Source organism: Chlamydotis macqueenii, chromosome 6, assembly GCF_036417535.1.
Source record: "Chlamydotis macqueenii isolate bChlMac1 chromosome 6, bChlMac1.mat, whole genome shotgun sequence".
Lineage (NCBI taxonomy): Eukaryota > Metazoa > Chordata > Aves > Otidiformes > Otididae > Chlamydotis > Chlamydotis macqueenii.
Window position 1 is genome coordinate 1,445,885 of NC_141561.1, and position 144,179 is coordinate 1,590,063.

The 144,179-nt window shown below is 45.6% G+C and overlaps 1 protein-coding gene across 1 annotated transcript; it reads right to left on the reverse strand.

Moving 5' to 3' along the window:
• Window positions 1–7,192: 7,192 nt before the first annotated feature.
• On the reverse strand, window positions 7,193–105,219 carry GALNT13 (polypeptide N-acetylgalactosaminyltransferase 13). Its single transcript, XM_086750694.1, has 12 exons — window positions 105,149–105,219; window positions 104,251–104,499; window positions 70,813–70,981; window positions 58,046–58,212; window positions 56,622–56,829; window positions 55,422–55,592; window positions 50,153–50,270; window positions 42,566–42,746; window positions 30,337–30,476; window positions 27,643–27,741; window positions 17,400–17,534; window positions 7,193–8,756 (listed from the first exon to the last, which is right to left on the reverse strand). The coding sequence occupies exons 2-12, from the start codon at window positions 104,390–104,392 to the stop codon at window positions 8,616–8,618; spliced, it is 1,671 nt and encodes a 556-aa protein (XP_086606820.1). The 5' UTR covers window positions 104,393–104,499; window positions 105,149–105,219; the 3' UTR covers window positions 7,193–8,615.
• Window positions 105,220–144,179: the final 38,960 nt, after the last annotated feature.

Genomic DNA, 144,179 nt, shown 5'->3' on the forward strand with positions numbered 1-144,179 from the left:
GGCATTCAGAAATTCAGGGAATAGTTCAAAAAAAAAAAAAAAAAGAAGGAAAACCGAAATGGATGGGTTGGTTTGTGGCATTGAAGAAAAGACCCAGCCTGCCCAGACTCAGCCCATGGGCTGTCACATCTCACCGAATCAAATTCATCCCATGTACAAAATCACAAGATTATTCTTGCCGCTGTCTCTGGCAGAAGGAAGGGACCCGACATTTTAATCTGCTTTGAGCTTTTTTTAGAAGAAACGTGCCTTACCCTGGCAAGGAAGGGCTGGCCAGGCCACTGGCGACAGGCACGAGGAATGCCGGGCACCGCGGGCTGCTCCCCGCCGCTCCCCGTTCCCATTTTAGCACCGGACGCCGTGAATCGCCCCGCTGCGTGCATGTTTTATGGCCACCGCAGCAACAGCCCAGCCCCGCAAAGCCAAGCGGTACCGGTACCTAAGCTGCCTTTAAACCCACGGAACTGCCTTTCAGCGTTCCTTTGACTGAAGGAGGAACTCTTACCTGGCGCGTTACAATGGCTGAAGATCTGCGAGCTCTCAGGAGCTCCAAAACCCAGCGGGACACGGGGACTCAGAGGCTGCAGAGGCCCAAAACCACTTGCAAACACAGCGGAGAGTGGGGAAAAAAAGCCTCTTTGCACAGTCTCCGGGGGATATAATTTAAAAAGTACGGATCTGTTGCAAGAATAGTTCTGGAGTGTTACATGCTGAGGCAGCACTTTTCACAAGGAGCGTTTAGAAGAAGGCTACTGCCGTGGATAAGCTCACCTGCAAGACTCGAAGGCAATTCGTTACCGAAACCGTCTTCCAACGGAAGCACCGGAGCTCTCCATAATCAAGAGCTGACTCCTTTTTAAAACACATTTTACTCGAACACAGGAAAAACGGGCTGTTTCCCTCCAGCCTACCCTGTATCAGCTACCCTGACCGTTAGTGTAATGGCCCCTTTGTGCCTACAATTCTGCGGGAAGGCGGCAGTACCGGCAGTACCGTTTGCTTTCGCAGCTGGGTAAACAGTTGGAGATGCTCCCGTGTGCCGCTCGGACTCGGCCCGGCAGCCGCAAAGCCGGACCCAGCGCCGAGAGTAAAGAGCTCGAAGTCGAACGTCGGCAAACACGTGCGTACGATGGGCACCGCCGCCGTGCTCGGTACTGCTGGTCTTTACGCAACCTGAGGATGAATCTTCCCGTACGAACAGCTCTTTCCGTGTGAGGGAAAGGCGTGCTAGAGCGTCAAGTCCTTATCTCTGGGCGCTGGACGGCAAGGCCCCGGCGATGAGCGCGGTCCTAGGGTGGGGTGGGGATGCTCCGCCCTACCCCCCGCCTCTGGGGGCTGCGGCACCGGAGCCCCGTGACCGAGGGCCCTGCGCTGCCGAGCTGGCTTTTTACGCAGATAACGCTGTTTTTCTGCTAAACTCTGCTGTTATTCAAAATTAAATCATTTAAAAGCCATTACTGGGGATGTTTTCATGCAATATTCATAGGAATACTTATCTCTGCGTTCGCTGAAAGCAAAGCAAGTCACCTGCGACGGTTACGTGAGCAGATTCCCTCAGCTTTAGGAGTTCCTCCAGTCTGACCTTCAAAATAAATTCCAGCGAATAACGCCAGTGTGTACAAAAAAATAAAATGCGAATACAAAACATACTGAACGCTCTGACTCCCATCAGGAAGAACGGAAGGAGCCCAGGTCCGTAAAGGACTTTTCTACAGGCACCGGGGCAAGGGGAGAGAAAAGCCGGATTCTGTCCAGCCTCGCTGGGCTGATTTGCTTTCATTACCACGCACATCCCCTTCCTTTTTTTTTTCAGGACAGGAGAAAGCGCAGCGCACGTCTCTCCAAATTCAGGGATTTCCCCGCAGAAATTAGCGCGCGGCCTCTCTGCTTTGGAGGGTAAGCTGTCACTACTCAACGCCGAGCATTTCTAAACGTGACAGAGCTCCCAGGTGACACCGCACGTCCTACAGCGCGATCGCGCTCTGGTACTTCATCCCGAGCCTCCCGCTCGGATAAAAGGGAGAAAAAGGCAGAAAATGAGGGGAAAAACCCAGCAAAGGCAGGAGCTCTCCCCACAGATGTTCTGCGCCTACACAGCTCCCTGCTAACCGTGTTAAAACCTGGTTTGCTGTAGCAAAAAAAAAACCTCCCACGCTCAAAAAACCCAACAAAAAATAGCACTCATTTAAAGAAATTGCTAGCAAGAACAGCTTTTTGTAAAAAAAACGCTCCTTATGTTACAGGAGAACGCCCTTGTCCAGGGCATGGGCAGTTGTTAAATAACATAAATAACATCAGCCCTCCTTGGCACCACTTTTTGTAGGTTTTTTTTTTTACAGGCTTGTACAATTCCCATCAGATGGGACCTCGGGAGGTCACCACGTCCAACCTCCTGCTCACCCTGGGTTTACTTCCCTCTGAATTTTTATATCCCAGGAGAGACGACCTGTCTCTCTGATAATACAAAATTTGGTATAACCCTTGCCAAACAAGAGAATTAAACCATTTTTCAGTAACATCACCCCACCAAAGAGACTTGACCCAGTATCCCAGCCACGTCTCCCAGCGACGCTGCAGATCTTCACCTCGTCCCCCGCTCAGCGGCAGAAGGAGGGGAAACGTGCGGTGGTGGTTGTGCCGTCAACGCTTTTGCAGCTCCAAATCCACGGAGACCATAAAGATCGTATCTGCCCTTAAATTTGCCCTTTGGCGAGGGCTCTCACCTCAATTAGGACCTTAATGTGCACGGGGCAGGACAAGTTCCTCCATTTTGGTTTGTAACGGAAGCTGACAAATATCCATCTTATTTAAAACGCAATGTTTTCCTGGGCTGGAAGCTAAATCCCACTTTTTGCTTGGTTTTGTTTTCCTCCTCGCACTTCTTGGGACTTAAACACATAAATAATTGTGGTGGCGAGAGAGAAAAAGGGCTTGGGAACAGCAAGGAATTTCCGTTCGCTGGTGATGACCCGCGGATGGGGTCTGCCATGGCTCCCGGCACGCGCCGTGGCTCACCTTGGATAAGAGCATCTCCCAGCAGCGGGAAAACCCAGGCGGGGCAGAGCCCACGGGAAGCACGTCGGGAAGAGCGGCAGCACCAGCGGTTTGCTGCCCGGCTGGCCGCTCCGTCGCCGAGGCTCTGCTCCCCGTCGGAGGCACGGCACCGCAACTCCTGCCTTTACTCTGAGCAGGCAGAACACGGTGTATTATCAGGATCTACTTACGCAATGAAAGGATAATGGTTAAAGAAAAAAAACACGTCAGCATCAATGACAGTTGAACTGCGATTTAACCATTTCCAGGGATCACTCAAGCCAAGCACGAGCAGCAGACCAGGAGGGTGAAATCACCGTGAGAACAGCAGAGGTGAACCAAATTGTTCCTGTTCGACGCCCAGGACCTTCGAGCAGAGAAAATGTTGGATGTGCAGGACCGAACCTATTACCTACGTATTCCTAGCCAACAAAACGCTCAGCACTATCAGCCTTCATGGGCAAAAAGAGGCAAATCCACGCGGGGCAGGTTCCTCCACAGCACCTGAGCACCCTTTCCCCGCTATGTCTGTGTAGGCCCTTTCTCAACAGGCTTCCATCCTTACCAGAGCCTCAGTCATCATCGCGCAGGCACTCAATGCAAGTTCTGTTCCAACCTACTCTTTGATCAACAGAACCAGAACCATAGAATGGTTTGGGTTGGAAGGACCTTTAAGGGCCATCCTGTCCAACCCCCCATCTTTGTGCCACCAACTTAACGCCAACAAGCTTTGTAACCAAGCTTGGGTTGAACGAGCCCCTGCGAGCCGAGGCGACCAGCGCTGGTTTGTGCTCCTGCAGCTCCCGAGCTGTCCTAGAAGGTCCCAGGGCCCACAACGACTCGCCTAGATCAAACGCGCCGCGAGGCAGGTCACAGGCAGAAGGATGTTACGATGTGGTCCTTCAACACTGAATTCACTGGTTAACATCAAAACAATTAATGTTATCCTTCGTTATCTACTGCAAATGGAATGACCTGGAAACAAAACATGGATTTTAGGGCAGACTCTAAAGCTTTACCTTGGGTTGTTGCCCTCATGATAATTTCAGGCCTGTCACCACTCCTAATCATTAACGTTTTGGAGAAATGCAAAAAAAAAAAAAAACCAACATTAAAATACCTCTGTGTCTGCATTCATTCCTCACAAATAGATTATTTTGTGATTCATTTAAACGATTCACATGGTATAATTAACATGAGCTCTGCAGTTAATTGCATCTTTGCAAAATAGTTTAATAATCAGAGTAGAGACTCGACTGTCATTTTTTTAATCGCATATATGTGAGGAATGTTTTATATAAACTGCAGCTCATCAGAAAAAACACACAAACACGTATTTATCTGAAGAAGCCTGGAGCGCGTAAACTTTGGTAAAAAGGATTTAAGGTTTTTTCTCTGCAGTTGCATGAGCGTGTCCTGTTAAACGAGACATTACTCGGTCGCACTTTTGTAAATCAGTTGAGCAAAGGACACCGTAACAGCGCAGGGGAGCGAATCAGGAAACTAAAATTGCTATTATAAAAATAAACAAATATTTTTATCATCTTCCATGTTGTCAGGAACTCTGAAGTAATGCAGATGAAGGCTACACAATCTTCTATCATTTATAACACTCCTGCCACTTTGCTCGACTTTCTGTAAGGCTAGTAACCAGAAGGCTCAACTCTGTCCAGCAACGGAAATTAGCAGTAAAATCTGAAATAATTAAATATTGGCATACTATTATCTGTGCTAAAAGTTCTCAGGAACCTTTCCACCACAGCGATGACATGAACTGGCCTCTCCCTCTCAGCCTCCTGAGGATTAATTTTCATTTCTGTTTCCAAATCCTTTGTTTTTAAATTATTTTCTCTCCTCCCTTCTCACCAGAACGCTTCCAGTCACTTCACGGTTCCAGATGCGACTTAAAAAAAGAAAATCCGCCGATGACCAAAATAAGACTCAAGCTCCATTACCGACGTTCTGTATTTTCTATGAAATAAACCCGGATTCCTTCTGTTCCTCACCGCTCCATGACGAGGGAGGATGCGATACCCGACCAGGCCCTTCTGTCCCCCGCCGCAGGGAGAACTGAACCAGGATTTTTATGGGAATGATTTCTTTCCCATGGAATTACCGTTTTTTTTTTCCCAAAATGTGGAGGGTTAATGCAGCATTTGGGCAATATCCAGCACAGCAGGGCAAAATCCAGGGGTCCAAGCGTGAGATGCGGACCCTGCTGCGCTTCCTCGCACCCCGATGCCCTGCCAAGCTTGGTTTTCTTGCACAATGAAGAAAATTGAAAACAATGGAAAATTGAGCCTTAAAACGCCAACAGAGGGACGGCCAAAGACACCCGTGCCGACCTGCCTGGCCGCGCTCGCGGCCACCGTCTGTCCGCTGCAGCAGGAAAAGCTCTTCTGCCCATTTCTGAAGTTGTACGTGTAAATAAAGGAAAAAAAATACCGGGGGTGTCGTGGAAAGTCTGGGTTTTTACCGTATAAAAAAATAAGTATGTACAGAAAGAGACAAGTGCACCAGAAGAAAACTAAAGCAGTGTATTTTAATTCTACAAAAAATGTATAAATATTTGAGTGTACAGCAAAGTACCAGTATACCATTTAACAACTGCTACAACATTTAAAATGTGTAGTTCTTTATCCATAACCTACTTTTATAAATTTAATTTAAATTTGTGTTCCCAGCAGGTACTCAGGAGCCTTTGTGAGCATCTCCTCCAAACCACTGCTCCTTAAGTCTTTTTTTTTTTTTTTCCCCCCTGCTTCAGAAAATACCGAGCAGAATTCCCACATTTCTCAAATAAACGTTGTGTTATCTCAGAGTATGGCAGGCTTTCAGCTCCCCCCAAAACACGCAAACTGTCCCGGGCGGGCTGCGGCGTTCACCGGCACCGCCCAGCTCCTCTCTGCCTCCCAAACTGTTCCCATCAGTTTAACAGCTTTGAGCCGGAATCAGAAAATCAGAACGTGGAGTATTACCCCAGCGCTACTCATATTAGAGCGCAACAAATGGAGAAATCCTCTGGGAAATACGGAACGGCAAAGAAGCCCATCTGGGCAGATGGATCCAGATTTCAGTTGGGGGGTGCACCCAGGTTCCCCCACCTCCATGGATCACCAAGGTGCCCGGAGATAAAAAGGAACACAGCTTTCTACCGCGGTGATGGTTCCACTTACCCTTCAGACCCTTCGCTTTGCCGATGCCACCCAGCATTACGCTCACTCTCCTTTCATCAAAGCAAGTCTTGAAAAAATACGAGAACCAGCAACGCTTTTTCAGGGAAAGCAATAAGTATTCAGCATGTGTAGAGTTCTTTATAAACATGTTGTGCAAACAGAAGCCAACCCTCCCGACACCCTTCTGAGATACTATGTACATGGGGAAACAAAGCCCAAGCGCTGTTTTTCGGCTGTTTGTGGGCACTGAGCTTCAGACGCTCCCCAACACAGGCCACGCGCAGTAACGTACCTTCAGTTGCCACACCCCATCGCTGTGCCAGCTTGGAAGGCACCCTCACCGTCACCACCTCATCTCCAGAAACGCATCTCAAATTCCTCTGCGGTGGGACCTGGGGGTTTCTGATCCTTACCAAGGGGGCAAACCGAGGACCTGGTCCCTCGAAGCCCAGGGAAATACTCACCGTGACTGAAGTTAAACACTTTTTTTCTAGGCCTAAGCATAATTTCTGGACGTCAGGCCATCCTGCAGAAGACCTACAGCCACACTCCTGCTCCAGCCGTGAGGGACGCGCGTGCTGGCGTCTAAATAAGTTCAGTCCAACTGACCAAACCCAAACCCTGCAAGCCTGCGACCTTACTCAACGGATTACACACTGTACAAGAATATTCACCTTTGTAGTAATTCTGATTAGAGAAAAATATTATTTCCTTCCTGTTTTTGAGATTTTTTTCTTTCTGCACGGAGACTGGTGTTTAAATTTGCGATGTCTGCATGCCCTTTCTGTGAAGCAGAATCTCAGCCTTTGCCTGTTTTGCAAGCTTTTAAGGAATACTGTGTACTTCCATGGCGATCTGAGGATGAGAACTGAAAGCGTTTGGCCCTCCCGAGCAGGGAGGCAGGACTAGATGGGCTTCCAGTCCGAGGTCACCCGTGATGCTCGAGCTCCCATGCATGCACAGCAATCACATTTCCAGTGTCATATCCTTCTGTTTTCCATTTAATGATGTGTATCAAGAAAATACGGATGATTTATAAATTTATAATACGTACATGTATGACACTATTAATCCGTAACAACCAGAGCATTATACAGAAAATACTGTCATTTTTAATGACCTAGTGCAGAGACAGAGCTCCCGAGGAACGGAGTGACATAATGGGAAACCGTTTCACCACTTCCCCGCGCTGAAACGGCGCGGCAGCCCTGTGATGGAGGCCTCCTGAACCCTCTCAGCAACGGGAAGTTAGACCAGTGCCAAAAACCCAGCCCAGCCCGTCGCGTGGCAGATGTGTTTTGGGGAGCGTGTGCTGAAGGAAATGTCACCAGTATGTACAGGACCCTTCCCCAGTCCCCGCCGCGGGCCGGCACGACATCAGCTCCCGCGACCCCTCCAACCCGACTGCGTGCCACCACCAGCACATTTTGAATAGCCACGCCAACAAAATGATGAAGCCACAAAATTATTAAAAATATAAATAAGCATCTGTCATCGCTATCGAAGCACGAACATCTGGAGGCAGAACTCGGAGTCGATCCAGTTCCATCCTCTGCACACAGGGCTCACGCACGAAGCTCTCGCCCGTCTCTGACGCAGGATGCAGGCAGCTGCTAATGGCTATGGGCAGCAGCTAGGGATGGAGTTCAGACCAACTCAGCCTTCAGTGGTCTCAGGTTTTGGTACCCCATTCCGCACCCCCCTTGCAGCTCCCCCTGCATCAGCCCCAGCCATTTCGGTCCGCACGGTCTGTGTTACCCGCGTGTGTCACTCCTCCTTAGCATTGCTCCCGCGTCTTTTGCTGTTGCCTCATATGATTTTATTTCAATTCCTGAGCGCAGTCTTTGCTCAGTTTTGCTGCTTTTCCAAACGCTGGCTCCCATTTTTTTCCCGGCACAAACCACAAAGCTTTCGCTTTGTCTGGCGGCTTTGCTGCTCAGCGTGGTGCTTCACCGAGTCCCGCACGACACAAGCGAGCAGCAGACATCCCCACCGCGTTGCCAGGAGAGGCCAGCATCCCCTCATCCAGCTCAGGAGAGGTTGCCATGATGGTTCCCAGTGCCAGTGAGTGTCTAAGGCATTTTGTATGGGGTCACTTCTCCGCAGCGGTGTGTGACGCACAGAAAACACCCTCCATCCCCACCTCTTTGATGTAGGGTGCGTAGAGGATTCCATTTCTGAGCACGTTTGTGTTGGTAACAGCAGGTTTTGACACGTGTAGGCTCAGACGAGCTTCTTTCGAACAGTCACAGCTTTCAAAGGGGCACGTGGAGACTCGCTGCACGAAGGAAACCTTCTCGTGACTTTGGTGGGACAGCTGGTGTTTGGAGAGGGCTTCAGCACCGCTGGCCTCAGCAAAGAGGAGGAGGAGGAGATGCCGGCCGAGGCAGCGGGTCTGCGCCCACTTCAGGCACCCAGAGTCATGTTGCGCAGCAGCCACTGCTGGGAACGGCCGTCACCGCACTCCCTCATGGTGGGAACCATCTTGTCCTCCTCCGACGGCTGGTCCAGACACTGGTTGCTGTTGACATGCCTCAGGGTCAGCTTCTGCAACAGAGAAGGGCGAGAGCTGCAGCAAGATAATCACAGCTGAAAACTGCAGCCGCGCTTTCGGTCTAACTATTCTAGTCACCACACAAGCCACGAGACAGGTACTCATCCCCGCCTCTACGAGACCCCGGCCGCGCTGCGTGCCGCCCCACGGGGCACCCAGCTCACCTCCTCACGCCTGGCCAGGCCCCCGGGCCGCGAGCACCTCCGCTGAGCCCAGCAACACACAAACCGCAGCAGGAAAGTACAAAATGAGCGCAAGGAAATGTTATTTCAAAGCAACAGCATTTTGGATTAAGCAGCTTAGACTCCAGCGGCGTAAACACACGTGCATTTCAGATCGGTGAAAATACAGGTGCTAATAAGAACCATGGCAGCATCCAGATGAAAACTCTTCCGTTTCCAGTACATTTTTTCTTCTTTAGGACGCCCACCCCTTTCTATTCCTACCACAGGACACTGTATTTCTGAGGAACGAGGGAGTCAGAAGGGAAACAGGTCTTATTTTGAAGAAATAAATCATCTTCTGTTCAAAAGCACCAGGAGAACATGACCACAAGGAGACCCAGGAAGTTAAGTGTGAAGTTGTGATGGTCTTGGAGGCCTTCTCCAACCTCAGAGACTGTATGGATAAAACACGACAGGCGCACCGGCAGCGGGTGTTCCCTCCCTCACCGCTCCGGGGTGACCTGGGGGTCTGACACACAAAATCACAGCCACGAAGCACACATCCCAAGCGCCTTCGCTATGCAGTGCAGCATCTACCAGGTTACTATTTCCTAAAAGGCCTTTCAGTTCCTGAAGAAACAATTAAAACAGGATTACAGGCTGTCAGAGTTTAGCTAATAAACACCATTTGTGTATCTGCATATGGAAAAAAACCCAAACCATTGTCTGGTGTTTCAATTAAACCGCTGGGAAATGCTAACGCCGCCAACCAGCGACGCGGTTTTATTCTCCAGACGCACACCTGCGCTACAGCACGGCGTAATTTTGCACCGCGGTTCATACCGGATTGCCGTGTCACGTCGTAACGCTCCCAATATGCACTATGAATATTCCTCCAACAGCTTGTCCCTAGAGAGCCGCTCCTCGGTCTAAAACAAACCGTGACACGGTTCTCCCGGAAAAGCCCGCAGATATCCTACCAACCCACCGAGGCACCGTTTGATATGCGTTCCAGGATGAACACAAGGCATTTTTCCCTCTAATTACAAGAGGAAAGAATTAGCAGCGCTCACAGAAGCGGCTTGTTTACTAAATAGCACCGCTCAAAGCGTCCCTGATTCTCCACTTACATTGTTTTACGTGCAATTAAGCTGCTAGCATTTTCTCCTACAACCAGAAATGCAAACAATCCTAAAAGCCGCTGCTGCTGTCAGCCGCTGCTCCCTTTTGCTCAGCGTATAATTTCACGCTAGGCTACCGTATCATTGGGATTTTCAACGCTCTCACAAATTTTTTTTCTTCCTGCATCCCATCATTATTTATGCTACTACAAAGAAGGTCTCATTTGCTTGGAAAACAATTAATTACTAGGCAATGTGATACTCGGACAGGCCAGCCTAAAATTTTTATTTTACGCGAAGGTGAGAGCACTCACAGGGATGTGGAGCTAGCTGTACCGACACGCAGATGCACAGGGAATTATCTGTTGGTGATGTGAAATCATCTGAGACTGGTATCTCTAGGACTGAATTACTTGAAATTGGGAATTTTCAAAGTGAACATTTATGGAAAATATGATGGAATTGGCATTACTTATTTGTCTTGGAAGACGGAGCAAATCTTCAGCTACTGCAAACTGCCCCGATAGGGTAAGGTAGTTGAAGTCATATAAAATTAGTTATAATTAATAACAGCTAACAGTAAACAGATATGCTGTCATACATCTACGCAATCACCTGAGAAAAGAAGAAAGGAACTCGGCCGAGTTCAGCAGGCAGAGGAGGGAGAAGCGTTTCTCTAGGAGCAGCTGAAATCACTACACGCTACATTCGCTTTTCCATACCAACCTCCAACCGTCTGCTACAGGAAATAGTCGGTGGGGCTGTAATAAACGTTCCTAAAGACTTCCAGCCTGGTGTAGTTCCTCAGCACCCACGTTTGCAAGGGGCTGCCATCGCAAGCCTCCACCGTGGGCCCGCGCGTGCCGTCCTCGATCCTGCTCAGCGTCAGGCACGACTGGGTGATTACGTGGAGAAACGTACGGGTCTGCACGACAGGAAAACGGTGAGAGCAAACAAAACCGGCAAAGACAAAGGCAAACAAAGGGAAAAGCAGCAGCCTGTTTGGTTAGACGCCACGGCAGAGAACCAGAGGAGGCTGAGAGCGCTCTCACAGGGGTTCCCGACGGATCACTGCGCCTGGGAACACGCCGGTGCCAAACTGGCTGACGCACAGAACACGCACGTGAACAGGCGTATTGGTGCACTCAGCTTTAGCTTCACAAAAAACGTCCTCACTGCTGCACCTCAAGGGACCGGTCCGCCTGAGACCCACTCACGTTCCATTTTGCAATGAACGCCGGAGCGCGCCTCCGAATTCTTACACGTTGCCTTGCTGCAACCGTGACTGCCCACCGCACAGCGAGATTTGGGCAGAGATGCTGTTTCTGCTGCAGTAATATCCTGCACTAAACATCCTGAAGCTTACTTGAGCATTGCCAAATTAAAAATATAATGAATTAAACATTTGCGTATAAGGAGATAAGAATTTTTTTGCCAACTACGAGTTCAGCTCTTCCGTTACCGTGCTGACACCGGGTAAACCGAGATGGAGGGGAGCTTTTATTTCCCTAAATTCTGCTGCAGCAGCCAGCCGTCGGTACCCGCCAAGCGCAAAATTACAGCCCAGCCCGGGGCTGGTGCTGCCGGTGCCGCCTGGGGATGCTCCCCCTGCATCCCAGCCCCAGGCTGCCCCGCTCCGTGCCAGGCTGCGGGACCCACCAGTCCTTCCCTCAGGGATAAAAATGTTCAAGATCAGTCCCACAGCTGATCTGGGATTGGGCTCTTCATTAACATTATCTTAGAATGAATCGTTCACTTCAGCCTTTTTTTTTTTTGTTTTGTTTGGTAAGGGAAAAAGCAAAGCACGTATAAAGAGGCCACTAAAAATATCAGGAATAAATGTCCTTATAACGTCACTTTGAGTAACCAGCGTGCACATCAATGCTTGTTCTGGTTTCATGACGTATTATTCCTTCCTGTTCACTTCTGCCTACTATTCTTCTACGGGAAAACAGAGATACATCAATAAATTACTTAGAAATGTAACAAGCTCTCTACATTGCATGTTTCTATTACGCTAAATGCCTACATGTACTAGATTCTTCACGCGGGTATAAACAGTACTGAGCATTATTTGGTAATCGGACCAGACTCTTTTCTCTGGTAAGTGAGACTGCAAGTTTAATTTATGTAATCAGCAGGGCTGCACGGACTCTAGCAAATTTATAGTAATGGAAGCAAGAACTCATTTGTCCCCTTCGCTCATTTTGTAAAACATTACTTTCTAGGAAGTAACCCAAAAAGGGTAATGTTTTCCTTGCTCATTTTTAAAGAGTGAAGTCCTTTCAAATACACAGTAATAAATTTGTAATTTATAGGAATATTCAAATTATTGGCCACAATTCTTAGGGTAGAAGTCAGTTTGATTCCACCAAGTCCAGCCGGTCCCATAACTCGAAGAAGAGAAAGAGTCTCAGAGTCCGATACCCGAATAAGTAAGACTCGGCATGCCGGAGCGGTCTCTATGGGAAGGCACTACGTCACGGGCGCTGGCGCGGCGCTGCTACGGGAGCCAGCCAGCCACGCTAGGCTAGGTTTGGGCTTGGCCAGGGGCTGCCGCCGCTGCCACACTTACCTCAAAGCTATATTCCCATTTACCAGCGGACTGACGGAACGGGGAAAGAAAAAAAAAAAAAAAAAAAAAAAAATTGTGAAGAGCCTCACCTCTCTGTGAATGCAGATTCAAGAGCTTCTCACAGACACCGCGTTCAGTCGCAAAGAGCAGTAATTACCCAAGATTAAATCAACCTACGGGCAGCCAAACACCGGCTGTACGTAATTCCTGCAAAAACACCTCTGCCAAAGGTCTATACCAAAGCCAGAGCCCCGGTACAGGGAGAAAACAAACCCGCAGATCAGCAGTGCTGGAAAAATGAGTTTCATTAAACGAGCAAGACCACACGCTGAGGGAGCGACTCCGGCTCCAGCCCATCGTAATTCCCAGCCCTCTTTCTGCTGATCCGCCGCCGCGTTTCCCACCCCCGCTCCAAAGCAAAGAGCATTTATGCTTTATAAATGTGTTATAAACCACACGCTGATAGGAAGCCTTTGAAAGCTGGGAAATCCTACCTCGGCACGTCCCATGGATAGAGCTGATGGATAGAGCTGCCCTTGCAAGGTAATGGGCAGCTTGAGAAGGGGCCAGGAATTTTAACGTGCTCTTCAAGAAGTAGGGAAGGAAAGCATTAACATTCAATAATGGACGGCAATGGATTTAAAGAAAAAAAAAAAAAAAAAGAAAAAAAAAGAAAAAAAATAATTTCCTGCCAAGATGTAAAAACGTTCAGATAAAAAAGGTTTAAAAATGCAGAAGAAGTGTTAAAAGCCCTTTTGCATTAGCGATGGCGAAGCGGCACACTCGGGTACCGCTCCTGGGAGTGGCTCGCTGGGGAGCCGCAGGCTGGAGCCGCTGCTGCTGTTGCTCCTGGTGACAGCAGGTTTCTGTACGTGGTGTGCCCTGAAACCCAGGCTACACCATGAACATTTCCTGCTGTAACGGCTTCTTTATACACTATATAAATACCAACATCCATACTGGGCGCTCGTTTTCCTTCAACAGGTAATGTCTCCAGCAATTTATCCTATCAGTTAAGAGAAAGATGCAGCTCCGTGAAAGCCGCCTGGTAGGACGCAGCAAGGAAATAAAATATTTGACTCTTAATTTTGGGCTTTGCAAAAAAACCCTTTCAATTTGCTTTTTAAATTTGATACAAAAAATTCTGTGTGTCGCAGATTCAATAACAGGTGAGCAACAGGTTGCTGATGCAAAGTTACCTGAAGAGCGTTCCTTCTTACGCCCGCTCTCCCCACCAGCCAAACTCTCCGTCCACAGCCGCACCCGTCACACCCGCGCTGCCTGCGGCCGCGAGCGGCTCGCCCAAAACCCATTCACCGTTTCTATTCCCCAGCACCAAGCAAAAAGTTCACAAAAACCTTATTTTTAAGGATTTTTTTTTTTTTTTGAGAAAGATGCAAGACTAGTTTAGTTCCCTGAACATTCTTCTAGTTCTGTGACATCACAATAATCTCTGCAAACCCCTCGGGAACGACACCGTTCCCTTCCGCACCATGTAATTTATCTCCCTTCTTGAAATTTTAAGCCCATGTAATTTTCTTCAGTTGTATTTTTCAGTGATAAAAATCAGTGGTATTCTGCTTGTATTTAGTATCTCCTCAGCCATAACTGGTTTTACTGGTTTTGCTTCATAAAAAAGGATTTCAGCGGAGTTCTGTGGTGTTTTATTTATTTATTTATTTTTCCCCAAAAGGTGTACAAACCCTGACCAGTACTGCGTTATTCATACGGCCCTCAAAGACACCACCCTAATTTTTAATTTTTGCTCTGCCAGACATCATGCCAAACGCTCTGTTTCCATTCCATAGCTTTGCCGACAGGCAAGCAACCAACTGGTTTCTCTTACCAGCTGACAATCCAACAGGTTCATGGCAATTTCAAGTGACACAATTCACACAGGCAGATTTTTTTAAGATATTAGATCCCAGGGAAAACCTTACCGCACACCCGCCTGTACACCTCACCCCTAAGAGCTGATCCTTGGAACGAGCCTAAAGCAAACCTGGTCTTCTGACAGAACACCAAAAATCACGTGATGTAGGAAAACATTTGATATTTACTGTTCTTATCACCACAAAATCTTCTCAGCTCCCTGTTTATTTCTGAAAAAATACAAATGCTAGGAATATCTAAGAGAACTGCAATATTATTAAAGTCTGTATAAATTCTTGGAAAATACTTTCTGTGATTTTTTAATATAGTCTATATTTAAATACCATCATTTTAAAAATATTCTATATTTAAATACTATATTTTAAATTAAACTAGAACATTCAGGAAGACATCTTTTACCCTGAGGGTGGCGGAGCACTGTCCCAGGTGCCCAGAGAGGCGGTGGATGCCCCATCCCTGGAAACATCCCAGGCCAGGTTGGCCGGGGCTCTGAGCGACCTGATCTGGTTGGAGATGTCCCTGCTCCTGGCAGGGGGTTGGGCTGGGTGGGCTTTAACGGGCCCTTCCCACCCAAACCCTTCTGGGATTCTATGACTACAGAAAATGTAATAACAGGATGTAAAGCAAAGAAAATTATCTGAAAATCTCTATTGGGAAATCCCTTTTTACGATTATTTACATTTCTCATTGTACCTCCAGATGTGGCCAAGGCACCGTTGTCCCTTATCAGGTCTGAACTCCTGAACACCTTCAACAGGAGGAGGGATGTGGTTGTAACCACGGTGCAACACCCAGAAATCACCTCCATTCAATTTCTGAGTAAGCAAAGAAATGTAAACCTGAGTGCAATTTCACCAGAAAACAAATGAATGGGTACAAGTGATTCAGGCAACTGTTTCTCTGGAAGAAAAAAAAAAAAAAAAAAAAAAAAGAAAAAAAAAATATATACCACAGGCCAGTTGATTTCTCAGGAAATAAATACTGCTTAACAGAGCTGAGTATTTGGAGGCTTCCTGCAATATCCAGAGACGACCCGGCATCAAAACCAAACGGAAGCGGCAGCGGAGCAGCAGAGCAGGCCCGGCGCCGCTCCGCACAGCCCCAGCGCCACGCCGCTCCTCGGGCCGACCCGCACCCAATATCGCACCGCTGTCATCAACCCGCAGTCTGCTCCCCTGCAGAGCGGAACTGGTAACGGAAATATTCTTCTCAATAAAGAGAAAGGTGCGTAATACCGCTGGCTGCATTTTATACGTAGAACAGACTGCAAAACCATCGTCCCAGAGATCCCTTATATAAAAAAAATGGTGTATTTCTTTTTTATGAGCTCCATCTAACGGTTGATCTTGTTTTTACACAGCTACTTAGAAATTTTCCATTGTGGTGCACTCATCTAAACTTCAGAGAAAAAACCAGCACGTTTCCAACGTTACCAGTACAGGAGAGCGCATCTGGCTGAAAGAAATCCAGCCTTCCACACAGAAGGGTGAAAGCGGCTATTCCTGCAAAATGTTGGAAATACTTCTTAATAGACTACATCTCTTAACTACATTCACATTTTTCTAGCTCTGCAGTACTTTTCTGCCTTCGCAGCGATGGAAATCCACCAATACTAACCGGCCATTTCTAAACTGGGACCAGCAGAGCCGCGCGAGCACAGAGCACTGGGCAGTCAGTGTTAAAACTGGGCCCACTGGGGAAATTCATTTTCAGTAGCTTGTGCCCAACAGCAAGTCCTCGGCCACCCGACAGCCTACGCTCCTCAGCTTCTATTTCTAACTATTTAAAATTGATTAAAAATCAATTATCATCCGCTTGCAGGAACAAAACGAAGCAGGATATACAATCTTGAAACTCACGGATTAACTGCAGGCATGAAGATCCTCAAAAGTACCTAAAAACTATCAAAATATTCATGCTTTTGTGTAAGAAGAAAAATAATCTTCTTTAATAAAGCAAAAATTGGTTTTTAATTCTGATGATATACTCAAGAAATGTACCAAAGCTACCAAATACATCGCACCTCCACGGTAAGCATCGTTATTGTTTTTCTGCTTGGCCGTTCAATAGTACGCGCTGGCAGGTCCGTGTGCTTTTTCCTTACCGTAACCCATTAGAAAGATCCCGTCTCGAGGAAAATGCCGATACCTCTGTGGGAATATCACCCAGCAAAACGGCACATCCACATCTCCAAGCAAAGCTTACAAGGAATGTTTGAATTTTCACCTGCTGTTTCCTCTCTCACTTAAAAAGAAGGATTATTTGCCCATAAAACACAGATATTTTTCATATATTTTGTATTAATTTTACAAGCTCTCTTTAAGCCAATAAATTTCTTCAAGCTGCACTCCCTCTCAAAACCCAGAAAAAGCCACCTCCCATCCAGGGCAGTGCCAAAACTAAACTGGTGACTGGGGTATGGAAAATGATTAAACACCATTTAAATCCAGAGTCAATAGTCTTTGGGAGCCAGCAGAAATAAACTGGAAAAATCGTAAAACAAATATAAATAAATATATTGAAAATAAAATAAATAAATCTTGTTTTCTACTCCATGTATATATAAAAAAAAAAATGCAGAATACGTCTAAGTTTGTAGGACTGCAAGACAACGCAAGCTACTAGAAATGAGCTTTTCTGAACAGTAATTGACTTTCTCACCCCTCCACAAATAAAATTTTGTGGAAACACAATTTCAAACCTGGCAGTTAGCTGAACTACTTTGCGCTCCGAGCCTGCGCTACGGCAGCAGACGCCATCGGCGCACCGCGTCACGAGCTCCCTATCCCGGAGATACGGCCACGCGCCATCAAGAACAAACTCCGGGCTCTAGGGCCGCAGCCGCCCGGCGAGCGCGGATGCCATCGCTGGCGCCTCGGGTACCTCGGCATCGTACTCCCAGAGCTGGTTCCCCCGCATGTGGTGGCACTTCAGCATGATGACGGGGCCGTTCAGCCTCGAGACGTCCAGGCACAAGTCATCCGTGCGGATCTCTTTGTCAGCCGTGTAAGAAAAGACCTGGAAAGAGAAAACGATTGAGTGACAAAGGATTAGCAAAAGTCCTGACTGACCGCTGATCCAGAATACACGTAATCTTCACTCCAGCGGAGCAGAGCTACTTTCTTCTCCAAGCGTTGAGGTGGTGGTGCCCTGGGTTTCACAAGAGTTTCATGGAAGTTTCTCCGCTGGTGAATGTCTGTTGTACATAAGAGAAGGAATATCATGTTTAGGAAAACAAATTTTATGGGACCAAGCCCGGAATCACCCAGGCATACACTCAGTTTTACCTCCTGGGAATTCTACAGAAGCGTGCAATTGTGATCAGTGTCTTCAGGAGAAATTTCACAGATCTTTTAACACAACGGATAAACCAAGTGCATCACTGGAAAATCCAAACTTGTCTAAACTAAGTCTTCCTTCTAGTATCTACCTTAACTTTGAGTACCAAGGATTATCTACACTGAAGTGTCATAAGCATGAGTATTTCAGAAATAGAGTACTTAATAAAATTAGGAAATAAATTAAGACATGAGAGAACACTCACTCAACAAATGTCTATCAAACCAGTTATACATTTTGGAGACACTGTCTAACTGAATGCCTTGATTGAGAAGCCAGCTGGACAAAACCCAGGCTGTGACGACTCTTTTCCTTGAACACGTGCACAATAAGGATTTGTTCATTTTCGGTAACTAAATCCAAATACGTTCGATGGTCTCACTGGGTGGCAGGGTCACTGGGCAGCACTGGCTGAACACTCCTGGCATCACCACCAAGGCCCTGCGGCAGGGTTCATGGTGATGGGAGAAGAGTGTTGAATTAGATCTCAACAATTTGTGGGTGGTCTGGGAGCTGGAGAAGCGCTAAATCACTGAGATTGCAGTTCCTTGATAACTTCCAGTACCTAAAGGGCACCTACAAGAAAACTGGGGCGGGACTTCTGATAAGGGTATGCAGTGACAGGACAAGGGTGATGGCTTTAAACTGGACAAGGGTAGGTTTAGATCGGATATAAGGAAGAAATTCTTCCCGGTGAGGGTGGTGAAGCACTGGCCCAGGTTGCCCAGAGGGGCTGTGGGTGCCCCGTCCCTGGCAGCGCCCAAGGCCGGGCTGGACGGGGCTGTGAGCGCCCTGGGCTGGTGGAAGGTGTCCCTGCCAGGGCAGGAGGCTGGGCTGGATGGGCTTTAATGTCCCTTCCAGCCCGAACTGTTCTGTGATTCCATGATCCACTCCGCCATGGGGTCTTCAGCCATCCCTCCTACAGGCTCCTCACCCGCCACACAAGGAGCAAGGTCCACTGCTCAGAGAGAGACGAAAATGTGGAGACCACAGGAGAAGTGGCAGGAAAGGAAGGAAGCTGATAGATAACTGCCAGTTTTACGTGAAATTATGTGGCCTGGACGCATAGGAACCACCTCTCTGCTCCTAACCCACTGCTCACAACCTCCATAACGTTGCTGGCCCTGGCACACCAAAGCTCCTGAGGCAGCCTTAGCAAACAGCCTTGGGTCCGTACTGTTTCATGCTTTCCTGGCAGAAAATCCTTTTCTTGGCAAAAAGTGAATTATTTCCATTCTGTCCCCTCTCCTCAGCAGGAGAGCAGCCTGTGCGCCAGGACCCACCATCCCACCACAGACAGCGTCCGCTCTGCCGCCGGAGCTCACACGGCTGCAGTACCACCGCGGTGGAAACGGAAACAGGAGAAAGTCTGCACTTCATAAAATAAATAAAGTCTGCACTTCCCAAGTTTCAATCTGCATCCTGAAGCTGTGTGGTTTTTCCAACTGTGTTTTTTTTTTTACAGCAAGATGTCTGCCTGGACTTTGTCCCTGGTAAGTAAAAAACAAACTCCGATGAAAAAGGTTTGCATCAGTGACCAGTGGTTTGGTTTGCAGAGGTCCAACAGATGTACGTCCTCTTGACCTGATGAGCTGATACTACACATCAAGCTAAGTTCATGGAAGTACATTAGGTTAAAAAAAAAAAAAATCAGGATAATTTGTGAGGTTTCATCAAAAATTCTACAAGAGTAGTGCACGTTCTGCACTAAATCAAGGCCCAAAGGTTTTATAAAAAAAATATTCAAGTGTTGATGACCTTCTCATTCATATTAACATCTGAAAATTCTTCTCAAAATAAAACAATGTAACAAGATCAATCATCTTCAATCATTCATCAAGATCTCTGAAAATCCCCTTCCAGTACACTCTGTTGAAATTATTTTTGGAATAATAATAAGCACAGAAGTCAAGAAGGAAGAAAATTTAGGAGAAATTAGTAAAAAAAAAAAAAATAGATCAGAAAGACTATTGGTGCTACAGCATTAAGCTGTGACATCTATAAATATCTATACAAACACGTACCTATTGGTTGGGAGGGACATTATCTCTCCCACAGACACGTTTATTTTATTTATAAGCAAAGCACGCCCTACTTGTCCAACGGTGCTACTCACACTAAGTGCACTGCTCAGCATTCAGGCTCCCAAGTGCCGCATCCTGAAAATCATCCTTGCTCAAAACCAGCCTGAGACTGGATCGGGGAGAGAAAGTCATCAGGGAGTTGAGGTACTGAAGACCCGGGCTGAAACAACCGTTATTCAGAACCAGGTACTACGAGGATGTTCAGCTACCAAGCTACCGTAATTAATACCCAACAAGAACACCTTCTGGAAGGGGCTTTGGTTTTTCCTTTAAACACCTTCAGCCGAAAAAATCTTACTTTTTGGTAGAATGCTGGACTTACTTGCCTGCTGTCATGCTATCAGTGGAACAAGAAACATGGCCAAATATTGTAATAATCTGAAAATCACTGATACAATTTGTCACATAAAGTCCTCTCTCGGTCGAAGCAGCAGTTTGGGTGCAAGAATCACTCACATGAATATATTGTGCAGATATTTCATCTGTTACTATGCTCATTAGTAAGAAATTTATCCATCACCATGTATCCTGAAGCAACTTCCAATTTCCAACTTGTGTTGTTTTTTTTTTTTTTTTACAGTAAACATATTTGCATCAGGCATTTTCTTCTGCTCTGAGACATGTTTTCTGCCTCAGAGAGATGTTTTCGAGAAAGCAAATACTTATAATTTTGAAATGCATTTCCATTTGCATATTTCTTTTTCCTCTTGTCTTCGATAATTGCAATACACTGCTCCGTTATATCTTTTGAAAGAATAAGTGATGTCTGAATTAACAATTATAGAAGATGGGTTTGAAAAACACTCTGTCTTAAGAAAGAAAAATGAATGTTAATTAAGATGATGTAAAATTATCCGGCTAGCATTTTGCAACCATCCATATTAATTATAGATATAATTATATTAACACCATATGAAAATAGAGGGTGATGAACACGTGGCATTTCCCAGCTAATTAAACAGTATATTTCACGGCACACATTGCAGCGCGAGACAGGACAGCACTTCCCGAGCAGGAGGCCAGGTTCCTGCCACCGTAAGCACCCACGTTCTGGGGACGCAACCGACCTCCCTGGGCCGCAACTTATTTACTAACACACCAGCTGCTGAGGCGTGAAAATAAGAAGTTCTTTCCAGTTTTCCCTTGCTTTTCTTCCACTGCTGTCCCCAAGGGCTGGTGGCACCTCCCATGGTCAGTTTTCTCCTGCGGCCGCGCGGAAGCATTGGGTCTGGCTGGAGAAGAGCGGAGAACGGGATGCTCCATCGCCAGGAGAAACGTTCCGGGGCAAGCGCCGCTCCCCAGGACCTGTGGGTGTTTGCCTGGTGGCCTAGTCCCCATCAGTCTTCCAAACAAGGGTAAGCAAGTCCCTAATGACCTGAAGTAGACACTACTAGACATGAATAAAGTCTCCAGAGCAACAGAACACAAAGTATTCTCACAACTGATGCAGCACTTTTCCGTACAGACACGGAAATATTTTCACACTCTCCTGATTTTTGTGGAGCTGAGGAAAATGCAAAGGAACCGCCTATTTTCCACCAACACCTTTGTCTTTCATACCACTCGCAATCCTGGTACAGACAGATGGATCACCTACGCGCCGCAGCAAGCGTTACAGGAGTTAATGTATTTTTTTTTTATTTTTGTTAATATTCTTTACTTTAGAGGCAGAAGTGAGCCCTGTAAAGCCAAAGGACCATTAAAACTGACGCTTGGGACCCAGGCACCGGCCAGACTGAACTGAGAGCCATGCCTCACGCCTCACTGATAATTTCATTACTTCTTTCATCTTAAACGGAACTAATGAGGCATTCCTCCCGAGGAAAGTCTCGGCAATCAGTGTGTTCAACACCAACAAAATGCCAATGAACATCGGTTACCTGGAAATCAAGCAAGTGGTCAACACAAATCTGTAGCTATTTTTTTATATATAGCCATGGCCAGAATTCCCCTTCCCCATGATTCGGTTGGCCTTTTCTTTGGAAAACAGTTAGCCAGCGTATTTTGTCAACTCGTAAGAAGCCCAATACTAAGAACATTGCTCACAAACCCTTATTTTATACTTCATTACGTGGAACTAAATCTCGAGGATGCATCTGTACCATCAAGGAGGAAGTCTGCCACGCAATAGACTGGACAGCACTAAGCACAGAAAAATCTAATTTATTCTGACAACCACTTTAATTATCTCCAGAACTCCCAAAGGTAAATTTTGAACCCACCTTTCAGAATTGATTTAAAATAGTCTAATAAAAGCTGCACGGAAAGCGCTTTTCCTCTCCTCCTGACAGTGTTTACAGATGAAATGTTGGAAGTCACCTTAGGCAGAACGGGCAAACTGAAGCGGATTCCTCTGCCACCCAAAGAAGGACCAGGCCTCTCACAGTTAAATGGCCAGCGAGGTCACTTTTTGGGGGCAAGGACTTGGACATTTTGCCACTTCGCTAAAATCTCGTCTTTATCAAGGGCAGTCAAACCCCTGAGCACTTCAGCACCTGAACAACCCCAGAACAGCCACGTAGAGAAGGCGCTCGCAACTCGGGCAGGCTCAGCACGTCCATCAGAGAGGACTTGTTGGAAGATGGTGTTCAACAGGCAAGCCCATCCCTTACCAGGGAACAACTGCACTAACTCTGGAGGAAAAAAATTACCCAGTTCCAACCCTCTGCTGTACAAAGAACAGTTCTTCAGGAAACGAAAAAAATAAATAAATCTGATTTTCATTCCTTTAACTCTGAAGGAAGAAGAAACCCACCAAGATAGCGCGTCCCACCAGGAGGATATTACATCCATTCAAGGGTCAATCTTCAGTTTATCAGATGGCCTGAAGACACACCCAGCTCAGAGCCCCCGAATAGCCCGTGGGTTTCCCTGAGGCCACTTGGGAATCATGGATTGGATTTATTTTTAAGAGGTTACATTGAGATCTTCAACACCACAAAAGCAACTCGCCCCACGCCACAGCCACCAGCCACCTGCACAGGCACTGCCAAGCCAGAGCTGACCTTCACATTTCGGGAAGTTCATCAAAAACTTGTTCTGTTGTGGGCTCAACCTCCAACCACCAGCACAAAGAATTCATTCATCCCGCTGGTCCGCCCCGAGGAGAGGAACACTAATTCAGCGTGATTCACCGTCATCCGGCGAAACACTGTGATCGCAGACTGAATTCAATAGTTGGAACTGTACTAAGTGGTCAAAGCAATAAAAATAAAATGAAACAGAAGAAGAGAAAATTGGTTGGCAGCCTCTCCTGGGGACACGTGCAGTAACAGCAGCGGGGGTCTGCAGGAAAGACTCCAGTTGAGCGAGGTTTCCAAGGGTTGCTAAGGAACTGGGATTTATCGTATTCGGAGAGCGGCACTGGGAAACACGCTGCCGTCACCCCTTGGTGCCGATGGCAAGCACGCCTGTCTGATATTCAAACCTTTCTCCTCCACCACTCAATCCTTCATCCTTTTCTAAACCACTGTTACTCTACAGGGGCTTCAGGTGCATTCAGCGTTTGGCACAGAAACTGGAAAAAAAAATATGATTTTGGGCTCCACAAGGGTAGGGAAATCGTGGGGGTATTTTTTGTGTGCTTGTTTTGGGTTGGGTTGGTGTTTTTACGGGTTTCTTTCTCAGACAGCTGTCACCTCCTCAAGGATGGCTACCTACACACCTGCAACTAAAAGCCGTCCTCGCCTGCAGGATCCTGCAGCGTTCATTAGGCCACGCCGAATTCACACTTCACCCAAAGGTTTATCACCTCAGTCCGTACAAATGACGTGAAGTCTGCAAGGGGAATCATTTATCAGCGATGTGGACTAAAAATACAAGCAATAACTAATTTTATTCATAATGGGTCTGCGCAGAAGATGAAAAGCTACACAGAAAGGCAAGTTTGGGAAAATGAGAGATTGAAAATGGTGAAAGAGGCAGAAAGAGCGAAGAAGAGCTAAGTCACTTTCTGGTAACCCCTCAGGAAATTTAGTATTTACCTAAGAGATTACAATTAATAAAATCAAAGCACCAAGCCCGTGAAGTCTGTAACGGGTGCGGGGTTTCCTCACCCAGCGAGCCCACCAAGGAGATCATTTGGTTCGAGATCAGCTGCACAAGTGCTGCTCAGTCCCTCTTCGTGTGCACAGCTTGCACTGGTTGCACAAATAAACGTGCAATTGTCACTGAACTAAAGGTTTTGTTCCCTTCAATCTCGTGCATAAAATGCTGCTGGAAGAGGATAATAGTAACAAAATGTAGGGATAATAAAATACACACAACAAACAGCACACAATTTCTCAGCACCCAACGACCCAATGACCAACACAGTGCATCCCGAGCAGCGATCATGGAAATGAAGCTGAAAAACAATCCCAGAATGATCCCAAGCAGCAGGAGAAAAAGTGAGAGCTGCCCCCCAGCCAAGTCCATCTTGTACACCAAGCACAACGTTTACGGGATGGAATCCTTCCTTTGGCCACTCTGGGCCAGCGGTACTGGCCGTACCCCTCCCAGCCTCCTGCACATCAGTCAGACCTGGGAAGCTGGAAGAGTCCTTGGTCTCTTCAGCAACAGCTGATAACATCAGTGGATTATCAACACTCTGCACCAAATCCCAATACCAAATCCCGTACTAAATCCAAAATGCAGCAGCTACTGGGAAGAAAATTAGCTCCATCCCAGTCCAAACCAGGACAACCTTGCACCACTGATGCTTCAGACAGGAGAAAAGGCAGAGGGTGTTAAACTGAAAAAAATAATACGAAACGGCAACGTGTGTGTTGTTTCGTTTGCTCTTCAGCAGCCGAGGGGAGAGCGGCCGCCGACCCACGCTCTCCTCCGGCCGGCAGCCCCGCTGTCCCCAGCACAGCCTGTCCCGTAGCGGTTCCCCAGTACACCTGCGGTGGAACCGGGAACCTGCAGACTTCCCCAGCCCCTCCTTGTAACGATACCCCCCTCCTGCCTGCGTGGGATTTGGTTATTGTTCCGAACGGAGGGCCGACACTCCCAATAACCACATAACCGGACGACATTCCCATGGCAACGCAATAAAAGCGTAACGGGTGCGCCCGTCGGGAGAACTGTAGGCAGGAAAAACAGGCGACTGCTTCACCCTCTACCAGGACATCAAAAGGCACAAATTTCTTCTAAAATACCAAAAAAAACCAGAAGCCAGCTGCGGGAAAAAAAAGGCGCGAGATAGATGGGTCATCCCCCTCTGAGATCGGAAAGCAGGATAAGAGCTTCTTCCGTGATTCACACGCGGCGAGTGCTCGCTTTATCCAGGAGCCACCCTCGGGTACCTTCCTCCTGAAAGCCGTCACTCCTGACGTACGTCAACACACCGGAGATGTGTGCACAAACCTGGTGTCCTACCCCCAAAGTCACATCCCCACCAGAGCTGGTGTGAGGGCAGGCTTTGCATTTGTATCCCTCCACGCAGAGCAAAGAAAACAGCTCTAAGACCGCATTTAACTGCATTAGGAGATCCACGGTATTTATGTTAGAGATCTTTGGCAGCCACAAGGTCCTAAGAGTTAGGAGAATCTGAAATACCCATGCCAACATCACAACAAAACCCCCACAGCTATATACGCCACAAACAATTCTCACATGAAGGCCCTCAGTTAACTTATCTCATTTTTCTTATTTTTTTTAAAGAAATTCATATTTTTAGCATCTCATTATCCTTAAGTCCTTTAGAACGCTTTGATAGCGCTGAGATATCTGCCCCTGCCTCAAGCTGGACTGTGCCCACGCATCTTGCTGGGCTTTAACGAGGCAGGTATTATTCCTGCTTCATTTGCCTTTGCTCCTCAGCTACTTTTTACAGGTTGCCCAGAGAGGTGGTGGATTCCCCATCCCTGGAAACGTTCAAGGCCAGCTTGGATGAGGCTCTAAACAACCTGACCTAGTCAGGGATGTCCCTGCTCCTTGCAGGGGGGTTGGACTGGATGACCTTTGAAGGTCCCTTCCAACCCTAACCATTCTATGATTCTATGATTCTATCACCGTGGAAATGCCAGGCAGCCACGCGATGCTGCGTCTATTTCTGTAACGACACAGCCCCCCACCCATGTCTCAGCTCAGCTCTGTTTTCTCATTAGAGCAGGATTTAAAACAGATACCCCTTAACGGGAGTTGCATGCTCACACTAAAGGATGAATCGTGTTCGGCATGTAGGTGAGGTACCCCTAGCAAACCCTCCGACAGACATTGCTCTTTGTTCATGCAAACGCAGTGGAGTAGAGCCTCTGTCCTGCAGGTACGCACAACTGATCTACTTCTGGTTTTACAACCGGTTTCTGGCTGATGTGAGAGGCACAAAGGAGACTGGGGCCAAAATGTCTTTAGATTTGAGATACATTGGCTAAGGAAGGCTCTGAAAGAACGGTTATATGTATTAGTTATTAGGGTTTCTTTAGGCTATACGGTCCACATATACATCCCTGGAAACATTCCAGGCCAGGTTGGCCGGGGCTCTGAGCAACCTGATCCGGTTGGAGATGTCCCTGCTCCTGGCAGGAGGGTTGGGCTGGGTGGGCTTTAACGGGCCCTTCCCACCCAAACCCTTCTGGGATTCTATAATTCACAATCCATCTGTCTTTATCTCGGAGCCTTACAGTCCTCTTAAACTCACACCTAGTACTTCAGAGGAACTGATGGTTTGGAGATGTGACAGCCATCCAGAATTCTTCTCCTCTTTTACCTCTTTCAGGGGTCTTCCCACCATGTACAGAAAGAACGGGAAACATGCCAGGCACCCAAGGTGTACAGAGGATACTCAACCTTGATTGCACGCTGCCCTATCAAAACGCTAACACTTCCATCTCCCGCATCATGTTTAGAAAGACAGTGAGGTTTGGGACAAACGTGATGGCCAACCTTCCCTCTAAACTGCATTCAGAAAGGTCAAGTCAAAGGAGGAGACTGCAGCAAGTCCTGACGAGCTTCCAGGCCAAATCAAGGATGGGGAAAGGGAGGCTGTGCAGGAGCAGGTAGTCATCAGCGGCACGAGCTAAATGATGACCACCCACCGTGTCACTCCCTTTCAAACATCCCCGAGACACAACTGAAACATGCCACTATTTGAATTCCCACCGAAGAAACAACCTCAACCTCCATGAATATTCATTTAAAAAAATATTTTTCCCCCACTGCCAAAAAAATAAATTAAAATCCAGTATTTAATTTTCTAAGGTTAGTATCTGAAACTTTAAATGCATTTCTCTGCACTCTAAACAGCAAGAATTTATTCAATGTATTCACTTGGATATTTCACTGGACCTACGGATACGTACCAACACGCTCTCAACATTGCAGCCGCTACGTGAGACAATGGCTTTCTGACCACTCCTGAAAGGCTTCAGCTCCAAATCCCAAATATTTTGGAACTTTCATTAATACGTTTGATAATTGCTGCTACCGTTTTTTATAGTGAACCAACACGTCGACGTTTGAGCCGCATTAACCGGGGACTTCTGAGGGAATCCCGTTTCTGCCACGACAAAACCAGAGGACGAGACACCCGCCGCCGCGCGCCCAGCCGTGCGTGCAGCCCAGCCTCCGCCTCTGTAGCAGGGAAGAATCGCTGACAGGCAGAGACCGTCATCAGTTTCTCCCGATAGCTGTTGTGCCCGTGGTTATGCAGCAGCAGACTGAAGCAATTATTGTACAAATAATACTTCTTTTCCTTCTATTTTTTTTTTTAATTTTACCTGGTTTCCTCCCATGCCGTGGCAGTTGAAAATGCCCACTTTCTCGTTTTCCTTGCGACCCATGTTGTCTAAACACTGGTTGGTTTCAACGTTCCTGATCTGAAGAAAGAAAAAGACGAAACGTTCCTTGAAAAAAAGCGTCTGTAAATGTTATATTTGTGCAGAAAAACCACATCACTGCAGGAGAAAGCACATTATCCATGCATTCAACTACATGAATACACTTGAACTTGCAACACGTGAATATGCCGCACTCCCTAAAGAAAATGCAAATAATTACGAAGAGTATAACGAGATTTCAAATTACATATTAGATGTAAGTATGAACAGCATTCAAGGAAAATTTCATTCGATGCCCTGCGTTGTTTTGTTTAACACACAAAACGCACTTTGACTTCTAAACCACGCAAACCCAACAGCTTGCCCAAGATACGTGCTTGTCCTGCCTTCCAGCACGGCAGACCCTGCTCCAAGGGGAAAAACTGGAGCACGAGCAGCGTCTGAGGGCCAACTCCTTCAGAGCCGCGGCTGCTGGTGGCTTTCTGACTAATCACACGCTTTCAAAAAGCTTTTAAATCAAACCTTCCCCTCAGAATCCATCCTTCCTTGGAGGAGAACACCACACGTAGTGAGCATCTCGGCGCCTTCCGACAGGATTTGTGCGCCAGGCAGCGGGAGGGAGGCAGCGGAGGGGCTGTCGCCTGCGATCCAACACGCGCCGTGATCAGCTCCTGGAGCGATGCTCCGCGCGTGCGATCGCCACAAAAGCGCGTGGGAGCAAGGAGCAACAAGGAGCAGCGGGGTCAGTACCAGAGCATCGCTCCCCAAAATATAGCATCAGAATACACGTTTTGCACATTTAATGCCCATTCTGAGGCATATTTTCATCCACTTAGGAAATCCAAATCTAATACAGTCACGGTATACAAGTTATGTTCTAACTAAGCGGAAAATTTAGTTGCAAATACAGGCTTGGCAACCTGCAGGACTTGCCTCTAACGTCTACAACGAATACGCTTCAGAAACTACTCACAAACTTCAGTTCCGCTCAACTCCACACTTTCCAAACTTCATTTGAGAACTGCGCGCTTCATTTATAATAGCAACAGATGTGCATCAATTAGTTGTGCAGCAGCCAAATAAAACCCAAATTAAGATGTAAACGCAATACCCATTCTTGTCCCTAACACGCTGGGCGGTGCGAGCGAACCACGCGTGATCATTTCCAGTCACGCCCGCGCTACCTTGCAGGAGGTCATAAATAAATTGAGGACAATTGCCCCAAATTTGTCAAAACTATTCAGCCTTTTTATCACTGTTTATACCACAAAAAAAAAAAAAACAAAAATAGACAATATAATTTGAACCCCAGTGTTGAGCAATCATCACATTTAGATTGGACTGTACTCGAGAAGAATTTAGAGAAGAATTTTCTCAGGTTTATTACCACACCTGGTTCTTAGCAGCCAGCAGACCCAGGGCTCCTGCCCGAGGGCTGCTCAGCATCGTTTTCCTCGGACTCGAGGGGCGAAGCAGCATGGTGACCTCCTGCCCGGGCCACCTCAAGGCAGCGCACACCCCGCCGGCCGCGCGGGGACCGATGACCCCTGCTGCACCGACAGTCACATGGCTCGTCCCACCTGAGACTAAACGCCCGCTGGGAGAGGGGAAACGGCTGAGAACCACACTTCTGCTGGTTTAAACACTGTCCAACGCTGCTGAGGATGGTACCTGAGCTTCAGGTCCAAAAATCCACTTTACTGCTCAACTGGCAGTCAGCAGCTGTAAGAGCCGAGTTTGAATTCACCGATCCTGCCTGAATTGCTGTTTCCATAGAAACTGAGGCATGGTGGTAAAAATAAGGCGTTTTAATAACTATTTTATTGCTTCCTCACACTTCTATTTTCCAGTCTGGCAGTACCGTACAGAACCTTATTACCCGACACTTGTTAGACGAGTCCTTTCTTTGCTGTAAAACCATGTTTCACTTCGTTTTGTCATCGTTAAACTGGAAACTCTACTGTGCCTTTTATTTTTCACCACAATTGCAAGTTTCAATAGTAAATTACTTCCCTGGATGTAAAAAAGCCGTTTGCTCGTTTGATTGCTATTCTATCTGCAGCTATCTTTAAATGAAACCATTCAAGAGCTTTCAAAAGTCAGCGTAGGTACAACTCAACAGAACATTTTTAACAGGGAATTATCTGATTTTTAAAGAGCCTTCAGTTCTTGGTGGTACCGGGATCACCAGATTTTTAGGAATGTCTGTGGCTCGCCTCAGGCTTGCTGGAAAACACAGCATCGATGAACACACGCATTTCTTGAAAAGAAAAAAAGGAAAAAAAGCTTTTTCTACTCTTACATTTAAGTGATGAGTGATGATGCAAAGTTTCCTTCAATTACTGCATGTTAGCTAATAATTTCAAAATATTAGTCACAAACGTCACTTTTCCAATATGCTGCTCAATTTAAAAGATAATTTTAAAGTCGTAAACATCTATTCAGAATAGCAATGCCCCCTTGTGAAAGATTTAGAGAAAATACAACCTGCTCAAAATAAGGGATAAATAAGGTACGGAGGAGGCACACAAGCACATTATTCCTGTCTCCACAACCACTCCATCTCCTCAGCGATGCCATTTGCACAACGTACAAAATCAGGGGTTTAATTCAGCCGAAGGAAAGGGTCCGTACCTCACCGAGCGAGTAATAGCGCCGCGGAATCTGGGAGTCGGGGTAGATGTTCTCCAAGTACCAGGAGAAGGGTTTACACTTCAGATTCTCTCTCAGTGCTTTCCTGACGGATACATCGCCGTAATCCACCTTAACAACACCTGGAATCGTGAGGAGAACAGATATCAAAGCAGAGTTTCCGTAAAGCTGCGCGGCACAGATCACAGATCCCTCCCCAGCTGTCAGGAGCTCCGTTTCATCAGTGTCCATCTGCTGGCACTACGGTACAGCAGCACGTGAACACACATGCGGCTGCTACACGCACTCCATCCTGGGAGACCCCACTGCTGCTAAAGGGAGATGTCGTCACATCACGTCACAGTTAAACTGTCACCGTGTCCGGCGGTGCCGTTCCTACCGCAAGCCTGCACATCAGCATCCCACGAGTGGTGCGCGGGCCACAAATCCAAAACACAGGTTGTGAAGATAAAAAAAAAATAGAATAATCATCAAGGGGAGGGGAAATCAGAAATCCCCCCAGTACAGTGTATTCTCATTTAAATTAAAAGAATAAACTGTACTTTCAAGAGTTATGATAGCTAGCCAAGCAATTTGTCTGTTGACGACAGAAGTACGCACCCAGGAAAGAAGAAATACAAGCGGGAGGACACAGACAGGGCTGCATGACCCAGGCACAGGAGACTGACGGAGCGATGAGCACTGACCACGCGTGGACATGAACACGCACCGGACACAAACGCGCTCACAACCTCAGCACATCAGCACCGCTGACAGGCTAAGCCCAAAACAGGTGACTTCAAAATCGACTTTGTAAGCGCGTGAACAAGGAGCTTGCAAGTTTTAGAAGTATTCCTGAAGCCTTTGAGATGCACCACTCACTCTCCAACCAGCCCAGGGCATCCTGCTCGCCCCGCACCCGCTCCAGCCAAGGCTGGAGGCCGTTTCACCACCCACGAAACGGCAGAGGCGAGCGCGGCTGGAAACCCTACCAGAGTGTTCTGGAAATCCTACCAGGGCTGCAGCGAGCCCCATGGCTCCCTGGAAAGCAACCCATCAGGAGCAGAAGAAATGCCAGATATACTATTTCAGTGCCAAAGGAAGGAAAACTTCATATATTCAACGTCTTAACTTTCCATACAAAAATAGGCAAACACTGTTTCCATTTTCCACCCTCTTAACATGTACCAACGGCGGAAGAACAAGAACGCTGACCTCGGAAGCTACCTGTGCAGTGTGTGCTGTGCAGGATCAAGCTGAAAACATCTTTGCTTTCAGAAAAGAGATTTTATTTAAAAAAAAAATAAAAATTGTATTTTCCAGGCAAGCTTTTATGGGAAAGGGGGCTGGGTGTCTGTGATTGCTGCCTCTTCCAGAGGACGAGACGTGCACTACCGCTATTATTTGTGCTACTCAATCCTTATCTATAATTAAGGTAATCTGCCTCATGGGAAGGCACTGGAAGCGTCCGGAGAAATGCAATATCTGTGTTTCATGGTGCTTTGTACTGTGGGGTCTGACGAAGCTGAGCACGAGGAGAAAGGCCATTTACACTTTTATAGTCTGAGATCGCACACCGCACAGCCTTCCCCCGCCGCATGCACACCCTTTGATACTCCAGTTACAAACCAAACCAGAAACGCTGTCTCTCTGTGAGAATACCCAGTGCATTCACCGAACGCCTTCTTTCTATTTCACTGCACAGTTCTTACAGGGATTTCTCATTCCCCATTTGGTTCAGCCCTGCAATCGCTGGAATCGAAAGCAATAAACCTTTTTCCTCTCAATCTGACTCAGCTTCATACTTGGGTTTCTGTAATTAAACAGACTCCAGTAACACAAACTCCAGTTTTACACTGTAATGAAACTTAGCCGTAGAGACGGGGAGTCTTTGGTGGGTTTGGCAGGCTGACCTCACTGGGATCGGTTTATCTTAAGGCTCTTCAGGTCTTCAGATCCCACCAGAGACAGCAGCCACCGCGTCCCCAGCACGGTGGTGACCCAGGTCTCCAAGGCACCACCATCAACCCCCCTTCAATTCAAGCTGTCTCCTCCCTTTCCATACACATTGATAATCCTCCCCGTTACAACCCCGAGAGGTTCTCCCTTCCCAGAGCTCCTTTATTATGTACATTCCCCATCTTGCATGACCCGGGCTGGCTCATTGCAGCAGCGTTCATTCACGTTGCATGCGGCAACGTCAGCACGTGCACCTCGCTTTGTCTGCAAGCAAGGACCTCATTTGTATGGATCTCCAGGAAGCCCACATTCCCTTCTGCTCAATTTAACACCAGGCTATTATGAATCGATACCTATTTATTGTCACTACTTGCTAAATAATCGATGGGACTCAGAGGAAATACAGAAATAATTAATGAGCCATAAGTGCGCTTACACTTAAATAAGAAAATGTAAGTCGGTGCAAAGACAAAATTAAACGTTGCAAGAAGCTACAGAAAGCGTAGCGTGCAAAAGAATGGATTAAAAATATCTCAGGAAAGAAGCAGACTGCTTTAACAGAGCAGCAGATGTGATTCAAGCAGAATAAATTGAACAGTTGCAGCATTGCATTACAACTGCATTTCTTCTAACGGGCATGCCCTGCAAATTGGCATACAAGGACATAGCTTCAAAAATGGCCAAATTCAGCATTTCTGCAGGACAAGACATTAATTCATGATGATAAAAATGGAAAAAAAATCATCTGGAATGAAACAGAAATTGCAGAACTGAGAATAATTTTCTTTGTGTAAGAATAACACTTTGAAAACTTAATTCAAATAAGGCTTTTGCTACCTAGCACTTCAGGACATGGTTTAGTAGGCGTGGTGGTGTTGGGTTGATGGTTGGACTTGATGATCTTGGAGGTCTCTTCCAACCTTAAAGATTCTATTGATCTTTTGCTGCCTGGAAAAGTCTGAGAAAACTGGTGTTTTACTGAACCGAGATTCTAGCACATTCAAAGCGAGAGCAAGGTGGGCAGAGAAGCCAGTCTCCGTACACCCATCCATAGCTCAGTTCTGAAAGCCTGCATCGCATTGCATGGTAACCAGCTCGTTATCCGAGGTGTCCCTGTTAAACGAGAAGGCCAAGAACCAAGTTGGAGGCCACCAGGAACCTCCAGAGATGGAGATGGCTTAGTTTGATTTTCTTTTCCTACCAAAGCACCATTCAAATGCTATTATGTTTCCTGGGGTTAAAGACGGCAAAGTGCTAAATTACAAATGAGTCTGCAACACCAAGATGCCTGGTACAGCACGCGCTACAGAGAAGCAATAAGAACGTTTGCTAATAATTTTGGAAAAATACCAGCTTCTGAATCATCACGGTTCAAACAGAACCTGGGAGGACACCTCTCTCCAGCCCGCTCCGCTGCCTTTTCCTGCAAGGGAACAGCGGGTGACAGCTTGGGAAACCCCTGTGATGGGAGCGGGGGGCTCACAGCCCACATCACCACTTCGCCAACACGAGAGGAGCAACCCAACCCAACCAGGACCATGGCTGAACACCAGGCAGGTTCTGCAAGGTTTCATGAGCTCCCTACCAAACACCCCAGAAAATAAAACACGTAACACTGTGCGCTTCTCAAATCCAGGGGCTTTCACATTGTATCTGTACCAAAAGCAGACATATTAACTGATAACACACACATTTTCTGATTAGCCAAAACACAAATTCCTTGACGCATCTTTCTTACAGAAATGTAAAATAGCTGGGGTTCACCAAAACCATACGTAACCCATTAAAAAGTAAAACAAAGAAAAAATGTGCTAAGTAAAAAAAAACCCAAAAAAACCCTACCACCACCCTCCCCACCCTCCCTGAGAAGTTCTCACATCAATTCACGAGTGATTTCAGATAAATACAGGTAGTGGCTTCATAAGACAAAATACAGAATGGGATGAAGATTCTGAGCTTTTCATGGGAAAACATCAGCTGTATACACTCAGAGAAAACACGCTGGCAATTTCTAACAGAAAAAAATCTCACAGTCCAGAAAATGAGTCAATATTGTCAATATTTCTGCAAACAAAGCACTGCATGGCAGCGTGCTGCACTTCCAAAGCTTATTCTATGGCAAACAATCAAGATTTTCAATGTTGTTTCACCCCATAAACATACTTGTAACGTACGATACCTGCACACGGGTATTTTAGAAAGACAGAGGGGCTAATTAACTCCTGCTAACTGCCAATTTTGTCCAGACATTAAAGAAAAAATACCAATTTTACTGAAACAGATACAAATGGGAACATTACTATGGACAAAATTAATCCTGCATTAAGATGTTTCTACAGTCCGTATCTCAGGGAAACTTTCAAGGGAAGCAGAGTTGAAAAGAAACCTGTGTGACGCCAGCCTCCACTGGCTGGGTGAGCCTGACCAGCCAACCAAAGGCTGAGGGATGAACACCAGCGTTGTAAATGCCCTTATTTTCCAAAAACCCACTTAGGACTCGGCATCAAAGAGGAAAAATTAAGTAGTGAAGTTATTGTGATACTATTTTGACTGTGAAAACGTTTTTTACTGTGAAAATGTTTCTTACTGTGAACACCATAAACCCTTGCAACATTACAGCTCATCTTTGGAATAAAAAGTATGGAAAATTAAGTGTTCCTGGGAAATTCCATCTTTTTTACTAACACGAAAGAGTGACAGCAGTGAAACCTGCACTACGGGGACTATAGCAAGGGCAGAGCTGATTTAAATTATAAGAGTGTGTATGTAAAAAAATGTGGGTTTGTAGATGGAAAAATGACTAAATATCTTCATAAAAGACTCTACACTCACGTTGTTTTCAAATGTAAACATCTGCTTTCCATTGACATTCACTGCATTAATACTAGACACGTGGGTCAGGCATCAATCTCTGTTTTGCAGGTATCTTAAATTAATCTCATTGTGAACGTCCATCCAACCTGCTAACCCAGGACTGTTTCCCAACTCAGGGTGATAATTTTAGAGACAAAATGCAAAGCCAGCTTCCCTCCCCAAAATACTCAAATACCTGCTTTATATTACCTAGCATTTCAGTATCAGGCACGGTACGCAGCATCCATGAGCGCATTACTTTCCATATTCTATTACATGCAAAGTAATCCGGGTTTTCTTTCTACTCTTCCCTATCAGCTGAAAAGGCACCAAAAGGCATTAGAGACTGGTAATGTGCCCCACAGGGGATATTTTAGGAAAAAAATAAGCTAAGGCGGTCCTGTCTGTCTGGCAACGATCTGCCAACTCACTCTTTATGCTCCATTTTATTACAAATTTAATTAAACTCTCCTCGCAAACATCACTGCCGTAAGTGACACAAAAGATAAAACAGGGATTTGATCTGTCCCGATTCGCGTATGGTAATTAAGCGGGAGCACTCCTGTGTTTGCCGATCTACAAATGTCATCTTTCCCCTTAAAAACAGAAAAGGACGTACGCAAAAGAGGGCTCCCAGCTAGGAAGAATGGTTTTATGCTTCCTTTTAACTGCAGCATTGGATCTGGGCAGTGCTAACGGGTCAAGACCTTTGGAACAACTGCAACGCAGGAAAACCCAAATTCTCACACTCCTTCTCTAAGTACCTTGGAATTAAATCAAGCTAGATGGCCCCAGATTTTTATTACAATTTTTATTGCTTAGAACAAGAACAACAAATTCCAGTACAGTAATCACAGAAGGGTTTGGGTGGGAAGGGCCCATTAAAGCCCACCCAGTCCAACCCCGCTGCCAGGAGCAGGGACATCTCCAACCGGATCAGGTTGCTCAGAGCCCCGGCCAACCTGGCCCAATATAATAGCAAGCAGAAACAGGATCAGGGCAAATACTTGAAAATAAATAATTCATTCAATTCTTCACGTTTGTTCCTTTCCAGCATTAGCAATTTTGGTGACTCTTGACCAAGAGCATTACTCATTTTTAGATTCTCACCTGTGATTAATTACATTGGCTGGTTCAGCCTGACCAGCCAACTGAAGGCTGAGGGATGAACACCAGCACTGTAAATGCCCTTATTTTCCAAAAACCCATTCAGGACTCACTTCAGAGCTTTTGCTTCTCCAAGCAACGCCGTCAGTAAACTCACATATGGAAGCGCCGCATGCCACAGGCCATGTGAACTTATTTTGGAATTGGCGCGCTTCCAGCTCTGGCATCCTCTAGCACTAAAACGTGTAAGGGAAGAGTGAAAAACGTTTATCAAGAGCTCTTACTTCTGAACCGATACCTCCATTATCAACCTAATTCTATAATTACACTTGAAAGGAGGATTGCGCATCATCTGCTGAGGAAATCCAAGTAAAACACAAGCACTTATTTTGTAATCCCGAATAAAAACTGTATTTAAATTCTTAAAAATGCTTTAAATAATGTGCCTGAAAAGTAACGTAACTTCGCATTCTAGCCTTACTTTAACAGGCTAGGTAGGACATGGGAATGGAGTACTCGCTGATTATTAAGATAATAAAGCGGTTTAGCAACGCACTAAGTGTAGGCAGAAACCGAACTATTACGTACGTTAACTTTTTCAGCTGACTGTGCAAACGCAGGCCTATGCCGAGCATGTAATTATTTCCATCCAACGATTAGATACAGTATTTTAATGCATAAATTGACATAACTGCCTACATTTAGGAATACAGGCTGAGTGGAATGAGATGCGCCAGAAGAACTTGAAAAAGAAGTGAACGAGGCTGCTTGGAGTAACAGGCTGAGGTGGTACGTACATTATTAGTTATTATTAAGCTCTTATTTTTCCAATAAGAGATACCAATAAAATATTGATATGGAGGGAAGGAGAGAGAAATTCTTTGGCCCTTCTCATTTCACACTGTAATCACGCTGCAGACTCTTAGCTAGGCTCCTGCCAAATAAAATCCAAAACTCCTTTCAAACACAGTATTTACACTAAAACAAAGAGGTAATTGATCCTTACTGCAATTATATTTTGTGATCCTACCCTCAGTTTTCAGACCCATCCCAGCCCCAGCAAACAGAGCGTTCGCAATGCCGGGGCCCCGCTCCAGCCAGAGAGCAAAGCCACCCTTCCCTCCAGAACACACCGCAAAACCAAAACCGGATTGGTTCCCACACATCAACGCGGTGCTCTACAAATAGGCTATTTTTTTTTCTACAAGAATTGCTCCTCCAACCTCTCACCATGCTAAAAATTAAGCCTGTTTTTCACTCAAAATATTTTGCACAGAATTTAATCTGTATGGTTTTCCTTGTTGTTTGATTATTTTTTAATTCTAGGTTGGATATATTAAAAATTCTGGTTCCTAACTCACCTGAGCATGTGGCATGAACAAAGAGGCAACACACACAGGAGCCAAATTAAAGGGTAGGAGAAATAAAAGATTTTATTCTTATCCACACACAGCTTCCGCAAAGATAAAGGAAGGGAGCAATTTTAAATGTGTCTAAGAACACAAAAAAATTCAGCTGGGCTCTTCTGCAGCGGAGTTGAATTTTCCCAAGCAGACAGCCTCAAGAAACCAACTCGCAACTTGATTGATCAAGACTTCTACCTCAAAATACCATTACTAGGTGTGCACCCTAATTATGCCGAGATATATTTAACCGAACGCCACTGTGAACAGCCACTGGCTCCTCTTTCTCGTAGGACATCATCTAAGAAATCAAATTAATCAGGTCCCAGAGGAGACCCGGGAAATGAGCGTGCGCTGATAGATAACAGCTTCAGAGACCTAATTACTGAAATGCAACTTGCTTTGTTCTCCAACAGAATTATCTGGAGATCTGTATTTTTCACATTAATAAACTAAGAGAAACGCGTGCCCAACAAAAGGACAAAAAAGAAGTTTAATAATAGTGGGAACGTTTTCTGACATTTAGAACTGGCCTATTTAAAAAAAAAAAATCTACTATTGCCTATGCGTTTTTATTGAGAGGATTTTTTAAATGTTACTGTTTTTAAAATGTTACTGTTAACTTTATTTCCTAAAACCTCTAAGTACTTTTCTCCTCCATTTGCTTCTTAATCTTGAGGAACACCATCATCACATTGTAATCGTCAACTTATACAGCATATTCATAAATAACCTCAAAAAACCTCAGAAAATACAAAGGAGACCTATACTGAAATTCTTTCCAGTGACTGAAACAGCAACAGACGTTGAGTTTTGAATTAAACAAATCTTATCCTGCTGACATCACTGTTACTGACCTAATTTCACCTATTTCAGTAAAATTTAGTTCACAGACTCTCTGTGCACAACAAAGCACAGCGGAGATGGAAGAGCGAAGTCCATCGGGTGGGACATGGGAGGAACCGGCGGTCAGGACAGCACTGGTAGGGAACCCACCCTTGCCAACGCACCGCGCGATTCGGCAGATCGGACGATCTTCTTGCCTGGCCTGGGGGGCTGATGAGAAGATGTGGTAATTAATGGCTTTACCAGGGTCTCCGCAGCGACTGCGCAAGGGCTCTTCAACGAAGGCACCGCACACTCTGCTGTGATCCACCACAAAGACACGCAGCAATTTAAATGGGTCGAAAACACAGTTGCCTTCCTCCCCTCCCTAGCTAGCAGCATGCACACGTATTTAAATGCCAGCAAGGTAAGTTCCTTTTGCCTCACCTGAGGTCTCATTTTCATCATCTATAGCGAAAGGGTAATAAACTCAAACCCAGATGCCCCAGGGGTGCAGAGGGAACGGCCCCCCCGAAAAGTCCTGCACCTACAGCCGGGCGGTTTTGGGTTCTGCCTTATTATCTTCTCATCTTTTCGGGTGGAATCGGCATTTTTAGAACCACCACGGCATCATACTGGTATAAAAGGAAGGGCAAAAGGACCCCAGCCCTGCACCAACCCTAGGAAAATTTTGATAGGAAAATTGATAGAGAAATGTTCTCCCTAGGTGGAAGGAGGAAAACGGTGCCTCTGCCAGTGGCTCTCCCTTCCCGAAGGAATGGCTGTGGGAAGCGGTATTTGCAATGCAAGGTGTCCCACCGGACGTCAGGCTGCTGAGAAATGGTTCATTAAAGGGAGCCTTGCATTTCTATCTGTGCTTAGGAGCCTGAATTAAAATGGCCTACGGCAAGAATTGGTCTTTCAAATGGGAGAAGCGATGTCTCTTCACCTCAGAAACCGGCTGATGAAATGCAGGCTCGAAAGCTAATATTGGACATCCCGCTTAAAAAAATGTTGCTGACAAAATCCTCCCCTGCTGCTTGCTGAAACCGAGGAAATTGTAAAGACAGCCACAAAACCAACTATCCAAAGCGACTGCAGAAACTCCTCTCTCATATAACAAGAAATAATCTGTCGTACCTGTCCAAGATAGAAGTGCTAATGAGGAAACCTCAAAATGCACGCTCATTTGACCTCCTATCTGGCAGGAGCTCTTCTAGACAGAGCGTCACAACAGCTTCTGCCACCAAAAGCACCTGCATGTTTCCAAACGTCCAAACTGGGCATTTTCTACCCAGCTGAAGCACAGGATACTGCCCAGTTCAGAAGATGACACATCAGTATTCCCCACTTCTCCAAACCTGGAGAGTATCCATCCATCCATCCATCCGGCACCTCGGCAGAAGACAGCCTCACCAACGAATGCCCTGCGATGGCAGCACCTCCCCGATAGCTCCGGCTGGACCAGCCACAGACAGGATTAAGACCCTGATTTACACCATCCAACACGCTCCTGTTACCCACCTTCAGAACTAAATCTCAGATTTCAACCACTTAATCTGCAGAGGTACGACTGCATCACTCCGTTTACGCGGCATTCTGCAACGCGTGCACTCCGACAGATGGAAATGGCTATTTCTTACAGCCACTTCCTGAGTTTGCTTTTCCATGGCCTTTTTATTTTAATTTCTACATCTGAACTTAACATTTAGCTCTGCACTAAATTCCTCACTCCCACAACTCAGAATATCTCAGTAGAAATTCTGTGGAAACACCGGATGTGAAAAAGAATCAAGGCTTACAGGGAGTCCTGCTGTAATCAAGGGGACCCTTGCCTAGCAGATCCCAAAACAAGGGTGAGTGTACACTCTTCGTACTCGCAAGGAAATGTATGCTGCCAGGGTGAATTATTCAAAATGCATTTACTTCAAGAAAAATGCAAGGGGAACTTGGTATCATGAGACTGCACAAAAATAAGCACGTGATAAGGGCGAGCTGAATTAAAGAATGGGCAATCCCAAGTGGCTTGCTTATGGCTTGAACCTGACTGCATCCTACACGGGTTTGAATTCACTTTTACAGGGTTTTAGACAGTCATTTGCCAGCGTTGTTTTTTTTTTTTTTTTCCCAATTTTTTTCCCTTCCTCTTGCCAGAGAACAGAAACCAATTACATTAGAAACAGCCACATTTTCTGTCACGCACTCTACTCCCGTAGCTTTAACTGGGCAGACATAATTCCCAACTTTAAGCAGACACTATCCTGCCTATCCCACACAAAATTCCATTTCCGTATTTCAGAAGATCCTGCCGATGTGGCTGGCTTTCACTCACGGCGTGTCTGTCCTCTGCAGCCCCAGGACACGCGCGATAACCCACACAGAAACCACAAGTCCTCTGACCTCACAGCCTGGGATTACCTGCTGGCACCTGACCATGGACCGAGATGTCCTCAACCCCTGGAAAATCAAAGCCCCACCACAGCTCGTGGAAATAAGCGGGTCTGCTGCCAGAACGAGCTGAAGTACAACAACCGTCAGTCGTGTTGGAGGTGAAACGCAAAACTGACACAGATAACAACGCGGTCCAGGGCTTACTTCTCGGTGACAGTGAAAATTCAAACCCATTCTGCTGCTACAGAATTTAAATTGGAAGAAAACGTAAAGACGGAAGAATAGGAAGATGATCCCAGAGTACACAATAAAATAATAATAGCTTACATAGTCCATGGCTACCCTCTGCCATAAACATTTAAAGTAATAATTTATAAATGCTATGAAAAATAACTGGCTTTCACACGTGAGACACTGTATATTCCGGTTTTTGAAATGAAACAATTTAGTTTTTATTAAGTGTGTAATTGTGAGGTATTACTAAAACTGTCTGGACTAAAAAGCCCACTCAGAATAATTTCCCATTTTATACACAAATCTTTAAAAGAGTAACAACATTATAAAGTACATTAACCTTATTTTTTTAATTTATTTCAGTCAAATCAAATTAAATGAAACTACTGGTCCTGATTTACAGAAAGAAGAGGCTCAGCTCAAAACGCCTGCTTTAAGAGGTCGGCTGTGAAAAACTCAACTCATCCGAACCAGGGGCAGGACAGTGCACACCACGGAGCAGCCCTGAAGGGACACGCTCTTTCTTCCCTTGATCATAGCCACTCCTGAAAGTTTCTGATTCTTGTGTTTTTCAGGGGAAAAAGACAGGACACATCCTTCTGGGAGAGAGACCTCCGAGAGTGGCATGGGGCGTAATGAAACCCCAACGTCCCTCTCCAGTTTTAACGTAGCTACTCCACAAAGCTCACTCCTGTGGGGGCCATAATGGTCTTAAACATCCCCAGGTTTAATATAACAACGTCAGGTTATTTCATCAAAGTATTTACCCACAATATAACCCTTAACAAGTGTTGTAAGATCAGACAGGAACATGTCTTCCATCTCATGTAATTGTGTGTGATTACGCTGTGCGTTATTTGGTATGTGCTACGTGCACTCTACCAAAATATAAACGAAAATCATCAATAAGAAGGAAGAGAAATCTGTCTGTTGAAAAGAGAGCGTTTCTCCTCAGGACGGGTACTTGCAGCGGTGAGCCAGGACGTGGTGAGGATACTTCACGGCACCGAGCCTTGTGCTCTGAAGGGCTCCTGCCCTTCCACCCAGTGACCCAGAGCACCTCTGCCGTCACTCCCGTTGACGCCTTCCAAAGAGACCTTCAGGGATCATAAGCATAACCTGGCCAAATTCTGCATTTCTTAGACCAAACGAGTCAAAAAGCTCGCATATTTAGTTGCAAATGACTGTGATGAGAACCACGTTCCGAAAAAAAACCTTATGGTCTTTGGAAGAGGAGGAGCTTTGAGTTGTATTTTTACCTTGGGAACAGAATAGAGAAGGTTTCGACATGTGGAAAGGACATTCCCTTGAATTTTGAAAGCACTTCTGCTGCTACATCTCAACTTTTAGTACATATACACACATACATGTCTACACTTACCCATATACACCTTACATTGACGCTTTCCTATTTCACAGAGCTTTACACACCATAATGTCATCAGAAAATAACTTCTTACCTGGGGATATTATATAGAAGAAGTCCTTAAACTCATCCATCCAGACCTCCGCCAGCCTCCTGTTGTTCTTGTTGATGACGTGTCCCGTGCCACCAGGAAAGGTGTAAGGCGTCGCCTTCCGGAAAACGTGGCCAACGTGTGAGCAGGTGACAATCTCAAGGGAGCCGCCGCACTGCCAGATCTGGAATTAAAATACACAGAGAACGTTGACCAAAACAAATACAAAACACACTGAGTTTCTAGCAGGAGGGGCTCTGATGGACAGGCTAGCAGCTATCTCCTGATTTATCTCCCCAGGTCACAACTCAACAGGGAATTTCAAGGAAAAGTTTAAGGGAAACAGCAGGGCGACAACTCCTGACAGCAACGAAAGCGCCCAGACTTTAACTGCAACAGGAGAGCTTCTGTGAATGGTTCCCTTGGTTCCGCGTAAGCGGACACAAAGCCCCGTCTCAGAAATGTGTCATCCCACCATGGGTTAAGTGTCAGGTAGGGGTGTCATCTGTGTATCTGAATTTTTCAGGATTTCATAATATTTAAAGAACAGAGAAGAACTTCTCTTTTTCTAGAAATACATCTACATATACACTTTTCAAAGCAGAACCGTGTCCATGACCAGCCCGAGGAGAGGGATACTGGTTAATGCCACAGACAGCAACAGAACGCAGCAAGCACAGGTACTCTGGACATCACAGAACCACGGACGTGAAACACAGATGCAAAACATATGTTCTCTCGTTCATGTGCTGGTGAGTACCACAATCGACTCAAAAAAACCCCAAAAAGTTATAAACAAAGAAGTCCCTTGCCACCCCTGGAGCCAAAATCTATACTCTGAGTAAGCTCAGTGCCTTCAATATGACTGCACAAGTACAGAAAAAAAAAATAATATACTCTTGGACTTTAACATCCTGTTGTTAAATGAAGCAACATTTTTCTGTCAGATCACTAGAGTCTTGGCATGATACACATCAGTTTGTGCATTAACCGCTGCTCTGCGACCTCCCATCTGCCCAGGCTCTGAAAAGAGCTAGAGAAGAAACTGAAGAAGGCTGAAGCTCCAAGTTTGCAGAAGTGGAGGCATAACGTATGCAGCCAGGGGAACAATGATGAAGATTTCCCTCGGCTGCTTTCTGCCGTTCCGCCAGACAATATCAATTCCTTGGGACGCGCGCTTCGCTAAGGCTCACTGGCATTTTTTGGCATCAAGGTCTCACCAACTGCCCAGCTCCTGGTGATAAACCACCGAGTTTGAGAACCATTGGGTGTTTTGAACAGGAACGCTGGTACAGCCTCGTAATTAGAGTGCCTCGACACAGGCGTAAGTTACTATGGTAACTTAATGCAGATTTTATTTAATTAGGACTAAATCCTCCTATGGAATTTCATCAGCATGCTAAGTGATGTGCTCTCTTGGGATAAGCAATGACAACACTGAAATATTCTTGCGTTCAGCATCTTGTGTTTTGCAGCTCGGCGACAACTGCTCAGTTCAGGTGGAGCTTCAAGCTGACGGACGCCGAGGACCACGCGACCGTACCAAAGAGGGGGCATGCAGTAAAACTGCAACGCATGCCGCTGAGATGTGGACAGACCACCCCGGGAGTGACTCATGGGACAGGACAGTGAGGACCCACGCAGTTTTAGGCGGACTCTCACCCACCGTCTCTGCCTAAGGACCAGCACCCCCCCAGGCTGCTCCTGCTCTCCCTGGCAGGAAATTCCTCCCACACTAGCATTTTCTTTTTAAATGTGTGCTCCTGTACACTTTTTTAAGCACATTTTGGGCTGTCCTTGGTACAATCTGCTATCTGTTACAGTTGTCATAGGAACACAGATGCACCTGCACCCCATTCAGAAGAAAAGGACTTTTATCTTCTCAAACACCAACAAAGCAAACCAATACACCTGAATATTCCCCGAACTTCCCAGAAGTTCATATAACGGTTAAGGACTGTGGGATTCCAGAGATCTGCTCACCGTACAGACAAGTCACATCATAATTCTTAAGGCTGAAGGTGTCTTCCTTCCCTTCTCCTCTGAAGTCTAACCCCTCTGCTCCCACCCAAATGAATTCCCCAAAATCAGATATTCTTCCAGCCGTGGTACTTCAACCATGCTGCAAGTCCCGCACTACATCTTCCAACCCAGCATGTCCCGTAAGTTCATTTCCCACCTTTTCTAAAAAGGTATTTAGTAAAAATAAACAAATCTAGCTGCAACTTCACAGTTCAGAAGCTCTGACAGCGACCTGTCCCCAGCCCGATGCCCCGTCCTTCGGGACCACCCATCTTCCCACTCACCAGCTCCAACCAATGAGATGTTAATTCGGAAGATCTACCACGTTTCCCTTGGTCTGGAAAACGAGCTGTCAAACCCAGCAGGCTAGAATTTACCTGCTATAACCCCGTGCAAGGCCAACCCATTTTCTATTTATCTTTTTGCTTACAAATATTGATTCCTTCAAAATTTGTGGTGGGACATTGCACGCTATGGAAACAGAACTAGGGCTTGCATGTGCCCACACAATTTCTCTTTTTAAATATAGGCATTAATTATTTAGAACTACCTTTGATTTCCCAGACATTTTAAAACCATTCCTATTATTACATAAAACAAGTGCATTAAAACCCGCCTGATCTCTGCAGCCCGTTGTCAGGATTTTTTTCCCCTTCCATAATTTTCAAACACTGGCTCAATGTCAGCTCCCGCAAATCTCAGCACACGTTAATCAAAAACAGTTAAAGCTGATAATTCGTATGCAAAAAAAAAAAAAAAATGAAATAACTTTCAGGTTTTACTCCAAATTTTTTAAAAAGTAGAAGAAATACTCCTGTAGCTCAGGTGACGTTTGTCTGGGTGGTGGGAGTACTCGTCACCTACCCACATCCAAAACAGAAACACCACACGCACGAACTCGTGCACAGGTGAATCTCTGCAGCCCACTCAAAGCAAATCCCAGCTCCCTGGGACACCCAGCTGGGTGTCATTCCTCACAAATTCCTTTTATGACAAAATATGTACAGCTAACTCCAAATGAGATACGATACTCTTCAAATTTAGATTAAAACAAAACTCAAATTTCAAATTACAGAGATACAAACACCAAAAGCTAATGCTTTACATGTTAATAATTCTATTTATTTCATTTTAGAAAGATGTCTATAACAAAATCAACTGAACCAGCATATCTTGAATATTTTCCCTGCAGAAATGTACGAATCCTGACATACAGAAAAATTAACGCAGTATAAAGAAAGGGAAAGCGTTGTCTGCTTTAAACGTGGTATTGATGGCTGGATTTGATGATCTTGGAGGTCTTTTCTAACCTTAAAGATTCTATGATCCTACGAAATGTAAGTACACAAACATATTTTGAGTATAATTTGTAAGCAGATTGTGCTCTTAAAACTCGTTAAAATACTCAAACAGCTGAGGAATATTGAAAAGCAGAGATTTTCACTCTGTCTGCCAGGTGATCAGGGATTTACAAACCCCAAACTCCACTCACCAACAAAACCCATTCCAGTGTCACAGGGCGCTTCTGACAATAACCCCGCGTGCACGCAACCTGGCCAGGAGCTGCACACGGCTGCGCCCGCAGTCACACAGCGCTGGTCTTCCAGCCATCCCACCAACGCTCCTGCCACGCGGGGTTACGCCAACCTCTTCAAAGTTGACGTAACCCCTGGAAGTTGAGATCTCGCCTCGAGTCAGGCTGAAAAACTATTAATGATCCTTTGTACTGATCTGGAAAAGCCGCCTCAACAGCCTTCGGCCTCCTCAGTACCGACACCAAGAAAGCGGGGACCCTCCGGGCGTCACGGCTGGGTCCGGCAGCAGCCGTGAATGGGGCGGGATGGGACGCGGCGAGGGGGCTGCGGTTGGGCCCGGCCCGTTCCCGCGCACCACGAGAATCGCTTCGGCACGTGGCCCGCACAACCCGGCTGCCGTTCACACGTGCCATAGCACCATCATCTCTATCGACCGGGTGCTGCGCCGAGCGACAGGCGAGTTAAACTTCCTCGCTCCGCGTTCATTTACAGCAAGAATTCCTACAACAGTAAAATCAGGAATTTCAGAGATCGAGAACAACACATGAACATACCGCACTACTTAGGACATACGCATGGGAACATCTGCTTCCCTCTTCCGCATTTCTAACAGCTGCCGGGAAACCAGAAGCAAACACCATCTTATCCCCGTTAGACTACACATTTGCTTCCCCCAGCCTTATTTTGGCCTATTTGGATTATTCTAAAGAATAATATTTTATTTTCCCTGATGGATGATTATTTTTAATACCCTTTCCAAAGCTTCCTGAGCTCCTTTCTGACTATCAAATTTTCAGGGCATTCTCTGATCGGGGAAAAACACTCACAGAATTTAACAGAGAATTAAAAATGCTTAAGGAATTCTGTAAATAAAAATATGGCAAATGTGTAAGAATAAATGAGGATTTCATTTACTAAAGTAGACTCTTACAGCTGTAAGAGATTCCTGTCAGGATATTTTTTCCCCTCCAATTGCCATTATTGACACCAAAACACAGCGAATCCTTTTAATCATCACCTCAGGGATTGTGCCACTGCCCTTGCTGGTTGCAGACATTGCCTGGGGAAGGAAAGGCCCTTTTTAACATTTTTTGAGGATGCAGGCATTAACAAGACAGAGTTTTCCTGGTTTTGTTTTCTGAATGCCGGACCAACATCAAAACTAACCCCTCCATTTGATGATGTAAGCCTCCAACGTGGTAAGAGCTCTAGAAACGTCCTTACGGGGGACTCCTACGATAGCATTTTTCCAAACCAAGGTGTGGTCTCCGTGTTTTCCTGAGTGCAGTGAGATATTCCGGACACCCACTGGATAACTGCAGGTTGGAAAGGCTGCCAGAGGAAGCTCCCCCGCCCCTCGGCACTCTTTGCTCCCGATTTTCTGCAGATATTTTACATCAGATCGGTTTTCAAACGCAGCGGCCTCGGTATTTTATTGATCTGGCTGTATTTGATGTACCTGACCGCTGGCTGGTTTTCTCAGCAGACGAAGGCTCTGAATACCACGACGCAGCATCGCGTGGCTGCCTGGCATTTCCACGGTGATCTCCCGGCGCGGGAAGCACATCATTTTATTTCCGTTCCTGACACCGTGCCCTCTTATTAGGCTGATGCATGCCGTCCAGGCTGGTGATGCTTCTTGACATTTAAGTGGGAAAATCTTCCAAAGACATAAAATAATGTTCTCTAACATGATGCCCGAAGCGTTCATCAGAAAATTCACGTGCCTCCTCGCCTCACCTCAGTCTTAACGAGTGACATAAGAGCAAAGGCAGAGCAGCCTCCCTGCTTTTAGCACTCGGGCTTTCTGCAGAGAGCACGGCTGCTGTTGGTCTTCGTCCTTCCATATATTTTAGACTGAGATTTTAATTTGAAGCTGAAATGAAGATCTTATGACAGTATCCTCAAAAAAATTTATATAAGCTAAGCCCATCGCTGGCTTATTCACATAGGCATTGAATAGAATTCAAGTCCAATTTGAAGCAGGACTCAAGCAACGATTACTTAGGGAAGGAAGAAAAAAATAAAAAAAAAAAAGGAAAAGAAAAAAACCCCTCCAAATATTATTTTAAATCTATATTATGTAAGTTATAGAAGTGTCCAGAACCAGGGCAATTGCAGTAAAGGCAGAGGCATCAGCTCCACCTGCGCATCGCAGGACCACACACCCCAAATCATCCCCAGCCAGGAGCCCCAATGAGCTTCCTACGCAGCTGCCGAGCAGAACAGTGCGGGACGAAGACAGAACACCACCATTAAACCGCTAAACTCCTCGGGAAAGCTTTTCAACACACATTAGCGTCATTCCAGCCAGAGTACGCATTAGGAATATCCCATTTAGGGCATTTCTTGGCACATGCTGGAAGCTGCAAACAGGCTCACACGCCACTCTCAGCAGAAGATCAAATGCTTTCTGCCAAAATGAATCTTTCACGCCAGGGAGCAGGAAAAGGCCGTGGAATTATAAATTATTTTATTATGTTGCGCTTACCAGGCCAGACGGAAAAATGATCAATATTTGTATCTGTGTTAACAAAAATAGGCACTGCCAAAAGGAGCCTAGGGAGAAACAACTTCCATGCATTCTCTGACACGGACTCTTACCAAAAATCACCTTGTTTGTCCCTTCGTATTATTAGTTTTTCAGGGATTACCATTTTCTTCCAAAAGAAGAGTCAGATATTTTAGATTCTCTGCTAGCAAGAATGGGACGTTCCACAGCAACGACCCAAAGTTGGTCCTGCAAAAGGTTTTCTGTAAGCGATAAACGCCAGCAAAACCAAGCGGCTGGGAGACTCCCTGCACCGGGGTTCAACGTGCATCGGCCGTTCTCATCCCAACATTTCAACGGGCTGGGTGAACTTCACTTCACAGGAATCACACGCTCTGGTACTCGGTGAGAAAGGAGCAGCAGTAACACGCAGATTTAGTCCGAGGGGGGCACATATTGAACAGTTTAAAGCAGGGCTACTCGCTCTCTGCTCCAGGGATCACCTCTAAAGACGTGAAAAACAAGCCTGCTAACAGGCTGAAGCTAAAAATAAGCCCCCATATACATCCATCCATCCAAGGAGTATTCTTAGGGGTCTACACACCAAAAAATGTTGAAATCCACTGGCTTAAAACATTAACACTCAGAAGTAATTCTGCCCTTCTGTTTCACTGGACAGTGAACGATTATAGCTTACAGAAACTGGCCTGAAAATGCTTTCAAATTCTCAGTTTAGATCCTCTAGAAATACCTGCTTCACAAAAATCTTCAAAGCAGTTTCTGTCAATAGAAAACAGTCCATCAGCCCTGGCTGAAGAGAAAAGACAGAAAAAAAAAAAAGAAAGGAAAGGAGGATATCCCCACGATGTGCTGTGGGCATGACAGGCATAGCAGGGTTTACTGCGCATACTACTTAAAATGCACCAATTACGATACATCAGAGATGTTCAAAGTAATTTCTGACATCCTTTCTAACAATTACTTATCAAAGACTCGATTTTCCCACTTTCCTTTATGTCTAAATGGCAATTACCAAATGCATTTCACTCAAAGAGACTTTATTCTCGTCACGGGCAACACCTATCCCCAGCAGAAATACCGACGCGCTGCTGACGGACGTGAAATCCCGCTGCGAGCTCAGCTCTCGCGCAGAATAAAAATCCCAGCCAGAGCCTGCAAGTTCATGGTGACATACGCTTTCAAATACTTCTGTTAAAACATACATTTGAATTTTTTTTATGCTACGCACATTTATATCTCGTTTATGTCAGTTAGCATTTGCACTAGCTCGCAGAAAGCCTCGTTTCTTTTATAAAGTTATTACTCAAATATATATTATTTTGAAAGCGTAAACATTTCCAAACAGTAATTAAACATTTCATGCAGCAAAAAGGACCAAAAGACTATAATGAGGCACTATAATAGAGAATTTAAACGAACCCAGGACTTGCACGGCAGCTAAAGCAGAGCGCCCTGACCGCGGCGCGGGAACCGTTACAGCACGACTGTGTGTTACAGAAAAGGAAGGAAAACGGCAATTACCCTAAAAGACATTTCAAGATTCTCGCCACCCCAGATATCCATTCCTGCATCGTAAGTTCCTATCTCTTCAAAGTAGTTTCTGTCAATAGAAAATAGGCCACCAGCCATAGTAGGGGTCCTAGTTGAAAACAAACAGAAAAAAAAAAAAAAAAGAGGAAAAAAGAAAAGAAAAAATACCTTTTGAAAGACACTGCGGAATTTATTAAGTGACACTACAGCACATTTCACTACCTCAGACATTTTGACTATCAACATATTCTACGTACAGCGACTTAAACACAGACTACTAACAGTAACAATACGCTTTTACGGTATCGCCAGCATCCTGGCGCGGTTTTGCCGGGCGGGCAGCGCTCCCCCGGGCCGAGGAGAGCGCCGCCCGCGCCAGAACCGCAGGATGCGCTCCGACCCGCAGCGCCGCGTTTCCAGAGAGTACCGCGGGAGCGTTGGAATGGTAAAGTGGATGGAATTTTGGCCTTCTGCATGCAGAACAGCAGTGCAAATCCAATCTGAAATGCTTGGTGAGGAGAGTTTAATGCCTCAGCTTTGCCTTAGAGGGAGGCTAAATGCGCATAAAATTACGGGTAATCTCTCCTAACAGGATTATAAATCCTTACAACAGGCAAATCCAGCCAGAGTGCAACTCCTCTTTGTGGCAAGATGTCCTCTTTCCCCATAAGTACCTGCTCCGTGGTTTTTCAGCGTTTCAAGTCTAGGTGCCATGGGAAACGCTGACCCCCGTTAGCAGGAACGCGGCCCCGTGCACCCACCGAGCCGCAGCCCTCCCACGAGGTCCACGCTGTGTGCCTGCAGCTACGGGGGCTGCCCGCAGCACGGGGTTTAAGCCCAAATGTGTCCCCGCAGGAGCTGCGCCCCAGCCCCATGTCAGCACCTGCTGCCAGCGACAGACGGGCCTTGGTGTAACGAGCGCGCTCAGGTCTCAGCACCCCTACACCTAGGGGCTTTGCCGGTGAGGACCTCCGGGCGCTAACTTGGCTGTGGATCAAGCCTTGCCAAATATCAGTCATGTTTCTGTCCTCAGCTTCAAAAACTCAGCAAAGCGGGCAAAACCGGATTTTGAAAACGCCTGACGTAACGCTGGCTCGAGGCACACGAGTACAACTGCACACAAGCACGCCAGTCGCTACGGCCTGCGCGCACAGGATGCTGTCACAGAAATGAGCTCAGCTGCTCCGTTATTTAATGAGCTCAGCTCATTAACCGCCTGTCCTCCGGACAGGGCTAAACCTCCCGCGTTTCAAAGCCGCTTTAGTGCCCGCCCTCCACCTCGCTGGGCTCCTGCCACCAACGGTCCCGCCGGCCCCGCAGCCGCGGCACGAGCAAGCGGGGCAGGCGGGGTGGTGCGACCCTCACGCAAAATAAAGCTGACCCTGCAACCTGTTCCAAATGGAACTGGGTTTGCGCCAGATGATTACCAAATGCCACAGAAATACGTTATGATTAACTCCAATCATGGTTCAAACCCACTTTTAATTTTATTTTGGAGACAATGTCTGCTCCTCATTTCTGTAATTACTGGCAGCGAGCAGGATTCCCATTCCTGGGGATCTGCACTTTCAGCTTCCCCTAAGAGGAGCCCCGCAGCCCAGAGCATCTCAGCCTCCTGGGTTTGCTGCATGCCATCCATCGCTGACGTCCCGCGCCGTGCCGGGCAGGAAGAGCGAGGAGGGGCTGGGATGGAGAAGCCACGGCTGGGGATGCTCAGGCCAGGTCCCCAAAGCCATGTAACATCGCCTCGCCTGTGGCCTCCGACCTCACATCTGCTCAAAGGGCTCCAACTGACACAAGGGCAACACCTCTAACGAACAAAACCACTACTTATACCGCTGGGAATCAGGTTTTCACACCAGTTTCCAAGACTGCTGTCCATCACCCAGGCGGTATTCATCGTAGCCAACTCTAGGTTTAATCAGGGGTTGTAGTAAGAAGATAAATACAATATGTTCCCTAAGAGCTGATCTCACGTTTTTCCTCTCAGTAACTAATTTATACTTGAGAAAAGATTTTTCTGGAACAAAATATGTTATTTTAGCATTTATAATACTAGCCCAGAGCATCTTCAGCTTATAAAAATTAAGGGCAAGTATGGAAATACCCATCGAAACGTGCTGTGCAGAGACTGCGAAAGCCCAGCACAGCAACACTTCACATTTTTAATACCGTCGAGGTAATGAGGCAAGACCTCTGTGAACTGATCGGAGCGCAGACAAGCCTTCCGTCGCCGCAGGCAAAACCACAGAAGGAGAAATGAGTTCGCTCAAAGACAAAGGATGCTGTGCAAAGCACAGATACTGTGCAGGGAACACTTCCAGGGTCAGAAACGTGTCCCTGAAGCCTCCACAAGCTCCACGGCTCAGGTAACATCTGCGCTCAAAGCCACAGTTCACATCTGATTTCTGCAAAAAGACCTAAAATAACGTGCTTCCACCGATCCTAACGAACCTCCGAGAATGAAACACTTGTCTTGAACAGCTCTGTCCCCAGGAACAGTCTTTTCTTCAGGCATTTCTTCTAAATGTCCCCTTCCTCCTCTTGCTTTTTAGCTTCAGCCCTAGCAAGGACACCTCAGGAACCAAAAGCTCTCTGATTTGTGGGGAAAAAAAAAAAAAAAAAAAAATCCAAAAAGCCCAAGAAATGCCCATATCTGATGACCACCACCGTCTATCCTCTCTGCCCGGGACAACTCCCCACCGTTAGCTGCCCGCCTTCACCTACCACCTTCAAACGGGGAGCGCTCGCAAACCAGAACATTCGCAAAACCATTTCAGAGGGTTCTGGGAAAGGTTACGCTACCACGGCGTTAGCTGGCCTGAGAGAAGGCTGGGTAAGGGAAGAAGAAGAAAACGAGGGCAAGAGAAGGGATGTTGGGCTGGGGCTTAAGAACCAGAAGAAGGAAACAAGGGGCAAGAGTGGCAGGGAGGAGGGCGCGAAGAGCAGGACCAGCCTCACGCGCGTATGTCGGATCAGAACCCGTCCTCCCCAAGGCAAGGCCTCCCTAACCAGTATGGGAGGCACCTACAGAACACAACAACCACTCGAACTTTTCTCATGGGCGTCAGTGAGAAAGCTCCACTACAGCTGTACCGCGTGACAACGAGCTGTGGGGTTTAACATCAGAGTCACTGAATCCAGAGGCTCCAGCCCAGGCAGGTACGTCCGTTGGCTCAAGTACCCAACTGGGGAAGGCTACAGTCCCTTTAACGCCCCAGGCAAACCAGCAAGCAGCATTTCACACCCAGAACCAGACACTTTCCGCCTGTGCCATCACTGGGGTTACTGGTCACAGAGCAGGCGGGGGCCGAACTCTGCGCAGCCCGACCGGCAGGCTCCTATCAGTAGGCTATCCTGATCTTTTCCACCTGTGCACTAACACAAACTATACATAAATAATAGATTGTATATAAAATAACCCACAGTTTGAAAATGTACGTGCTATTATTTTACATCTAAAAAGCAAAGGTAGGAATCTGTCAATGTTACAATAAATCTTTTGAGTAAGGATTCCATCATTTATGTGGATTCTTAACTTTAAAAAAGTGGAATTTGAGTGCAACGGTTATATTATGCATACATGCAAAGAAACATGTAAGCCAACGATGTATATATATTCTATACTTATTCCGTTGATTACAAAGAAAAATATCAATAGCGGCATATTCAATCCACGTGAGACTGAAATAATGCTACAGAACGCAGAAAGCAACACGGAAAAAAATGAACTCACCAATTTGTTTCCAAATTTTTGTTACAGATTAGGCTTTTGTTTGCTTTTATCCCCTCCTTGTTTTAATATTCAGGTGGCAGGAGCTGCCAAAATCATTCTTAACTTAGCTGAGATAACATCCTGCATCTTCGGATGCAGAATTTGTGACTGCGCACTAACCTCCGACTGCGCTCACTAACACCCCTCGTAGCACACAAAGCCCAGGCAATCACCAGCTAAAATAAGCTGGTGGGGGGAAAAAAAGAAGAAAAAAAAAAAAGAAGAAGAAAAAAAGAAAATAAGAACTGGCATCTGCATGCCTTTGAAACTCCCTGTGCCTGGGAACGGATTTGCCGTGGGACAGTCAGGATAAACGGAGACAGCGAGCGACGTGGTGAGAGCAGCAGCCAGCGTGGCGCGCGGCTCTGCAGCTCGTTAGGGTAATTAGCCCTACTGATTTTAACGCACACCTCAGCTGCCATGAGACAGCTGCTGGCAGACCTCCCAGCTGCGTGGTAACATCCTAGATCACGGGAAAACAGTTCTCAAAAATCGCTGCTAGCGCCAGGGTCCGCTCCTGCTCCTGGGGACCCTGCTTGCTTTTCCTCAGACCATTTATTGAGAAAAAAAAATCTAAAAAAAAAATGAAGCTTTTCCCTGACTCCAGGCTGTGAGGGACCAGCAATGACAGATTTTAGCCATTTTTTGGTACGAGTGACTTTGCAAGGCTGCTCTCTGCCTTACCTGGACACGTTTCGCAAAGCTGGGCTGTGGCTGCATGCAGGACTGGAATTCTGTCTGCTTCAGCACGTCTCTCAGACAGCTCTGAAGCCATTACATCCACTTGGGAAAGCTTTTTTTTTGGCTGCCTTTTTTTTTTTTTTTTTAAATAAACTTTTCCTGAAGACCACAAAAGCTATTAGAGCTGAACAAATAACCCATTGCAAGTAATGTATTCAATTTGTTCTCTTTCAGCTTCATTGGAAACTTTTCTAGAGGTTTTGTTACGGTCTGTGGTTGGAGAAATTAAATGAAAGGGGTCAGGAAGGATCGCGGGAATTCAGGACACACTCTTAGATCACTTTTGACTCCGCGTGCACAGTCATCAATTTTATTTTGTGGGCAATAAAAGCATGCGTTTTAAGCGTGAATCACCATAACCGAATGCTTGGGTTAAAATGTTTTAAAATATGCGTATTTCAGAAATACGTTCTAAAATTCGCCTTAAATTATGAAAAAAACTAAGCCCTGTAAACACAAGGCCAACGGGCTACTTGCAGAAACCAAACAGAGGGAACGTAAAAAGCAGGCAATATTCCGAATTACTGAATGTTGGAAAAGACATGAGTGTTCTCAGCTCTGATAAGCACCTAGCAGCGCTGAGGACAGGTCAGCTTTTGGTCTCCTCTGCCCTGAGCAGTGCGCCACATCTATCTGACCCGCGCTCTCTGCTACTGCAGCAAGATCTCAGGTTTTTAGCACTATTATCTACACAACGGCACGGCGGAGTTGGACAGCACAGCGCTCTGCGTTCACCCTCCTCACCTCACGGGCAAGGTCCTGTCTCCTTTCCTCCTGTCCATCTCTCTCTGGGGAACCGGATACCAGCGGAAGTTCAGTTTCCAGTTAAACCCTCCGTAAGTCATATCCGATCCAGCCATGTATTCAAACGTGTCATCGCTGATCACATCAATAATCGGGCAGACAACGGTTTTCCTGTAAGAAAAAAAAAAAAAAAAATCAGCGTTTTAAAAATAAAACATTTTTTCATGGTAGTATGCTGAATATTGCACTTGTTTTGAGTCGTCTCTGCATGAAACACCATTTACCACCAGCGTGGGCTACACCATGTTAACAAATTCTCCTTGCTCCTGACATCACATGCAGTTTTCCTGCACGCATTTCCTTGCCTTGTCCCTGGAAACATCCCAGGCCAGGCTGGACGGGGCTGTGAGCAACATGATCTGGTTGGAGATGTCCCTGCTCCTGGCAGGGGGGTTGGACTGGGTGGGCTTTAAAGGTCCCTTCCCACCCAAACCCTTCTGGGATTCCACGAAAAGACTGATGGCGTATAAAACAGAGAATAAATCCCATCTCCTGTGTGTGCACTCAGCCAGGATGGTGCTGCCCACGCGTGTGCAGCTGCTCCTCCATTGAGCAGGGCAAGGACATCGGCTGCTGCGACCCTGCCAGGGAGGACGGCATGGTTTTTGGGGCCTCTACGCACTTAGGCACAAAAAGGGGAAAATTGCATTGTCTAGTGAATTTTTCTTAAAAAAGAAAAAAGGAGGGGGAAAAAAAAAAGGACAAACGGAGGAGGGGAAAAAAAAAAAGAAAAAAAAAAAAAAGAAAAAAGAGTGCAAACTCCACAGTGTTGGAGGTCACACAGACAAAAAGTCGTGCCTGGTAAAAAGAAGGGAGAAAGGTGGTCATCAGGGTGGGAGACACCCAGACCTCGTTAAAGCAAACGGCACGAGCGGCTGTCACTGCTGGCATCGTCATTCTGACTGTCAACAACAGAACTCTGCTCTAAGAATCAACAGCTTGTCGTGTATTTATTTAGAAACTAGATTTTGATACAAATATTAGAGAAGTAAAAATAAAAATAATAATTAATAATAATAATAAAAAAATCTTCATTTTCAGATCAATGAGTTGCTTTCATTTCTATTTCTAGCAGCAGAGCGGAACTGAGGAAGGGCCCGGAGGCCGGTTCCCGCACCCGCGCAGGAGAGCCGCCCTCACCTGTCCTCCTTTACCCTGGCCAGCAGCGGCTCGAGCCAGCCCAGGGTGCACTCGCAGTGCGCGTCCAGGAAGGTTATCACCTGCCCTTTGGAGGCTGCCGCCCCACGGAGCCGCGCGCGGATCAGCCCCGACCGCTGCTCCATCCGAATGATCTTTACAGAGACGTCCAGGTTTTTCACGTAGTTCTCTAACGAGGCCTTCAAAAACTCTGCCAAAGGTAATTCGGGAAAAAAAAAAAAAATAAACAGAAGAAAATCATTATTTTTAGCTACATTCAGTGACTACCGAGGACTCCAAACATAACCGCAGAGTTTATGCATCACGCTCGGCCCTCCAAGGACTGCCACGCGCAAAAACTGCCGCAACACGGGAAATGGATTTTGACATATTTTGAGTTTTTCTGGAGACCGAGCGCTGCACTACGGAGGTTCTCACCGGCACTCTGTGCAGCGCAGCACAGCACACGAGAAACAGCCCATACACACATCTACGAAAATATTACAGAAATTTTAAATAAGCCGTGACCAGTTTCCTTGAAAGAATCCAGCAATCGATAGGGACTGCAAAACAGTTCCACTAATTTGTCTATGGTTAAATACATATAACGCTGGTTTTGATGAATTTCACCATTTGAGCCCTTTAGGAACCCAAAACTTTGCTTTTAGGGAAAATCGTAGTCCCTGGGGCTGAAGCCTTCCTCCACCTGGTCCACAGAAGCATTAAGCCCACTTGTTTCCTGAAGCAGGGAAATCCAGGAGGGTAATTGGAGTTAGCGCTACGCGGGGCGGGAATAAGGGACGGCTTAGCTCGCCCCCTCCATGCCTGAACAGCCGCAGCTGTATGTTGTATTTGCCATTATATACGTTTGGCTACTCCAGGAAAATCTATCATTCCGTCGATTCCATTTCTGGAATGTGATGCGATTCCTTTTCCAGGTAATACCAGTTTTACATACAGGTATAGTTTTCTTCCTAAATTCTGGGTTTAAAATAAAGAAGAGAAAAAGCCAAGACCAAAAGAAATGAACCACAAATACAAGAAATAGAAGGAAATTGGCTCAGTCTGGACACTCAGGAAAATCTGAAATGCAGAACGGGGGGGTTGAGAGACAGCAAGAGGGAGGCAGAGCACGATGCGAGAAAGGACTGTCTTTCACAGGAATACGGAATGGTAAACCACAGCGCAAAAGAGAACTGATGAAATTCTGGATAGGAGCACCATCCACCCACCTTACAACCTGACCACCACCCCTTGGGTCCACTCCTACCCATAAGCGGCCGTGACGGGAGATGCTCGGTGAGAGGCGCGGGTCCGGGTCAGCACCCCCCAAAGGGAGCCGCGCCTCACAGCCCCTCCGCAGGGTCCTCAGACAAAGGCGGTGTTCCAACAGCACACGGAATGAGCCCGCTCTGCCCTCAGCCTACCTCTCTCGCTGGCGTCGTCCACCAGGATGATTTCCGAAAGCAGGCGGTGCGGCGAGCGATTGATAACGCTGTAGACGGTCCGCAGCAGGGTACTCCAGGCCTCGTTGTGAAACACGATGACGACGCTTGTGTTGGGCAGCTTGTCGGGGTAGACTTTGGTCTTGCACCTTCCAAAAAAGTACAGAAAGAACAGAGAAGGAAAGGGAGGTTAATTGTTAAGAATATCCTAAAGAGCTCTACCAACGGGACAGGCTTCAAGCCTGTGGAGCAGGACATGTTTCAAACCCGCTACCGATGTCTTCAGGTTCCCAAGCCAGAAGGCAGAGGGAATTTCAAATTCTGTTTTCTTGCTAAGGAAACACAGCAGAATATCTAGAGGAACGCGCGCCACTGCGTATGCAGCTCCCTCAGACCCCACGACGGACTTGCTATGCCGAGAAATTGTCATCCAAAAGTAGCCTCAGCATCAACGCAACCCGACATTGCAAAACTCTTAGCTGCGCGCGGGACACGAGGCAATTCACATACAGTGTATTGAGCGGTTACAGGCCAAACAAGTCTTTTATTGAGACAAATCCCAAACGCTATGGCTTGAAGTAACAGCCTCCGAAACCTTCTAATCTGTGGCGGTTTCTCAACAAGAAGAAAAAAATTACTATTTCACAGAACACTCTACAAGCCCATTCAATGGAAGAACGAGAGGTCAATAATTTCATCTGTTTCAGGAAAATGTAGAAACTAAGGCAAAGTGAGAATCAGACAGCAAATATTGCTGATTTTGTGGAAGCAAATTAAAGCTATCTGCCTGTTACAAAAGAGAACCCAAAATTCCACATATTGGACACATCTCAAAAATACAAACTTGCCTACATCAACTGGTCAACACAGGTCAAGCCACCTCCTTTAAACACACTTAATGTGGATTTTTAACCATTGTGACCCAAAATAATTTCCCCTTTTTTTTTGGCTATTTGGCTGTTGTATGACTTTCCAGCTCCACTGCGACCCTGGTTGGGATGCCCTTCCGGAAGGGACAGATGAGCACGTACGCACTGTCCTCGGCCGCGTGCACACACACTGGTCCCTGTGTTTTCTGACTGCGACATAGGCAGTGTACCACTTCTCTCTGTGTTATCTGAAGAACAAACCAGTCCCAATACCGTACTGGTTCAGGGGTTGCCTCCTCCTTCCAGAAAACTTCTCTGCCAAGGGAACAAATTAATGAAGTCCCTGGAGAAAAGTCAGCTTGTCCATATAGTTTCTTTCTCAAACATCATCCACCATAACAAAACTTTCTTTAACCTTTTCTTCTCCCTCACTGACACTTAAAGAAAAACAGATAAAATGTCGCTGTGACCACAGCTGTCAGAGTTCAAGGTGAGGAGAGACCACAGACGAATACGGAACATCACCGATTTCTCCGTCACAGGTGAAAGGTTCACGGTGTAACATATATACACAGTGACCTATACATATACACACATCTATATGCAATATGTGTATATAGAGAGACATACAAGTCACTGCTAACCAGATCTGACAGCAGAAAGTCCAATGATAGTGACTACATATATTAAAATATATATACACACACACACACACGTCCCAGTCTTGACATCAACTTGAGGAGGACCACCTCAGCCTGCTGGCAGCCACCCCACCTTCCCACTCTCAGCGATCTAATTAATTATAGAATACTGGTGGAGCACTGTCCCAGGTTGCCCAGAGAGGCGGTGGATGCCCCATCCCTGGAAACATCCCAGGCCAGGTTGGCCGGGGCTGTGAGCAACCTGATCTGGTTGGAGATGTCCCTGCTCCTTGCGGGGGGGTTGGACTGGGTGGGCCTGAAAGGTCCCTTCCCACCCAAACCTTTCTGTGTCCAAAAAAAGACATTTTTAATTTATTTCCTCCCAAGGCACAGCAGAAGTTTTCCTCCCTGCACAGTTGCCCTTGCAAGGTGTCTTGTGTCAACCCTGGCATCTGAAAGATATCAAAGACTGAAAAACAGAAAGGCTGTTGTACAAAGCTCAGTGCTCTTCACGTTCAGAGTTGTTTTCCAGAGCTTAACATCACACTTCAAAGGATACACAAAGCTGTAATAAATTCTGCTTGTCCTGTATGTCACAACAGTCCTTTTCATTACATTTAAAACACACAAAAGTTTGGAAATCAGAAGAGAACTACTACATAAGATTATATTTTAAAATATTCAGAAATGAGCATCGGTGAAATGAGACAAGGAAGAAAGGACATTTCCTTGTTTGCGGTTTAACACTAACTTTGTGGTGCGAACGGAACATTAAGGAACAGAACGTTTATCACCAGGTAGCATTGCCAGGATTTTCAGTCCTGTAACTACGGTTCCTTTGATTCTCCAGGGTATCTTACTGTACCCAGAGCAGCTCGGGGCTAGAGGAGCTGAGGACACCCACGAAGAGGTCGTGCGCCCTAGGTTTTGCAGCAGACCCATCTAAATTACCATAAATCTGGTGATAAAAACCCATGGGCAGCATCCTTTCTGTATGTCCTCCTCCAGAATTTTCACAGTGACTCCATACCAGACATCGTACTGTAACGTGAGGAATCCTTCCCTTTTTAGTACATTTGCCTCTATAGACATCGAAAGACTCTGCTGTACGTCCCTCCTTGGTCTCACAGACAACTACAGGTGCGATTACCCTCTCCGGAAGGGGATTATTCCATGTCCAAATCAGCTCCTTCTGTATGTCTGCTACGCGTAGCTCCCCAGGCACACCAAGCACTGTACGGGGATATCCGCTCAGAGACTATTTTGGGGTCATTAATATTTGCCATATCAACTTCTATCGTGCACAGACAAGAAGTCATTAGAGCTCGTTAACTGATGAGTGTAACACAGCTGGCTCCTGCGCTGCTCGTTGGGATGAGTCAAACCCTCCAGAACCATCGCTCCCATGATGAAAACATTTATTGCTTGAATTAAACAAAAAAAACGTCCTTAGCTTGTTGACGCAACTAGCTAACAGCAGAAAGCTCTCCCACTGACGAGGCACAGTGCTCCACGTGCACATGTGCCGTTGTGCCAGGTCCCACTTCAGCATCTCCCACAAACAGCATCGGCACCAAGGGAACCCTCCACATCCAGCTCGGCAGCTGAAGATGATGGGGATGAAGTAGGGAAGCAAGCAGGGGATACAGCGACGGAAACCCCGCGTGGCAGCTGAGGCTGCTCTGAACGGGAAGGTTGTGCTTTCACCAACGCGCCTTTGCTCGCTGCTGGAAGCAAGACCTTGATTAGTTTTCACTCAACTCGCTCAAAGCAATTTTCACGAGCATTCAATTCACTTCAAAAGTTAAACAACAAAAATCAGCAATGACACAGCCACGCAGTGGGTGTATAATCGCTGTTCCCGCTCTTAACCTAATTCCCACGGCCGTTTACAAGACGTGCGACGGAAAACAATCACAATCCATACAAACGTGAGTAATTTTCACCCTGCTCCCCACCTCACTGCTGGCTGCGTATCGCCATGCTCTGAACCCATCACACCTGTCCACGGGCTGATTCACGTCTTGAAGATGCCCCAAGCCCAGCTCTTGGCCAGCTTTTCCATGCGGTCAGAGAGCGAACGCAGCGCAGGGAGGGCCGGGGAGGTGCAGGAGGAGGCGTGAGACCATCGGAGAAGGGCACGGCTGGGAGAGACCCTCTCACCTCCCTTGTCTGAAAGGATGGTGACTCGCATTGAATTTTCCAATCCACAAATACACCACGCGCTGAAGAAGGGATAAATAAGTCATCTGCTCCTCACACGCTACCAGAGAGAAGGCCCCCCTCTCCGCCACCCCTGCGCTACGTACAACGCATGCTGATTGCTCAATACACACCGAAACTGGAAATAATTTCCCAGAAACGTTGGTTTTCCTCACGCAGTCATCAGATGTCACGGTATGAATACACATGAAGTAAATACAGCTGTTTAAATGTGAGAAAAACACATTTTCTGAGATCAGTAACATGGAAACAGAGCGAGACTGCCTATTTACCACCCTGCCCACCGGCTGCCTGCAAACTACGCGAGCGTGAAGGGCTGCACGGGGATTTTATCCCTTCCAGAATTGTGCTGAAGCTCTCAGGGGAAAAAACTCAAGGCAAAAGATCACGCATGAAAACAAAGTATTTGGAGGGAAAAAAAAAAAGAGAATATAACTATTGCATACTATTTATTACATAGTATTTTTAATATGATCAATTTGGAAACATATAGAATTGTGTTAAATATTTGTAGTTTTTATGACTTGAGGTATTTTCATGATTATTCAGTCATTACCTTTTACTGCTCTGCTTTCGTGAAAATAAAAACGCCTCTGTGGCCGCAGGGCAGAATGACCAGCCTTTGGGGTTTTAGTCCCACGGAAGGCAAAGCAAGGCAGCGGTGTTGCAGAGGATCCTGATTCTTCTGATCTTGAACTGCATTTAAAAACGCAAGGAAAGCTGCACTTAATTTTAAAACACACTCTGGCAAAACATGAGGAAAGTAGAGTTCTGCCAGAACTGCATCCACATTGTCTTATTGAATTTCATCCTATCAAAATATTTCGATGCTAACCAATTTTTGTACCCAGCAGACGATGGATGCGAAAATATCTAATGCACACTGTTCTCTGGTGTTCCATTTCAGGGTGCAAATAGGTTTGCCGTTTGTAGGAGCAAGCACCCTTCACTCACAGCTATCGCTGCTCGTAAAGCTTCGGGTACAGCCTCGAACGTCAGCTCTTCCTTGGGAATTTTCAATCCCAAACTCCACGTTAATGTTTTAGGAGTTACGTCAGCTCAAAGCTCTTTTTACGTTTGAGAACCCCGTAATACAGTGCAGTACTATTAGGAGCAAACATGGCGCAGAGGGGACTATTTCTTTTTCAGACAACTATACTAGAGGCTTCTTTGTAATTTCTCCACTTTTTCCAACAAAAATCCAAGATCCGTACCAGAAATTACCGATGAGATCAGATACGGCTTTCTGGGAGGTTTTTTGACTGTTATTGCTGTTCCATTTCCAGCGCCATTTTTCACTGCATCATCGCTGAATCTGCCTTGAAATTCCCCAAGCTAACCTCAAACTTACCCAACTTGTTAAAAATATTTTGAAAAATGTTTTAACAAGTTTCAACTTTGAATCCCCAATATCGAATGGCCCATTTCATAAATCCACCAGGATTAGCACTGTCCTGTAAAGCAATTCCAGAGCAGTCAGTCAGGAGAATTCTGGAAGCCTCCAGAGACAGTTTTCAGAAATCAAAGTGCTTTTTTTCAGCCTGCACACACTAACACATAAATTACTGGGAAGTTATTAATTTTTTTTTACTGCATTCTTACTCGCAACAATAATGCACAAATTTTTAACGGAGTTTACAGGATAAGGCAGAGAGCAGCCAGTTCCTCTGAACAAACGACCATCACCAAGCTGGAGGACAGCTTCCATTGGGGAGGACAAAGAACAGGCGCACAGATTACCCGTACAGGCTTACTTCCTGACATTCTCACAACTATTTCCGATTACTTCTTTGCAACAACGTGAATTTTCTCTACATGCCACAGGCAGTCTCAAAAAACAAGACCACGCTGCCAGCAGAGCGGGACAGATACTGAAAACCCGAAGTTGCCCGTGTTAGATCCACCGTGACCAGCCAGAGCAGAACAGACGCCCACCTGGGTGGTGACCAGAGCTTCTGCAGGGCCAGGACTGCCTCTGACAGATGCTTTTAACTGCTCCTCATTTCTGCTTGGAGTGAATTAGGATACACCCTGCAACGCCGAAGCTGGCTACGCACCTGCTGACAAAAGCTGAACCAAGGATCTCTTGGTAGAGCAGTGGCCCAGGCTGCCCAGAGAGGCGGTGGATGCCCCATCCCTGGAAACATCCCAGGCCAGGTTGGCCGGGGCTCTGAGCAACCTGATCCGGTTGGAGATGTCCCCGCTCCTGGCAGGGGGGTTGGGCTGGGTGGGCTTTAACGGCCCCTTCCAGCCCCAAACCCTTCTGGGATTCTATATTTCTATCTGGTGGCAGAAGAATCATCTGACAGGTTGCATGGCTGAGATGGAGTTTGCTTGCCTCTGCCCATCCTCTTAAAAGAAAAAAGAAGCATTAACAACATGTTTTAATCATTAAGCACTCTTGTCTTCGTAAAGAATCTATGAGTAGTTTTTCTTGCTGCTGAACATAATTTTGTAGCATCTTCTCACTTCTCAGTTGACTCTAGAGACTCATTCCCACATCTCCCTTACAGGCAGGCGTAAAAGCTGAACTTTGTTCCTCACAACAACCCGCTGCACCGCCAGCAGCCCCCACAGCAACCAGGCGTTTCTGAGCCTTGACTCGCCAGGCAAAGGGGACGGCTCTACACGAAGGAAGCAATTTCATGCTTGAACAGCCTTGCGCTGTTAAACCAGAAAATTGAGTTACAGTCACTTCACCGGGCGGACTCTGCTGCCAGCGAGGGTTGGGATCGGCCTGCGGGTACATGGGAGAACTGTCCGGGGATGAGTAGAACTGGCAGAAGATCGATCTAACAAAAATATGAGTGTTTTCTGTTCATATACTACATATTTCCCCAAAATGCATACCATGTGAGGACTAAATACCTAAAGGTTCAATCCATCATTGGTACATTACTTAAGATATTTATGGGAAAACTGGGAAGGTGCTTATCCTTGCAATGTGGATAACCTTGACGTACTTCAAGAATGTGAACTAGCCACATGTTTTTAAAAGATGGGTAAGCCATGCACTGGAAGTCACTGGAAGCCATAAATAAAGGAAACAAAAATCTCTCCTTGAGATCAATTTTTCTATAAAACAAAGCCACTCTTCACACGTAGTAGAATGATATTTTGGAGCCCTCTCTGGTAAGGCCACTATCCCAAGCTGACAGCAGTCAGCTGAAACTGAACTGAAATTTGTTTTCAACTATTTTAACACTAAGTAAGGAGCTGACAACTTCTATTCTACAACCGTATCTCCTCACATTAACTGCCCTACTCTAAAGCAGACTACAGTCCACTTGAAACAGCACGTCAACAAGAAGCAAGTCTGTCTTCCTGGAAACCAAACTCTTCGGAAGCTCTCTGAACAAAGGACATCTTCACAGATCCATGTGTATCAATGTCTACAAACAGATGCCAGTACTGAGTCTAAAGAACTAGCTAGGTCAACAGCCAAAACCTTTTATCCAGCCTCCAGACACAATCCCTCCTCCCCAGCAGCATTTCTGCTCCTTGGGTACACCTCCAGACGTAGAGCGACCCAGACCCTCCCATGGAGACACGCTCCACCAGCTCTCCAGTGCCAGGCAGAGAGCAGAGGACCACCCTGTCTCAAAGCTATGACACACTACATTTTGAATTTTAGGAGCAACCCGGGAAGAACCCCGTGGCAGTTGCCATTGCTTTGGTAGTACGGGGGTTGGAGACGTCCCCACTCCTTGCAGGGGGGCTGGAGTGGGTGGGCTTTACAGGTCCCTTCCCACCCAAACAGTTCTGTGATTCTAAAAAGCAACAAAGAGGAAGTAGCAACAAATTTTAATTGTACCTTTTGTTATATGAAAGTACAGATGAAAGACTCACAAAACCAGTTCAGAAGCCATCTGTTGACTCATGAACATATTTTTCTCATTGCTGGAGAAGTATGTATTCACTTATTTTAACAGTCACCGGCTAAGTCACACACTGGGAACTGGTTTGCTCTTACCGAGATCACCTGCACGTAGTTTCTCTCCCTACCGCCACTCACCCTGGGTGATTTTTTCCCCCCTTAACAAGGTGGAATCATTTCTAAACTGTCATTTCAAAGTAATTTCTAGTCCAAACTAATTACTGACTTCTCCCTGAGCCTTCTTGTTCACAGGTGGTTTACAGTTTGTCTACGCGTAACTGTATGTACACAGCAAGATCTTAAAAAACAAATTAGCTTTTAATTATAGGAAGCTGTAAGCAGAGAAACCTGGCAACAAAGGAACTCTTACGCAATAGAAATCAAAAAAAGACTGAAGGTGGATTTCTTCCCTTGCTGGAGAAAATACTTAGAAATAAAATTCAACATTTCTATGTTGAATTAAATAGGGTTTAAGGTTTAATCAATAGCTGCTTCAGATTAGACCTGACACTGATTAAAGTCTCCAGGAACAGAGACACGACGGGACTTGGCCACACTGCTGCGTTACAGCCGACGGGAGGTGGATTTTGGGAGAAGGACGAGATCAGACAGGTGCCTTATTTCACAAACCTGTAAAGGGAACTTCTCACTAGCCAGCAACCAACCCAGCCTTCCTTGTCTTCCTGCAATTCATAGAATGAAATTGTTTTTTAGAGATCTAACATTTTTCCTTAGGAAAAAAAAAGTCTCTCTCATCTTAGAATCACAGGAGGGTGGGAAGGGCCCGTTAAAGCCCACGCAGTCCAACCCCCTGCCAGGAGCAGGGACATCTCCAACCAGATCAGGTTGCTCAGAGCCCCGTCCAACCTGGCCTGGAATGTTTCCAGGGATGGGGCATCCACCGCCTCTCTGGGCAACCTGGGACACTGCTCTACCAACCTCAGCGTAAAAAATTTTTTCCTAATATCCGATCTAAATCTACCTCCCTCCCTCTCTCTTGAAACCGTGACCCCTCGTCCTGTCACAGCAGGCCCTGCTGAAGAGTCTCTCCCCACCTTTCCTGCAGCCCCCTTTGGGCACTGGGAGCCGCTCTCAGGAGCCTCCTCTTCTCCAGGCTGAACACACACGAGTACTGTGGTTGCAGTGTAAATCCAGAACTAGCTCACAGCCATCAAATATTTAATCAGAAACAGAGTCACAAAAGGTTTCAGGAGCTCTTTGCATGCTAACGTCAAAAAACCTAAGATTCTCTCAGATTTTTTCCCCCATGAATATGTGTTTCTCATTCAGACTCTGATGCCGTTCACACCCCCCTCCATTTGCCAGGGCCCTACTTTGATCATTCGGAGGCACAACAGCAGCGAGGATCCCGACGGCGAGAGCCCTGGCGCCCTGCCGCTGAGGCCTACGTGGGGGAGAGCGGAAAGGCGCGACGAGCACCGCCGATCCTCGCTCCCGGTCTGTACGCTGGCGCCTGACTCCCAGGAGGAGACGCAGAGCGCTACGTAGACAGCGGCAGCCGTGGCACAGCGAGAGAAACCCGCGCACCCGCGTCAGGATGGGATCAAGCTGCCTGCCCGAGTAAAAAGGGAGCGAGGAGCCAAGAGGGAAAAGGAATGGGGAAGGCCAGAACAGGAACAGAACGGGAATGGATTAATTTTACACATATACATATAAAATATATCTATAAATACCCCCCAACAATGAAAAAGCTACTGTGTCAGCGCACTACTTCCCTTTCCCTGCCCTCTTCCCATCGACTGCCAACAAATACACCGCAGTAACTGAAGAACGAATTTCTAGACTGAGAAATTACAGCAAGCCACCTCTTTTTCTTGGGCTGTTTGCTTCTTACGAGCATTCTTACATCTACTTGTAGACATTCATTTGCTACATAGATGTGATATTATAACGCACAAATCTAGATCACTTTCGTAGAGATACAAAGGCAGTGGGAAACCTCACCAGGCGATGACAGTTCACATTTAGGATTAAATCCCCGTTGAAAATCACAAAACCTTCTAAACGCAGGACTGATGGGTAAGCTGAGGTTTTATGTCATTGAAGACAGGGTGTGAGAAGTTGGACACGTCATTGTCTGCTTTAAGCCTACACTTGACACCACCGGGAACAAGAAGAGGACATCACGGAGGAGAAGGCTTTTCCAACACCTCAACCTTAAACCGGCGCAAGAATGGAAGTCGCCGCATCCATCAGGGACAGGGAAGAGGAGCAGTGCTCAGGCGTTCCATCCCAGGAGACCCCCGCACAACCCTGGCACCACGTGAATCCCTTTCATGGCTTGCGCAGGCCAAGACTGCGAATGGATGGCACGGCAGAGGTTCAGAGGAACGCCAAAACGTCACTTAGACGCAGCAAAACATTGACATGTGATAGAGACAACAAACAGGTCAAGTCGCGCCACGAGTGGATTAGTCCTGGATAAGTGCCCTTCACTCCCCGAACCCCAGCATCGCCACAGGAGTGAGAGCCGCCCGGCCGCTCCCGCTCCCCTCGGCCGCTGCCCTACAACAGCCGACCCTACCCCCACGACCTTCCAGCAGCGTTTCGTCTCTCTGGTCTCCAGTTTTCCGCTGCATTGAGTGCAGCAGCTTCACAGCCAATACAGGCACTAACACACCTACGCCTCGCTAACACTGATCTTGTCATCAGCTAACAATTACTCATAACGCAGCAGTACCCACACTACACCGGTTATTACAAATTTCCCACTAGCTCTCACGTCCAGCAAGAACTTTCTTTTTTTTCCCCTATTCATCTAATTTTGCCACAGAAAACCTGGCCTCTGAAAGGAAAGCCTGCGTTTATAATCATAGAATCATAGAATGGTTAGGGTTGGAAGGGACCTTCAAAGGTCATCTAGTCCAACCCCCCTGCCAGGAGCAGGGACATCTCCAACCGGATCAGGTTGCTCAGAGCCTCATCCAACCTGGCCTTGAACGTTTCCAGGGATGGGGCATCCACCACCTCTCTGGGCAACCTGTTCCAGTGTTCTATAACCCGCATCGTAAAAAATTTTTTCCTAATTTCTAATCTAAATCTACCCCCCTCTATTTTAAAACCATTATCCCTCGTCCTATCGCAACAGGCCCTACTAAACAGCCTCTCCCCATCTTTCTTGTAGGCCCCCTTTGGGCACTGGAAGACCGCTATCAGGTCTCCCCGGAGCCTCCTCTTCTCCAGGCTGAACAGCCCCAGCTCTCTCAGCCTGTCCTCATAAGAGAGGTGCTCCAGCCCTTTTATCATCTTCGTGGCCCTCCTCTGGACCCTTTCCAACTGGTCCATGTCCTTGTTCTGGGGGCTCCAGAGCTGGACGCAGTACTCCAGGTGGGGTCTCACCAGGGCAGAGCAGAGGGAGAGAATCACCTCCCTCGACCTGCTGGCCACACTCCTCTTGATGCAGCCCAGGATGCGGTTGGCCTTCTGGGCTGCAAGGGCGCATTGCCCACTCATGTTGAACCTCTCGTCTACCAACACTCCCAGGTCTTTCTCCTCAGGGCTGCTCTCGATCCATAATATGAGAGCACAGTTAGACACCCAGTTTAAATCGGATGCCTCTGTCTCCCATGTCAGTAAAAACATCCTTCTGTCATACACTAAATATGTTAACCATGAAATCATATTCTTCCTTAACAGCAAAGCATTATAAATTGGCTTTCACAACAATTCAATAATCCTTAAAGAATGAATATGTACAGAAAGCATTTGTCTGAAGAGGAAAACGAGGAAATACTTTTTTTTTCCCCCCTAAATCCCATACTACTTTCTGCCCTTTCAACAACGAATACAAAACTCCTTTCCATCAGGAAAACGCAGTCAGGCAGATTTCTCTCAGCGTTAAACGGCTCGTCTCCCTCCACCGGAGCGCAACTGTTCGTTAAGTGGAACGCTTTACCTGGTTTTCCGGTACGCGCTCGCTCTCCCACACGCGAGCTTTCCAAAACCCGTTATTTGCAAGCATTTACAAATCAAGTCCAGGAGAAAAAAAGCGTTTATTTTATTTGAAATTTCATGGGAACCTGAAGGATTTAATTTCAAACAAAGCACAATAAGGAAGATCTCAGCTAAGTGACAAGTCAGCTTATGAAGCAAAAGTAATGGAGATTTTAGAAGATCTGACCACTTGTATATATTTAGCTGTGCTTGTATTTCTCTAAATTTGTATTTGTTACAAGCTGCAATACCTGTAAATCAGATTGTTCATGCAGCAGAAGGAGAACAGGGCAAAAAAATTGAATTGGAGAAAGGTAAAATTCAATCAACACTAGGTTTCTATGAAAATCAACTGGAAAAAAAATTACCGCCTCTAAAAATTTCCTTCCAAAAGCGTGTTAGTTTGGATAATCCTCCACGCCTGCAATTCTATTAGGGATTCATAGGGAATGTCCCTTTATGGGAAGGTTTCAAGTTAAATAAAATGGGCTTGATGATAGCCTTCTCCATCAGCTAGCTTTAACGCTGCTACTGGGAGAGAGGAGGAAATTCTCTGACTGCTGAAAACACAAGCCCACTGCTGTGACTGGAAAAAATTAATCTGTAAATTCCAAATAAAAAGAATTCAATGGACTTGGCGAAACACTCCCTGAAGCTACTCCACAGTCTCAAAGTCACCACACAAACTTCAGGCTTCACTCAAAAGTAATGACTGTAAGTTACCAGACTTCAAAACAAAACAAAACCCCAAAAACCCCAACGACAAAATCTTCCTCAAGTTTTTATATTGCTGCAAACATTCTGAAAGGTGTTCTATGAAATTCTGATTATTCCAGAAATTTCTACGGCTAAAACTACAAGAAAGCCACATCCTGCAGGTAGCTTTTGGTATTGGTAGCATTTTCTCCTTATCAGCATTAAAATGTCCATTTAAATTAATTATGAAGATTTTAAAGTAGGCACTGATATTTTTATCATTTTAAAAACTTAGAAATAAAGTTTTCCCTGAAGAAAAACTATTTCAACGATTCCAGGTGCCAAGACGCACAGGAGGACATTTTGTTATGTGCCGCAATGTGAACTGGCTGCTCTCAGTTGACGATATTTCAGCTGTTCACAAAACAAATCACGCAGGATAACGACGTTTGCGACGCAGTAACTCTTTTCCTCAGCGATCAGACTCACCCATCCAGTCTCACGTCCGGCAAACTCCGGTTGAGGGCAATCAGGTCACTGGCCATCAGGTTAAACTGGTTGATTTTGAAGAGCTCCTTCATCTTCTCCTGCTCGTCCTTGGGAATGAGCACAGCCTTCCCCATCTCTCCGGGCCCCTCTTGGTTTCGAGAGATGACAGCTGTAACGCAAGAGAGCGGAAGCCAACTTTTAGCGCCTGGCCGGCAGTTTTATCCCGCGCCGACGGGGTTCCCCAATTTTGGGTGTTCATCAACAAACATTAAAAAAAAAAAACCTAGCAACTCCCCACAATTTTCTCTGTGCTCCACTGTGAGGTTTTTTTCTCCACCTGGATCTGAATTTATATCTAGCTCCTTTCTGAGATGATTAAGAACCCCAGATTTGGTCTCTGGCAGCTTTTGGTTGTAGGCAGGATGACGGTAATGACTATTTGCAAGAGATGGACACCAGGATTACGCAGCACAGCACCTGATTCTCCGTCAGATTCTGCAGAGAGGAAAGGTTTGGAAAAAAAATAAATCTATCCTGAAAAATACAGTATCCAAACTCCGATAGAGTATATTTTACTTTTTACTTTTATTAGAGACCAGTTTTGAGAAATATTCGTACAGTCAAATTTCAATTTTAAGGAAAATTGTAGCATCATCTCATTCAAGCACACAAAAACACGATACAGACTGCCTTTTAGGAAACAGTATATGAAAAGAAAGGAAACATCCCATGTATACAAACAATTATAAGTGTTATTCTAAAGCAAAGCTCACCAAAACCCAACAGAAGCGTTATTAGCATCCTTCTCTGACCTCACTGCGCAGCTGAGCAGGAGAGGCCAGTCTCCCTCCCAGCCACTGAGATGGCGTACCAACCAAGAGAACACCACCTGAATTCTTAACTCATCTTACCTTTGCTCTTTAAATCAGCCTCCTGACTGAGGCTGAATAATTAATGCTGATTAATTGCACAGAATCACAGAATGGTTTGGGTTGGAAGAGACCTTTAAAGCCCATCCAGCCCAACCCCCTGCCAGGAGCAGAGATGTCTCCAACCAGATAAAGACAGAAGAGTAATTAAATCACTTATTTTTGCAAACAAAAAAATACGCTAGAAAAATAAACCCTTTTCTACAAAACGCATGGGAAGTAGACTAAGTGACTTTTTGAGGAAAAATCCATTATTTTTCCACACGAATCAGACAGCAGGGCTTGCTAGAACAACCTAGCAGGAATTTACATAAAAGGCTTTTTAAAAATAAATATTACAGACTCTGGGCACAGAAATTTTCTTCTCTAGTTCTACTTTGTGCGTCAGTCGAGCAAAGAACACCTTACAGTATTATGTGATATATTTTTTATCCCTCCCTTTGATCAGAAGCAGCACCTTTATCTGCTGTAACAGGAAGAAACGACGCGCTTTTGCTGCATCCGATGGGATTTCCTGAGGACAGGCTCAGTGGCTGAGGTGCACCGGGTGAGATGCTGTTCGATACCTTTCCTCACGTCCGAGCAGTGCTGCCGATGCCTCTCACCCGGCCTTGGGGACGGAGTTAACGACCACACTGCTAGCACGTTCCCCAACAGGAGGGATTTTATCTCAGAGAGCCCATCCCGCAGTCAAAACCATTTAGAAATGCCACCGGGAAGAAATAAAGTATGAGAAGAACAGAGCCGTGCCGTGCTTGCGGCCTCTCCGCAGCTACGCTTCCCCGGAGAACTGCTTGGGCGCTCCTCATCCTGCACGGCACACGCACACCCACAATTATACGTTGTGCGTGCGATTAAATTTCTCTCGGAACATTTCACTAGGTATATTTATGTAACACATAATGCAAACATAAAATATTTGGGATTAACGGCTGGTAGTTAAACACCGCTAAATCATCGCTTTCTGGGGACACGATGAGGCTCCTCGAGGCTGTAATGGGAAGAGCTGGCCCCTCAAGCCGCAAATTTTGTTTATGGAAATAAATTCTGCCCTGTCTTTGCTGGAAGAGGCAAAGGGCACAAATTTACTTAAATAGCAGAAGGGAGCAGGCAAAAAGAGTCAGCGCGACCACTGCGGCCATGGAAAAACAGGTAAGAAGCACAGAAGGGCGCTTGGCCAACGTCCTTTCCTCCGAGAAACGCAGCGTAAATGGAAAGGAAGGAATTCCTTGGAAATGGGCTGAACGTCTCTGAGGAGGAAAAGGAGTGATGAGAAGGTGAAGGAAGTTTGGCCTTGTGGCATCCTTCAGTCCCATCATCTTTTGGAAGAGGCATTCTCTGGTTTTCTGCCTCCAAAGCCATATTTAAGGGTCTGTACCAGCTCCAAGGACCCCACAGAGGCCATCCAGAAGAGCCGGACCACCTCTCCATAACGCAGCATCGGCCTGCCGGCTCCCGTCCCGCTCGTGGAACACAGCGAGGCACCCAAACTAAACGTCTCCGCAACAGTAAAGCGGTGTACCAAAATGGTTTTATTTTCTCCTGAAACACTTCAGGATTGGGCAAAAACATCTTAGTAACAATTTTCTCCTGTAGAAATCAAAGTTTTCATTAAAACAAATTATTTAGGGGAAAAAACCCAAAAATAATTTAGCAACCCGTTATTACAACAGTAAACCTGCTGCCTCTCCTCGTGGTAAAGCCAGCTATTGAAATTGTGTCCCTACAACGCGAGGAGCACCACCAGTGACGGATTTCACGTTCTGAGCCCGAGGAACGCCAAGCGGGCTGCAGTTACGCTCCCGCGTAGCCTCACTGCAAACTCATTACAGATCCCCACGCCTCCGCAGCGTACCATCCCAGCGACTCGGATTAAACTCAGCCTGAACGCTTTTGTTTATTCTGCGTGAAAGCATGAGCTGTATATTCTTTCATCTGCAAAACTAATTTTCATTACAAGATTCCACAGTGTTTTATTATTTACTGAGGTTTATCAAGATAGAATTTCAAAGCCATTTTCCTGTCCTGAAGTTTATTACCAAACTCATCAGAAATGTCCTAAACAGCCTTTCCACTCCCCTGGCTTTATTCAAAGCGAAGTATTATCAGATTACATTTCAATCACGGCGCACACATATCTCTGACGGAGAACAATATTTAATTTAGCCGTGGTTAAAATGCAGCCACCTCAGCTTATGAAATCTTCTGAGAGGACGCACACGGTTTATGAATTACCCACCGCACACCCCCAGCGCTCTCTGAGGTGTCACTGAATCCATATCCAGGAACATCTCCCGTGGTTTTTCCTCTCCCATATTCGAATGGACAAGGTTTGAGCCCAGACTCTGTGAGGAACAGCCTTCCGCCATCTCAAACCCAACAGATGCGAAGCACACACCGATGCAACCATGCTCGAGTTAGGAAAATAACACTTTCCATTTTCCAACAGTATGTAAAATATTGAAAGGAGAACCAAGTCAACATCACAACACCAGAGATGGCAGGAATATTTACAAATTAAGATTTTTTGCAAACATTCGATTTGACAAAGCTTTTCATAGAAAATGGAAGTTTTCCTAGCACTGACCAGATCTGAGAATCTAAAGATGGTGTCAAGAGGTTTCTAACACCAACTACACCACGGAAATTGACTTTCTACATGCAGAGAGACAATATAAACATTTATACTGAGCGATCTGTTATTTATCCAAAGCAAACAAAACAATGTTACGGTTTTCCCAAATATTGATCTTGTCATTTCACCGCCCTTTCACGTTCTGCTTCGCCCTCTGCCTAGGAAGCACAGCACACTTCGTCAGCACAGCATACTTCAAATCCACTTGTCCAGAGTATTTTATGAAACACCAAATTTACACAAACCCTCCAAATTCTTACATCCTTAGATGTACGTGGAATTTGTACGGCAAATACACACCTCAGTTCTCCTTTCCACAAAGACTGTATTAGCTCTATCTTCTCACATTAAAAATTATGAAAAAGCTTAACAAAATACAGACCTAGATTCCTCTTCTCCTCCGTCAATCACACTGATTAACGAACTCGAAATTGCAGATCTACCTGTCAACATTTAAATGTAAGAAAGAAAAGGAGAGAAGCCTAGGGATGGGAGCAGATCTCCGAAGGTCACCTAGGCTCTCCCCACACCACGGGGCACAATGAACTGGACTCACAACATCCACAGCAGATGTGAGTTGCTGTCTTTTGTTTCTTTAAAGAAATATTTGCTCTCTCTGAAAAGAGATTTTACAGCCTTTCAAGGAAACCTAGACAAAATCCAAACAACAAAACAAGTTTGGGAACTATACTGGTGCCTTGATGCACCTGAGGAGACAGAAGAATTTTCACGAGCTACACACATAAAAAGTGGAGATCGGATGCTTTTTACAAATACTTAAGGGTTGAGTGCAGGTGGGTAAAGTTAAAAGTGTGTGTGGGGAACGGAGGAAAGAGAAATCTCAGCTAAAACCAGAAAATAAAGGAGACAGGAGGTCAGACCAACACCAAAGTCTGTGCTGACGATTCAGTGGGTAAGTTAAGAAAAACTTGTTTGCCAAGGAATTTACAACAGAGCTATGAAAAACGTGGGAATAAAGGATATCGACAGCAGAACCGATTGGATAAAGCATCTTCAGGCCTCTTCCAGTTTTTCATACTATAACTCAGGAAACCCAAACCAAAAACCTTCCTTTGTTTCGTGCCCATCCAGGAAAGGCTTCCATTAAATCCCAAGACGACAAATCCCTTCCCAGATGAGGACGAAGGTCTGTCTGGCCTAGCACACTGACTCAGAGCAGCTCGAAGATCACAGCAGAAGAGAATTCACAGGTTTTAAAATAATTCATCCAGAGATGTCCCTGTGCTGAGGTGGGAGCTGTACCCAGGTCGTTTCGCTTTGTTGAACAGATCGCCATCAGCACGCATACTCCCTTTTTACATCGGTTTACCTTTTTGACAATGAACTGCGTGACTTAACCAAGCACCACTGGCAAAAAAAAAAAAAAAAAAAAAAAAGGCATCCCTTTTTATTTGTGATCTCACACTTTCATTATTTTTTACCTTGGCAGACACAGTGAATCCCTAATCAACCTTCTCTGCCTGTTGATGCCGTTACAAACACTCCCTTTATCTTCTTTGCTCACCGCTTTTCCAAGCGGCAGAATTATTTAATTTGGTCTCTCCACACAGAGAGGCCAGACAGCACCTGAAATCAGCTTTACCTGCCTTTCCCGAACCGCTGGCTGCAATCAATGAAATCGAGCTTGGTTTGAATCAAGCACCAAAAGGAAAAAAAAAAAAAAGAAAAGAAAAGAAAAAAAAGATTTGTCCTTCGAGGGCATAAATTCACGTTTCCAGCAAAACAAACGAGGCTGCTTTAATGTGCAGCACACCTCTTCCGTGGTTATCGTTCAAGATGTTGAGACCAAAGTAACCTACAATTCTCAGCAGCCTTCTGCACCCTCTCACACCCGCGTACGTTGAGAAGGAGCCGTACGCACCCATCGCTCTGCGAGGGAGGATCGGCACGTGCCTCACGCAGCCTCACGCCGCTGCGTGACTGGGAAGGAGCAGTAATTCAGCAGTTCTGCTTGTGGACTTACTGAAGCTGATTGCAAATATTTTTGAAGTGTGCTTTTGAAAAAAAAAATACGTCTATCAAAAATAGCTTTACCTCCAAGCGCAAGAATTAACAGCTCATCTCTTCAGTGACCATCGTGGTGCAGGCAGGGATAACGGAGCTGGCATGAAGCATGCCCACAAAGAATGAAAATGCTCTTTTTCCAGCGTTCTGCCTGCAGACGTTTTTCATCATCCGTCAGCGGAGATAGGCCTCCTTCGGAAATGAAAACAGCCCCCTCACAAGGGCTTGGTAAAAGCGCCGAGGTCTTTGGAGGAGCGGAGAATAGAAAGCACAGAATTCAAGATAAAGGGAAAAGAAAAAGCAGAGCCTGTAGGTTCCGGAGTATTCAATTTATTCAACAATTCAGTAAAGGCTCTGCTCAGGGACTGCTGCAAAATAAGCATGGAAAAAAAATAAGCACAGCCTAGCCCCACAGTGTCCCCACGGTACTCTCAGACCCTCAGTGCTGATGAGCAGAAACCCCCAGCTTGTTGGTTTGACCAAGCACACGGCGAACGCTGTGAAAGGTGCAGGGATCTGCAGGTACCGTGTACAAATGTGACTGACAGGCACTCCAAAAACTGAAAAAACTGAAAAATCACAGTCATAGCAACACAGAATGGTTTGGGTGGAAAGGGACTTTTGAGGGCCACCCAGTCCAACCCCCCTGCCAGGAGCAGGGACATCTCCAACCAGATCAGGTTGCTCAGAGCCCCGGCCAACCTGGCCTGGAACGTTTCCAGGGATGGGGCATCCATCACCGCTCTGGGCAACCTGGGATAGTGCTCTACACTCACGGCATCATCCTCCTTCTGTGGGGACACGGAACACACTGCAGGGACACACACTGCAGGGAGGAACCAGCCTGCACACGGGCGGCCCAGGAGAGCTGGGTGTCGCTGGGGCTACCTTCTTGAACAACGGAGCAGAAAACTCCTTTTCAAGGGTCTGACTTCAGCCCGAATCTCGCTCGCTCTGCAGCTGCCAGGATCATACGCAGGTTGAAAGGAAAAATCCCCAATTTCAGAAGAAACTGAGGAAATAACTGTGTTATTGCTGTTAGGAAAGATAAAAATAAAGGATAAAACTGATCTTGGCATAGAGACAGGGAAGATGGCAGCTGAAGGGGTGCAAGCCCCACGCAATTGCCGTCTGCCTGATAGCGAAGGTTTTCTGACATCCTCATAAGCAGAATACGTCGAATAAAATGTGAGTGGCTTACCCGTAAATATATTTTAGCACATGATAATCTGTCTCTACTGACCACGAATATCTGAAAAATGTATTTCATCTATGAACTTTTGGTTGAAACGGGAATTTATGAAGAGGTCATACCACAGCTGGGGCCTGGACGCGAGGCGGAGTTGGCTGCCGCCTCCATCAGCACAGCTTTCCAGACACAGGTAATTATCCATCATGCAGCTCCTAATGAGCACCGATTTCTGTTTTACTACAACACTAATATGAGACATAAAATCCATCATCCTCGTCTCATTCTCAGAGGAGTCTCACGAACACCCATGCCCGGGCCGCTCTGGCACGGCACGCTACCTTCAGCTGGGCGAGCGGGATAAACAGAGCGCTGGACGTGTAGGAACACGCTCCTAACTCCCCTGGGCCCCGAGCTCAGCCTCGCGCCGCCACCCCGGCACCTGTCAGGGGACAGAATGCGACCGCAAGCATCTCCTTCCAGCGAGGGAGTGCCATAGCTGTGTTCTGTGTGGATCCACACCATTTTGCCAATTCTAGGAGCTTTCTCCTAGCGCTGCCTGCCAGCCTCAGCTGCCGGCACGGCGCTTCTCGGGAAAAGCGGGAGCCTGGCCGCATTCCTCATCCCCGCTGCATTCTCTATGGATGAGGCCTGCAGTCTTAGCGTGGCCACTCAGCCGAGGGCTTGGGGATGACCGCCAAAAAAACCGCGGTCTAACTGGCAAAGGAACAACAGCACAGCTGGAACTGGAAGGGTGGAGATGAATCTGCAATAAGGAAAGACGGCAAAACATCCTCCACCTCCGCCGTGCCGGTCAGAGCAGTGTCTGGACACAGATTAGATATTAGGAAAAAATTTTTTACGCTGAGGGTGGTAGAGCAGTGGCCCAGGTTGCCCAGAGAGGCGGTGGATGCCCCATCCCTGGAAACATCCCAGGCCAGGTTGGCCGGGGCTCTGAGCAACCTGATCCGGTTGGAGATGTCCCTGCTCCTGGCAGGGGGGTTGGACTGGGTGACCTTTAACGCTCCCTTCCAACCCAAATCATCCCGTGATTCTATTCTATGATTCTATTCCAAGACCGAAACCTCACTGTTTAAAAAAAAAAAAAAAAAAAAAAAAAAAAAAAAAACAAAAAACACCACCAAAACAAAACACCCCAAAAAACAACCCCACAAAACAAAAGACACAGCAGTAGTTTGTACCTCCCTATCAAATTTATCTAGGCACAGAACACAATCTTATTTTCTAGAAAAACAAATTATTTGGTATTACTGAAAAAACTCGTGGGATACTTTCACACAGGAGAATGGCAGGTCTCCAGCTGCCATCGGTAACTCATCATGAATGTGACAGACCATTAGTTTGTTTTGTCTCTTTTGTCAAAAAGTTGTCATCCAGTATCAAATAACTTCCTTGAATAACTTCCTTGAGTTTTCTTCCTACTGCTAAACAACATTCAAGAGGAAAAAAATGACAGAAGCAGTTGTTCTGGGCCATATAACCCTGCTCTTTCATTTTTCAAGATTCAGGTTTAAAAAACCAAACCAACCAAAAACCCGTATGGGAAACGGCTGCCGCTTGGATTCACCACGTCCTGCTGTATAACCATTCTCCTTCAGTCGCATCTCCGCAGAGGATATAAAGATCCCAATATAATCCTGATATTTCATCCCAAATAATTTGTTGCCATAAACACTGTACAGAATCCAATAAATTAGAGGATCAACTCACTGCTCTTTGCCATTTACATGATGTATCTCTGCTGCTCAGAGCTGTATACAGGCCTATCTGAATCCAGAACATAAAGAATTCTACGTTTAATTACACGGTAGCAATAACTCCTGTAAAGTTGTCATAACCATCATTAAATAGATCATTTACTTCACAGTAGTTCTCAACATAAAAGTTCCAGGATTCTGAGAAAAATGAGTGCTGTTTTCCAGCTGTAAAAGCATCAGAACTCATTTTAACTTCTGTCGTAAACACACTTTTTTATAGCATCTCCACTACACGCGTTGGCTAGAGACGTCCCAGCCTACGCTGACGGCTTCTGATGGCCTCAAGGCAGAAAGCCTAAGAGGGGCAAGGAGGTCTGGAGTGACAGAATAAAGTCAACTTCAGATTAAAAAAAAAAAAATAATAATAATTAGGATGGATGTGAAGTCTACTTACAGATACTTGTTGCTGTCTCTAAGAGAGAAGATCTGAAAGGAGGCATCTTCACAAAAAGTATAGAACGGTCATGAACATTCTTCATAAATTCCTAAGAAACCAGAGTTACTAAGCCTTGTTTATGCTGCAGTTGTAGCGATTACTAGATTTTGATAAAAATTCAAAATCTAATTAAACGTCATACCAGTTCAATGCAGTTCAGAACCAGAACCTCTCCTTTTCGCAAATCAGCTGCAATACAGAGCTAAGAAACCACAGATACTGGGCTGAACAAACTGTTTCCCACAGGACAAAAACAATTATCCATTCTAGTCCATCCCCTTCCAAATAGCCAATCAATTAATGAACAATAGCTTTATGAATGTGACAATGAAAGGCTTGTATCTTTTTCAAAAAATACAGCATCTCCAGATATTGCTTGCTTTAATTTTCCACTATAATGGACTTCAAGACGAACTAGAGAATTAATAATGAATATATAGTCAAACTAGTGGATGAGTAATGGATATAGATTCAAACTAATGAATTCATAATGGATATATATATTCATTATATATATACATTACAAATGAAAAATATTAGGTAACCACTGAATCTCTGAAAAAGTTTCCCAGTCGGCTGAAGAAAGGTGTTGTGAAAGAGCCTCTGCAACATCTCCACGGCTGCAAGAAGACACTGTAAATACATTACTCCCAGTTACGCTGTCAGATGGTTCCGTAGCGATTCCATTTCACAAGCTATCGCTCTCTCCTCCCCCATGCAGGCCATCCGAGGATGCTGCTCCGGGACTGCCACCCCGCTGGGCTGCACCGGGGCTCGGCTGCCCCCGCGCCGCAGCGGCCAGCCGCCCCGCAGAGAGCCAAAAAATCTGGTAAAGAGGGAAATTAAAGAGAAGTGAAGAGCGAGAGTGAAACAGCTGTGTCTGCCTGCGACTCGGGGACTCTTCCACAAGCCAGCAGCTACGACCATCTCACGTACTCATGAGCAACGTCCAAAGCCAAGGCCGAGGGAGAGCCCTGAGCAGGCATCACGCACGGCACACGTGGGTGGGAACAGATTAACCGGGCTGCCCGAGGCTTCACAGGGGACGCAGCAGCTGCAAGGGAGCCCCCGCCTCGCGTCCTGCCCAGGGACACACACAGCTGGCGCCAACGGCACCGATTCACCCGCTCTTCCCATGCTAGAAACAGGCACTGGTTATGTTTCTGTTAATCCAAAACTCCTAGATTTTTTTTTTTCTACTTTGCAGTTTCGTACATAAAGATAAAACCAAAGCTGCATAAAGCAAGACAGAAAAATTGGCACTTTCTAATGGAAATAAGTCTCATAGGAACTTCAAGATCAGCAGCAAGGTTCAGCCTACTCGCTCGCCTCCTGCATTGCAGGAAAAACCATCCTGGACAAAAACCCTGAGGAAAGGAGCAGATCTGCACGGGAAGCACCTGTTGGGATGGGCTCTCTGGGGCAGCCCATCGCCCCATAAGGCAGCACGCTCGGGCACAACGGCCACGCACCAGCAGCGGGGATGCTTCCCATGGTCCAGGCGATGCTGCCTTCTGCCTCCCGCCCACCGTGGGTCCCACACAACGCCTGCTCTCTATGAAATATTTTATACTGCCCTAATGGTATCACCCACATACCACGTAACCACTGCTTCTACATCTACCAGTCTGTAAAGACCTTCATCAAACAAGTTATGTATATACATCCATGCCATTTTTTGCTGCAGTAGCAGCAGTTCTTTCTTTTTAAAAAAAAAAATCACCATTACAAACAAAGCCAAAAATGCTGAAGGTAGAGTAACAAATTAAGATTAACAGTGACAGTCAAAGCAGTCTTCTGCAAAACAAAATTAATCAGACACTAATTGAATGGGATGAAGGTAAGAGGCATCTCATTTATTTTTATTTCTTAAACCTTCCCTGACCCCCTTGGCTGCCCTGCTGGTATTTTAAAGCGTCTTATAAAGTCAAACCACTGCTGACATGGAGTTTTTCCCTCTCAGCATTTTATCGGCTTTCATTAACAGGTTTGCTTTTTCCACGTTTATGAAAAAGGCAATGTTTAGTAGCTGCCTGAATTTATTGTCACCTATCTTCAGTAAGTCTTTTAGTGAAGACTCTTTGTGGTTGCTCTGCGCTTTCCTCCTGTAGGGCTGAACAACTCAGTATCTTCAGTCTACCACTCTACAGTTAAACAAGGCAAAAGTCTGGAGAGAAAAAGATTTCTTTAATTTTCTTACTTCTTGTGTAAAAAGTTTTGCAAATAAGTCCCCGGCGTGGGCTGGGAGGCTGCCACCGCCTGCCCCCTCAGCTCCGCGTGGGAAGCGGGAGGGCTGAAAACAGCATCCTCCTCCCTCCCCGCCTCCAGCCAACCGCACATTTTGCCATCCCAGATTCAGTCATCAGCAGGAGGGTGAGAGTGCAGGGTGTGCCTTTTTAACAGATATTGTGCTTTATTGAAGTGTAGTAAGTAGTGAAATTAAAAAATAAAATCTTCTTCACTCAAAAGAACTATAGTTCAATTGCCCTCATAAGAAAACCTACTGAAAATTTTTACGTTTTTAAGAAAAAACACTTCCCTGTCTAGACCTGTTGAGCTACATCATGGTGTGTGCTCACTCACAAACCTTCATTTTATGTCCGGTTTAAACTCCCTGACTATTGGAGGCTGTAATAACTCCTGTCCTATTGTGTCACAGACTACTGCAACTCGTGATTTACACAGAGAAAAAGGGAAGATTGCCAGCTCCCACAGACAGTAAGTCACACTGGTCTAGTAAGTGATTCCTTCTCAGTTTTAGACTTGAGTTGGTCATTTCTAGACCGGCACTCCACAACAGAGAAAATAGCTATAAAATAATAAATAATAAACAAATACACACCTGCGATTCTTTGCGTTACGGCCAATGACCGTGTGGATAGAATAACTGACAGCTATCTCTGTTCATTTGCCAAGTCATTCGGCAAAGCCCAGCTCCCCGAGCAAACCACGCTGTTAAAAAAGAGTAAACGAAGCACGAGAGAGAAAAGCATCCGGTGAAATCCCTGTGCAAAACAGCTGCGTGTGTGCAAGTACCGCAAGCGTTAGCGCCCGTCATCGCTTTCCTGACACCCTCACACTGCAAATCCCCGCACCGCACCCCCCGAGCGAGGGTGGACACCAGCTCGCACCCCTCAGAGGAAATCCCACTGCCCAGCACCGTCAGGAATCACCCAGCGCACCCTGAGGCATCTTCCTCGCAGGGTTATTTCTTAGCGATCCCCCAAAACGAAGCAATTCTTCAAAGCCTCCAAATGACAAAAACCTCAACTTTTTTGGAGCACTCCAGCCTCACATATCGTTCCAGCATGTTGGCCAGGAGCTGGCTCCCTCTCTTCAGACCTGGAGAGAGCTAGATACTGAAATAACCTCAAAACAAGTTATCTATTAAATTTTATATTAAAATACTATACATCCTCTACCTCCGCAGAGCCCCGCGCCTGCGCACTAGGCACCAAAGTGGTGCCGAGCAGCACGAGAGGAGTTAACGCGCTGCTTACGCTGGCACCATCAGGACATCTCCTGAAGAACTTCCCTCGTCAGAAAACGTCACTGTCAATTCCCACTCCTGAATTAATGACAAGGTTAAGGGCCAAGCCGATATGAAATCACATCTGATTTGGTCGTAAATGACACCAGGATGATCTGCAGTGTAACAGGTGCTTTTTTAACTTGCAGGCGTTAAATTCTGCAAGTTTTATTAGACGCATCAAATTTTAACCATCAGCTTTCTGGCCACACACATCCATCTTAATCCTGTTAGAATTAAGGACGGACCAGATTATCCTTTCCATAACAGTAACGCATCCCAGCACTGGGTGACCCAATCCATCATTTCCCATCTACACGCTCCAGCCAAGTCACCAGCCTACACAGAAGGTGACAAGCCAAGTTGACAAGCCAAGTTCAGCCAACACAGATCACATCCTGAAGATACACAGGGAAAAAAATAAAGAAGAAATATAACTAGAAAAAAATAAGCATGTGAGCTTAAACTGGAAAGTCTCCTAACAATAAAATACCTGAAAAATTCAAACTTGTACCTGAACATCATTACAAACTAGCTTTCCAAAAACCCAGAGCAACCTGCACTTGGAAGGGAAGCACACATGTAACTCCACGGTAGAGAAAGTTCTAATGCATAGACAGGAAAGGAATCTGACTTAAAAAATTCTATCAATCTCTCCAGGAGTCCAATTTTACTGCATGCAAGTCACAGTCCCATACATACCTCGTTCAGTACAAATGGGTGTCTATATGCGTATATACGTACATATGGGTGTATTGTGTCAAGCATATAAAATTAAAACATAAAACATGCAACTTTAAGGGACGGGGACCCTAAGAATAAATCACAATAACTGCAATTTAGGACAAATCACTAATGGAGGTATATGGAGGACTCGGGTGAATTATCTTTCGTAACGCAAACATTACTCCCTTTAAAAAATCCCTAAGAGACCAGAGGCGTAGTGGGTAATTCCAGAAACAGTTCTTTTAGTGGTTCAGACAAGTGCAAATACTGCTTCTATCAGGCTGAGCTGTAAGATATTAAAAGGCATTTTATACATATGAATGTGTAACTTAGCAAATTTGAATTATTTTATAAAACCAAATGATTCTTTTTAATTCGATTTTTTTTTTTTTTTAAGATGGCATCCGCTTTAGAACCTGAAACAGAATTTTTTTTGCTCTTCTTTTGCGCCACTGCTGATCACCAGGATGGTGCTCGTGGGCAGAGCCAGCGATTCTCTCATACACACAACTCATCAGTCTTCCAAGAAACCGCATCCTACACGCAAACACCGGGTGGTTTAATTAAAGCTCTTCATGCGTTTTTAATTGCTGAAATAGATTAAGGAAAAAAAAAAAAAAAAGATTGTTTATCTCAGACAAATTCAATCAGGCTGATGCATGTACACAGGATACCAGGGATGATCAATACAGCATTGTATTTTTAGGAAGAGCTCACAATAGAAAAAAAAAATTATTTTTATTCAAATTGAGAGCTGTTAAAAGAAAAAAAAATCGTATTAATTAATTTAAAAGCTAGTTTGTCAATAATAACACACTTTAATACAGATATGTATTAAATTTTTGTATGGTGTATATTGAAAGCTTCCTTTGCTATGGAATGTAATCTTTCCCAAAAGATGTTCCTGGAGGAGACAACAGCACAGCCACAAATACACAGCCGTAAACGCACCCAGGTTTCTCGTTTAACTGCAAACGCTGAGAAAGACGCTCGCTTGAGTAATGAAAGCCAGCAGAAGCGCAAGAGAAACAGCCCCAGTGAAATCAGGACAGTATCGCAGCTAATGTCTTCCAGCTCATAACATATTTCAGTGGAAAACCAGAACTGTGAAATGGAAAAATATATATTCATGCAATTAAATTAGGCAGTGTTTGTCTTGTCACTCTTTCCCAGCGGAACCTCTATGAAATTCTGTTGAGAACCATTTTTTTTTAACCTGGGAAGAGTCACTTACTCCCAATTCCTGCCCCATGTTAATTGTTCCGGTGCACTAAATCTCACAACAACGTCAGGAAATTCATTACATTAAGCAACGGCTAGAATGAATGTACTCACATTAAAAACACAATAATTCTAAAATTAGCCCCTCTTCCTTTGCTGGAAGAGCACAGCAGCACCGGGCCATCGCTGCGGTCAGGAACGCTGTAGTTTTTCCGTTACATGAATCCGTGAGCAGTTTGTCTCCGGCCAGGGAGGCTGGCAGCACAGCCCCATGGCCCGCAGGAACGGGAGCAAAAAAGAAGGAAACGTGCAGTCAGAGAGCAGGCGTACCTAATTGCTCTCGTCTTTGTTTATTCCTTGTTTTATCACAGAAAGTTTAAAAACTGAAGGCAGGTGACCCGTCAGGGGAAGCGCACAGCGGTGATCCCACCTGGCGCTCGAGCGGGCAAGGACATACCCCCACACTGAGCTTCATCGACCGTGGCCAGGCTGGAAAGGTCTCCTCCTCTGGAAACCAGATGGCAGACACTATTTGCATGAGTTCCAGGTAGAGGAAAAGAATCAACTCCTAAATTCTACCAGAGTTTGCACCAAACTCATCTCTCCCCTCAGAGGAGTGATCTCACATGGCCAAACTGCTTGAGAGGAACAAGTAACGGGACATGGGGAGAAAAAATTCCCATCCTACACCTCAGAGCGAAACACTTCGACCGGAGAGATCCAGACTTGGGAGTGAGGTCTTTGAAATCCCCATGGGACTTGAACCGCGTAAAAATATTAATGCCATCAACAGCGCCGTCCCTTATTTAGATATACACATAAAGAATAACCAAAGATTTGAAAGAGTACAGTGACAAAAATGAATCAAGTAAGACAGAAGAGGGACATGAAATGTGCTGTCAACAAAAATAAATCTGTGAAGTGCCAAAATAGAAACCCGGCTGTCAAAGATGATCAGATCTCAGACAGAATTAACTCAAAAGCAAAGCGGGTTTCACAGTCAAGGAACCAGCAAGCAAAGAATAAGGAATTTCCATGCAAACTCCGTTTGATGATGTTTTAAACATGCGCTTCTCAAATTCAATAAAATCTACTTCCAGCACAGCACGAGGTCTGCAGGGAAACAGCCAGGCTGCATTCACAGGATACATAAACATGTTTATTCTTCTGAAGAGGCTTTGTGGGGCTGTGACACCTTGCGTGCGCTTCGGCAGTTATGTACGGCAGCAACAGATGAGGAAATTGTCAATTTTGTACAGCATTAGCTAAATTAATGGATGTTTTAGCAGCATCATTACGGGAGCGTGCAGTACAGGGTCTAAAGATCAAAACACTTCAAATAGATTTAAACCAGGCAGCTCACAAACTACAGCAACGAGCAACTAACCCACAACAATGAGAGTAATTACTTGTGTTCCCTGAAACAAACCCGTTTAACAACAAACATGTTCAACACAAGGGAAGAAAACCTGCCTAAGGCTGTGGTATCCAGGGGAATTGCACACGTGCATAGCGAAATCCAGCACAAAGGGGCTTGAATTCTTCTTGCAGGAGCTACGTAGACTTGTTTCAAAAGGTTTCAGAACAGCAATAAGGAAAAGTAAAACACGACGGTTGAAAATCAAATTAAAATTAGTTTAGGTATTATTTAATCAAAAGGTTAATCTTTTTCTCCTCACAGAGCCAATAACCTTTCCGAGCATTCATACGCCTCGTACTGCTGCTCTGTCTCTGTAAAATATTCTTCTTGGCATCTAAGAGCTGGCCGCAGCCGGTGTGCAGGAATTCCAGCTCCCCCGCACCGCACGCAGCGGCAGCACCCAGGCACAGCCCCAGCGTCGCTGCACAGGGTGCTTCCAGAAACGGGGATTTTGTCAGTGCCGCGACAACATCCACCCCATCGCACCCAGGAGCCCGTCACCGCCGCTGCACGATGCTGCGTGGAGACAGTGGTCAGACCCTCCTTCCCTGGCTCCGCGCTGCCTCGCCTCGTGCCTCGACGTGTGTCTGGGGCACAGGCAAACTAAAGCAAATTCGCACAACTCCTCTCGCAGCGCTCGATCCAAGCCACCGCAACATCAGAATGCGGAACTGAACGGTGCTAATAATTAATCCCATAACAACTTAGCAATTACCAGGAGCCCCCAGCTGATCAACAGAAGGTCCATGTGCTGAAGAAGTACATGATAAGCAGATGACAAGAGAGCGGTTCCCAAAACCAGCGCATCCCCACCCATCTGTCCCTTCCCGGTCCCACCTCGGCGCGTGGCAGACCCGAGCCAGCAAGCGCACAACCACCCAATAAACGCGCACCCTGAATCTGCAAACGACCTCTGCAACTTGCTTACAAGTGACGCAAGTCACCTCCTGAACGCTCTGCCATCACCGGAGACTTTTTCCATCCACAAGTCCAACGCTTCTAAAAGCTTATCAGGTGTAGTCACCGCCTTCAAGATTTTCTTCTGCTTCTCCTTGGCAGAGGGCTTTGAAGCGCGACGCACCTGCGCGAAGAACGGTTTGTGATGCTCGGACCGATATCAGACAACGGGGGTTGCAGCCAGAGAAATCCTTCGGTCGCGCCCGGGCAGCAGGAAAGGACCCGCGTGCGTCCGCGCACACCCACAGCTTTACCGATCCCAGGCAGTTTCAGACAGTTTGAAACATTACAGCTCCTTACCCTCACAAAATAGTACCCTGTGTGATAATGTAGGAAGGTTTTCTTCCTTCTTTTTCCACATTTATGACATAACAATTCTGACCACAACAGGAATCTGAAAATACAGAGTTGGCAGCTCCAAACTCTCACCGAGAGCCTGATGCTCTCCCTCGTTGTAGGTCTCCTTGGCACAGTAATTCACATTAGCAATTACACGTCCATTCTGGCAGCAGTTTTTAATTACAGCTTACGATACTACAAAAGAAAAAGGCTATTAACTCCTTCTCCTAAAATTGATGGCTTTTTAAGAAATTTATTTTAGTGGTCATCTTTCCATTGTTTACAAAAATCACCTGAAACTCTTCAGGAAGAGAAGTCCTGACGTCTGCAGGAGCGTTGTCGGTGGCAGCGTTGTAAGTGAACCTACAGCCAAAGTCCACTTTACAAAACACCCAGTATTTCGCGTTTTATAAGATTAGTTTTCTACACTACTAACTGAAAGAATATACATTCATCACACTTACTATATACACTATACATACACACTTAGTATATTTTGATGATGATTTTACTATTTTTGGTTTTTACTCCTTCTGCCACGGACTGGCGTAAACAAACAACAAACTAAGGCCAGTTTAGTTCAGAAGTTAAATTTGAGACACATGATCTACTTGCGAGGAAGCAGCTCTTCTCCCTGTCACCATGCCATAAAATTTAAGAAACAGCATTTACTATCGTAGCATCTGCCTTGCCTAATTTGTGGTTCACAACTGTGGCTTTTTTTTTTTCCCTTTTTTCTTTTTTTTTTTTCCTTTAGTACACCCTCAGAATGTCACAGCAACTTCTGTACCTACAGAAAGTCACAAACACTCCCAAAAGAAAATTACTAAGTTATTTCAAGCACAACCATTTAATTAGAGATGACACAACGAGCAGCTAAAAGACAGTTTAAGAAATCCCCACTGTAGATAACATAATGCTTTCCTTGAACATTTGCATCTTCAAAACCGCACAAGTGACATGTAAGAAAAACTATGTGCATTTTCTAGAAGAAAAAAAAAAAATTATCTACAGGTAGACTCAAGCTTGCTAGTGATTGTCAATACACAGAAAAAAAAAAAATCCAACCACCCAAACCAAAGGAAAAAAGAAGCCCAAACCCAACAAAACCTATTCCCCTGCTTTTTTTGGATGTATACAAACGCCTGCAGCACTCCTCCCCTCGCCTCAGCAGGGTGCACAAGGAAAAGGAACCATCGCAGCTCAGCATCTGTAACAGAACAATCTAATTACTCATTCTTAGAACAAAAGAACTAAGGGATTCTTGAAGTACAGCAAATATAATATCCAAATGTAAATGCTTTCTACAATTTCATCGTCTTGTCGTGTCATACAATAAGGATGAAAGCACCTAGCACTCAGGACTACCCAGGCACCTGAATAATGAACACCACCAGATACAGTGTCCTCGGGGAAATTAAATTAAATGCTTGAACGAAGCGTTTATCAGCGATACACATCTTTAATCTTCAAAACAGAAACAACCTTTGAGCACTCAAAACAACAAAAAAATAAACCCACCAATAAAAGCCTCTTCCTACCCCGTTTTTGCTCAATGTGGCTACTTTTGCATTTCTCCTCCAAGGAGATGACCCCAGCATCCTACCCGGGGCACCCCAAGGCTGCCATCAGCCCAGAGAGCACGACACAGACCCATCCTGCCCAAAACACGCGTGTCCCAGCGGGGAAGGACCACCCAACCCCACCGTGACGCTGATGCCGTCTAAGACAACCACAAGCTCCACAAAAACACCCGCTAGCTCTGTGCCTCAAGCAGATTAAAAAGGAATTCAAGACTACGAGTGCACTCGTACCAAGCACAAAATCCGCCCATACCAGAGTCGTGGCACGTTCAACTCGGAATTACAACCTCCGCTGAGGAGCAAAATGAAGCAAATTGACATTTTATGAAGTTTAAAATGGAATAATTTAACGCAGTTAAAATTTAAGAGTCTCAAAAGTGGAACCGACTGCTGAGCCCGCTACCTCCAAGTCCCAATACACCGTATTTAAAACTTACCATTTCCACTGGAGTAGCAAATAAGGGAGATTGCTGCTACATAAAGCCTAAAACAAGAGAGTTGAACACGGTTAAATTATTCCTAAACCATGAAAGACTGACAAGTTTTTATTACAAAGGGCTCTTACCACTTAATAGAGAAAGTATTTTACGATTAAAGTTTTATTTGCTTTTCAGATACCAATGTTACAGAAAGAACGTTGTTCTGGTAATTCAGCACTTTCTGGACAGCAGGACTACATCGTGCAAGAGCCCGCGATACGGCTGAATTCACTACAACAATTACGCAGGCCGTCGGGTTACGGAGGTCTGTGGTTTTGCTTTGTGTTTTGGTTGGGTTTTGGGGGTTTATTTAAATTTTGTTCGTCACAGTCCCAAGGCACTTTTATCAGCTTCAGCGCAGCCAAGAGCTGTCCCCAAGCGCAGAACGTGACCTCCTGCCTGGCTCCACCATACAAACTCGGACAGAACAGCTTCATCATTCTTGCCCAGACAACCCCACCTCCGTGGAGGTCTCACAATGTTAAGTGTAAAAAACCTGAGGGTTTTACAAGTGACGTGGTTGGAAGCTGCCATTTACTAAATCAAATTCCCGCAGAAAATAAGCGCCAAATTGGCAAATCTAAGCAGCAGCATCCCACAGACTTCTACTGCAGTTCCACAGAGACAAGCGAACACTGCTGCAACCTGCAAATCACACACAAAAAAGAGACATCCTCTGGAAATAACCCGCGTTCATTTATTCCATTACTATCTTCAAACAATCTTTGCTCTTCATAAACATTCTCAATATTTGGTACTCAAATTCCTTCACTTCCCTCACCTGACAGCTCTCACGTACACACACCCAGAGCAACACTTCTCAATCTCGGCTGGCACACCACGCCAGCAGTCAGGTATTTTATTTATTTCATGCAAGGCATGACGTGGTACACTCCTTAAATGAGTTGAATCAACTGAATAAAAGCATGATAAAATAAACCAGTGAAGAATACAAAGATAGATATATATATTTCCCCCCTTACAAGCTTGTGCAAATTCATGTGGCCTCCTGCACAGGAGAGGATCTTTGTATTCCAGCTCATTCCGCTTTGTCCTAGCTGGGATTCTGGATTTTAAAGGACTGATCCACGACAAACTCACTGCATGACAACGGTGTAATACTCCCAAATGGTGCATCTAATACATTTCATAACAAGTATTCTGTTGAATGGGACTACATCTGCCATTTGGTACAGGAAAATCTAGACAAGCTAAAATCAACACACAAATGCGATTTATTTTGCCTAAAACTGGAAAAGATGGAAAAAAAAAGAATTAAGTTCTATCACTACTTTTGGTGCATTAAAAAAGAATGCAATGCAGTAATAATCAGATGTAACCTTTGCACCGTTATAGTTTTTATACGAGCTGTACACATGCTCATGTCTAAATATTTTAAGCGCCTAGTTGAAATAATTACTTTAAAAAACCACACCAGAAGACAATCCACTTACAAAAGGAAGCAGAATTCCAACAAAAATGCATTGGAGACTAGAGATGCGATCTACTTTGTTTCGCAACAGGAACAAACCAACCCAAAAAATCCCAAACACGTGACACCCCTGTCCAGACGCACTCGCCAGAGGAAAACACGCCAGACCCCGCTGAGCTCAAAACACGACGTGGCAGCAGCCTCCGAAAGGGTCTCAGGAGACCCAATACTTTCATATACACTCGCAAGTCCAGCAGTTTTCAAACTGAGGGGCAAAGAGAAGCTCTCCACACACACCCACCTCACGTTGTGCTCGGTAAATGTTTGTAAATAACAACTTTCAATTAGTTATGAAAAAAAAAAAAAAAAAAAAAAAAGAGAACCTGACACAGGTTTTCAACCATGTAATCACTGCCCAATGTCAAACTGAGTTAGAAATTCAGTTTGAATAGAGGAAAACAGAAGCTAAGCGTAAATATCTTTACATTTCTGAAAGCAGAATGTTCCTTTACAAAATAAAATACACACCTTTAACTCTACACTAGTCTTTCATACACTAAAATGTTCTGTTACATACCACAGCAAGGGGACTCCTTCAGCACAGCACATCAAAACGTGTTGCTGACCACCGCAGTTTCACATAATTTGAGAAGCTGCTATTCACATTAATACAAAATAACATTTTCCAGGGTTTTGGGTTTTTTTTTTTTTATTCCTTATAGTGCTGTAGTCAGAGTTTACAAGTAGGCATTCTGCACATAAAAATATTCTCCAGATGGTAAGCTTTAAATTAAGAGCAAGCTGTGCAAAGCACAGAAAAGGAAATTACTGAAAAGCCAAGCCACATTTTTCCAGGAATAGCTCCACCAGTGGCAGGCAGCACGCGGGCAGAGAGGTGTCAAAGATGGCGGCGCGCTCCCTCTGGGGTAAGAGAACGCCCACAGCTCAACTCCACTAACACAGCGTGTTACAGAAACTGAAAATACCAGTATTGACCGACAAAACCTTATCAAAAAGGGGGAAAAGCCGTGAATTAGGGATCAGCATCGTACTTACTCCTACAAGCCTATAAGCAAAGCTTTACTGAGAATTGAATTACATTTCTTAATTTGTACATTTGTAGTAGACTTACCTACCGAATTTATATGATAATTCCTCTCAAAAGGTTTCTTTGCTGGTCAGAGTTTTGTAACTTTAATGCAATACGACCTTCTCTTGATTAAAGGACGACTTCCCAACGCTGTGCCTGTCGGCAGGGTGAGGACGGTGAAAGCAGCACGGGAGGAAGAAGGAGCAGAAGACATTTTGCGCACATCAGCGCGCGCACAAAACGCGCGCGTGCAGCGCTCCTCTGCGGAAAATGACTTTGCAAGGGCCTCAAGCGATTCACTTATTCTGCCAAAACGCCTCCATTTCCAAAGCTACAGATTTTTTTGGATGGAGATCGGCTACGGAGCGCGTAATTAACGGCGACTGGAGGGAGGACAGCCCCATTTCTGTCACAGCTAACGCCGGCCATCCCGACGACGGGATTCGATCCTGCCTCCGAGATTCCAACAGGCCGACGCAGAGGTGAGCTCGCAGTGCCGCAAGGACCGAGGGCGAGCCGGGGCCGGTCAGAACACAGCCTGCCGCAGCACACAAAACTTCATTTCATGTAAAAAAAAAAAAAAAAAAAAACAATAAAAAAAAAAAGATTTAAAGGGAAGAAAAAATAAAATGGTGGGGAGATACAATTAGCATTATAAGGGCAGAAAATTGAGCAACTTAGGAGTCAAATGCTTCCAATTTATTTCCAACTTCAATCAAGCCCTAACGATAAAGTCATAAAATATAATGTAGAAAGATGAATTTCCACATTAAAAAATTACAGGATTATATCACCCTTTAATTAAAGCCAGACAATGTTTATAGTGAAAAAAGATTCAGGTAAGTAAAGAAAGACAGTTAGAAAAGAGACCAATATGCAAGATTAATTAATGAGAGCAGCTCCTCCGAGCACTCGTAAAATAAACTCACTGATTCCTTCAACGTGGCAGGTTAAAAAAGGGAAGAACACAAATCTTCACAGCTGTATGAAAATACTGAAAGCAGAGTGCAACATACAGCTAATGTACTCTTGGGAAAAAAAAGGAAAAATTCGGTGATTTAGTAGAAAATGTGCAAAAATGCTTTAAGGTATGACCTGGGGGTTTCCGAGTATTTCCATTAACAGTTCTATGGTACGTGTATGAATCAATGAAAAACAAAATACTTCCTGTACAAATATTTTTTAAACAGTTTCAATAAACTAATTAACAGATCTTTCATACATTTTATTTTGCTGTTTAGCCTCAGAAAAGCTTTGAGCTCTTTAGAATAAAACTCAACATGGAGCTGTCAAGTCATACCACTTTGATACAGAAATTCTCTCTAACGCTGACAACCTGGTTCGGTTTTTGTTTGTGGTTGAACACAGAGTAGAACCTCAAGGACAAGAAGACCGACATTGGAATGCGTTTCACTCTGACTCTTCAGTTATTATGCAAATGAGTGCTCACTTTTAGCTCGTCAGATATGGCAATCAAGGCCCTCGAGAAGGTCTGGAGCTAAAAACGTTAATTATCGCGTACACCAAGACTCCACGTGACATCTCTGAGAGAAGTCTCAAGGGATGGCACTCAGATACATAAACAGTCATGGCTTTATAATAGATATTATAATTTGTAATCATTAGTCAAATTCCATAGCGCGCTCATACTGCCAAACACAACTTTAAAGTATTTCTTAGGGATAAAACAATTGCTATTTATTTCAAAATTTTCCCCCAAATTCCCTATAACCCTGCTTCAGAAAATAAAAAAAATAAAAAAAATTAAAAAAACCCCAGCAATTAAAAATGGTGGCTTAAAGGCGGCATGAAACCCATGCGTCTTCCTTTCAGAACAGAACGGTTGCAGCGTACGATACCTCACCTGATGCGTCACTTACGATTCCACACGCCTTCTCGGTGATTCTGAGTTCTCCAGCGCTTCATCGTATTTCTTAAACCTACACAGAACTCGATCAAGATGAACAACTCCTCTGCTGCGCGAAGTTTCAAACAGTAAGGAAGAGATTCAAATCTACCGTGTAATTTGTAGAACAATTTAAAGATTATTTAAAATTGGGTTCAGAAGGGCTGACGGCAGTCTGAGCTTCACATTAAGGCTCAATTCCTGCAAAGATTTGTGTACACTGACACTATTTGCAGAGCTTTCCTGAAACCAATGAAACTTCATTCACCATCTGGAAGCATGGTGGCAACAAGAAAGGAGTCATAATTTTAGACAATAACCAGGTTTCTGATGACAGAAGCACATGAGGTTTCCATGATTCCTTCGTCATTTTCATAAAGCTATTTTCTCCTACGGAACCGACTGTCAATAAATTTTGCAAGCAAGTAGGTCCAAGTGGTGACAGGTGCTTTGCAAAAAGAAAAGCTAGAGCCTGCAAAAAGGCACGAAAAACAATTAAAAAGTGTATTCTGCCATTGCCAAAGGAAAGCAGATCTTCTAAAATCCTGGGTTTCTGTTAGTCCTGGTGAGAATGACTTGAAGTTCCTCAACCAGCTATAAGACTGGCTCCTTTCTTCTGCCTTGCAACGCAAACAATTTGTGTGTCTTGCTATGGGAATGACTGTTATTGAGGAAAGTCTTCATTACGACGCAAAACCAGACCACTCCTGTACCGCACACGCACACGGGTGGAGCGTGTGAGCACAAGCATCCTCAGCCACTCATCGTTTTCAATGGGCTGTTTCTCAAAACCTGTGAAGTATCTATTTCTAGAAACGATGATACATTTTCCTGTCTATCTTGCATATTCAGCTACCAGTAAGATCATTTCCCTTCAAGTATTTTCAACTTTTTACAGGTTCCTAGTTTTGCACTTAAGGTATTACATTATACCTACATGATTAAAATGCCTAATATTTATTAATCTATCAGGGTAAGCAAATTGTCACCAATTTACATGAGAATTATTTTTCTCTTGTACTATTATACCTAAATTTTAAGCTGTTACTGGGAAAACATACATTTACTAAATATACGCAGCCCAAATCAGCAAGACAAGCCTGCACTTCACTCGTGAGCTCCGCCTTGACAAACACGCCTGGTGCCAAGATGAAGCAGCACAACAAAACCATGAAAAGCTTAACTGAAAACATAGAACAGACAGATAAATTTAAAGGACTAAAACCAGTACGCCCTGATAAGCTATACCTGCTAACGAAGTTCCGAAGAGCCAGTGCAGTCCTGTTATCCCCAGGGCACTGGAAAACCCTAAATGGGCTTTATGGGGACAGCTGGAAAATGCTTGGACACCAGGGACAGTCATTTCACTTCACAACAGCGTGGAATATTCAAGAGAAAAAGCAAAAATAAGCAAGCCACAAAACCCAGCAATAAATATTTGTAAATATTTAATAATGTAAATAAAATAATTGTAAAATTAACAATATTTTATTCACACCTTTAGGATACAGAATAAATCCACTCAAGCTTTTCACACCAACAATTTACTTCCAAGATGACAATCAAAAAGCTAAAAATAATCATTATAAAACCCTTAATGCATCATAAAAAAAAAAAAAAAAAAATCACATTTCAACAAATAATCCAGGGACTGATAATTGCAAGTTTTTAGGTAGCTTTAAAATGCAGTTCTACCACATACTTCCAGCAGGAAGGGAGAATTGAGATTAATCTCAATTTTGTCACTACCACGACATTTTCTGTCAGCTACTAGAGATGGAAAGTACTTCTGACATCTTTCAGTATTTCTGTGTTTACTGCCAACAAGCCAAGAGTGCAGTTTTCCATAAGCAGTAAACAACTTCCCTACGTATTCTCACACTGAAACTCAAACCACAATTCAGCTCAGAAGACTGGACACAGTTAAGACACTACAGCAAGACCGTGTGATACTAAAGAAAAAAAAAAAAAAAAAAAAAAGGCTGAAATACATTTTCATACTGCAAATTTGAATTTTTTAAATTTTACCTACTTACTAGAACAAGCACAGCGTGCGTCACGCTTGTATAATAAAGGTAATACTGTTCATTCCCACCAACCCTTGATTGACAGATTTTCCTATTATTTGGAAAGACATCATAGATTTTACTTCATTTTAACCACAGAACTACTACCAATATTTCAAAACATCGCTTACATGTGCAGAGACATTTCTTCCCCTTGTCAAATTTTCAGTAAAGCTGTTAAACTAGATTCCCAAGCAGTATAAAAGCAATGGAAAGAAATAAAATCATAAACCTTTCTGGTCACACAGAACCTCCCAGTGGGTGGGAGAGAAGGAAGGATGAGTGAGAGGGCAGGACCTTCATGAGAATTTTGCCTTGAGCAACTTCTACAGCTCGAGCACGCGTAGACTGTAAGTACGTACGTGAGATACTGTGTGTGGTGCATGACACATACAGACACCACAGATACACTCTATAAGTTCACTCTGACATCATTATTCAGATTTTTTCATTAAGTTTTTTTTAGGTTAAATACCTTCAAACAACAAACCTTGAGATAAACCTTACCTGTACAAAAATAATCAGGAAAGCAACACAAAAATGAGAAAAATCGGACTTCCATGGGAGCTCAGAGACTCGGGAGAACATCATTCCCTTCCTTCTCTACTGTTACGGCAAAGCACTGCACATAACGATCAACGTTTTCCATATGTCAGGATGATCACATACAATAATTTAATCAAACCACCTCATATTTTGGTTTGGTGGAATATTATTGGTGGTTTTTTTCTGTTTTTTTGTAGTTTTGTTTTTTAAACTGGATCCTTTGAGCACAAGTCCATGTAGTTCTCCATGCTAGAAGCAGGAGCTGCTTCCTGGTTATGGCACCAAGAAATAGATGTTCCTCTTTCTTCTAATTCTGCTGGCCTCTCCTAACAGCAGCCTGGATGGGAAGCATAACCCGTCTCCAACATTACAACCAGAACCACCTACGTGGCATGGAGCAAGCTTGGTCATCACCTATCTCATACCACAGCCAAGGGACCGGCGGGGCTGGGGAGCAGTCAGAAACTTCTGATGGTGGAACTGCAGAAAAAGTGAGGAATTCCAGACCACGTGGCTGGTTATCTGTTTTTCAGGAGATCAGAAGTTACTGAGATACACTTCCTGGGCTTTGGGAGTTTTTCCTCCCCATCTTCTTCAAAGAAGAGAAAAGGTTATTTAGTACCTGTCAACATTTTTCACTCGCTCCATGCAATACCGGGACACAAATCATTGTTCAAAGATCCTTGTTTACCGAGACCCATTGCACAACTAACGAGTCCTCCATTCTGCCAGAACAGCCTGGCAGTCATTCTCCTGTAACAATAAAAGTTACCGGGAAGTTATGGAACAATATCGGTGGAGTAAGAAGCCATCTGTCAAGTCATCCTCGGACAGGAGTCCGGTGCACTAGAAAACATGACATTGTCTGGCTGGAGCTCGTACGTTCCAGCCAGTGAGCACCACACCTCCCAGTAAGACAGCCTCCATTTATTTTATTTTTTTTTTTAAGTTGGCAATCAGAAAAAGGACATCTGCTGTGCTAGTCTTCTCTCAAGCTTTAGAAATGCTTTTTTTCTTGAACTGGGTGAAGACAACCTATAAATAAACTTAATGTGTTGTCACAACATCCAAATCGGCACTTTAAATTTTATTTGTCAACAAATTTGGGACAAAATTTCAGTGCAATGTACACACTCATCCATCCGTCTATTAAATCTTTATGGCGTGCCATTAAAAATATTTGCCATTGTTCCTGCAGACAGTCCAAGGCATACAGTAATCTGACAGATAAACACGTTACTATGGAAACTACCAAAATGAATGCCTGCTTTTCTAAACTTGGCCATAACCCCAAACTTTTATTACAGCATCCAAATGTTTCATTCAACTGCTTTACATGATCATAAAACACAGACCTTTTCTCTTCAAAAACAAGACACAAATTCATTATAGGATTTGAATCAATGAACGTTCCTCTTATCCTGAGTTTTCTTCGAAATAGCTTTTTAATAATTTCTCATGAATTTATGACAGATCTTTTCGAGAACATTGTTAATAACACAGAAACAAGAATCTGCATAAAAGCATTAGACACCAAAATAATGCTAAAGATTTGTCACCGCTTCCTGGAAATTTAAAACATACACTGACATTACGGAGTTGCATTAAAAGCATTATTCACGTTGCAAAGACAAGCACTCAAAATGACAATTTCATCTCATTACTCGCATACACTCATTTTAATTAATCACACTTCCTTTACCATTACTGTTCCAGTCATGTCACATGCTCCCCATTTTATTAGAGAGAAATATTTTACTTCCCCACGCTCACTACATATTTTATTCTTAATCTGCACAGAAAACTGCCAACAACAACAGTCTTCAAAGACAGCTTTCCAAACAGAGCACGCTGAATTTAACTAACATCTTTGAATTTGAAATTAAAGATTAGAGGGCTTTCTGCAGTCGAGTCCTTCTCCATTTCAAACTCCTTAACCATGAATGAAGGAAAACCACGCAAACAAATGCACAAAAAGCCCTCTGACTCCAGGACGTGTTCTTCCCGACAAGACGCCCAGAGATGAACTGAGATCCTCTCTCTCTCAACTGCTGCACCAGGCACAAGAAACCAAACACCCTCCCGGCACAACAGAAACTTGGGGGATGGCAGGATTCTCTGCCAGTATTTGACATTACGGACAGAAGGCCATGCGGCTAGCCAAACAGACCAAGAGAGATGAGGTCCTTCCATTTTTCAGAGTGATGTTCCTCCTCCTATCAACAGGAACTTAAGGAGAGAAGCTGCACCTTTGACTACAACAGCTTTCCTGGTACACACCTCCTGCTTCCAACCAGGCTGGGGAACTGCTAGTCATCCCACAGCATCTCACCGAAGGGATGACGGCCATCTTATTAGACACGTTAGCTATCCTTGGTGGCAGCTGGCTTTATTATGATGTATGTAGGCAAATATCTACAGCTCCAGTAACATACACCGCTTGTGGGTTCCTTTCAAGATGTAAAACCCTTCTCTCAGCTTTTTAGGATTACACAAGGAATATTTCTTCAAAAGCATTTCATTTGTGTGTTTGAAGAACACGTCTTCCTGAGTTAATACGAATGTATTTACAATCACAGAATTGCTGGAAGACAATAGAACCCGTGAAGAGAAAGCTCTAGCTTTTTTTTTTTTTTTTTTTTTTAATTAAAAGGACCATGGCTTCAGCTTTTACATACCACACCTTGTTCACAAGATCCCTTTAAATCTCGCAGCTTGGAATTTCATAGCATTCCAGTACAGTTTAAAAATCTCCTTCACTGTAAGCTCGCTGTGCTGAGTAAACCAACTTCTAGTTTGTGCATTAAAAAAACAACTGCTTTTATTAGAAGTAAGACTGTTTCTTCGAGCAGACCTGAAAGCACGCTGTCCTGCCAAGTTGTGAGCATTGTACCTTTCAGAAGAACCATCTGCTAGGAAAATTAGCTGGAACGTGATTAGTTCACAACGTGAAAGACTCCTTTGCATCCCCTCCCTGGACAGATAAGCAGGAAGGTGGCTGTCATTTCGCCCACTCCCACACTCTGAACAAGAGTACAGTCCCACCCAGACCTCCAGAACCAGCTTTTTTGGGAGAAACAGACCTGGTCCTTGAGAAAGTGTTGAAACAGAGGTGTCATTAAACTAGCATTGAACACAACTTAGTTGTACAATTCTCAGCTGGAAGCAAAGTAAGGAACACATGCTGCACCAATGTGGAGCAGAGGAGCCCCAGACGAGTCGCAACACCTGACAAACCGAGCGCGATCTTCTCCCGTGCGATGCTGAAGCCATGACTGGCTCGGGTCGCTCAAGAGGCAACACAATACATGGTGAATACGCACAACCTTCAGAACCGAAGCAAGAGCTACGCTGTGCCGCCCATCAGTTTACCCGGTGCCACGTTCCTGAAGTCCTCATGCACACACTCTACAGGGCAAACATGGATGTCTGGCTTTTTTTGGACTGGCCAACTGATTTCTTCCCTTCAAAGCCCTAACTGCTGCCTGGTGTACCTTGGCTCTCAATGTCTTAGATCCATAAGTCGGCTTTGGCTCCCGCTTTCGTGGGAAGGCCACACAGAAAGGAAGGAAAAGAGAGGAGGACCCTCTCCCCAGACTGCTCTCTCCTGTCGGGAGCACTGCTCCGTGCCGCCCTGCCTCCTTTTCCACTACACAATACGCTTTTTATTTCCATTTGGGGAGAAGCCAGACCCAGCTTCCACTTAACACGATGCTCTCCGTAAAACCTGTCCCTCTCTTACAGCTCTTCTGAAGTAGCTGGGGCATGGTCAGACCTACTCGAAGCTTCCTGCGATCCAAGGTGAAATCCTACCTACTGGTAGGGTATTTTCACAGTTCCTGCACGTGCCCCTGCTGAACAGGGACTGCCGAAAGGCTGGCCAGTACTCATTTTCTTCCGAAGCAGGAAGTTTAAGCAACGAGCGTTGTTTCTTTCAGCGGTGGCACAAAAATAGAAGCAAGTAAAGATGACTTGACTGAAAGCCAGCTCTAATCTAATCTAATGGACGGCCACCGCTTACAATTCAACATCTACCGCAGAGGTGTCGTTATGAGTCACTTAGAGTGCGGTAATTACAGCAGGAAAAGGCATGGCAAGTTTACCTCCTTCACCTCTAAACACCCCATTCCGCACAAGCGGAATCTTTCCTCTCTAATGAATGACGGGGGTGATGAATTAAGTGACTTCCAATACCATGGAATACCATGTCCCATTTAAATTTCTATTAGTGTATTGATTCTTCTTGTGTCTTTTTTAATACCCTTGTGGAAATACTGTAATTATGTCGCTTTTTATGTTTACAGATAATCTGCATTCTAATTTAGAGGCATTCAGAGACTGACAAACACAACAAAGGTGATGGTACCCACGCAGGCACTTTGCAGCAGAAAAGCAGCGCTGCACTTCATTTCCATCCTAAAAGCTCACGGCACTTACTGTTTAAAAAAACATTTCTAATTACTCCACCAGAACACATTTATTTCTGCTGAAACTATGTGAAGACATTTTGCTAAATCTCCATAACAAAGTGAAAAATTACTCTGGATTTTATTTTATTTTCCACCCTGCATACTGACATGGCAACACATATGACTATCTAAGATCATAAATATTTAGGACATTGGAAAAACTGAAGAGTCAGACAAATTAACTTGGAATTCAGTGGACTGGAATACAAGTTTCATTCAAGAACGGACACTTACTTGCACAGTCTGTACAGCATTTCAAGTCTGTGATATAATAACACAAAACCCCACAAACTACGTACTGTTACCAAACCTTCAATTATAACTGCCGATGAGAAAAAGTAGCTTTGTTGCAATTATTTATGCAAGCCTTTGTTTAGTGAATTGGCAGCCCTCACCTACTAAACAATGTTTTCCTAAAACAATTTTTTTTTTTTTTTAAATGAAAACATTCAGTGACTCCTCTTGACTGGCATTGTTGTGATTTACTCCATATGTCACCAAGCAGAGTAGAGGTCTCAGCGAAGGACATGTTTTTAAAAGGGGAAAAAAAAAATAATCAAACAGTACTGCAGAGTTTAAAAAAAACAATCAAAAACCTCAGTAGATTACATCTGCCTTTTTTCATTATGTTCTTTACGGCAGAAGCCTCCTAGAATTTCAGCAATCTCACAAAAACAGGCACGGAACCAATTTCCAATAAAACTGTGCTAGCGTCCCCAGACGTTACGTGCACTTTCATCATTTTGCAAAAGGTGCTATCATCAAATATTCTTCCAGGATCACACAGAATACGCACAGTATAGCAACAGACACAATATTTCTTTTACCAGGTTTAAAAGTAGAAATAGTGTTATATATTCAAGATAACTTGTTTCTCAAAACAGAGAGCAAGAAGAAGCAGAGTTACTTTTAGAATTTCTGTGCAGAAACCTCATCACTTTATAACAGGCACAGCACATAAAATTCAATAAGTTCAATGGAAAAAGAAAAAAAAAAAAGTCATTTCAAGTAGTCAAATGCAGAGTACTTAAAAATAAAAATCCAATACCATGCTGACAAAAAAAGTGTCCAAAAAGTGAATTCATACTTACACACTCCAGATATTTTCATTTAAATTTGAGTGGTGGTGGCAGGAACATTTCTTTATGGGTTTTTCTTAAAGTGTAGATTGACTTAAAAGTTGTTAATGTTCAAATAAAATTTATCATTCTAATATTTAATGTTTTTTCTTTACAAAGTATCCAATTCCATAACAAAAAAAGGCAAGCGAGTAAAAGACACTTCACAAAACGGAATTGATTTTGAGAAAATTCCAATGCATCCTTCAAAAACAATCTCTGATCACTTTTTTCTGCAGCTGACAGCATAGCTAAAATGGGTTGTTTCATTCACGATAGCCAGATTCTTGCCTAATATTTCTTTAAAAATACAATAATTCAATTATACAGGCAAAAAAAAACAACCCTATGACAATAAGCAATGTTTAAAAAAAAGATTTTTTTTTTATTTTTAATATCACTTAGCTATTTATATGATTGGCAGGTCAATGCAAAGTCTTCCAATCACATTTGGAGTAAGGACGGCCATGTGACAAACCCATCGCCCAACGGTATTTTCATTTCAAGTTATTGCAAAGTTGTCAACTCAACCGAACCATGACCCCAAAACGCTGTTAAAGGGATGACAATGATCTGTGGACAAAACTGCGGATCAGTGGTTTCATACACACATGTATCTATGAGAGGAAGGGCCTCAGAGACAATTCTTGTCTACTGCCAACAGTCAACGTTACAAAAGCAGCTGGACTAGTCAAATCCATCTGGTTCCAATCCTATTAGGAATTCAAAGTATCTTCTTCCATCCGCTGACCCTAAACTCCTGAAGAAGAGGAAGGTAATTTACAAGGAAAAACACACACTCCTGTTTCACAAACATCCACTTCCTCTCCTTGTGAATTTCCTACAGACTGACACTCGGAACTGCCATCGGCAACCAACATCGCAGCTTCTCCAGGTCACCGTCCAGCTCACTGCAAGTCGAAACCCCCACTCGTGTCTTTTGGATGCACATCATCTGTCCTGTGAACCACTGCTCTGGGAATCAGCAATTACCAACTTGAAAACCTCTCGCTTCTGTCAAGGTTCAGCTTTCATTAACCCCCCTTTCGAAAATTACACTGCTAAAAACATTCAGAGAATCTCTGCTCCGTCTGCATTTGAGATTTGACCCTCATGTTCCCATATGGTAGAGGGAATCTAAGTACCTTTAGAAAACAATTGTTTCAGCAAGAGTTAAGAGTTTAAAAGCAAGCTCACAAGTGAGTATCGTTCACAAATGGAAAAGGAATCACAGAGCATCAATTCTGTTGTAGGTCAAATGATTTCTGATGAAAATGTTCTTAACATGCGTACTTCAGTTTTGTCTTCCATGTATTGGAGACATTTTATATGAGTTTCATCGAGAAAAACATACGAGATCCAGGCTTCGTTATGTCAAAGGGCAAACACTAAGATAAGTGAAACGAATTCAGAAACCACTAAAGCACTACAAAAGTACTTCAGATATCTGTTTGAATTGGAAAACTGATTTAGGAAGTACGGAGGAACATATGAGGCCAAATACCTAAAAAAAAAATAAAAAAAAAAAATCTGACCTTCAAAGCTAGCTGAGACTTGGCACTTACCCCTCAGAGCAGGCAGCAGAGACCTCTCCTTCTTGTCATCGCATTTATTACACTCACTGAAGTACAGCAGTAAGAAGACGTCCACGAGCACCCACATGAGAGAAGTGGCCAGAACCACCTTGCAGTAAACAAATCTCCTCATCGCTTTGCTTGGTTTCTAGCTCAAACGCTGAGGAACGGCGGCAGTCGCTGAGATGTGTCAGACTCCCACAGGAGAAATCCAAGACGGAAGCGAAGACAAGCATCCCACTGCAAGCAAAAAAAAAAAGAAAGTCTGAATTATCTAACAAGTACACACAGTTTGAACTGGAGGATTTATAGGAAAGCGTGACGTGGAGATGTTTAGAGTATCTGTTTCTTTCCATACGTGCAGGTACTTCGTTTTCTACCATCCTTCTATGAATTCCAACCATTTTGACTTGCACACATCATGGACAGTCCAGGTGACTTGCCTTCATTTAGAAACACATGCAACATATATATATATATCTCCCCCTTTCATGCAATGCAACAAATTTAATAAATTCTACACGAAAAGACAAGAAAGCAGCGCTAACGGATTCCACTCGACATTCATCATTTTACTGAACACTAGGCAGATATTAACACAAAGAAGAAAACCGAAATTTTATTTTTCCTCAAATCACGTGTTTACAACGCTATTTTAAATGTGGCCTCTGAACACGAAAAGCAAATTGATTTTTATCTTGCAGAAACATTTTGAGCACCACCTCACAACCACCTAAAACGCCTTGCGAAAGAATGCTGCAGTCACCCACCCGAATTTAGGCTGCTGCCTGCAGTAAGTTTGGTCAACAAAAGCTGAGCGTGAGGGCCTCCCCATCTACTCCGAATGCAGATTTGTACGTTAGATGACTTTTTAAAGCCTCACGCGTACCGTTATAAGCTGCGCTCCACGTCAAGATGGGGAGCTCTGCCTCGGCCATGCTCCCAAAGCCCCGAGCCGCGGGGTAACTTCCCAAACGCCTAGAAAAGAACACAGAGGAAAGCCCTTATCACTTGGCTGTCTCTTCTAGAACGTAAAGGAGTGTCTTAGAATTAAAATAAGCTATCCTAAGTTCTGCCCACGTTTTAATCCTATCTTAATTAAACATAATTTCATACATGACACGCTCTTAGTTCTGAAAACCCCTCAGCTTTTCAGCCCAGCGGGATCTCTGCTGGTAACCCTCCCAGTTTAACTCGCTCCTGGATGGCTTCCTTCACACATCACCGCGCTCTCGCCGCGCTACCTCACCCTGCCCCATCGCTTGCCAGTAAACTGGAAACAGGTCGTTTCCGTTTTAAATAGTTCCTAAATACAAGACATTTCCATTACTTTTTATTTACAGTTCACTTGAACCAATGAGAGGGAATGATTTAAATACAGCTTTCCAAGTTGTCCTCAGAGTGCTGGTTTACTATGTAATCATTAATAAAGTTTTCTATCTGTCTTAAATACAAACACAGCCAACGGCTCTTCTACTTGCTGGAGAGAGTTACAGCCAGTCGATTCAAAATTTCAGGGCTCGGGAATACGCGTTTTGGGGATAGCACAATTCATTCTCGTGCTAGTCAACAGGAACAGTTTAATTATAGGAAGAAAATTACAAAGAAAAAAAAACACAAAGATCTTCATCAGGAAAAAAAGAGAGGACAAAAAGGCGAAGTGTCAGCCGTCCCCGCGCAGTCTGTCGCCATGGCGGCTGTGTTTGGCTTTCGCAGCGCTCAGCAGAAGAGTTATTTGTTCAGCACCAGCTGAAACGCAAAGCCGCTTCCTCCCCAAGCTCTTCATAACACAGAAGACTTTTTTTTTCCTTCGTCATTCCTTGCTTTACAATGAGTGAGCAAACCTCAGAAGCGCAGCAGTCAGACGGGCGATCGGAAAAAGTCTTCTACTCCCGGTGCTGCGCAGCTTTTAAACAAACACTACCCACAGAAAGCACGGCAGCGTGCGACGCGTCAGCCGGCTGCGGTGGTGCCACCGACTATAAAGCCAGCAGCAACGACGGCAAACTTCTGGGGTTTTAATAATAGTCCACGCTTAGAGTCAATGTTCCTCCCCCTGCTTTAATCTTGTAGAGTCCAGGTAATTCGGGGTGCACGCGCAGCATCTCAATCATTTGGACTAGCCAAGATCGCATTTTTCAGCATCTCCAATTTCAGAGAATATAAAACACAAAATAAAAAAAAAAAATTAAAAAAAAAAAATTCATCTAGGTCCAGACCACCTCACATGGATCTGGGGACACTTCTGCCAAAATCTCCATGTTTCTCTCACTACACCTGTGGATTCTGAATGCTTTGCAGCCCCCACAAACGCCTCACATTACAATTCCTTAAGAGATAATTAAATGAATGTGTCTAAAAGAAAAAAAATCAGATGCAAAGGTTCACACCAAGAACTAGATACAACGGCTGCTAACCCCAAAACTGAACAAAAATAAAACAGCAGCATGACTTCGGCTGCCTTTCCAAGGTTTCTTAGCAGTAAGCAGCACTCAGCTTTTTCAGACGCCCAGGCAGCATCCTCAGCGCTCTTCTCCACCTTTTTTTCCCCGCCAACCCCAGCCTCCTTTTCCGAGAAGCTGACTTCTTGGCCTCCACATACCTTTCAGCCCGCACTCCTAAGAATAAAGCTAATTTTAAAGCATTATCTAGCAGCGACAGAGCAAGGGAAATTCCTGCCCCAAAACCCTGCAGTTTGGCAGTGTTACAGACAATAAAAGTAAGGTTTTATAACAGAAGACAGTATGCAAATTTAGAAATCATCTGCATTGCCAGCTTTTCCTAAAACCGCCACAATAAAACGCTGTGGGAAGGGAACACGATGCAGGTTGCAATGCAGGCTCCGAAACACCGGCAGAATTAAAGACAGCTGCAAAACCTCGGCCGGCCCTCCTCAGGTACCACCCCCCCTCCGCAGAGCCCGCTTTCCCCGGGCGCACACGGCAGAGGAGACGGGGTAAAGCGAAGCAGTCACTCACCACGAGGCCCCGTGCCCTCTTTATTTCATACCAGCCAAGCCACGCACGGAACGAACAACATCTCATTTTCTCGGGGGCTCAAAGCCATGGCTTTCACCACTGCTCTACCCAGTTGCCTCAAAAGCTTTTAATTCACTTTCAACATATCTCTAGGACATCAAAAAACATCATCCCCTCTGTAGAAACAACGGGAGCACGGACTGAGGCCAAGACTGAAAGGCATTCACCAGTTCTGCTCCCCGGGGATGTTCCTGGAGTCACCCCGTTCGACGTTTGACGCGCAGCCCACGTTAGCGCATCGATTCAACAAAAGCCCCAATTCTTGAGCCAGTATTTCCCTACCAGCACCGAAGAGGGACCAGCCCTTAGGTCTCACGTGCCTGGATCCCTCAAAGCCACCCATCCCCTCCAACACCGCTCTAGCGGGATCAGCATCCGCCACACAAGAGCCAGCTCCAGCCTGGCTTGTGACTTCATGGACTGAAAGTATTAAAACTGCAAATATACTGCACGTAAAATTTCATCTCAGGTGTTAACTGAAAGCTTCTAGAGAGAGTAACACCTCTCCGGAGCACTGAACGTGGCTTTTTGTAACAAGCCCGTCGACCACCTCGACCCCAGCTCCTTTGAGCAGCACCCACCTGTTTCACAGACCAGTGGTTTCCCCCAGCTGCTGCTTGTTTTCGTACTTTATTAGTGAAACCTGGGGCAATTTCAGGCTCTGTTGCAGACTTAGGAGATGTAAACTGCAGCAACACGGGTGTGGGGGTAAGAGGGGTAAGTCCAACACAGCAGCGCTTCAGGCACAACACACAAAAACTGTATTCAGAAGAAACTTAGTAGAACGTTATCTCCACACATTTTCAAACGGCCAGCTTCTGTAAATCTGTATGAGCACATCCCTGGATGGCCCCTTAATCTCTTGCCACTGTTAAGACTCAGTATGAATTAAGCATCCTAAGCCTTGAGTGAGACAGAAATAAACTGTTTACAAAGGTTCCTCCAAAGAAAACCAGAAGAATTGCCCAATTTATCACTCAGCACTTTTACTGATGTAATACAGAAGCACAGTTAGAGTCTCAGGGTCCATCTACATCCTAAAACTGTGAGTACCTCTTCCAAGTTAAGACCGATGCTCCTCTCACCTCAATCTGATCTCCCAAACCTGTGAGACCGCAACCTGCGCGAAGCAGCTTGTGTTGGCCATCTGCACTCCCAGGAACACCAGCACTGACCGATGACATCCAGGTGCTCAGATAAGAAAGGATACAAACTGAAAATTATTATTATGAAGGCATAGTTTCAAAACTAAACAGTCAATTTCTTGTGGAATGAAATCTAAAACAGAGCCGAATATCATTTTTCAAGTCAACGTCGATCTTAATGTTAGCTGTAAAAGCTTCATGAAGTGCTAGAGGAGCCAGGGCCCGACAAAAACACAGCTTAATCTACCGGGTGCTTCAGGAAGACACACAGGACGTGAGGAGGAACGCTACACCTCCTTCCTTCGCCAGATGTGGCCACATCTGTATGCATCTACAGCACGCGGCGCAGCATGACACAGCGGTTGCCTAGCAACCGGGGGGGGGCTGCTCCCCTGGGTACCAGGCTCTGCCGAAAGCCCCCAGAGCTGCCCAGCCGCTCGCCGCGTTCCCATCAGGTGCGGCACGGGCGACACCAGCCTGGCTCCCCAGACGGGAGGAGGTTGGGGGCTTGCTCTCAGGGAGCAGAAGGGATTCGTTTCCTCTGCTGGCGGGTGGTTTCCAGCTCCTCCAGCCTCCCTGGGAGCTGAGCCCGCGGTGCCGACAGCTGCGTGGGACCAGCCAGCAGCGGAGGGGATGCACTACCTAGCTGGATGACCTGACCCCCAGGTTTTAACACCCAAGTTTTGCTGTGCGCTAGAAGAGCCTGAACTGACAGGATGACGACGGCAGCAGAGGAACAGAAAACGCAGCGAAACACAGCCCAGCGATACCCGTGCTGCCGCTGCCACGGTTTGTGTTCTCGGAGAACAGGAGCTGTGTTTCCAAATCCCATCACAGCTATTCCTGCAGTGAGGTAGCACACCTCACGGGCGCAACGCTTCTCAGCTGACAAGCAGAATCAGAAACACCTATTCCTGATGATCCGTTACGCGTGCTGGTGTTCTGTAGGACAGGTCTGATTAAACATCACTGTACACAGCTGCACATTTCCACAGAGACTACTTCCCCAATACCCCTGCACAGCACCAAGCTACAAAGATAACTCCTCCTCCACATCCCTCCAAAATAACAGTACTGTGGGGGAAAAAACAGGCTACTGGGGGGAAGGGGGCAGAAAACTGCCCTGGTTGACCTTTTGGGGGACACATCCATTACTGTACAGAGCCTTCAGACGGCAGGCACATTAGAAAGATGAGTAAGTGGATGGAGTTACATTACTGCTACGACTCCAGCGGTAATTTCCTGCCTTTTCATTATTTAACCGAGGCAGGCTGCATTTTCTCGTGAATCTGTTATTCGTCACGCAGACCGTTCTTTTAACGTATGCGACTTAACACCTCGGCCAGCACTGAAATTTATCCCGTTTGACATCTCTATATGTTAGCAAGCATCTCATCTCACAGCCTTTCACATGTTCCTCTCTTGCATACTTGAAAGAGCTGAGGCTCAAGGCAAAGAAACAGAAACCTCAGTATGGCCCCAAATACTGTTAGGACGCTGGCCACGAGAGTACTAGATATGAGAATATCACTTTACGAAGCGGTTAATTCAGACCATTAAATTGCTGCTGGTTGCAAACCCTTGTTATAATGCAACCTCTGACACTCAAGTGATGCACATACTAATGAACACTGAGCGCGAGATAGTAACAGAATACCTAATTTTTTAAAAAATGAATGCAACTCAGTAGTAGGAGCATCCATAAAGCCCTCCGGCACAGCAGCGTTTCAGCCTTTCAGAACCGATCTCTAGCACACATCTGCTGTCGGAGCCATTTGGACCCGACTCCTGCAAAAGATGGGTAGGCGAGCTGCAGAGTAATCAGAAAGCAGCTTGCTGGAAGAAACTCCCGAGCAGAAATAGGAGCGATCGCAAACGGCTTTTTCAGACCTCGGGAAGGCAGACCGGAGCTCAGCTCAGCTGAAATCTAAGGTTTCCAGCCTTCACCTCCAATAAATCAAAGGATGAACGTGACTGCTTCTCATAGCTTTCCTGTGATTCAATGGAGCTGCAGGAGTGAAACCAGACAACAGCAACATTCAAGCACCACTCACAGAAAGATTCGGCGTTATTATTTTTATCGGTCTCTGCTGCAGCATCAGAGCCCAGCGCAGGCAGTACTGCACCGAATGGCAATTAGCCAGCGTGAACTGACAAAACCCTATTAACACGTAACGGCATCCATGGCATCAAGGAATAGGATCTAACAAGCTGAAGTCTGCTGCTTAGGCTTTGGGTAAAGTGTGCTACATCGCATTCTAAATTAAATTTATCAAAGTCGCTACAAGGGCAATTACCATCAAAAAACAGAAGAGGTAAGCTTGCTTTAAAAGCTATGAAGGTTTGCAACCCTAATTTTAAAATAAAGGCATTTAAAATGTATTCTGCTTACAAAAATCTTATTACTAGACTAGATCTAACCAAACCTTAATATATACGACGCTCTCCAAAAAACACGAATTGTCATTTAATACCATAAGTACTTTATTAATTCATGTACCGCTATCTGCAGAACTTAAAATGCTGGAACTGGCAATCTCCCAGATCAATACAGGAAGCTCTTCCACGTTTAGTAAGAAGGAAAAAAAATAAATAAATAAAGTCAGGTATCTCTAGTTAGTTACCCAGTGTTTTGTGTTTTAAGCCTTAGTTTCTCCTCCTCTCTCTTTTCCCAAAATAGGCTGCTTGACATTTAAAAATAGACCTATTCTTCATCTTAAAATGCATTTCCGTGACTCAGAAATTAAAGTGGAAGAGACTTATTAATTCATCTAACCAAACTCCTCTGCAATGAAAGCCTACCCCTTATCGTGCATTGCTTTGTTCAGACTAGAGTCAGGCAACGACTAGCACCAGTTGCTCCCAGGACTGGTACCTCAAAGCACCACATCCCCAATATCCAGACAAGAAAAGCTTTTTGTGTTCAGAGCCATCTCACTGTAAGGCACTTAGCTTGCAAACGATGTCAGATTTGTGAAGAATTCATCTGGATTTGCTCCATCCTTTAAACTGCATGCCTTCAGATATGAACCTTGTACTAAACCCAGCTGGTTCTACCAATGTGTTGGCACAAAGTATCAAGAACATAAAGCCAACTAAAAAAAAAAAAAACCAAAAAAACCACCAAACAAAAAAACAAAAAAACAAACAACAAAAAAAAACCCAAACAAAAAACCAACCAACCAACCAAACCCCCCTCCTCTGAACGGATATGGACATAAACTCAATACCCAAATATCAGAAGACAATCCCAGGTGCCATAATGTACTGGAAGCTCACAGAAGAAATGCAAAGTCCTCCTTTCATTCATTCATCCACATCCTTCCCCCGCAGCACATCCCATCCAGCAACAGATACAAGCAAATCAGAAGACGCTGGTTACCAACCTCGCGGGTTTCTCCTTGCCTTGGTAGCCAGACCTGGCACCTCCCCTTTCCCTAACCCCCACCCGGTGACAGGCAGGCATCCATCCCCCTTGCAAGCTGCTGCAGGACCTCATCACAGCTAATTAGCAGACTAACCTGGCTATATTTATTCTGTTTTCAGATGGTGGGTGCTCTCCCACACACCAGCCAAATTAAAAAGTAACAAGCACTTGAGCGGCATTGATGACTTGACAGGTACCACCCAGGACCAGTTTTCTAGCTCTTCAAACAAGAACAAAACGCTGGAGCAAATCAGGCCAGGGGAAAAGCTACGGGACAAGTATCTGAAGAAGAACACAGCCCAAGTACCAGAGGATTTCCCCACGAACCTTTTAACCAACACGTGGCTTGCCAGCACGGACGCCACGCATCCCACGGAGACACGGGCCCAGCTGCCCGGCCACCCCCGCAGTGCCGACACACGCGTCATCAGCGTGACGCTGCGAGCCCCCGAAAAGGGCAGGCACCTTCCGGCTGTACCCCTGCGTGCGGGTCAAGGCCACGGCACAGGCCCGCGCTCAGCACCGTGCAGAAGAGTCGGGGCGCAGCGCTCATCAGTACTCGCCGGCTCCAACCCGAAATCAGTTAAGCAAACAGCAAGCGCTGCAGCTCCCATCAGCTGGGAGGACCCACCCACCAAGCAACACCTGCGGCCGCACCCAGGGAAAACAGGTATTACACCTATTTTCAAAGAGAGGGACCTGTTGATCCTTTCTTTTTTTTTTTCTACATCCCAAGACCGAGCAAACTCATTTATAAGCCTGTTGTCACATCATGCTTACTCTGACTTGAAATTGATCATCACAAAAGCAGTAGAATATGCACTATCCATTTTTTTTTTTAATTCATCTCCAAGTTTTTGAAGAAAGCAGGTTTGTTAAAAGTGCACAGCTCTCCCTATACTGGATTTAAAAAAAACACAAACCATATTTTGCTATGTTGATAAAAGCAATGTACAGCCAAACAGAGCTCAGTTCTCCCGTATTTTCAGAAGTATTCTCCTGAATTCACCTGCTAATGTGCAAGAGCCGCAAGGATCGTGTCTTGCAGAGAAAAATATTACAAGGTTTCCTCGTTTCTTATTTCCAAACAATTCTGCTTTTCCTCTTGGGTCTTAATTTTTCTGTCCCCTGGCAGCGGGGTTAGGCAGTTCTCTACTGTATTTTGCCTCAACCCAGAACAAGTGCACTTCACATTGCAAGGAAAGTAACACAACTCGATTCTGCATGGTCCCAAAAAATAAACTGGTCATAAGCTGCTGCTGTGGCTGATGAGGAATGTTTTTTACAAATTATTCTCCCCAAGAAACAGGGTTCTTGGGGGTACAGATGGTGGGAGCAGGTATGTCACCCCTCTTTTTCGTGAAAGTTCAAGGAAAAAAAAAAAAAAAATAAAACCACAGATTTTTCCAGGGTAGGTGGGAGGCAGGTGTTAACAGACACAAATCCCAGAACCACGTAGGCTTAAGTCCTCCCCTGCAGTCCCCATTTGTGCCTGAAAGGCACGGTTGTTTATACTCATATTTTCTCAAAGCTTATCCGCAGTCAAACAGGCGACGGCGAGTCTGGCTTTCCATCCTATTCCACCAGCATCAGCATCTCCTGACAGCGTGCGCTCGTCCTCAGGAACCTGCAGGCACTAATCACTCGTGTACGAACACAAAGACAGAGCACATTTTATTTCTTGGAATACCGCTTCAGTGGAGAAATCACCTCTAAATCTCTGAAAACTAATCCCAGGGGAACACAAATTTATGCCACATTCATACTCTCGGCTTAATGCCATCCAAAACCACTTTTCTTAAGCAACAACCACAAAATCCTAAAGCGTCTGTAGTAACAGGCCCATCTAAAAAGATGAAGTACCCCTTTGCAAGCGATACCACATCTCATCAGCCGTAGCACCTTTGCGTGGTCTTACCGCTGAACGCAGCCCATCAGGATCCCTGGTACTCAGACGTGCTGCCAACCAAGGGCACAACAGGGGAAAATTTTACAAAGACCACTTGAAAAACAACAACGCAAGCTTTAAGGCCTTACCTTCTTCCTCAAAGTCCAGCAGCCACCAACCAGATAACACAACCTCTGCCTCTGGCTTTCCTCTGCCTAGTTCTCAGCACGTCTTAATCTCTCATTAACCTTTTCTCCCACTATTTCCAGTCACCCAGGAGCACGCACACAAATATTCACCCCATTCTCATTTTGCAGCAAAGAAGAAACAGTGTCAGCTCTAGCAGTTTTTTTTTTCTTTACATTTTCAGACTGATGACATTTCTTATCAAAAAACTGTAAAATAAACTTTTATTTTCTGTAAGCTCAGAAGAAGTTTTTACCCGATTCTTGGGAAAACAGCTGGCATCCTAACTACAGAATGTTCCGAAGAAAGACCCTACCTTCGGAAAGGTGTGCCGCATCTCATCTACACCGCGTTTTGGCTGTTCACATCCCCGTGAACCGAACGGCCGCGGCCAGCCGAACGCGAACTCTCTGCTGGGAGCGGAGAGACAGGGCAGGGAAATCGGGAACAAACCAGCCTGGGGGACTTCCAGCGAGCTTCGAAACCTCCGGCGGGGATTTACAGCCCAGAGCCTTACCCACCTCTGCCGCAAACATACTCTACCTGTAGTCTTCCAGTGCCACCTGCGTCTCCGCTCGCACCCTCGGGAAGCGGAGCCAGCATCAGGAGAGAAAGCTGCGTGCCAGGACTGGGATGGAACCAGTTTGGCACCGCCGTCTCCAGCCCGCACTTCAGCTCAGCCTTATCCCGGCTTAAAAACCTCTCTGCCGCGTAAAATCCACCCGGCCCGGGCAGGGAAGGCGGCGGGGCCGGGACGGGGACAGCTCTGTCCACCGCACCGCTCCCCCGCAGCGCCGCTCCCCCGCAGCGCACCGGCCCCGGGGAGGGCGGCTCGCCCGCGGACCCTCCGCCGACACCGCGCACCGACAGCCGACCGGGGGGGCGGGGGGGTGAGGCGAGGGCGGGCGGGCCACCCCCACTCCCGGCCGCCACCGCGCCTACCTGCGCGCCGCTCGCCGAGCCCCCGCCGCGCCGCTCCCGGGCTCCGCGCTCAGCAGCGCCGCCGCCCGCCCGGGGCAGAGCGCGGCCCCGCCGCCCTCCTCCTCCTCATGGCCGCCGAGGCGCGGCGGGACAACGGCCCCGGGGCGCGGGCGGGGCTGCGCGGGGCTCGGCTCGGCTCCGCGCCGCTGCCTCGGTGCCCGCACGTCAGCCGCCGCCGCTTCTTCTCCTCCTCCTCCTCCTCCTCCTCCCCCTCCTCCTCCGCCCAATGGCTGCGGCGGCGCGGGCAGCGCCCGGCTCCCGCGATACTTGGGGGTTCGGCTCGGCGCGGAGGAGGCGAGGCGGGGGTCCCCGCAGCGGGAGCGGAGCCCCCAGGCAGGTGCGGGGACAGGCGGCCCCTCGCCTGACAAATAACGGGGAGGCGGGGAGCGGGTGGTGCCGCCGCCGGGTCCCCGCCGTGAGGCGATGCGGCCACCCCTCCGCCCACGGGACGGCCCTGTTTCGGGTGGGATCATGGAGAAAATGAACGCCCCTCTCCCCGGAGGGCAGCGTGGCCGGTCTGTAACCGGCCGCCGGGACGAGGGTGCCGGTCTCTCCCCCACCACGCCGGTGCGGTCCCCATTAGGCCGGTAACCGGTTGGTTACCAACGGATGGGAGCGTGGAGAAGACGGGGGGGAACACGAGAATAAGAGCAATCCGTCGATTATCGTAGCTCATGAAAAGTGTTTGTGCTCCAGCTCAGTCGCGGGGGATGCGGCTGGCGGAAAGCGCTGAAACCCGGCTGGTTTGCACCCAAACCCAGTGCCGCCCCTTCATTCCGCTGAGCTCTTGGTGGGGTGTTGTGAGGGGCGGCTGCCTGCTCCCCGCTGCCAGCCAAATCCTTGAGCCCAGCCAGCCTTTTGACAGTTTATTAAAAGTGACACTTTTTTACGCTTTCTCCAGTTCCCCGCAGCGGGGGACAGCACGCGCGCTGCCCTTTCTGCAGGAGTGCCCAGGCGTCGAGCCGCCCCGACCCTCTGGTCCCGGCCCTCCTTACCAAATCCTGCAGGACAACCTGTAGTAAGTTACGTTTACATGTCAAAATGTCGTATTTCTCCACTTAAAAATAAACAACTCAACTAATCGTTGTTGAAACATGTGCCCTGAGGCAGATGTGTTTCACCGTTCTTCAAATAAAATTCCAGGGAAGCTTCTGCCGCCTCGCCCAAAGACTCTTCGCATCCCAGCAGAGCAGCAGCGGCGTGCACGTGCAGTTAGGATGTTTTCTCGAAACATCCCCCACAGATCTCTTGTCTCAAAAGTGGCAATACATTTTCCACGTTGGCTGAAATTTCATTACTTTCGTGAGGGAAACCTCACTCATTAGAAAAGGAAAGCAGAAGAAAAAAAGCTACCCGTCCCTGTTACATGAGTAGCCAGGTAAAGCCCGTATAGCTGTTAACACATTTTTCCCGGTGGGTGCTGGATAAAAGGGCTCGGAAGTTCTGTACTTTGATCAGCGGATCGATGTCAGTGCGCTCCTCTCCCCTCTTCCAGCCTGGGTGTGACCAGAGTTGGCAGCAAAGTGAAGAAGTCCAGCCTTACAACATTCTCTTGTCAGCTGGCCAACGTCTTTTTTTGACGCTGAAAACTAACTGCGTAAACTGGCTGCTTTGATAAAAGGGTGAGAAGCTTCTTGGCATTTTGTATTTCCTGCTCCCCTTACAAAATAATGAATAAAAGCATTTTTCAGTGTGCTGTAAAATAACATTGAAACAAATTACTTGATGGCCCTTGTTTCTCTTCTCAAAACTTACCAAAACATTGCTCAGAATTCTTTTACATCCCTTTGGGGTACAAAGGCTGTGCAGCGTATATGATAACGTACACTGTAAAATATTAAATGGTTCCTAAAGTCGACTCGATGTCAGCAAAGCGGAGAACTCGGCCTAGTGCTGGAGTGCAAGACGGGAAGCCCACAGTTAGGTGTTTCACTGAGGGTGAGCAAGTCGCTTCCTCTGCATTGCAGCTTTCTTATCTCTAGCCTCGCACGGGCGTTGTAAGCATTAATTGCTTCCTGGAAAGGATGTTAAGATGCAGAAGTGAATGTTTCCTGCACAACTGCAGAGTATGCTTTCTCTCTTCATTTTTACTACTGAGAGTAGTACGTTTGTTGCACGTAGAAGTGGGCTGCCATGGTAGAAGAAAATAGCAATCCACAGGAGTTTACCCTTAAAATGATACTTTCCTTCGAAAGTAATAAATACGAAATAAACAGCAAAATTCAGTGAGTGCCTTATTCCTTCAGTCCTAACGTCGTGTTAGATTCTGGGCACCCCACCTGTCTGGAAGAGCACTTTAAAAATACCTCAGAGCGGTTTTGTCTCATGGAAGGACATTTTTTTCCCCACCTGGCTAGTAACCATGCACTGTCGTCGAGCAGAAACGTTCGCCTCTCAGCATCGTTTTCCTTTTACTTCGTGTAACAGACAGCTGCTGTCTTTGCTTGTGAAAATAACAAACCTCCAAATGGTGCTGAGATACTTACTTTCAACAAGCTCCTGACAGTGCACCTGCACAGATCTTTAAACTAGCATGTAAAAGATATTTTCCATGTCAATTTTTTTTTATTCTTCATTTTTCCCTAGCTGTTCAGAACTAGATTCTTCTGTAACAGCGGTTATTTCTGTGTGCGTACCAACACTTCTGTCTCTGGCACTGCCTTTTCCCAGCGTTGGAGATGTTGCTCGTTCACAATTCCGGATTATTTCAGTCGTGCGTATCAAGCAACGCTGCTTCAGTTGTGTCAGTGGTTCTGCAGTAACCTATCTGCTTTGTCTGCTATTATTTTCGGGTGTTCTTATCCTTTAATGCATCGTGCCCAGATAATACATAAGGCCGAGGAAAGGCTTCTTTCTCCAAGCTTAGATTGTGGCATTACGTAGTATTAGTGTCCTTTTTAGAATTAACATATTCCTGACAATTTTAGAGTGCAAAATTAAGCCACAGAGGCACAAGAGTGAATAAAACATGGAAGGGTAGGTATACAAACTTTAAATGTCGGGCTTGTGTAACAGCGTGGTGGTTGCACCAAAGCATCTGCTTTGTGACTTACGTGGGTGGGCCACATGCTGGTAACCGTGAATGGCACCCCATTTTTCAGGAAAAAAAATTCCATAATACCCAATGTGTGACGGTAAAGGGCACGCAAGAGAAAAGTGGACGTATTTGATTGAATCAAAGGCGGTGATCTGGCGTGGATGCTTGGAAACCAGTGCAAGAAATAGTGAAAATACAAAATAACTCTTCTCTCAGCAATCTGCGTTTGCAGCAATTAGCAGTGTGGAGTTTCCAGTGTGGGGGCTGCACTCAGCCCATCGCATTTAACACCTACTTGTAGATCTGCGAATTCCTCTTAACATCTATTTTAATCTTTCTTGACTTTTGAGTTCAACAACAGCTTGAGCCGTAGAGTTCCGAGCTTAACTCCACACTTTGTGCACAAGTACCTCACCTTCCCCACGCCAGCTGTATACTTGCTCCTTGATATTCTTATGGGGTGGACTTCTGTTTCTGTATTCCGAGAAATGGTGGACAATCATTTTGAATATACGTTTTTATGACATCTGTGATTTCACAGGCTTCAGCCTTTCTCCTCCCTTAGCCTTTCCAAGCAGAAGGAAAGTCCAGGTCACTTCAGCGTCCCCTATACGAAAGCCACTGCCCATCACCACTCATCCTCATCTTTCCCTATGCTTTTTTGTGGAGTTTCCCAGATTCAGTAGGAATATAGAGCATCCCTTTGCTTTCCAGATACGTAAGCGGTATCCCAGTCAGACCAGTTGTCAGTGGGTGGATTGTGTGAGCTGCCTGGGTTCACATCTGCTAGGCTTTTGCAGGCTGGAATTGAATAGCGCTTAGATGAAACCAGTGCCCTTTCTTGGCAAGCGCTTTCAAATATTGTGTTGCATTATTTAAAATATATATATCGTTGTGCCAAAAATTGTATTCCTAGCTCTACTGGAATATCTACCGTGACCTTCTAACCAATCTGTCATGCCAGAAGGTAACCTTTTTTTTTTCTGGCAGGTGAGGTTGGAGAAAAAAAAAGCGTATGTTTATTTCCTAGAACAGATCCTTTGACTTGCGTATGATCTTATGCGGAAAATAAAGCTGAAGGAAGAAGCCAATTTGTTTTCATCTGAATTTTACATCAATAATTACAGGAAATATAGAACCCTTTCCTGCCACCTAATAGAAATAAAACGGGCTGATAGATAACAGACTGACAGTTATTGCGTGTATACTGCCTTTCATCAGTGAAACTCATGTATTATTTTGGGGGTAATAGCAGCCTATGCTGTTCTACTTACTCAGCTTTATTGCTTTTGCTGTATTACCTTTTCAAATGCAGAACCACAGGTAAACCAAATGTAACTGTTCATCAGCCCCACGAAGTATGGCGTAAAACGTTAAAGCCATCACAGCTAACGCGCCGGTTAATCCCGTACCTCCTCTGATGGAGGCTTCTGTACCACTACGCAGCCCAGTTTTACCGTGTGAAAAGAAATTGGATGACCTTCGAGATAAATTTTCCTGGCCTGTATGAGAAGGTTGAAATACCCTTGCATTTAAATACTTTATGTCCTGTACTCCCTTTATGTCTTGAACACAAATCTGAGAGCTTTTTTAAAGCAGGGTATGACACTCGGTCCGCTCATCTGATGTAGTGGGTGTGTGTCATGATGAATTACACACATTTGGCAGCAGTTCAGGTACTTCAGACTTGAGCTTCTTCAAGACTCTTAAACAAATGTCATCTGGGCTTTGTGATTTAATTTCCTTTTTCCTTGCAAGTCTTAGTAACTGCCTGTGTCTTGCCTTCCTTGTTTCTAAAGGGTAAACCTCGGGCTGCTCCTCGCGGGTCCTGTCTTTCTAGAGTCACTTACCGCTGCGTCTGGTGTCTGAATTGAAGAATAGAATGTATTTCTCTGGTAGAAGTGAAGTGAGGGCATTAGCATTAATACTACTCCATGTTTTGCTCCTTTCTTAGGTGCATCAGTCTGCTTGAAATTCAGAAAGATGAGTAAGATCAGTCAAGCTGGAAAATGTATAGAACTGAGTCTAAACCTTTCCACTGAATTTGAGTCTCTCTCTACAGCTACGGACCCAGAAGGAATCCCAGATCTCAGTGAGCTCTGTTTCAGGTCCAGCGAGCAGGCGGTGAAGAACGCCTCGAGGTCTGTGTTACCTCCGTGAGCCAAGCTGTGTCGGAGATGGTAGAGAGCATTTCTTCCCCTGGTTCCTCCGCGCTCAATCTTTGGCTGTGTGCATACTGGAACTGGCTCTCGGATCTCTGCTCGGTACCAGTTAGTGGTTGTAAAAATGGTGAGGATGATGATGCAAAGCACTTGTGATGAAAAAAAATATTGGGGGAAACCCTTTTTTTCTCTGAATTCAAAACACTGTTATCCAGATGTGTCTGTATTTGGCATTACCAGAGAATGAACTTTGTCGTCAACCTACTTCTTCATGTTTGATAAAATTTCATTTCAGAAATAAAGGATTTATAGCTTACTTTCCCTCCATGCACATTATCATTTATATAACTGACAGCTTCAGTTGTTAAAAGCAGTACATGAGGTTTTTTCCAATAAAGGGCTCACATCTTTCTGACATTTATTACAAGTTTATTACTGCTATACCTTTCTCAGTGAAGCTGTTTCACTCGTGGTGGGAGTGTCTGAAGTAGAGATTTTTCATCACCTGTGACTTACCATTAATTTTAGGCCAGAAGTGGTTTCAGTTTGACTGCTTGTTAGAAACAGGAAGGGCATAAAACCACATGAAGTCAATTAAGCTAAGAAAACTCATTTGCGATGGAAAGGGAAAGGTAAGGTCCGTTTTTTTTTTTTCCCAGGTGATGTGTCTACCTTTTCAGAGTAGAGAGAAGGTGGGTTAGTCACTTTCTTCATTTATTTAGAATAAAGATCACCGCCTAGAAGATTGAGTCAGCTGGTTATGTTATACAGAATTTTTTTACTTCTGTGTCACCGTCACTGTGATTACATGAAGACAACAGAGTCCTTAACTGAACGCTTAATTGAGAAGCATCCTTTGTCCCAGATAGATAGTAAATCAGATTCCAAAGAAGATTTCCCTATCTGCACACTTCCGTTGGGGGCCCGCAGTTGCAATCCTAGCCCCTTAGATCGTGGCGCTGAGCTAGCTTATCAGTTTTTCCTTTATGCAGGATGGGACCTGGTCCTCTACCTAGAAGTGCATCACATTTCCATATTTGTAACTTTTCCTTTTGATTCTCGATAACGCTTTGGGTGTCAGATAAAGATCTGCCACCTTGCCAAACCTCAGTCAAATTTTGATCACGTCTACTCTAGTAATTTCTCTACCTTATTCTTAGTAAAACTTATGTGATAAATGAAGACATCATTTTAGTAAAAGTGAATGCCATTTATCTTTCCCCTTCAAATGATCTCCTTTTTCAAAAATTAAAACATCCGTTACTAGCATTATCCTATCAGTTGTTTGGGGGTTTTTTCCCTTAATCTGTGCTTCCAATCTCCCTCTGCACGAAGGGCAAATTGTACTTCAAAATCCTGTGTAGAAACAATGCCTTATGAATATCGGAGGTCGTATAGCTTTCTTATTAGAAATAAAGTGTCTTGAATTCACACCATAAAACTGCCTCTGGGATTTCAGCACATGTTCTCTCGGAGGCGTTGATCAGAGAGATTACCGTCTCTTTGGTCTCAGCTCAGAGGAAAAATAATGTTTTACAAACTCAATTAGAGTTCTTGAAACTAAAGAACTTAGGAATGGCAGTCTTGAATGGAAAACATGAAAAGCCAACAGGAGTTTGATCTAGTTGCGCGCAGGTCATGCTTGAAACAGCTCATAAACCACAGGAGAAATAATTCGGAGAGGGAAAAGGGAGGCTGGCAAACCCGGAAAACTGAGCATTGATTGGAGGGAGGCTTGGGATCCGGCTATCCGCAGCATCACCTTACCTTCTTTCTGGCCCAATTAATACTTAATGATTCTGTACAAAGCGATAGGGCTTTAATAGGATGGACCGAGAGAAGTTTCCTTCCTGGCTCATTAGCCAGCAGCCTCCCGAGCTCCCACGGGAAACGGGAGCTGCAGGTTGGAGTTGTCTTCGGCGCAGGGGGAAATTAAATCCCAGTCCTGACATCCTGTGTGGGCACCGCGGCCACCGAACTGGGACTGTGCCAGCGGCACCTCCTCGCCCTGCCAAAGGCACACCAGCAAATATTTAGTGAAACTCACAGCAAATTCTCCGCATAAGCCTGTTAGTATGTGCTGAACGTCACATTCTTAATTTCCAGACTGATATTCATGGCGTGTGAGTTGAGAAAACGGCAGCGATATTTTAATCAGAATTATTCACCTGAAGTAGCTGATAGATATTTATGGCATTAATTCAGGCTTAATGGCTCTCTGCCTAGGGAAATCTTTCATTTTAATAACGCATAGATCACATCCAAGGGTGACCTCACTCATATTTGGAAAACAGGTATTCTATATACAGTGTTTTTGGGGGGTTAGTTTTGCTTCTGTCAGTAACCGCTGCCACATTTTAAATGAGACATCACATTTTCACGTGTATGATAGCGGCCAACAATCTTTTTTGGCACAAAAATAAACCACAAATGTTCTCACTTCCCAATAAACGAACAGTCATTACCCATTGTGGTGTAAACTCGGTGTCTCACCGCACATTTGCATTGACTCTGTGTAAATGCAGAGGGATTTGGCCTTGGGACCTACAACAATAACAGAAATATCACTTGGAAAGAAACGAAGTGTGCTATAGAATGAGAAACCAGATTCCCTGTGTGAGTACTCTTCCCAAATGAGGAAGAGGCGTTACCCAAATGTCGTTTATATTACCTGCAGAAATTCCCGTGTAAAAAATGCATTAATTCAGTTTAATTTTGCAAGGCGTTACATGGCTCCATCCGAAACCGTGCAGTTCATTGAAATTTTTCTTGTGGGGGGAAGACGCCACCCACACCTTGGGAGAGCATCTGCTGGCGTAGAGTCAGCCTCCGCGGAACGGTCGAACCTGGACCTCATGTGCCTCCTTCAGCGCTGCTGTCAAAATTTCGCACGTGACAGAATGTACAGGGTTGCTATCAACCATTGACTTCTTCCTGCCTCGGGGAAGGTTCGGGACTCCACAGAAACGGTCTAGCTTTCTCCTGCTTCTCTGCGTACGTGTTTATGTCTAGGTTCACTCATCCTGGAGCACACGTAGCTAAGAACGAGTTAAATTCCAATTACAGTGCTGCGCTGTGGGTGAAAATAAATCTTGAGTCTGCATAATAAAGGGATTTTTGAAAGTTGAGTTCTGTGACAGTGCTAATTTGTGAACAGCTGCCCAATTCTAAGCTTATTTATTTCAGACTTTCTAATAGAATGATGAGTGCTCTACTGCTGAAAGGGAAAACCTTTCTAATTAAGCTCTTCCAAAACAGAAAGCATTATTTACAACCAAGAATTGGTTAGTTTGAGACTTTTTCTTCCTATTCATTGATTAATTAAAGCCAGAGAACAGTTTTAATGTATTGGCACCATCTGAAATTGGTCTATTTTATGTGAGCGTAAAACAGCATATAAATGGTCTACAGACTCTTCCTTATTAGGAATACTTTGGAGAATTTGAAATCGTGGATTTAATACTTGCAGCATCCATAGATGTATACCCCAGCTTCTTCTGACTACTCCCGTTTCCCAGTTTACCCAGTTAAGACGATGCGGCAGCAGCCCGTAGGGTCAGTGCCAGGCTGTGTTCAGCTGCACCCCTGATCACCAGCAGAAGCCACTGTCGTTCTGGGGGATGCTCTTGGATAGAAGATAGGTGGAAGTCCAGCCAAACCGTGTGGGTTTATTGGGTTTTGTGGCAAAAGAGGGCTTTGTGAAGCTGCCGCTCATCGGCTCGCTCACACCTTCCAGCTAGGCTTTGTCCTGCTGGTACCTAAGGAGCTGACACTCTTCTTGATTTTCGCTCCAGTTGTTCCTTCCTTTTAAGATGAGTCTTTCTATTTTTCCCTGACATTGCAGAATCTCAAGGTGGTTTTTTCTTTCCTCTGGTATCAGCCCCGTCACTATTTTCCTTCCTGCGGTCATTAGACTCCCACTGCAGCCAATTAATCCTGGCCACGTTCGTTTTGTTGATCAGTTCAGATTTGAAAGAATATTGTTTGCGTCTGAACTCAAAACATGATTGCCTAGCACAAAGCTGTAACGTGGTTCGTTCGTTTTTAATGCTTTGTGTCAACGTGTCTTTTTTTGGGGAGACAGCGTAGACATTTACATGTGTAGAAGCAAAATCATCCAATGTGATCTCATTACTCTGTGCTTACCAGAATGAAAATGCTGGTAGAGTGAATGCTCTCGAATGTCTCTGAATATGTGAAAGATAATTTAATATTTCATTTCCCATAATTTTTGCAAGCCTTTTGCATCCTGTGCATCCTATTGTCAAATTCCTCCTTCTCTCCCTCGGTGTTCTGCCAATTACAAGAACACTGCATGTTCTCACATAAATTTATGAAGACTTCTTCCACAAATATCATTCCTTATTTGATTTTTGAGATTAGCATTTCACACCACGTCCTTATAAATTCCCTTTCCCTTTTTCTAGTCTTTGAAGTCTATTGACATTTTCTCTCTTTTTCCTCAATACTCTTATTTTTCATTTTGTAAAGGGAAAATATTAATATGATTCGTGGTACCGCTGATTTCCCTATTTCATATCTCTGAAAAATAATTATCACTTGGAAAATGTATTGATTTGAGAGAAAATTATTCCAATCCACGTCCCTCGAGACTTTAGAGAAGATTTTGTTGAAGGTCTAGCTGCCGGCAGGTATGGAGTTGACATGAGCAATTTTCTCTTGGGTTGGACGTACAGAATGAGGTTCTAGCACTGTACTCCTGTTCCTGCAGAGGAGTCATGCTTAGCGTGGTGCCACTGCTCTAGATTATCATTATTTATGTTTTTAAAGTCACACATTCTGTCAAAGCTTCTTGGTGCCTCGTGCTGTTCCCAGCAGTGTATGTAGGCGATTGATCATGAACCTGTCGTTGGGAATTTGTTGTATTTGGTGGCTCCAGAACCACTTTGAGCTAACTCAACGGTGCAAAAGTCTATCTATTAGAACATGGTTTCAACTCTTATTTTCAATCACCTACGTAAGGGGATGGCACACCTGCTCACCTCTGTGTGAGGAAATGAGATCACAAACCAAGAGGAGTGATATCCTTATTTTTCAGGGAAGAGTAGGCTTCGTATTATTCAATAAAGACACTCTAGACACTAAGTCTAGCAGAATCTGCTTTCCTGGAGAGCTCCTGAGCATCTCTTCAGCGTGGCATCCCTGAGCAAAAACAGTTAAAAGCTTGTGGGTGTCTGAAATGACAGGCTGGTGCGAGTTATTAATGAAATACAAGCTTGGTAATAAAGGACAAACTAGTAGATGTCTGGCAGAAATATATATAATTTACTCTAACGTGAAAACATAAGTAGATAGTTTCTACTGAGTGAATATCACCTGAGTATGACTTTGAAGAGGAAAAAAAAAAAAAACCCACGATGCTTCAATGTACCATGTATGTTCTATACAAGTCCCCAGATTTTTTGGAGGGGCTCCGTGAAGGAGAGAAACCTCACGGGGATAAAACAGGATGGGCCAGAAAGATCCAATGCTGTGTTATTGTAGGCGCAAAGAGAATAAATGAATAAACGCAAGGACCGCTCGCCGCAACAGCTCTGCTCTTTCCTTTTGATCTGGCGGTTAAACATTTAATAGTACCTTGGAATTATCCACAACAAATTCTTTCCTTTCTCTCTCTTTCCTATAATATGCTTCTGGGTTTTAATTGAAATTTTGTTCTCATTCCGTTTTCTCATACACACACCTATCGTAAAGTAAAATTTCTTTTCCCTTTTCGTGACTCAGACTGGTGAAGTCCTTTTTTCTCCTGAGCTGCTTACCCTCGTACTTTCTTGTCCAAAAAAAAAAAGAGCCGTTGCCCACGTGACTGGGAGCAGCGCTCAGATCTGCTGGTCCGTAACAAGCATCTGTGGGCAGCGTACCCTATGTGTACGGGAAGAGACAACCTCAAATTTCACCGATTGCTTTTAATTGACAGAAAATCATTCGTTCATCCAAATCTATGGCACAATCTTCACTTCAGATCGCCATCCTCACAAGAGATTTTGCTTAGCCGTTTGTGAAAATTAAAGATAAATATTGAAAAAAATCATATATTCATGAGTTTTTTAAATGGTCTACTTTTAGTTTTAAATTTCCACCCAGGATTAAGATGTTTTTCTTAACTGAAGATGGAAAGAGTTTCAAGGGTGTGGCAGTCACGGATAGTATTTTAATAAAAGACTAACTAAAGGCTCAACATACCAGTTTTAGCTATTTAATATATCACCATTTTTCCAATACTACACTGATTTTTGTAACGGATTTTCACATCTTAAGAATGTCTGTCTAGCGGGAGGCAAAAGAGCAGCTGATTTGTTTGTGGAAGAAGCTATGATGTGTTTATTGAGTCTAATGTTCTGCTTTAGTAGCACAGCAGTTAACTTGCCAGTTTTGGTTTTGTTTCTGAAACTTTTCCAATGTTTAATGTTTACATTAAACCTTACCATCTAAGAGAAAAATAAACCCCGAACCAAAACCATTTGATTAAAAAATGACAAATCATTAAGAAATACTTAAAGTAGCAAGAGTATGACAAATTTCTTTTTTTCTTTATGCCTTACATCAGAGATTGGAACTGCAGAGATTGCAGGTTATCATGCCAACCGCACAAGAGATGTGGCACAGATTTTTTTTTTTTCTTTCAAAGCTGTGTAAGTAATAAACTCTGGTAGTTAAAACGTAGGGTGTAAGAGATGAGCTAGCAGAGAATGCAAAGATCAGACAGTCAGAGATATAAAAACTTTAATTATCTCCGAAGCAGGCAAGTTGCAAGAGAGCAAGGGGATAGGCTTAGCCGCAAGAGTATAAAGTAATTTTGTAGGGTAAAGCCTCTCTTGAAAAGCTAAAATATTTTATCTGTACAGGTTTTTATTATAGAAGAAACTGGAGAAACATCTTTTCTTTGAACGTAACAAAGGGTGGCTATCGCAGTCGGAGAAACGTCTGAAGTGAAAAAGCAGGGGGCAGATCAAACCGGCCAGACTGAAGTGCCACGTAACTCCGTGGCCAGGTAACGCTTTTCTGAGAGATCTGCAAGAACCGTGGGAATTGCAGATAAAAAAGCGAGTAATAGAACCTGAAATATAAATTAAAGATCATGTTGTAAAACAACTAAGCTTTGTACTTGAAAGCCGCCTGCCAAATCATCCTGTTTACATCAAATACTTCTCTTTCAATGAGAGCATCAGCAAAGGAGGTGTTAGCAAAGAATATTCAGATTAGCTTGGGATTTTCAAGAGATGACTAAATTCTTCTGCAAGACTAATCGTAGAGGTATTTCAGTGAGCACAATGGTTTAGGAGGACAGCTGAGCAAATTCACCCCGTACGTACGTCTTCTGCAAAGCGTAGCCTGAACACCCGTGCGACCTTAAGTGTTATTGTCGGAAAAAATGCCTGGATGCCATCGTGCGCGGGTCTCTGAAACACGCCAAGCTAACGCCCAGCGTTACCGTGACACACAATACGAAACCTTTAAAAACACAACCCCTGGTCAGGGACAGACAGCAGCGTGGGAAGAGAAAGGGCGAGTGCAGGCACGGTGAGCTGTGCCGCCCGGGGCTGAATAGCAAACAAAATGCAAACTCTCCTTGATCTATTCAGTGGCTACTGGGTCTGACTGGGAGGAAAAAAAAAAAAAAAAAAAAAAAAAAAAAAAAAAAAAAAAAAGCTAGAAATGTTTTAATGCACTGCAAGAATGTGTTTGGAGACTGGTATTTCACTACTGCCCTAGAAACAGAAATGTTTCCATAAAGATAGGAGAGCAACTGAACCGTAGACAGCAACGGTAGCAAGGGAAAGAAAAGACAGCCGTGCTCCCCCGAGAGGAAGAGATAACTGGCCGGTGGAGAGAAACAGCACTGGGGAAGAAGGAGGTAAAGAAAAGTGAGGGGAAAAAAACCACAAACACCTGATCTTTCGAAAACCTGCCTTATCAGCCAGAGACAGAAAGGCTGTCTTTAGAAAAGAAACTCAGATGTGAAAAAATTACGGTAAGAGCCAGAGAAATCCCCTAACACCTAGCCTAGATAGGAAAACTGCAACTGAACGTGAGGGAATCTGAGCTGAAGACAACAAAAAGATGAGAAAGAATACTGCTGATCATTTCTTTTGGTATTTTCAGTTAATAAGTCGTATAATCAGGCCAGCATGTGGCTTCTGGTGTATTTTCTGAATCCTATGGAACCTACGGCAGAGTGTCTGGGAGGGAGGTGACAGATGACGGCACATCTTGCAGACCCCTTCTTAGTCCAGGTTGTTGAGTGAAATTAAGCTCCCCAAACAACTTGTAAATCCCTGGTCCGTACGGGGTGGGGCTGAGGATGCTTCCCAGCCCTGGGTGTTGGCGAGCGGTTCGGCCTCAACCTGTGTGGGGACAAGACGAGCAGGACTTGGCCGTGCTGCCTGGTCACCTTTTTCCTCAGCTGGACAACACAGGAACGTCTGGGAGGAAATTACAGCACACACTTGGTCCAACACCAGTAGGTAGTACGTGAGGTATACTCCTACTATATACCCAAATATATATTTGTCAAATAAACCACCTTTCTTTCACATTCCTCACCCTTTCTAAGCTCTAGCAGATGGACTTGATTAAAATAACGCTGCTTTGCTTGGGAAATTGATACAATTATAAAAATGGATGGTTTGGAGAAGTTATAATGTAAATAAATATTTTGCAGTGGCTTAGAAAAAGCCATTAGCTAAATATTTCTGCCGCTTCTGTTTTATAACCCATAGCCGCATTCTTACTAAAGAAACTATAAATTATGACATGAAACGCAATTACAGAGCATAGCGTTTGTGCTACTGATTTGTGATCAGTAAAACGGGGCAATTCATCCTTCTGCAAGACAACCTGAACAATAACGGTGAAAACCCAACAGCTTTCAGCCGCCACGTATTTCTCAGAGGAGTGAATGATGTCCGGCAGACTTCTGCAGGATCAACGAAGCCACTTCACTCACCCTGAACCTCTTGTCTAGGAAAGCAGAGGTTCCCTCAAATCCCACCGCTTTTTCCTGAAGTCAACGCAGTTTTCTGAATATTGAACGCTAAAGCCGTAAAACTTTAAAGATACACCTTTCCGTGAACCCACATCTAGGTTAAAATTTGAAAGGATGCAGGTCTCGCTGTCATAGAGAAGAGGGATTTGACAACACGTGTTATAAAGTCATCTGCCAACGAGATGATCTAATAAAGCAAAGATTCAGTTAACACCAGGTACCCCAACCCTTCTGGGGAGGCCGTGCAGATTCTGAACTGCACCCAAGCGCATCAGCAAGCAAAGCTTTGAAAAAATACGTTTAGGATGCACTTGAAGGGCTTTATTTTTGTGAATGCTGGCACAAAGTGAGTTTAGGATCGGTAACTTTGACTTGCTTGTTCACAAAGCTTTGTTATAAAACAAAGTATTTTCAAGAGAAATGCAAATTCTTGCACAACTGGTTGACTAAAACAGAAGCAGCTTCTGCAGGTCAAGAGCCAACCTGGTCAAGCCAGAGCCAACCTGGTCAAGATTTCACCTCAAAACCATATGACAGTTTTGTTATTAATTTATGATGGAGAAAGATACATCGAAAAATCTTCACAGTGCAGCAAGTAATTTTGGACAAACAAATGTGTGCCTGCCCTAGAAGAGCTGCATTTGCCAGACGCGCTGTTTTGCCATGCCTTATTTGACCCAGTTGAGCGGTACGTGGGACCTGCTCCGTCACCCCTTCCACGGCAGTTAAAAGTTTCTAAAAGCAGAGCTCGATTCACTGGATGTTAAAAAAATAAACAGCCTGCCTTCCTGAAGTAGGTCACTCCTTGAGATGCTCTGCTGCTGGCAGCATCCTCCTCCCCAGGAATCGGAGCAAGGTGCTCCTGTCCATCGCTGTAGCTCAAGGCGCTGCGTCGTCTCTCTTGACCTCGTTGGTACGTGAAAGCTTCGCTGACTTTGCGCTGTTTTTGGAGTCAAGCATCTCAGTCGCTCCCCTGCTAAAAAACCACTCGTACTGAACTTGCCTTGTCAGAGATCTTTGGAAACCATCTACTTGGAGAGTGCTTGAGTCCAGCTCCAGGGACTCAAATCTATCTACCTCACCCATTCTTCCCGGTCAGCTCAGGACCACTCCGGATCCTCATCCTAAAGCTCCCTCGGCCCCATTTGTTGCCCTGGCTGTGATACAGCGATGGAAATGCCAGTTGGCGAGCCCCGGGGGCCACGCGCGTGGCCTCCCCCAGGGTGTCCCCAGTGCTGGACCGCGTCTGGCCAAGCCCTGGGAACCTCCCAGGCAGCCGTCAATGACAACTAACTTTGGTGCTTTATTAACAAGAGCAAAGAGTTGAATTTACGCGAGCCAGTAAAGTAACTGTTGCATTAGTATTAAGTTTCATTAATCTAGGAACAAAACTATCTGCAACAATGTCTAAAGTTCTTTTGTCCATCTTGGCAGTTTGGTTTTTACAACTTTTTGTTTTAATGGAACGTTTTAAAAAATGATGGAGAGAAAGGCACTTAAAGTTGTACTTGGTGGCACAATTTATAAATGAAAGCATGTATTACGTGTCAGAGAAATGACTTTTTCATTTACTGATCTGCGTAAAGCTAAATGTTTGTTTTGACAATTGGCCTTTGCACAAAAAAAAGGCATTAAGCAGCAGCGGTGAATTATTTATGAGACCTACTTTAATGTGATTATTCTCTGAGGACTTAAAGTCTTGAGTATGGTGCCTTTTTTCCCATTAGTTGCTGAGACATTTTGGAAGTCAAAGATCTGTGATGCCATTTTTTCTAATTTTTTGCTCACCGTCCCCGCAGGCTTCAGCCTCCCACCGCAGCAGTTTGGGGCACGGATCGTGCTGGCGGTGCTGGGAAAGGGCTCTGCTTCCGTGGGGAATGCATTTCATGCTGCCCATGAAAGCCTCACAGAGCACCTTGCGTTAAACCATGGCTCGTTGGTTCTCCAGGAGAGGGATGAAGGCTTTTAAGATGATGGGGAGCCAACGCTCAATCTCCTCCCCTGGCACATTCGTGTTGCTGCTTCGTGGCCTCTGATGTTTAAAATTAACAATTACTCCACAACGAGCTCGTTCTCTGAGCCATAACTCAGTACCAATGCACAATTAATTGTACTCATTGAACTGGTTCTGTATGGATAGAACCGGTAACTGCTCTCAGCTGTGGGTACAAATAACCCTGAGATAATTTTGAAGAATATGAAACGAAAATCAATGTTTCGCTGGAATTAGAAACTGCCAGGAAACAGCAAAAAACTTAAGTTTGCCGAATAACCTTACCTTTCAACTTTTTGCAGGAAAATGCAGTCTAACCGTAAAAGCTGCCACGCAAAGAACAACTGCTCATAGCTTCCAACGCTGATTGAAAATGACAATTGAATTAAGACCTAGCAACACTGAACAATGAGGTTTTTCATCTGCAAAGTTTTACTGTATTTTTTTGAAAAATGATAGCAAATGGCAGAATCTATTTTAAAGTCAACCTTTTAAGTGACTTCTAATAAAAATACATTTTTAATGTTAATTAAGAAGACGAGATAACTCTGACTATTCCTTCTCTGGCTCCAAATGCTTGTTCAGAGAACCACAGTTACTCACGTAATGAAAATTTAGGTTGTGTTCTCTCACGTGTCCTTCATATATGAATTTAAAATTGAAACCACCCTTCATTGTCTGAGTGTCCGTATCTAAAGAAATCACTTGTCCCTCATTTATTTTCCAGTAAGCAGGTTAAGGATGGAATAGGCTGAGGTTTGAATGGAAAAGGGAGGGAGAAGACAGCGAGGAGCAGGCAGGGCAGAAAGCCTCGCTGGATTTGGGGAGCTTTCTTTCCCTTTTCAGAAATATTTCATTTGTTAGTGTGACCGTCAGGCTTCGCTTCTCCGTTGTACTGAAGGTGCCATGTTCCTGTCGCGCTCTACCATGGGGAGTGCCGAGGGGGTTGAATAACAACTCTTCTGCGCAGCCGATGGCAGGGCCTCCAACATCCTACACCTTGGATTTCTGTAGCTCCCAGGCCAAAACTTTGGGAAAAGGCTTCAGGAAATTCAGCATCTGAAAGGAGCTGATCCGGCCCCACCTGGGCTGGGAAGTTTGAGAGGGGTTACTTGTGAACTTTTCTCCAAAGGCATTTATTTTGCTTATTTATCATATACTAACAATGCTGGCCTTGAATCTTTATGAAGTTGTGTAGGCTCTACATCGATATTTTTCCCCTAAAAGCAGCAATCAGAAAGCCCCACATCTCAGCTCTGCCGTAGGTGTATTTGTGCTTGAACTAGAGCTGGAAATGTTCAAAAGCCGTGATCAGTACCGTGAGCAAAGGGGTGGGGGAAAAAAAAAAAAAAAAGGCAAGAAATCAGCTCTGATCTTGCCTGCAGCTCGCCCAGGCGGGGCTGAGTAACCACCGCTGATCAGAAACGGAGACTAACACCAGACTCTGCACCGCCGCCGGGCTTCACGCGACGGTTATGTGGCCTTGGCAATGGGATCCGCGTCGGTGAGGAGCAGGGTCTCGCAGAAGAGCCGGGTGAGACTCCTCAGCCTGGGAAGCCAACGCACAAAACGAGTGTAAAGTTGCCTCTAGCTGTAAAATTTTATCTCTGTGGAGATCAGTGTGCGCGTGGTTGAGCCTTACGAGTGAGTTTTATTCCTGGGTTTTGCGTTTCCAGGTCTGCGCTCCAATTCCAGAAAGCCCCGCTTTAGTCCTGGGCAAGGTCATTGGGCAGGGTTTGCGCAGCTCCATGTTTATCTCTTCAGAGCACAAGCATAATTTCTCTCAAGGAAATTATCTGTTTATGATTTATCACACACGGATGGAAACAGCAATTCGGCGCAACAGTAAAATCATAGAATCACAGAGTGGTTTGGGTGGGAAGGGATCTTAAATCCTAGCCAGCCCAACCCCTCTGCAAGGAGCAGGGACATCTCCAACCAGATCAGGTTGCTCAGAGCCCCGGCCAACCTGGCCTGGAATGTTTCCAGGGATGGGGCATCCATCACCGCTCTGGGCAACCTGGGACAGTGCTCCTCCACGCTCACTGAGCGCATGTTTTCTATTGCGATGGAGTCACAGAGAGAAGCAATACAGGTTGGGAAATGGAAGCAAGACCAAGAAAGGGAGATGCTGCTCTACAGAAAAAGGGATGGGGACTTTCTCATCCCGCTGCGGTGGAGGGGTCCCAAGCAGCATACCCCAAACCTGCCCCGCAGCAGAGACCAGCGAGGCCCTCAGAGAAGCCAGGCCCTTTCAGAAGGAGCAATATCGCGTGCGGCATTTGGGCATTTTGGTGCCTAAAGCACCGGCTTGGTGTCTAAACCCTTCCCTAAATCTGTGCTCGAGCTCCCAGGTGGAAAACGGTGAGAAAAGCTTTTCCTCAGCAGCCAGGCTCCCCGAGCGCGTCCCTGCTGAACGGCAAAGCCGCTCCGCCAGCGGAGAGATGGCTCAGCCGAGGAATGCCACCACTTACAAGTCAAAGTTTGGCTTTTCCCGGTGAGGTCCTCTTGCCTGTTTCTTTGGGAAGCTGTTAAGAAGGTGTGAAAGATGTATTTATTTTGCGATGTTTTAACAGTAAGTACAATTCTGGGGGAAAGGTCTCTTGCATAGTTTCAGAATTCCTCTTGGAATAAAGTGCACCTATTAAAACTTCGAGGCAAGTGTATTTTTATCCCAGAGGTCACGGCTACACAAAGGGTTAACAACCCAGCGACGCATTCTGCCAGCGCAGGTTTCTGGATTTTGAGTTCTCCTAAAAGCCATCTGCGGGCTATTTCCCCGCAGCGGCTGAGCCCGTGCCACCGCTGCCGCAGGGACACGTGTTGTCCGGGAGCGGCTTTTCTCGAGGAAGGCTCCACGCTTGATCCCTCCTGGCTTACCCTTAATGCCTCTCCTGACCCGCTTTACCGGCTAAACCTCGCCGGGTGACGTCTCACCCGGCTTCGCGGCACCCGCTGCCATCCCAGCCCTCGGCAGCAGCATCCCCATGGGTCCGGGCTGCGCATCTCTGGTGTTTTGAGTATCTTCCTAATTTTTGTATCACTTTCCAGGCCATGAGTTTTTTTTATGGGACCTGGTTACTCCTGAGTTTAAAATATTTCTGCATGTATTCTAAATTTACAAAGACAAATGTTGTGTCTGTCTCCTTGAGGACTCGTTCTTAGAAAGATGCTTTAGTCTTTACGCACACCTTACACCAAGCGCGATCCCTGCGTGGTACAGGTGCTGCCAGTCCTGGCAAGCAGGGAATATGAAATAATTCAGCGGTCAAGGAGGAGAAAGCTGTCTCCTCAGCCCCCGTGCACAGGGTCTTTCCATGCACGCCAGCACGCTTTGGGATCCGGCTGCAAAGTTTCCAAAGCCGGGGTCTGGGTGGCTACACCATCACCAGAGGCAGAGAGATCCCTCGCCCCGAGGCAGGGCATCACATTTGTCACTGCCGGCACTGATGCGTATTTTCCTGGGGAACAGGGGAAGTGCGGGACAGGTACTAGTACATATTAAAAAAAAAAAAAGAAAAGAAAAAAAAAAAGAAAAAATCCCTTTTTTCACATTTATTCTGGAGGGAAATAACAGAGGCAGTGGGGAGGAGCTGAGCGAACGGGGTCAGAAACCAGGAGCGGAACAGCTGCGTCACAGGGACAACAGTAATTAGCACTACTGAATTCAATGCTGAGGATTAACCCGGCTAATTAGCGCAGGCACAGCCTCACACTGGCACAGCCCTGCTCCAGCGGGGACCTGAGTTAATGTCTTTGTACAGAGATAAAGTCGCTCCTCGCACTCCGTGCTCTCCATCTCCTGGTCCATCTGTGCCCAGCCCGAGACTCTCATACCATCACCTCACTCTGCCATCTGGATTTTTTTTCTTGTTTTTTATTTGCCCAATAGCAATTATCACAAGGCCCCAACCCAACACTTCCAGAAAGCATCAAGAGCTCGACGTGCAAACCAAGAAGCAGCCTTAGACCAGCATCAAAGTCAACACAAACGCCAAGCCAGAGCACAGCTTCCTCTGCTTGTGCTCCGCGTTCCCGTTATCTGCCTCCATGCGATTCCCACAAAAGCCCAGGCGACTCCGTTTTGTTGGAATAACGGCCACACAAAGTACGTCTCAGCTTCGCACCGGGCGTATATCCGACTGACCAGTGCGGCCAGAGAGACGCTCTAACGTAGGTCGGAACGGCTAGGTCACGTCGAGAGATTCGGCTGTGATGAAACCCCAAAGATTTATGCTCCGGGTGCTCCCGCGGGTGTCTACAAGGGGAAAGAGCAGCAACACGAGCTCGATCCGAGCAGGCAAACAGCACAGCCTGTGCATTGGATGCTCGTGATCTCTGCTAAGAGTAAATAAAAATTATTTTTAAATGACAGTGAATAAACTGAAGAAGATTCAATGCGGTGCTGTCAGAGGTGAGCTCGCTGCAGTATCGCTCGGTTTAACAAGGGATAAACAGGTCAAACCATATACCAGCTCCTGCATCCCCGCTGGAGCAAGGTCTCCAGGAAAGAGATTTGAGGATTTGACGGGAATTAGTTATGAGCCTGCACTGGGCATCCGAGGTCTCCCGCGCTGCCCGGCTCCAGAGGCTGGCAGGTCAAAAATAAAGATTAAAGAAGGAGTTTCATCGGGTTGTTCGGTGTCCTTCAGCTCAGGAGGGAAACTTGGGTTCATGATAACATGAAATCGCTGTCACATCCCTGGCAAACAAAGGAGTATTTGCAGGATCACTTCTGGAAACGTTAGATCAGCAATTGCTTGACTTCGTGCCTTTTTCTTTTTTTTTTTTTTTCCCCTGCATAGAGGCAAGCAATAACCCAGCACAGATCCCAGCTTATGGATTCTGTAAAATACTGTACGCAGAAACATAATCTTTTTATGGGATTAGGTTTTCCCTATCTTTTTGGAAGATGACTATTTTTGTGTGAAATACCCCACAAGTGTCGGATTTCCCAGAGTAGAACAGTCAGACTTTTTGAACCAGGCAGTATTTTAGAGGGGCTCGTTTTCTCTGCTTGGATCTGTTTCAACCAAGTATAAAATCTTTTCCAGAATCTGATATTTTCTGCTGCTGTATATCCTTGATGGGATATTGCAAGTGTAAAATCATAAATTTAAAATAGGGTTTTATTGCTTTCAAGAACAAAAAAAAAAATGCTGCGATATCCAGAGGGCTGAAGTTGCTGGGTCCTTATTTCAGACCCCAATTTTCCAGCAGAGCCCACAGAAATCGCGAGAGATGCTCCAGAGCGGGACTCAAAGTAGAAGCTGAGCTCGACTCAGCCATGATATCTGTTTTATTTTAATTTTTCTAAACAGCGGCAGGGACTGGGACTCCTTCGACAGAGATTGGGCTTCGTGGTGTGCAGCACAAATCGTTTAACTAATTATTCATTGACTGTCTAATCAATCCTGATGGAATTAACTGATAGCTGCGGCTTGAGAGAACGGAGATAAGAAGCGAGGGCACAACACAGATTGTCACAGCATCACTAGGATCGGAGACTGAAGCTTAATTCAGCACCCACACCCTTCCACATCCCCATCCCGCCGAGCAATCTTCCCAAAACCGGCAGGAGCCAACGGCCAGCCCTTTGCTCCCGGCAGCGTTCACATCCATCTCCCAGAAGCAGAGGGAGAGCAGTGGGATGGACAACCCAGCTGATGTGGCTTCTAACGTCGTTGACTGAAAGCAGCTTGAAGCAAAGGAGTGGAAGGGACTTCATCCTACACCCCACCTTCTCCCAGGGTTTAGCCTGCTTTCCTCGTGAGCTGCTTGCACAGAGCAACGAGGAATTTAAGGTCTTATTTCTCGCTAAGCAAAGGCTTTGTGTTATTCCTACGAATGAAAGAAGAGCTGTGTAGCACAACCCCCAAAAATGCAAAATGCTTCCATGAAATAACTCCAAGAAATATGGGAATAATTCCCCCGTTTTCGGGTTACCCCAAGATCCAGCACTGCTTTGATAAGGCACGCCAGAACCTGGGCTGCATCCACATCTGCACTCCCAGTACCAGCGCTTGCTTTTGCGGGGCTCGTTTCAGCCTGGAGCAAGCAACACTTCCCTACCAATCCGCCACACGTAATTTAGTGCAATTAAGCATGATTGAAAATTTCTTTTCAGGAAAGACTGTGAACAAGGCAGGATAGGAGAATAAATAAGTTTTTTTCACCTAGCAAAGCTGGCTCGTTAGCAACGCCAAGTGTGGATGATGAAGCAGAAGTCAACTGCCAACAGACATCCCCAACCCTTCATCATCGCAAATGCCAATATTCCCATATGTAGGGCAGGTCAGGCACAGAAAATTGGGGTTTTCCATATATTTTAATTAAAGGAGCTCCTCTAGCTCCAGCACACTTGAACCATCCATCAGCAGGTGACGGCGAGCTCGATCCCAGCTCAACCTGCTATGTGGTGTCAAACCACTGGAAGATTTTCACGTTGACCGTCCCAAGCAGGATCTGCACGGCCGGTGAGCTCGACAAAAGCTGATAAATGGAACCAAGTTCCCTGATTTGCTGTGGGCTGGATAAATCTGGAATAACTGGAAAGGGTCTTTGTTTTCTAGTGCCTTAATTACAGTTATCCTTCATTTTTGTTTGCCGCATTGTTGTGCCACCACTCCAATGCTTTCCAGTACAGCTATTTTATAACCACAGAACGGTAGCTCCAGAATTAGCGACCTGTTTGGAGAGCAGAGCCGTAGCAGAAGTCTGTGTCTCCATACATACAAGGTTGATCCAGTATCTCTAGTCATAACATAAGGTTTTACCCATTGTCTGTAGAAGAACACAACATCTTTCACCCAAACAGAGCAAGCGTTCCCTTCTCCCTTGTCCATGTTTTATTTCAAAAGTAGGTTTCATTTCCTCTTGAGCTATTTGCATATTCAAATAGGACTTCCAGACCAGCTGATAATATAAAGGTACGCTTCCAGATAGAGCCACAGAAATGCACGAAGAGGAAGTACCTCCTTTGAGGTGTCACAGCCTGGTGTCAGATGTTTTAGGCCTGCAAAAACACCTGCTGCATGTGGATGGGGACTCAAGATCTACTTGTGTGAGGCAGACCGTCACAGGCCAATCATTAACAACCCTAGGGACATGCACAACATGTTCACAGAGGGCAGAATTTACACTCAAGCCATTGCAAAGAAGCTTTCCACCTGCGTACTTGTATGCCTTGCTGCTGGAAGATGAGGTTCCCTTGGGACTCTCCAGCAGAGATCTGCCTTTGGTCAGTTGCTCAGGCCACGATCTCCATTTCTCTTGCTTGCAAAAGGGATACGTCGTGGGTGTTTGAACACTAGCAGTCCAAGAGCGTGTAGTTACACACACGCCTTCTCTCACTGAGTGCTCCTCTGCACTCGAGCGGCGCCAGCAGTCCATTAACAAACCTACGTGGGGTTTTGTTCATTATTTGTTACCCCTGTCTACAAGTTACACAGTTTATTTCTCCATCTCTCCCCCCACGTCACGTCCCAGGGTGCATCCCAGACCGCAGCAAGATTGCTTTGGGTCTCATGACACCACCCAGTGTAATTAACACACTTAATTACTTACTGCCCTTGACTCCAGGTGTTTCCTTGGAAACAGCTCTTTAGTTGACACAGAGCCATCCTCCAGAGCCAACACAGGACTCAAACCTACTGCCTTTGAAAGCCAGTGGCCCTACAACGCTGGATAGCAAACGCCACTTGGAAGTTGTGTCCATCTTCATACAAGTCAGAAAAAGCATTAAATATTTCTAAATTTTCTAATATTTCTAAACTAATTAGGATATGCCTCCAAATTTGCCTGCCAGGATGATAGTTTTGGTTGAGCTTTCTGGTCGTTCTGAAGTCCCCAGCATTACTTTTCCTGACAAGGAGTTTCACCAGAAGATTATCTAAAGAGACAAGGAGAAGCATGACCAACCCAACGGCTTTTGGCAACAATTCGCCAGGTTGAAGCGTGGGCTTGTGTCTGAGCTTCAGTAAAGCATGTCATCAGCATTAGACAGGAATTAATTGCCGAAGACAGAAGATGGGGATTGGCACAAATGGTGCGGCGTTGGCCGAAACAGCTCAATGGTTTGTGTCAACGGAGCAAGCGCCAAGGAGCTGGAGGAAGGTTTTCAGCAGGGCTGTTCACGGGTGGGTTTGCAACTGATCTCGCGTAGAGGAAGCGGACTGACAGCATTTGAGGGAAATCGGAGGAGAATTAGGAGAGGTGTGTCATACAGCAAAAATCAGTGATATTGCTCCCTGTATTTCTAAAATGAGAACACCTTCTCCATACTCTCAGGCTGTAAGGTCATGCCATGAGGTTTTATTAGAAATATTTCTGTTTAAAGCTCAAAAAAAGAAAAAACCCACAAAAAAAAAATAGCTTGAGAAGGCAGTGAGGAGGAAACACCATTTCACAGTAATTGTAAGCCCCTGGACAAGTACATCTCAAGAAGGATGCTGAGCCTCCCCACGACCACTTTGCTCCGTACGACAACGGATAAAGGGATGGATGTAATCTCCTACGCTGGCAAACACGAACCAGGTCTGGGACTGGGTCTGGCTCAGAGCGGCTGCTGGGAGTGGGAGGTGGGACTGGGACCTCCCGCCTGGCCAAGGTACTCAGACATGTTATGGCCTGTATCAAATTAAATAATTTTTTTTTTTTTTTTTGGAAAGGGACGGCCCGAGCACCAGCAAAAGAGAAGCACTGAGTGGGCACAGTTCCAGGTGTGTTTCTTCAAAAACCACCAAGTTTTAAAGCAAATAAAGCTGTATCTCCCAAATCCTACATATGCTATTTTAAGTTAAACTATTTGATTTTCAGTTTCATGCTTTCACACTCATTCATTTCATGCAGATATAATGTTCACAGCTCAAAAACCATACAAAAATACTTTTTTTTTCTCTTCCTGAGAAGCACACAAAGCTCCCTTTTTTTCCTAGGGTGCTGACTTAGGGTTTATCTGACAGCAATTCAAATGAAGTTAAAGCTGAGCACTTTCCAGCTCAGAACCTCAAGCGCACATAAAATATTATTTGTGCAACACAATATTTCTTCAAAGACCCAAGACTTACATGTGTGGGGATGCTGGGGAGAGAAAGAAAGACCCCTCTCCCACCCCACTGCACTCACTCAAAAAAAATAATTCATTAAAATAAAATAAAATCAAACCTTACCTTCCATTTCACGGTGTACTTTCAGGAGCAAGCCCTCCTCCCCAGCATCTCCTGGGCCAAACAGCAGGCATAGCCCCAGCCCCAAGCTCCGGTGGATATGAACCAGGCTGTGACCCCCCCACCCCACCCCACCCCACCCGCCCCGCCCCAGCCCTGGGCACCCTCACCTGCGGGCCTGGAGGTGGGGAGGGCGCTGATCCCCCGCACCTGGCACCCTTTGCTGCCTTCACACCTCCCACAGCAAGGGATCACAGCATCCTGTTAAAGTTAAAATAAATAAATAAAAAATAAATTAATTACCTCATTGCTTGCGCATTTAAAAAGTGAACGACTCCCACTTTTTTTAGCTTAATCAACAAAAGCGGTGTGGTGGCAGTAGGCAGAATAACGTGGGTTTTAATTTGCCCTTTATAATAAACGCTATCAGTGCTGCCCTGGGACACAAGACCAGAGTTCTGCTGCGTTGTCCCATGACCTGAGGCGTTTGGGGATACTCAAAATATAAAGTAAAATACCGATTGCGTATCACCAGGTTCTGTCCCACCATACATACAGTCGGACATATTGTACAGTAATTTGTAAGCACCAAACGGATTATACTCACTTAAAAAAAAATTATTATCACCAGCAGATATCTTCCCTTAAATAGGAATTAGCTCCTTCTCCAAAATTTCTTTCCTCTTTGTCTGCCACAAACGTCTCTGAACACCTCCAGGGTTGGTGACTCCACCACTGCCCTGGGCAGCCTGTTCCAGGGCCTGACCACTCTTCCAGTAAGGAAATTTTTCCTGATATCCAACTTAAACCTCCTCTGCCACAACTTGAGGCCATTTCCTCTTGTCCCATCACAAGTTATTTGGGAGAAGAGACCAACACCCCCCTCCCCACAGCCTCCTTTCAGGCGGTTGCAGAGAGCAATGAGGTCTCCCCTCAGCCTCCTCTTCTCCACTAAACAACCCCCGTTCCCTCAGCCGCTCCTCATTTCTTTGTGTTGGGTCCACATCTGATTTTTACGGCTGTCTCCCTCTTCCTCACTAATTCCCTCCGTCCCGGTGGGCAGCCAAATTACATGCCAAGACAGAGTGAGTACGGAGCCTGTTGGCTTTATTCAGTGAAAAAGGAGTCGATATATTAATTTACACAATTGCAATCTTTCGGGAACAAATTATCCTTCACGGTGCATCTGGGACAGCCCCGTTGAGCGGCGCCGGCAGACGTGAAGGAGCTAATAATCCTACGGGAAACGACAGTGAGCACCTCGGGGAGACAAACCATGGCTGGGATGGCTTCCCGACCCCGGGCTCCGGCCGTTTCGGGGAGCATTCCTAAGGAACCGACCCGCCATCCTTTATCCCAGTGGCCACTGGTTACGTGTGGGAATGGCTCAAAGCTGCGCCGGGGGAGGGTTAGGCGGGGCACGAGGAAGCGTTTCTTTACCGAGAGGGGGGGCAAACACTGGAACGGGCTTCCCGGAGAGGTGGTGGATGCCCGAGCCTGTCTGTGTTTCAGAGGCGTTTGGCCAACGTGCTCTAACTTGGCCAGCCCTGAAGTTGGATGAGATGATCATTGTAGGCCCCTTCCAACAGAAAAACCCTACTCTACATCGGCCTGGCGTCAGCGTACCCCCGTTTGTATCGTCCTCCTTGCCAACCGACTCAAACCCTGCTAATTTATGGGCTTGTTTTCCGAGTTTTCATTATGGGTTATTGCACTTTTTATAGCAAAACGGAGGAGAAGGAAGCTGTGAATATTTATACTCCGAAGCCCGGAGGATCCTGTTGTGAGATGCCGGCTCCGCTGACAGCATGGGTTCTCAGCTGGAGAGCGGGATGAAAGCGGCTCTGTTACAAGCCTGCCCTGAAATTAAAGAAAAAAAAACTCAGAAAAAGCACCTGTCTGCTCTCCTCTCTTCGTTAAGCTCGCCTGATGAAGGCCTCGGGGGAGCTGATCAACACGGAGATTTTTCCACATCTAAGTAGAATAAATATACATAAAATCAGTCGCCAAATGAGGGTGTATTTATAGCTAATTACCAGTGGAATCGACCCGGAGTGGAAGAGAGTGAGTTTCGCATATCTGTTGACTGGCATGTTTTATAAATTCGCAATTTCTCACTTCCTCCGTGAAGTAGTTTAAAAGACTGCACCTTGTTTTCATTGCCTTGATCAAAATAGAACAAATTAAGATAATAAGCAAAGTGAAAATGTAGGGGGGGGGAAACACAACACCCTGAAAAAAAACAAACCTGCGGTTTCCGAGATTTCCCTGGGGAGATCTCCAAGCGTTTATGAGGCGCTGTAATTCTGAGCGGTGAGGCTCCTCTGGAGGGTCCCCAAGCTGCTCAGGAGGGCTGCGCGCTTGCCTGGTGCCACATCTCCAGACCTGGTATGTAGAGGCCATCAGCAAGCCCTCACCTTCAGCCGCCTGGCCAACACCGCAGAATTGCAAAATTTTTTTTACACTGAGGATGGTGGGACACTGGCCCAGGTTGCCCAGAGAGGCGGTGGATGCCCCATCCCTGGAAACATCCCAGGCCAGGTTGGACGGGGCTCTGAGTGACCTGATCCGGTTGGAGATGTCCCTCACCCTTTGGCTGAGCTCAGAACAGAGTTTAACGGTGACTCCCTGCTTTACCTCATGCTCTTCTCAAAGAAGGGCCTCTCCAGGGTGCTGGAGAGGCCACCTGAATTTGGCCTCTTCAGGGTTTTTTCCTGCGTTACCTTTGAGCCTAGCATTGCTCAATGGGGGGAAGCGTCTGGAGATGGGGGCTGCATGGAGCCATCCTGTCTGTGCCCATGTCTGTGTTCCCGCCCATGTCCGTGTCCATGCCTGTGTCCCCGTCTCCATGCCTGTGTCCGTGTCGCATGTCCGTGTCCCATGTCCCATATCCATGCCTGTGCTCATGCCTGTGTCCCTGTGTCTATCTCCTTGTGTCTGTGCCTGTGTCTGTGTCCCGTGCCCCATTTCCGTCTCCGTGCCCCTCTCCCATGTCCATGTCCCTGTGTCTGTGTCCATATCCATGTATGTGCGCCCGTCCCATGTCCGTATCTATGCTTGTATCCCCATCCCTGTGTCCATTCCCAGATCCATGCCCATGTCCCATGCCTGTGTCCCCCTCGCCGCGTCCATTCCCATATCTGTGTCCATGCCTGTGTCCCATGCTTGTGTCCCCGTCCCCGTGTCCATGCCCATATCCACGTCTGTGCCCGTATCCCATGCCCATGTCCTCATGTCCGTTCCCATATCCACGTTCGTGCCGCTGTCCCCGTGTCCATTCCCATATCCATGTCCATGCTCCTGTCCCAGGCGCTTGTCCCATGCCTGTGTCCCCGTCCCCGTTCCTGTGCTCACATCCATGTCCGTGCCTGTGTCCGTGTCCCATGCCCGTGTCCCCGTGTCCACGCTCATATCCATGTCCGTGCCCGTGTCTGTGTCCGTGCCCGTCCCCGTGGCCACGGGCCATGCCCGTGCCCGTGTCCCATGTCCGTGCTCACGTGTCCGTTTGTCCGTGTGTCCGTTCCAGTGTACCGTGCCCATGCCCGTGTCCCGGTCCCCGCCCGCCGCCCCTCCGCTCGGCACTAGGTGTCACTGTGCCACCTGCAACGGCGGCCCCGCTCCGCCCCGCTCCGGCCCCGCTCCGCCCCGCTCCATCCCCCGCTCCGCCCCGCTCCGTCCCTGCTTCATCCCCGCTCCATCCCCCGCTCCGCCCCGCTCCGTCCCCGCTCCGGCCCCGCTCCATCCCCCGCTCCGCCCCGCCCCATCTCTGCTTCATCCCCGCTCCATCCCCACTCCGTCTCCGGGTCCTTCCCCGCTCCATCCCCCTCCGTCCCCGCTCGGTCCCCGCTCGGGCGGGGGCAGCCCGCAGCCCTGGCTCGGACCCCCCCCC

What these genes read in the sequence shown, in the direction of transcription:
- GALNT13 (XM_086750694.1), bottom strand. Translation starts at nt 104,392, where the DNA reads ATGAGGAGATTTGTTTACTGCAAGGTGGTTCTGGCCACTTCTCTCATG. An exon ending in GACAGGACCTTGCCCGTGAG is followed by an intron (nt 50,271 to 55,421) that starts GTGAGGAGGGTG and finishes GTTTTCAACTAG; the next exon opens with GACCCCTACTATGGCTGGTG. An exon ending in TCTGGGAGTACGATGCCGAG is followed by an intron (nt 8,757 to 17,399) that starts GTACCCGAGGCG and finishes TCTCTGTTGCAG; the next exon opens with AAGCTGACCCTGAGGCATGT.